Raw genomic sequence first — 144,179 nt, forward strand, 5'->3', positions numbered from 1 at the left:
ACAGTCTTGAAAAATTACAATAAATATCTCTGTGTGGCTAAGAAAACTGAGGATTGCATGGGAGGCCAGTGTCTTCACTATTTATCTATATTGCCAATTTAGTGGAAGGGACAAAATGCATTACAGCCAGACCTTCTGACTATATGACACACACAAAATGCTGGAGCACCTCAGTGGGACTGGCAGCATCTCTGGAGAGAAGGAATGGATGACGTTTTAGGTCAAGACCCTTCTTCAGACAAAGTCAGGGAAGGGAGAGGCTAGAGAAATGTGGAAGGCCAAGGTGGAGAAACGACAGATCAAAGCAGACACCCATCAAGGAAATATGGAATGGATCATTGATGAAGGTGACAACAATGCATTCAATTAGCAAAATTAATCAGGAGTGAAACGTCAGAAAACTAGAGTGGGAGAGGGACAGAGAGAGAAGCAAGGGTTACTTGAAGTTGGAGAAATCAATATTCATGCCGCTGTGTTGTAAGCTCCCCAAGCAAAATATGAGGTGCTGTTCCTCCAATTTGTGTTTGGCCTCAATCTAACAATGGAGGCAGCCCAGGACAAAGGTCAGAATGGGAATGGGAGTTAGTGTTTAGCTACCGGGAGACTGCATAGGCCGAGGCAGACTGAGTGGAGGTGTTCCGTGAAACAATCACCGAGCCTGTGCTTGGTCTTGCTGATGTACAAACCAAAGATCCTATAGCGGAGCAAGATAGACCACTCCTAAATGCAATGGGCTGACGTGTAGTACACAACGGAGCGGAACGTGGGCCTTTTTTTCATCCATTTCAGTAACCCAACCCGCAGTGTAATCAACGTTGCGGGGAAACAGTTTGTGTTAATAAATTATAATTCTGAAAATGAGAAGATTTTTAGCAAAGAACTTTTATTTTTACGAGGATGTTTCCGTAACCGGCTTCCGTCTCCGCACTAGTATCTTTGCTCCAATATGAGATCTTTGGTGCAGAGACGGAAGCCGGTGACGGAAATGGGGCCAAAAATGACCCATGAATCTGCCCATGACCGTACTACGTATTTTTCGGCGCGTGATCTATCTTGCTTGCTATAGGAACTTTGGTACAAAATGCTAAGCTGTAAAGGAATAAAAAAATAACAGTAAGACAGCAATGATTATAGGGATTCTATTGAAAGGAAAGCAGACAGGTCTGTGTGTTTGCAGGTATTGCAATTCATTCCTTGAAGGTTTGTTGGCTCCCTAGGGCCATTGTTAAGATAATTGTGGGGTGGGGGAAGGTTCACAGCCAGAATCACAGACCACAACAGTGCTTAATCAGGTAGATAAGAAGTTCCATTTACAGCATTCAAATGCTGGATCAGTCACTGGAAGAATTTTCAGTGTTGTACTCAACTAGATTTTACTTAGTTGATGTAGTAGATTCAACGTGTCAAATAGCCTCCCTGTGCTGTTATCATTCTTGTGATTCATACCACTGTTTTGTATTAAAATATTAATTTAACATTAATTTAGACTGCAGATTATTTTTTTCTGCACCAATTGGAGCTACCCCTTCCTCTGCCATCTTTATAGCCTTTATTTAGTTAAAGATTTTGCATCATTTTTGCGTGTCATTTGCTTTGATACTTTTGAAATTAATCTCAATTCTTTATATCTCTCTTGGCTTTCCAGCGCCGATGTCCCAGTAAGTCGTAAGCTTAATTTTGGTCTCATCTTACACACCGTAACACCCAAGACCTAACACTCATTTTGGTCTCATCTTACACATTCCCCAACACCCAAGATATTAAGGGACACATCTTTCCCTTTCTTGATGGAACATATTTGCTCCTTCAATGTTTCCCTATGCTATGAAAGAACTGCCTTTAAGGTAGAATCTTGAACCCACTTCACCTCCATCATCTCCAACCCCACTAGTACCCCAATTTACTTGTTATCATACCGTTATCTTACCTGTGACACTGTTCTGGTAACTCACAAAAACTGAATTCTGATACTACCTCCAGACAAACCTTCCACCAGCTCCATTCATTCCTTAAATTCTTACCTCAAGGACTGAACCACTTGTCCCGTTCCAACGAAGCTACGATGCCCCATGGTTCATAAATGATAGGAGCAGAATTAGGCCATTCAGTCCATCAGGTCTACTCCGCAATTCACTCATGGCTGATCTATCTCTCCCTCCTAGCCCCATTCTCCCGCCTTCCCATAACCCTTGACACCCGAACTAATCAATAATCTATCTATCTCTGCCTTAAAAATATCCACTGACTTGGTCCCACAGCCTTCCGTGGCAAAGAATTCCACAGATTCACCACCCTCATTCCTAAAGAAACGTCCTTTAGGGACGTTCTGATGCTATGGCCTCTAGTCCGAGACACTCCCAGTAGTGCAAAATATTCTCTCCACATCCACTCCATCCAAGCCTTTCACTAATTCTCCCTACACACCTATCCCATGTATAGTGAATCATGCATCACATAGACAATGCACAATAGGTGACCATGGGGGGGGGGGGGGGGGGGGGGGAGGAAATTGGGCTCAGGGATGAAAATAGCCATTCTCAACATTGGTCTCAATACATCAACAGAAACCAAGATCCACCAGATCATGTTTTAAAGTCCAAAAATCAGGACTGCCCCCATTAACATTAGGCGGACTATCATTCGCAACCTCATTTGAGGGTTTACTTTGAACATGCAAGTTGTTAATACTAAATCACTTGAGTATCTGAGTAAACCCCAATCTCATCATCACCCAAAGATCGTTTTAGTCCAGAACAGATCAAGCGACAGTCAAGCACAAAGTAGTAATCTTTGTTTGACCACAGGGAAAAGAAGCCCAATTGTTACCACCGCTGACAAAGACCAAGAATCAAATCCATCTTGTAACAGCCCAGCTGGATATAGCTTTCAATTTGTTCTAAAGAGGTCCCAAAAGAACAAGACTCAAATAAAATATATTCTTAAATATGGTTTTAATACTCTTCTCCATTTCTGTACATCACAACACCAAGTTGCTGCTTGGGATCTTTCTGCAGAGGCTGTGGTGCATAAAAGCTGAAATCTACCCCTTTCTGTGAATTCAAAGATCACTTCCATTGCTGGAGAATACATTGGTCAAAGGAATACAAAATAAACACATTTTGGCATCATCTCCAAACTTAAATAGTAAACATTAAAACTACAAAAAGAGCTGCATACTTTCCAATGCATACTTCTTATACCAAGCAGTGGGATATTCGAAAAAGTAATATATATTTTTTATATATATATCCTCGTTTTATGTATCAAAATGGCCCCATTTACACAGTTCACACAACCCAGTGCTGAAAGCATGGTCCACCACAACTCTCCCTCTTGGACAAGGACTGGAGAGGACAAGTAGAACACTGCAAATGTGCACGAACTCAACGTGAGTTCTACACATATCCTTGAGCACTGAAAATCTCAGAGGCCAAAATGAAAAAAAAAAACAATTGCAATCATGTCATGAATACCATACAATATTCGGAACATCTTAATTCTACTTTATATAGTCGGCACAAGAAATCTGACCGCTTTGAAACAAAAAACATTTTTGGATATTTTGACAAGAGAAACACGTTGCAAATAGATTTCAGTATTTGGAGGGTTTTTGAAAATATATTCTAATCTTAACAGTGAACAGAAGAGCATTGGTATGCTAGTTTTAAATTCACAACTCTGTGTATAACTGTGTTAAATTAAATATGCATCTACTTAGAAAGATTTTGGGATCTGTGCACGTTACCAGCACTACAAAGTAGTACAGGTCATTGCTCATATGGAATAGGAAGGTCTTGCTAATTAATGGCAATGGTGCTATGCATTAGATGTGTGTCACATCAAAGTCTGATAATAGTGGCCTGTGAACTGTACTATACACATTCAAATCGAATAAGGAGCTTGAATAAGGTAATCTGTGTTGTTGCAATCTGTATAATCTGACCCATCTTCCCGCATTATTTCATAAATATCACATTTCAACATAATCACAAGCATGTTGATTAAACAAAACAAAAATCATTGCTTTCCTTTTGGTCTTCACTGGTTAGAAGAACTGGGATAGATTGATTCCAACATAGTGTCCGCTACAAGCAGTCACTAAATAAGATGCTGCTTGTGATCCAAAATGTACAGTAACTTGTCACACCACTACTTTACATGAACTCATTCCACTTTTGAGCACTTAAATGTTTGAAATGTGATGCAATCCAATTAATAATCCTAATGACTAGTTTATTAACGTGATTGCTTCAGGCACGACATGGAATTTGCTAGACCCCGACCATTTTGATTTCAGTGAATTAGCTATTTAACAAGGCTCTTGACATTTGTTCCCCAATGATTTCTCAATCATATCCAAGATTATTAAGCTCCAGCCCGACACCAATGCTCAAAGCCACTTTGTACTAATATGACCTCATTCTGTACAGTTTTAATGTTCTATTTTTTATTTGTTAATAGATTGTAAGAAACCAGATTCCTGATAACCTCGTAACTCGAGAGAGAGAAAGAAGCAATTTTCTTGCTAATCCTCTTTACGCTATTCAAACTAATAGGCTGAATCACCACACCAGAGGTTTAAGATGCGAGCCTTCGTCCATGCTCAACAAATGCCCAAACCCCAACAGATGTGCGATACCAGAGTTTCATGAGTTGGTGGATGGCTGACTTCACTAAAATTTAGGATTGTTTCAAAGAAACTCAGACATATCAATTTTCCGACACAGTCTGAAGATGGCATGACAAAGACTGTGTTTTGCAGCATGATTGCAAGGGTGCACCCAGTTCAAGTCCATGCTGTACCAACAATAAACCCCAATATGGAGCAGATCCTATTAACCCAATACACCTTCACCCAGATCAAAACTAAAGTTAAAGCTTGGTGGTTTCTCACTCACAAGCAACCAAAAGGCTGGCCTTACAAGAAAATGGGGAAAGTCTCCAACTTTCAAGACCAGTGCAGGAACAAAACCCGCTCAAGGATTGAATATTTATGACATTAATTATCACTAGGGCATATCTGGCGATACCCAGCAAACCGACAAGTCTGCTCAAGCATCCCCAATATATATTAATTCTTAATAAAAGGCATGTAGGATTCTTTGCAACTCTGCTCCCTCTGCAACTCAGAAGTCCAAAAAATGCAAACCTGAAAATTTACCCCCACTACTTTAATTTGGAGATTAACATTAATTGTTTAAATAACAATAGGCATATTCTTCAATCTCCCCTAGGTACAACCATGTTTAGTGGTGTCCATGTAAACGGGGTCATTCACTACAGTTGGTCAAGACATCTAACTGCTTTGATGTGGAAACTCTTTCCAAGGGGGCAAACAGAGCTTATATCCAGTCAGCCTGCAGAAATGAAATTCAATAGCATTCCATTTTTATTATTTGCCTCTACATTTGGAGGTAAAAAATGTTTCAATTTCATAAAATACAACAGCAACAAAAATCCCATTGAAGTAAAAATTAAAAAAAAACGTCTCTCAAAAGATTAGTCCAAACTGGCATTAGGAACAGTAGTTTGGTGTTGCTGCTGTATTGACACTTTGACAAATCTATGTGTGTTATTTGTTTTTAAATTCACCATCTCCAATGTATTTAGATATCACAAGTTGTGATAATGTCTGTTCTAAGGCAGGGATTGATTATTCTGTTGTGGATCTTCACTTCTTGGGTTGGATGTTGGAGGGTTAGGCACCTGTAACCAGACCAATTCCAGACTACCTAGTAGTCATCCAGGTCATAAAAGTCGTCCTCATCTCCTTGGTACTCCATTCCTTGAAAGTCCACACGGTATCGTAGAATACCTGTTAAAAAAACATTTATTACTGTGGCGCCCTTCACAACCTTCAGTCATATAGCATGAAAACAGGCCCTTCAGCCCACCTTGCCCATGCCGACCAAGATGTCCCATCTACACTTCCCATCCACCTGCCCTTGTTTGACTCGTATTCCTCTAAACCTTTCCTATCCATGCACTTGCCCAAATGCCTTTTAGTTGTTATAGTACCTGCCTCAAATACCTCCTCTGGCAGTTTGTTCCAAAGATCCTATAGCAAGAAAGATAGATCACTCCTTCTAAATGCAATGGGCTGACATGTAGTAGGCAACGGAGCAGAACGTGGGCCTTTTTTTCATCCATTCCAGTAACACGACCCGACCCGCAGTGTAATCAGCGTTGTGGGGGAACAGTTTGTGTTAATAGAAACATAGAAAATAGGGGCAGGAGTAGGCCATTTGGCCCTTCGAGCCTGCACCGCCATTCAATATGATCATGGCTGATCATCCAACTCAGTATCCTGTACCTGCCTTCTCTCCATACCCCCTGATCCCTTTAGCCATAAGGGCCACATCTAACTCCCTCTTAAATATTGCCAATGAACTGGCCTCTACTACCTTCTGTGGCAGAGAGTTCCAGAGATTCACCACTCTCTGTGTGAAAAATGTTTTTCTCATCTCGGTCCTAAAGGATTTCCCCTTTATCCTTAAACTGTGACCCCTTGTCCTGGACTTCCCCAACATCGGGAACAATCTTCCTGCCTATCCAACTCCTTAAGAATGTTGCAAGTTTCTATAAGATATCCCCCCCCTCAATCTTCTAAATTCTAGCGAGTACAAGCCGAGTCTATCCAGTCTTTCTTCATATGAAAGTCCTGACATCCCAGGAATCAGTCTGGTGAACCTTCTCTGTACTCCCCCTATGGCAAGAATGTCTATCCTCAGATTTGGAGACCAAAACTGTACGCAATACTCCAGGTGTGGTCTCACCAAGACCCTGTACAACTGCAGTAGAATCTCCCTGCTCCTATACTCAAATCCTTTTGCTATGAATGATAACATAGGATAACATTCGCTTTCTTCACTGCCTGCTGAAACTGCATGCCTACTTTCAATGACTGGTGTACCATGACACCCAGGTCTTGTTGCATCTCCCCTTTTCCTAATCGGCCACCATGTAGATAATAAATTATAATTCTGAAAATGAGAAGATTTCTCCCAAATAATTTTTATATTTATGAGGATGTTTCCGAAACCAGCTTCCATCTCCTCACTAGTATCCTATGGGATATTTGGTGCTGAGACGGAAGCCAGTTACGGAAATGGGGCCGAAAATTACCCATGAATCTGCCCATGACCGTACTACGTCTTTTTCGTCGAGTGATCTATCTTGCTTGCTGTAGGATCTTTGGTTTGTTCCAAAGACCTAGCACTTTGCAAACAATAACTTTGTAAAGTCATTATAATAGATGAAAGGGACAGCTCATTAACAAGGAGGTAGCTCCAAACTGCACTATAATGAATAGATTATCTATTTCATTATCAGTTGAGAGACAGGTCAGGTCACCAGGGAGAACTTTCGCAATCTTCTTTCACTCGTGCAAGCCATAAAAGGGCAAGAACCAGCATTTTTTGCAAGAATTGGTTATAAGAATTTGTTAAAAATCAGTCAAACGCTCTGGGAATGAGAGAGCAATAAATTTATACTCGATAGGAAGGAACTTTTTACATAAATACATTTGGAAAGAAAATAGTTTGACTGCACAATGGACTGAGTAAAACGTCTCTATGGCCATGCCTATTCTGGGCATCAGCTGATCCCAAATGTACAATCTACAGAGCACTACGAGATCTGATGAGCATGCCCAAAATTATTTAAATATAAACTCCCCATCAGAGCTCAGATTTACTGTACATGATCTTTGCCCATGTGTTATTTACAGAAATGAAATTAGGAGAACAAATAAGAAACTTAGAAATAGCTTGATTAGTTAAGGGGTTGGTTATCGGGACATGGATGAGAAAATAAACGTAGTTATAGTCAAGAGGGTGATACAGTACACAGGCCGTTCATGCAAGTCCAGGGTGCCCATCTAAGATGGATCCATTTGGCCCATATCCCTTAATGATCCCATCCATGTACCCGTCCAAACTTTGTTTAAATGCTGTTATTGTACCTGCTGCAACTACTTCCTCCAGCAGCTCATCCCATATACACACCAATCTGTGTGTTAAACCATTGGGTTCCTATTAAATGCCAAACTTATGTCCTAGTTCTTGATTCCCCTAACCTGGGAAAAAAAATTGCATTCATCTTACTCGTATCCCTATTTGTTTCATACACCTCTATAACATTACCTCTCAGCCTCCTGTGCGTCAAATAGCCATAGCATACCAGACCTCTCCCTTTCGCTCAGGTCAAGTCTTGCAAACATCATAAGTCTTCTCCACACTCTTTCCAATTTAATGACATCCTTCCTGCAGCAAGCAGGATGACCAAAAGGGATCACAATATTTCAGTACTTGTACTACTCGATATCCCCCTGCTCCACAACTTTCACCAGGGCCCCACCATTCACTGAAGGGCTTCCCTGGTTTCACATACCAAAATGCAAGACTTCATTTATCCAAATTTGACTCCATTTGCCATTCCTTGGCCCACTTGCCCAGCTGCTAAGATCCCTCTGTAATTCTAGATAACCATCTTCACTGTCCACAATACAACCCATTTAAGTGTCACCTCACCTAATCATGCCTTGTACATTCTCATCCAAATCATTGATATAGATGACAAACAGCACTGATCTGAGACACAGCACCTGTCACAGGCCTCCAGTCTGAAAAAACAACCTTCCACCACTACTCTGCTGAAACATCAAACCAATTCTGTATCATACACAATACACAATACAATTTATTTGTCACTTGAACCTCAAATGAAATGTTGGCTCTAGATCCTATGGGATCTAACCTTCCAGAGCAGCCTACTTTGCAAAACCTCAAAGGTCTTGCTGGAGTACAGATAGACCGTGTACACCTGACCCATGTCCCCTTTTTCCTGACCGGAACCTCAATTTATTTTGTTATTCATAGTTCCTTACTCCTAACCAGCCTTGTCCTACATTCTAGCAGAAACATGCATACCTTGAACTCTCACTATCACATTCAAATGAATCCTATCTTCTGGACATCCCTTTGCCCACATACAGCCTACAATTAATATTTGCAAGTTCCTGTTTAATACCATCAAATCTGGCATTGCCCCAATTTAAAACTTTAAATTGTGCACTGAAATAATTACTTTGAAGCTAATAGAACAGTGGTTGCTGGTCCCAAAATGCTACTAACACGAATACTTCAGTCCTTCCTAATAATAGTACAAACATTGCCCTCTCCCTTGTAGGGCCCTCTTTATATTGTCTGAGGAAACTCTCCTGAAATCATTTGACAAATTCCACCCCATCTAAACTTTTGGTATTATTACAGTCCTATTAGACAAGTTAAAACCTCCTACTATGACAACCCTACAGACCCAGCTATGACCATGGGTAGAAATCCTGGAGGGAGGGTTTGAGAGGTAGGGAACAATCTCCCCCCCCCCCATGTTTTGTGAAACATGTTGCAGCAAAACCACCACCACAGCCTCTGAAGTCAGCCGGCTCAGTGATGGCAAGTCCACAGACTGCGAGCCCTCAAGGTCGATTCCAGAGTCCAGCTCCTAGAATCTAGCAGCCTGGGACTAGATGCACTTTCCAGGTCGGCTCGCCCGCCTCGGAACTGGCTGCAGTTCCCAGGTCAGCTCGCTTGCCCCAGGTCTGGCTGTAGCGTCCAGGTCACCTGCGTGCCCCGGGACTAGCTGCATGTTCCCAGGTCGCCTGCGTGCCCCAGGTCTGGCTGTAGCGTCCAGGTCACCTGCGTGCCCTGGGACTAGCTGCAGTTCCCAAGTCGCCTGCGTGCCCCGGGACTAGCTGCAGTTCTCAGGTCGCGAAGACGAATTGGAAAGAAAAGCGCCTGTGGGCCGGATGATTTTGGGTTACGGGCCGAATCCGGCCTGTGGGCCGTAGGTTGCCAACCCCCTGTCCTAGATGCCAGGCATCATTGTGTTAAATGTTTTATATTGTTTTAAACACCATGTTTTAAAAGCGATTTCTGCCCAAGAGTTGTCTGCAATACTCAGCATATTAGTTCCTCTAATTCCTGTTGAGTATTTGGGGATCTACAGTACAATCTTAACAAGGTTCATAGATGCTGCCTCACCCACTGAGTTACTCCAGCATTTTGTGTCTCCCTTCCATTGACTCCATTTATACCTCACGTTGCCTCGGCAAGGCCAGCAGCATAATCAAGGACGGGTCGCCTCCTGGCCACTTCCCCTTCTCTCCCCTCCCTTCTGGCAAAATGTATACAAATATGAAATCACACACCTCCAGATTCAGGGACAGTTTCTTGCCAGCTGTTATCATGTAACTGAATCATTCTACGACAACTGCTAACTACCTCAATGATGACCCTCAGACTATCTTTGCTCAGACTTTACCTAGCACTAAACGTTATTCCCTTATCATGTATCCATATGCTGTAACTGGCTCAGTTGTAATTATCCAATGTCTTTCCACTGACTGGTTTAGTCCACAAAAGATTTTCACTGTACCTCGGTACACGTGACAATAAACTAAACTGAAACTGAATAATAAGAGTAGGTATTGATCCTAATTTGCAACCAATGTTAGCCGTAGCCAAACTACATTCAATTCAAGATGACAAGCAAAGAGAAGAGCCTGCTGCTCGCTGCTGGTACTAAGCCACACAACCACATACTGCCTGCTTATCTAATGAACAGTTCTGGATTGCATGTTTTGTTTTGCCTAAATTGTTTGCTTTTTAAATTAAAGTAATTTTCATCACTTTATGACCCACTATTTGCAGCCCTGTTCTTGGAATCTTGATTGAACTCGACAACATTTACATCTGATGGCTTTGGTGATGCCGTGCCTACTCAAATATGCAAGAGAAGACATTGGAGAGGCCGCATTTGCAGTAGTGTGTTTGGTTTTGGTCACCCCACAATAGGAAAAATGCCATTAAGCTGAAAAAAATGCAGAAGACTTACGATGAGGGGCTGAGCTATAGGAAGAGAATAGACAAACTAGGACTTCATTCCCTGGAGTGTAGGAGGCCAGGGAACGATCTTATAGAATTGTACATAATCATGAGGGGAATTGATAAGGTGAATGCAGTGTATTTTATTCTGGGTCGGGGAATCAAGAACCAGAGGACAAAGCCTTAAGATGAGAGGAGAAAGATATAATAGGAACCAGAGGGACAATATTTTCATTCAGAGGGTGGTGGGTACATGGAATGAGCTGCCAGAGGAGGTAGTTGAGGTACATTACCAACATTTAAAAGACACGTAATTTTGGTGCAGCAGTAGAGTTGTTGCACCAGAGACCTGGGTCTGATCCCAATTATGGGTGCTGTCTGTATGGAGCTTGTACGTTCTCCCTGTGACCGGAGGTTTTCTCTGGTTGCTCTGGTTTCCACCCACACTACAAAGATGTACAGGTTTGTATACTAATTGGCTTCGGTAAATTCTAAAATTGTCCCTAGTATGTAGGATCGTGATACGTGGTGATCGCTAGTCGGCATGGACTGTGGGCTGAAAGGTCTGTTTTTGTGCTGCATGACTATAAGCCCAATTTAGCACAGGTCAGGTTTTTTTTTAAAGATATGAATTGTAAAGGGCCTGTCCCACTTGGACGACGTAATCCACGAGTTTAGACCTGAGACGAGTTGAAAAAAATGTCAAGGTCGTGTTGACTCGCCGAAGCAAAAGACCTCCTACAACTATGTCTACGACCTCCTAGGACTATGTCTACGATCTCCTACGACCCCCCTCGACCTTAGTCTGCCACACCCAAGACCAACTACGACTAGCTAAGAGTGGAAAATGATCACATGATAAAATGATGTCATGTTTACATTTTTTTTCCTCGGGCCAGATACCGACCTATGACTACCCATGACTACCATCACGACCTACCTATGAGTAAAAAGTATCAATTTTTTCCATGCCGACCTTTTTTTTTTAGTCGTGGACATTTTTGATCAGGCTGGAAAAAACGCCGCGGCCTACTTGAGGCCACGAGTGCACGGAGATCACTCACGAGCATGAGGAAGAGTTACGAAGACCTCCTACGACCATGCTGCGAGTACAAGTCAAGGGCAAACTGGGACAGGGGGTTCACATATAAAACAAAATAGTTATTCCCTAACAATCTATTATTTTGCCTTTTTTTCACAGCTTCAAAATTAGGTCAAATCTTGAACACTCCAATTTGACAGTATTGGATATTTGTGGTGAGGGAATAGGAGCAGGCAATGAACTATATTAGCTGCAGCTACACATGTACATCCAGGCAACAAACACAAATATTCTAAAGTTATGATGCTCTTTAGTTACAACACTTTTGTTAGCTTGACTTAATGCCCTATATTTAGTGTGATTTTTGAAATCTGTCACTTGATTCTGTTAGAAAGCACCTAAATCACCAAAATAGTTGTGCTGCAATAATTGATAGTCATCCCCCACATGCATCTCCTTAGCAGCATTTTGCAATATCTAATTTGATTATCTTAGTTATAAATCCTCAACTAGTAGTCAGACTGAATTTACTGGACTGGTAAATGACATGGATGGAAAAGTAGGCCACAGATATAGTCTCTGAGATTCTACACAAGGACGTCAGTAGGCAAGCTGTCCAATTCACAGTTGAAGATACATGTCTTACCACCAATCCCACCAAAGCCTTTCACAAACTGGGATCCTTCCTGCGATTTGTCTGTAACAATCTCCAGTGTAGCTCCAAATTTTTTGTAGTTGTTGGCAAACCATTCCAGGAGGGGCATGCTTTCTATCAGCTCATGTTCCTGTCCAGTCTAAATTTGTATTTTTAAAAAGAAAATTTAAATGTTTACCTTGTTAATTAAATGAAACCTGAACTATATTTTAAGTTTGCACAATTTAACATCATACATTCTGGACTAATAATTCAACTTTTATTTCATTCAAGAGACTCAGTTTTGTAAAAAGCATACAAAATGATCAGCCCACCAACCATTTCATCAGTTCTTACCCATGAGCAGCGCACTACAGCATTTGAATAATCTCTAAACAGCTCTCCATTTAACCTGGTCACTCCCATTTTGCTGACATGTAAAGGGAAGAATTTCAAGTAAAGATTACAGCATTGTTGGTAATGTCACTCAACAATGCAAACCTATTCGTTACAAGGAAAATCGGATCCAAAATAGGTTTTGCAATGATGGTGAGAGTGATGGAGAAGTATTGGAGAGTGATGGTGGAGGGTCGCTTTTGTAACAAGGAGCATTGACCATTAGTGTACCGGTTTGTAGAGGTGTTGGGACCCTTGCTGTTTCAAGAAGGTATCATTGGTAAGTTCATAGATGACAAATTGATACAAGGTGATGCACATTGGAAAGACTAAAGTATTGGAAATGCCCATATGTGGCAGGGTCCAAGGGAGCAGTGTCCTTGAAGCACAAATCCGCAGATAAGAGGGATTGTTGTTTTCATTAGCTGGGCCAAGAACACAAGAGTGACATGAGGTGGATCTGGCAGGCAAGGCAAAGTAAAATCCCCAAACAATTCTACACACTACAGACAAATTGCCAAATCTACCAAAGCCAATTAACCTACAAACCTCTACGTCTTTGGAATATGGGAGAAAACTGGAGTGCCCTGGGAAAACCCACGGGGTCAGAGGGAGAACATACAAACTCCGTAAAGACAGCACCCATGGCGAGGATCAAACCAGGGTCTCTGGTGCTGTAAGGCAGCAACTCAACCGTTGTGCCACCACGCCGTCACTTGGGCGCTGGAGAGTATCGTAGAACAGAAGCACATGGGCGTACAAGTACATATAGTTCCTTAAAAATGACATGACAGTTGGACAGGGTGGTGAAGCCACCATTTGGCACCATGCCCTTCATGAGTCAGGGCATTGGGTACAGGAATTGGGACAATGTGTTGCAATTATACAAGGCTGTGGGGGTGCCTGAGGATGGTGCTTTTTCCCAGGAAGAAGAATCAAGAACAAGAGAGCATAGGTTTACGGTGAGAGTGGAAAGATTTAAAAGGGACTCAAGGGTCGATTTCTTTACTCAGAGGGTGGTGCTTATTAGAGCCAGAAATATGTCATTAGAGCCAGTTACAATAATAATAATAATAACTTTATTTGTTAAGCACCTTAAAAACAACCAAAGCTGACCAAAGTGCTGTACAGAAAAAAGAAAACAAGCAAGACATCATAAAACAGGCAGAACAACAGAACATACAACTAACACGAGGCGCATAAATTACATACAAAAATCCAAACAATAAATTAAAAAACATAAAACACAAGTACAAACAACGCAGCAAAACCAAGCAAATAAAGTTAATAAACAATTCGACACCTCACTGGTCTACAAAGGCCATGGAGAATAGATATGTCTTCAGGAGTGATTTAAAAACAGCTAGAGAAGGGGCCTGTTTAACGTGCAGAGGCAATTCATTCCACAATCTCGGAGCCGACACAGCAAAGGCACGGTCCCCTCTGAGCTTCCGCTTAGTCTTTGGCTCAATCAGGAGCAGCTGATCATCTGACCTGAGAGAGCGGGAGGGCGAATAAGGGTGAAGAAGCTCAGATAGGTAGGACGGGGCAAGACCACTTAGGGATTTAAAAGTAAATAAAATAATTTTAAAACGAATCCTATACTGAATAGGCAGCCAGTGGAGAGAGGCCAAAAGGTGAGAAACATGATCATGCTTTCGTGTGCCTGTCAAAAGACGAACAGCTGCATTCTGTACCATCTGGAGACGGGCGATGGAGGACCGACTAACCCCCAGATACAGTGCATTGCAGTAATCCAGCCGGGTGGTAACAAAGGCATGGATTACCGTCTCAAAGTGCTTCCTTGACAAAATCGGCTTTATTTTTGCCAGCTGCCTCAGATGGAAAAAACCAGATTTAACAACAGCCCTTACCTGACAGTCAAATCTAAGCTCAGGGTCCACTTTAATCCCCAGGTTCGTGATGTTAGGTTTGAGATATGCAGACAAAGAGCCTAGATCAACAGGGGGGGCCCCAGAGGTGCCACCAAAGATCATTACCTCTGTCTTGTCATCATTAAATTTTAAAAAGTTCAGTGACATCCAGGCCTTTATGTCACTGAGACACTCAAGCAAGAGCCCGACAGAGTGTACACCCCCCTTTCCCAGAGGCACATAAAGCTGACTGTCATCAGCATAAAAGTGGAATGAAATCCCGTGCTTCCTAAGGATGGAACCGAGTGGGAGCAAATAGAGTGAAAAGAGGAGAGGGCCAAGAACTGAGCCCTGTGGGACCCCACACGACAGAGGAGCAGAGGAGGATACAGAGTCCCCAAGGCTGACACAAAAAGTTCGATCAGCCAAGTACGACCTGAACCACTCCAGTGCTATGCCCCTGATACCCACCCACTGCTCCAAACGGGAGATCAAAATTTCATGATCCACTGTGTCAAAGGCAGCTGACAAATCTAAAAGCACGAGGACAACACAGTCACCTTGATCAGTAGCCAAAAAAATATCATTAAAAACCCTCAAAAGGGCCGATTCTGTGCTGTGCCGGGACTTAAAACCGGACTGGAAAACCTCCAAAACGTCATGTTCCTCCAAAAAGGCCAACAATAACATTTGCAGTATTGTTTACCCTGCTATAGGAAATATGTCATTAAGCTGGTCAAAGTACAAAGATGAATATTGCCACCGCGCCTCAGGGGCAGAGCATAGGGAGAGGTTGACAGGTTCAAACTTGATTCCGGAGAGAGCAGTAGATTGAGGGGTGACCTTAGAAAGATAGATAAAATAAGGCGGGGCAGAGATAAGGCTAACGTAATTTTTTTCCCAGGAAGAAGAATCAAGAACAAGAGAGCATAGGTCTAGGTGAGAGTGGAAAGATTTAAAAGGGACTCAAGGGTCGATTTCTTTACTCAGAGGGTGGTGCCAGGGAAGTGGTAGAGCCAGTTACAATAACATTTAAAAGACATTGAGAGATGAACATGGAAAGGAAAAGATTTAACGGCAGTCACAGCGGCGCAGCGGTAGAGTTGCTGCCTTACAGCGACTGCAGCACTGGCGATCCGGGTTTGATCCCGACTACGGGTGCTGTTTGTATGGAGTTTGTACGTTCTCCCTGTGACCTGCGTGGCTTTTCGCCGAGATCTTTGGTTTCCTCCCACACTCCAAAGACGTAGTTTGTAGGTTAATTGGCTTGGTAAATGTAAAAATTGATCCTAGTGTGTGTAGGATAGTGTTAATGAGCGGGGATCGCTGGTCAGCGCGGACACGGTGGGCCGAAGGGCCTGTTTCAGCGCTGTATTTCTAAACTACTAAAAAATATATATAAACTAAACAGGATGCGGGTCTATGACAGACAAATGGGTTTTGCTGAATAGCCCTCCATCTCATTTAGCCCAGTACCAGGTCTTTAAAAAACGAATTGAAATTTTACTTAGCCTCAGTAACTTCATTTTTGTTTGTGCTCAAAATAAAATGGTGTTTCTTGTGATTTGCAATTCAAAATGTTTTGGATTATGTAGTTGGTGTACCTTTCAGGAATAAAAACCCAAATGCCACTTGCTTCAGTTTTCTTCCTCTAGCAATATTCTACAGTAGGTCTAACCTGGTCACCTTCAAAAATGATTCTTCCTTGGTTGCTATTAACTGTTGTCCCCCCCCAGTCATGCACCAGGAAATAATGCATGGGGTTCAGACATTAACCTACCAACCACGAGGCCCTACACAAAAAAAGTCAATAGCATCTCAGGAAAATATAAGTACATTCAAATGGAAGGTAGACACTAAATGCTGGAGTAACTCAGCGGGACAGGCAGCATATCTGGATGAAGGAATGCGTGTCTTTTCGGTCAAAACCCTCCAGAGATGCTGCCTGTCCCACTGAGTTACTCCAGCATTGTCTACCTTCCATTTAAACCAGCATCTGCAGTTCTTTCCTACACACTAGTACATTCAAATGTTTTGCAATGGTGCCTTTTACAAGAGTCTTGCTACCATTAGTCACTGAATTGAAACCCTAACATTTTTAACTAGACAACGTTTTGAAAGAAAAGCAAAACACATAGCATTCAATTCTTTTATAACTGCTGAACAGAATGAAATTGTACCTCTTTGTCCGTGAAATGGGATTTATCCTTCTCTTGTTCAGGTGTCAGATACAAGATTTTCTCTTCTGGGGAATAAAGGATACAGTGAAGCCGTCTATTGCATCCAATTGACATTACAAATTACATTCAGTCTTAATTTTAACACCCAAGAATTGACAAATAAAGGTTCTGCAATTACCTTCTGTGCCATGACAGCGTAGTACGTATCGCATAATATCCAGATTTTCATAAACTATCAGGATCTCAACTGCACCCATCTCCAATGCTTTAAGTGTGTCATCTACTCCAAAGCAGTACTTCCCTGTATCTTGGCTAATTTCATCAAAGTATCGCCCTGATGAAATAAAAAAATGTTACACATTGCTTAAGCTAAGCATTCTAACCCATATCAATTAAACATTTTAAAATGCACTAGTGCCAACAAAATAACAGCTCCCAGGACTTTTATGGACAAGGTTACTGCCTAAAATAGTCCACATATATGGATGGCAGGCAAGATCAGACCACGTTCTTTTTAATGCCCAATGGCCCCAGAGAAACATAACAAAAATACTACCAGTAATATTGTACAAATTGTTTCATGTGTAATACAGGAACCATTACAATTTGAAATCAGCTGATTTGCCATAAAAACATGCGTGCACAACCTATGGTGAGAGCATGAACAACACGATGCACTACTCAAAGTGTGGCATTCAATTAAGGCATCATGTCAAGGATGTAAAAGGTTTCATTGAAGATTGGAGATCGAGAACCATCTTCAGCTATCACTCCAAAATCTGTTCCTTAATTGATAAGAAACCATCATCCACTTGTCATTATCATACTGTGGTTTGCAACAACGGAATTCAATAACCAAGTTCATTACAAAACAGTTGAGAATTAAAAAAAAAAAGTTGTTCATTAAGCACTCTGGCCATTCAGAGATTGTGAACGGGGTGTGTAAGTTGAAGCTCTTAACTTATCCAATCAATTGGTGTTGAATCGCACCAGTAATTTCTCACCTATTAGTTTCTTCTCCTGGATGAACTTCACACTGGATAAGACTTCAGCTGACAGCTCAATTGCTTGATTAAAACCATTCTCACCTCCATAGGAGATGTCCACCAGTTTTAGTACTTTGCTCTGCAATCGCTGTATAGAAACACACATAACAACAATTACAGCTTGAATGAAAATACAAACACTAGAAAGCAGCACCGTATCCCAACAATTCCAACAAATATGCTTGTGGCTCTTGAGTCCCAAACAAAAGGACGAGGGGGTTGAAAACAAGGAGGTGTCAAAGTTTTGTGCGCTGAGAAATCATACATAGTCCACGTTATTTATCATTAGTTGTGATAAATTATACCAAAATCTCGCGGACATTTACAAATTAAATTCAAAATTCAGATGTCAAGAATCTGAAGTGCTAGAAATACTCGGGTCGGGCAGCATCTGGGGATAGGCGATGGGGTTAACATTTCAGCTCGGAGTCTTAGCATTAATTTGGTTTCTCTTTTTTACAGACACTGCCCAAATTGCCGACTGTTTCTAGTAATTTAAACGTTGGTCTGACTGGATTTTTCTTTAGCAAAGGAACAAAACTCATTAGGAGTGGCCTAATCCCAGGCTCCAGCTGAGGGAGTGGTGGCCAAGGTTGCTATTGTGGCAGACGAGAAAATCAGAAAGATGGAATCGAATAATTGGAAGCTCTGAATTCAGTGGTGTCAGACAATTCTCTTCCCTGCATTAGTATTAAACTCTTCACAGGACAGCTCAGATCTAACTTCCACACCTCTAGAGAAATGCAGGATTCAGAGTTAAGCTGCTGGCACATCCAAACTCTTTTACTGCTCAGTTGGATTCAACACACTGATTTCTGCGGCCCTGCATAGCAACATATTCTCCACAGCTATCCCATGAAGCAGAGCCTTGATCGAGCACTGACTTAGCCTCAAGCGACGAACCCTGAGACTGTTTGGACTGCATAGGACAGGGAGCCATTTAATATATTTGAAGACTAGCTACCATTAAAAAACAGCTTGAAGATTAAAAACAATGAAGTAAAAATTAACAAGCAGCGAATGTATTTAAAAATTCATCTACGTGCTACATTAAAAACATTAATATTTAACAAACCAGTTACCTTTCCTCACAGATCAGAAACCCAGTTTAAAACAATGCCAGGGTCAGATACAAAGTGCATGCAGATGGTCAATTAAGCACAACTGAGCTCTACAGCTTGTACACAAAATAAACACAAACGCTGGAGCAACTCAGCGGGTCAGACAGCATCTCTGGATAGACGATATGGGTGACATTTCAGGTGTCTTCAGACATTCTTCAGAGTAGGTTCTCGATCCGAAACATCATCATACCTTCTATCCAGAGATGCTGTCAGACCTGCTGTGTTACTCCACCATTGTGTGTCTATCTTCAATGTAGACCAGCAGTTCCTTCCTACATTGTACAGCTTTGTAATTGGTTTCAACACTGTGACAGGATAAGAATGGCATAACTCGATTTCCAACGAGTTCCATGTTGCACCATGCAAACACAGAAATAAGGTAGGCACTGGCTGCTCACTACTGAACTGCCAGCAAACAAAAAACAAAAAAAACAGAATTTTTCAGCCCAGTTACATTTAAACATATTTTACAATTCTGTCGGAGGAAAAATATTGTTCTTTGACAATGCACATCATTATGAATAATGGTCTTTTGGAAAATTGAAACTATCCCTCAAAGCCAGGAACTTTAAAGAAATGGATAAGGAAATTCCAAATGCTTTCACCATTATTTTCCACTGTCACATTCACAAAACTTTGGTGTAGAAGGTTTCCCGCCAAGTTCTTTACTTTAACCATGACTACTGATCATAGCTTTTCTTTGCCTATATTCTCGTTAATGAAGACAGATTGTTCCATTAATCAAAAGTTACCAATCCTCCTCTTTTAGTTCCATATATTTCTGATTTCGCACCCTAACACTCATTTAAAACCAGTTACAATCATGAGTTTGTAATGAACCTGTATGGGTTCCAAATTTCACAATCTGAAATCAAAATGAAAATCAGGGGGAAACGGCAAAATGCATTGTGGAAGTTAACATTTTACATTAAATTTTAATATAACTAGCGGAATACTAAAAAATTTGCAAACCATACTAAGCAATGTCTGACAAGCATCAGACACTGCCATTTTAGGGCAGCAAAACTAAGTAATCGACTCGTGCTGATCTAGCCATTTACATATAGAGCGTGGGATGAATTTGTGCTGTTTCCAGGCAAGAAAGCCAGCCTTGACAATGCCCTCTTCTCCTATGGTTATCTATCAAATCCCATTAGAAGGCAGATCTGAGATCCCCAGAGAAGAAAGGACAATGTTTCCATTTGAAGAAGGGTCCCAACCCAAAACATGGCCTAACCATGTTCTTCAGAGATGCTGCATGGCCAGTTGAGTCACTTCAGCACTCTTTTTTTGTAAACCAGCACCTGCAGAACCAACCGTTAGCACAATGAAGTATGCATTAAGATTGACCAAATGGAGGAAAAACCTACAAAACTGTAGATTTAATTGCTGATTCCAGAGGGAAGACAGAATACCATACTTTCACCAGAAATAATATCCATGTCGGGTCATGGATCACCCAATCACTCAACATTCACCGAATCATAGCAGAATTTAACCATAGGAATGCTGTGTAAATGGAATTTCAGTGTTTTCACTCAATACGTTTCTGATTTAACTTACCGGGTCAAACATGTCGGACTGACTGAGCTCAGTTTTGAAATCAGCTGATCCAGCCAGGATAAGACCTGCCACGTTCACCTTGTCACTACTGATGAAGAGCTGTACAGCTGTCTCTGCTACTTTCCGTACATAGTTATGCCTCTTTTCCATTCGTAGGCGAGCAAAACGCAGGGCAGACTGCCCTCCTCTGCCTTTAAATGCAAAATACAACTTTAAAAGTCTATAAAGATGTGTTTAATTCAAATATTGACATTGAAAATAAACAGCAAACTCCATATTAACCATATAAACCATATAACAATTACAGCACGGAAACAGGCCATCTCGGCCCTACAAGTCCGTGCCGAACAAATATTGTCTGATATCTCAGAGCTGCCAGCATGACAAACTACAAAAAGCAATGGTTAATTAATATGATCTCTCAACAAGTATTTGGATAAAAGAAGAATTATTTGAATAGTATTGATAAAGGGAAGAATCTAACCCAGGACACCCACTGTTCTTGCTCAAAATAATATTCTCGAATTTGAAATGACCAGTCTTTATATGGAAGTACAACTTGGAACATGAGTATAAATTCCAAGCTCCAGCAAGTTTGCATATTTCCAATCACAGGGCATATGTTACCAGTGTAGCTATATAAACATCACAAATAATACACATTGCAATTGGATGGGATTCTTCATCAATTCATGCCTTGCATCGTCATTTATTTTAAGTAATTTGCTCAAAATTATCCTCAACTTCAGATACAATTAAAAATCAATGCTTTCCAAAAAGGAATTTCAAGTGTAATACAGTCTGAGAAATCACCAACAGGAACTACCCCACAGGTTTTCATAGAAGGGTGTTCTCTATTTTAGAGCCCCATCAATTATAGGATGGCTCACATGAAGATAAGTATATTTATCCTCAATCATCACCTTTGAAATTCATCCTCAATCACACAGCTTTGAAACTCCCACCAAGCTCCATCATTCTTGATTTTGGGAATAGCAGGAAGAAATTGTTCCAAAATTCTACTACTATTAACATTAAGCGGTTTCTGATATCTGCATTTTACTGCAGATTATGCTTTTTTATATTCAAATCTCCCTCCAAAAGGAAACAACAGGTAGGATTCCATCAACTGTTTAATTATAAAAGTGTTCCTTAAACTGCTGCATAAACCTTGTATCTCCTAAAAGTTATCCATACAATCTATCCTGGTATTTCAGTCATTTTGATTACAATTTGGCACATTTGCGATCTTGACAAAGGGAACCTTTTTGAGGTGTGGCACAAACATGAATGGAATATCCGAGACAGTCGAACCAGACAAAAGAAAACTAAATTAAGTGCTCAGCAAAATCAATGGTGGAAGGTGGAGCTAAGCTTAGTGACCCATTATAAGAAATGGAAAAATTGAGTGGACAGATTTTAAGATGAAGAATAATGGGGAGTATAGGAAACTGATTGGCATTAGAGATTGAAAGGTAAAAAGGGTCATCAGACAATATTGGAAATCTAAAAACTGTTGGAAACGGTCAGTTCCATGTTCAGTCTACAATACTGTAATATACTGAATGAGAAGGTGCCATCCCTCAAGTATTGTTGAGCAAAATGCAGTGAAGGCAAATAGGCTAATTGGAGTGAAATGAAGAACTGAAATGAATTTAAGGTCTAATCAAACATTGTTAAACTGTGAACAGTTCAACCACTCTAATTGGGGTCTCAAGATTAAAGAGTCCATCAGCATTTTCAATATTTGTTGCACATCAACAACTTTGTGTTCCATGCACAATTACAGTGCCTAGAATCTAGCCAATTAGAAAACAGTCTGAAAATGCTCAGTAACTATTGATCGCACCTATCGACTAGCAGGATGTCAGGCTAGCACTTTACACCTGGTGCAAAAGTGCTATTGAAGGTAGGAATAGGAAGATATACGACAGGTGAATGTGTGGCTGAGCAGATGGTACAGGGGCCAGGAATTTAGATTTATGGGAACTCATCTGGGACTGATGTGATCTGTACAACGACAGGTGGCATCTAAAGAGGAAGGCAGGTTTGCAAGTGCTACTCAGGAAGGTTTAAATTAAATTGGCAGGGGGTAGGATCTAATGTAGTGAGACATGTGGGAGGCTGGAAGTCAACAGAAGCAAGTTTAGTGGAAAGGATAGGCAAGAGTATGGCAGGGAGTGAGGAAAGATTAAGGGATCCAATTGGATTTACTTCAATACTTGAGGCCTGACAGGTTAGGCAGATAATCTCAGGTTGTGGTTAAGTACATGCGAATGGGATGTTACAGCCATTATGGAAACATGGCTAGGAAAGCACAAATGTACTAGGATATAGGTGTTACAGGCATGATAGAGGTGGGGGTAAGAGGAGAGTGAATTGCTTTACTGATTAAGGTGAACATCACAACAATAATCAGAGATGACATTACTGGAGGGTCGTCCACAGAATGTTTATGGGTAGAGTTGAGAAATAACAAAGGGGGTGGTCACCTTGTTGGTATTGTGCTATTGTGCCCCCAACTAGACAACAGGACTGAGGAAGAAATATGCCGGGAGACAGTTGATCTGTTTCTCAGAGGCCTGTGACTGGTGGCGTGCCGGGGGGGGGGGGGGGGGGGAGGTCGATGATGGGCACATTGTTGTTTGTCATCTATAGAAACGATTTGGATGAGAATGTTCAAGGATGAAACTAAAATATGTGGTATTGTAGACAGTGGAGATGGTTATCAAGAATTTTATCAAGCATTACAGTTGGATATTGGTCAGTTGGGCATAAGAATGGTAATTTAGGTAAATGTGAAATGGTACATTTAGGGAAGTCAAACGAGGGTAGGACCTTCACAGAAAAAAGTCAGATCCTGGGGAAAGTTGTAAAGCAGAGTGATCTTGGAGTACAGGTACACAGTTTACTGACAGGGGTGCTACAGGTAGATGGGTGAAGCAGACATTTGGCACATTGGCCTTCCATCAGGGAGATGAATAGAGAAATTGGGACGGTATATTATAGTTGGGGCCACAACTATACCTGGCATTGTTGTGTTGAGTTTTGGGTCACCCTGCTATTGGAAAATTGCCATCATGTTGCAAATAGTGCAGAAAAGATTCCTGCCATGACTTCAGGGTCTGGCGTATAGAGTATAGACAGGTTAGGACTATTTCTTTGAGTGCAGGTGTCTGAGAGGTGATCTTATAGAGGTGTATAAATCAGGAGGTCTTTTTCCCCAGGGTAGGGGAAATCAAGAACTAGAGAGCATAGGTTAAGATGAGGGGTAAACCCGAGCGCTAATTTTTCCATACAGATGGTGGGAGGATATGGAATGACCTACCAGAGGATGTAGTTGGGGTAGGTACAATAACATATAAAATTTGGACAATTGGACATTGATGGAAAAGAGTTTCAGGAAAATAGGGCAAACATAGGTAAATGGGGCTGGCTTACATGGGGCATCTTGGTCACATTGGATGAGTGGGCCAAAGGACCCGTTTCAGCTGTGGATGGCCATGAGTCAAAGATAATTTTACCATAAGGCCCTCCATTCAGTCAACATATCAAGAAATATAAAATTAGGCATAAACAGCCAAAGAGCAAATAACCAATATTTCCATTCTGTCTCCTACCCATTTAACATTCTAGTCAAGAAATATTGGACCAATTACGTCCACCTTTTTTGTTACAGTTTCTTATTCAATGTCTTCTCGAAGTCCCTATTAACATTCACACCAAAACCTTTATTTTTACATCCTTAAGAAATATCAAATGTGTAATTTTAGTGGTCTATTCTGGCTCACTATTCGTCTCACACTGTTCCAATGTTCTGTCACACTATCCATAATAAGAGATTCCATTAACAAAATAAAAGAAATAAGCATATAGTCTCCTCGTTTCCAAAATTTTCAGATAAATATTTCACTTTGCTCCTTTGATTGCTCTACTTAAGTAGACATCAGGGAGTAATAGAAGAATAGAGAATGTCAATACAGCAAAATGTAATTGTTCAACCTGTATCCAAAGCACTTTTCTATTCAGATACAAGTATGACACAATACAAGCCAATTATGCATTAATCAGGGCCTGTAATGACAGAGCTGTATGATGAAACAGAGTTCCATTCAACATGGACTGAAACCCATGGCCTTTCTGTCCTGGGCCTCCTCCATGGCCAGAGTGAGGACCACCGGGAATTGGAGGAGCAGCACCTCATATTTTGCTTGGGCAGTTAATACCCCAGTGGCATGAACATTGACTTCTCCAATTTCAGGTAGCCCTCACTGTCTCCTCCCTTTCTCAGCTCTCTGGCTCCTCCTCTTCCTTTCTTCTTCCCGCCCCCACCCTACATCAGTCTGAAGAAGGGTTTTGGCCCGAAACATTGCCTATTTCCTTCGCTCCATAGATGCTGCCGCACCCACTGAGTTTCTCCAGCACTTTTGTCTACCTGCCATCTAGTCCTGCCTGAGATTGAGATCGTTAACATCAAATTTCAAGGTTGACAATAAACTAGGCCATTAGCATAACTTCAGGACATAATCTCTACAACATGATATAAAAGTTTGATATAAAAATACCTAACTACAAAAAGTAAATTACTCTTCTCAAAGGAGTTTGAGCAGTTAGGGAATAAATTAAAAAGCAGAACCTCGAGGGTACTGATCTCCGGATTGCTACCTGAGCCACGGGCCAAATCGGCGAGGGTACGTAAAATTAAAAAGCTAAATGCGTGGCTCAAAGACTGGTGTGGGAATAATGGGTTTGGTTTCTTGGGCCACTGGCACCAGTACTGGGACAGGGGGGATCTGTTCTGTAAGGACGGACTTCACCTGAACGGTGCTGGGACTGGGGTCCTGGCAAATCATATAACTAGGGCAGTAGAGAGGTCTTTAAACTAAGTAGCGGGGGGGAGGTATCAAGGGGGGGGTAATAACGGCAGGGGTAGAGGAAATAGAGCAGGGTATCAGTGGGGAAGCGGAAAGTCAAAATGTGACAGGAGACAGAATGTGTGAAGATAAAGCTTTAGATGTAAAAGGGGCAAAAACGGAAAGGAAGGGTAGTAAAAATCATCTGAAAGTGCTTTATCTAAATGCACGGAGTATTCGTAATAAGATAAATCAATTAACGGTGCAATTAAGTATATATAGTTATGATATCGTGGCCATTACGGAGACATGGCTGCAAGGGGATCAGGACTGGGAGTTAAATATAGAGGGGTACTCGACAATTAGGAAAGATAGACAGGAAAGAAAGGGAGGAGGGGTGGCCCTTTTAATAAGGGAGGGAATAACGGCAATAGAGAGGAAGGATATTGCGTTGAAGGATCAGGATAGTGAAACAGCTTGGGTACAGATAGAGAATAATAAGGGGAAAAAAACACTAGTGGGTGTAATTTATAGACCTCCAAATAGCTGTGACGCTGTTAGTCAGAACATAAATCTGCAAATAGTTGACGCATGTAAAAAGGGAACTGCTGTAATCATGGGGGACTTCAATTTTCATATTAATTGGGCAAACCAAACTGGGCAGGGTAGACTAGAGGAAGAGTTTATAGAATGTATTAGAGACGGGTTTCTAGAACAGTATGTCACAGAACCGACAAGGGGGGAGGCAATCTTGGATCTGGTCCTGTGTAATGAAGCAGGATTAATTAAAAATGTCATAGTTAGGGACTCGTTGGGAACAAGTGACCACAATATGGTCGAATTCCATATTCAAATAGAAGGGGAGCAGGTTGAAACTCAGGCTAGGGTGCTTAGTCTAAATAAGGGGGATTATGAAGGTATGAGGACTGAGCTGATCAAAGTTGACTGGGATAGCAGACTCAAGAATAAGACGGTACATGAGCAGTGGTGTACGTTTAAGGGTATACTGTATACCCTTCAAGAAAAATTTATTCCTATGAAGAAGAAAAGGGGTAAGGGTAAGAACAGTCAGCCATGGCTCAGTAAAACTATAAAGGATAGTATTCGGCTGAAGGCAAGGGCATATAAGGTAGCCAGAGATAGTGGGAGGGTAGAGGATTGGGAAGCATTTAAAGGTCAGCAAAAAATAACTAAGAGATTAATTAAGACGGGGAAAATAGACTATGAAAGGAATTTAGCGAACAACATAAAAACTAATAGTAAGAGTTTTTATAGCTATATAAAAAGAAAAAGGGTGGCTAAGGTGAACGTTGGTCCATTGGAGGGTGAGACTGGAGAGTTGTTGGTGGGGAACATGGAAATGGCAAAGGCATTAAACAAGTATTTTGTATCAGTCTTCACCATAGAAGACACAAAAAATATTCCAACGCTGGATAAACAGGGGGCGGTAGGAATGGAGGAGCTAAATACTATTAAGATCACCAAGGAGGTGGTATTAGGGAAATTAATGAGACTGAAGGAGGATAAATCCCCTGGGCCTGATGGATTACATCCAAGGGTCTTGAGGGAGATAGCGGTGGGGATTGTGGATGCATTGGTGATAATTTTCCAAAACTCCCTGGAGGCAGGAACGGTCCCAGTGGATTGGAAAATGGCCAATGTAACACCTATATTTAAAAAAGGAAGTAAACAGAAGGCAGGTAACTATAGACCGGTTAGTCTAACATCGGTGGTGGGTAAAATGTTAGAGACAATTATTAAAGAAACACTAACGGGGCACTTGGATAAACATGACTTCATCGGACAGAACCAGCATGGTTTTGTGAAGGGGAAGTCCTGTTTAACGAATCTGCTCGAATTCTTTGAGGAAGTAACAACCCGGGTGGATAAAGGGGAACCGGTGGATGTGGTATACTTGGACTTCCAAAAGGCTTTTGACAAGGTGCCACATAAGAGACTATTGCTAAAAATAAAAAATTATGGGATTGGGGGTAATATATTAGCATGGGTAGAGGATTGGCTAACAAATAGGAAGCAGAGAGTGGGGATAAATGGTTCATACTCGGGATGGCAACCGGTAACTAGCGGGGTTCCGCAAGGGTCGGTGCTGGGACCCCAGTTGTTCACAATTTATATAAATGATTTGGAGGAGGGAACCAAGTGTAATATATCAAAATTTGCGGACGATACAAAAATGGGAGGAAAAGTAGGGGATGAGGAGGATAGGAAGAGTCTGCAAAAGGATATAGATAAGCTAGGTGAGTGGGCAACAACTTGGCAGATGAAATTTAATACTAATAAATGTGAAGTCATTCACTTTGGGAAAAAAAATGATAGGGCAAGTTATTTTTTTCTAAATGAGGAGGAGCTGCGTTGTAATGCAACGCAAAGGGATCTAGGGGTATTAGTACATGAATCACTGAAAGTTAGTATGCAGGTGCAGCAAGCAATCAGGAAGGCCAATGGAGTTTTGGCCTTTATTGCTAGGGGGATTGAGTATAAAAACACGGAGGTCTTGCTGCAGCTGTACACAGTATTAGTGAGACCACATTTGGAATACTGTGTACAGTTCTGGGGTCCATACTTAAGAAAGGATGTACTAGCCCTGGAGGCAGTGCAGCGAAGGTTTACAAGATTAATTCCTGCAATGAGGGGATTGACGTATGAGGAAAGGTTAAGTAGGCTGGAACTCTACTCTTTGGAGTTTAGAAGAATGAGAGGCGATCTCATTGAAACATATAAGATCGTGAGGGGCCTTGATCGGGTGGATGCACCGAGGATGTTCCCAATGATCGGGGAGACTAGAACTAGGGGACATAGTTGCAGAATAAGGGGGGGCTCTTTTAAAACTGAGATGAGGAAGAACTTCTTCACCCAGAGGGTGGTTAATTTATGGAATTCACTGCCCCAGGGAGCAGTGGAAGCAGAAACTTTAAATATATTTAAGACTAAAATAGATGGTTTTTTAGCTGCCAAGGGGATAAGGGGCTACGGGGAGAGGGCAGGGATATGGACCTAGGTATGGTTAGTATAGTAAGACCCGAGTGATCTCCTGGACAAGTGCCGATCGCCTAGATTGGGGTCGGAGAGGAATTTCCCGGATTTTTTTCCCCGAATTGGACCTGGGTTTTTATCCGTTTTTTTGCCTCCCCCAGGAGATCACGAGGTTCTTGGGGTGGAGAGGGGTGATAGCGGTATAAAGGGGAGGGTAGTGTCTTGTGTTCTGTGTCTTGTGTCTACTGTTTGTGGGTAAGTGTGTCTGTTTAGTGTTCAGCCATGAGCGAATGGCGGTGCGGGCTCGATGGACCTGGTGGTCTGCTCTCGCACCTACTTTCTATGTTCTTATGTTCCTTAAGTTCAAGTATTAAATGCCCTAACCAATGTAGTATAGCCACAGATACTGAAACTTCAATCCTGTTGTCTTCAACCAGTAAATCTATGCAGCAGTATACAAAATCTGCTGGAGGAACTCAGCAGCTAAAGCAGCATATGTGGAAGGAAATGGACAGTTGACATTTCAAGCTGGATCCCTTCACCGGGACTGAAAGAATAGAAGGGAGATAGCCAATATGAAGAGCTGGGAGCTGGGCTGAGAAATGATAGCTGGAGGCAAAAGGCTGCTTATGATAGAATATATGGAATCTGGGAAGAAAAGATGAGGCCTTGATCCAAGGGGAGGTAAAGTGGGCAGGGACCCAGTGGGACGTACAGATGAGTGGTTTGGGGTAGGGAAAGAATCACGTGTGTTAGAGGAAAACCCGGTTAGATCAGAATGAGAAAGAAAAAGCCGCAGATTATCTGAATATGGAGAATTCAATGTTCAAACCATTAGGTTATAGGTGGAATATGATGCCGTCTTTCCAGTATGCGTTTGTCCTCGGCCTGGCAATAGAGAAGGCCGAGGACAGACAGATGGGTGTGGAATTGAAAAAATAATTAGAATCCGAAGCTCCTGATGGTCAAAGCGGACAGAACACAGAGGCTCGGCAAAGCGGTTCTTTAGGCTGTTGGTCTGACTAATGTACCGGAGACCACATCGAAAAAACACAATGCTATAGGCAAAGTTGAAGGCAGTGCAGATGAATTACCGCCTCAACTGGAAGGCTGTTTAGGTGCCTATGATAATGGAGGTAATGTAGGGAGGTAGTGTAGGGACAGACAGGGGAACCTGCCTTGGGAGGAGAAGGGGTGAGCAAACCAGTATTCACAGAGAGAGTGGGAAGGAAGTGCAGATGCTGGTTTAAATCGAAGATAGGCACAAAATGCTTGGAGTAACTCAGTGGGACAGGCAGCATCTCTGGATAGAACACCTCTGCTCAGTCCGCCTAAACCTACCTGATCTCCTGGTTGCTCAACACTTTAAATCCCCCTCCCATTCCCACACTGACCTTCTGTCCTGGACCTCCTCCATTGTCAGTGAGGCCCAGCACAAATTGGAGGAACAGCACCTCATATTTCGCTTGGGTAGTTTACATCCCAGTGGTATGAACATTGGGTTCTCTAACTTCATGTAGCCCTTGCTTCCCTCTCTCTCTCTATCCCCTCCCCGTTCTCCTACCAGTCTCACCATCTCCGACAACATTTTACCTCTATACTGCCAACTCCCCTGACATCAGATACGTTATCCACCAGGTGGCGCCGTATTCCACCGGGTGACTCCGTACGATGGCAGCCTTGCAAACAGTCGGTCTTGACCATTATTTCTTTTATTGTTTTTAGTCTATTGTTTTAGTGTATCTTTAGTCTTGTATCATGTTGGGGGTGGGAAAACTGTTTTTTAACTCTTTCCTCAATGGAGATGCAACATTTTCCGTATCGTATTTCCGTATGTTATGTTGTTATGTTAATTTTTATGTAGTTGTGTGTCTTGTTGCTTTTTTTGGTATGACTGTATGGCAAATCAAATTCTTTGTATGTTTATACATACTTGGCTAATAAATTAATTACAATTACAAGAAAGGTCTGGACCCGAAACGTCACCTCTTCCTTCTCTCCAGAGATGCTGCCTGTCCCGCTGAGTTACTCCAGCATTGTGTGTCTATTCACGGGGAGAGTGCTCAACATGGAAACTAGAAAGCTGTGGAATGGGGAAAATCCAACTGATGGTGGGATCACTCTGTAGCTGCGAAATATCAATGATTTACTGAATGAAGAGGCAGATGGGGGTGAAAGGTAAACATTAACACTATCTACCAGGCAAGGATGTGGACAAAGGTTCCAACATCCACAGTGCTAGGGAGAGGAGAAAAAGGAGTCAGTTTCCTGAAAGTGAAGGACATCTCAGATCTCTGGAATGGAAGGCCTCGACTCAAGAACAGTTGCAGCAGAGATGGAGGTAATTAGAGATATAGATGACATCCTCACAGGAGAGTGTAGGAGGAGGCTTAGTCTAGGTAGCTGTGGGAGTCATTGGGTTTGCAGTAAGGGTCAATGGATAGTGTGTCTTGAGATGGCAACAGTGATCAAGCAAGGGGCGAGAGGTATCAGAAATGGCCCATGTGAATTTAAGTGCAGGGGTGAAGTTGATGAATTGAGTTCCACGCAAGTGTTGCTGGGCTATGGCAAGAATACGGGGATAGGGAGGTATTCAACAAAAAGTGACTATTCAAATCTGCTCTTTGATCACACAGATATATATAGTCATGCCTCGATAGGGTTAGCTTGTGAATAAAGAGGTGGGGCAAGATTGGGATTGGTTCCATTGGCCTGCTCTACTTCGCCCCAGCATCCGAGTCATTCTTTTAAACCAAATAACGAAAGCTTGCATCTTAGATCAGATACTGGGACTCTTGGCGTCAAAGGAATGGATTCAAAATATACATTTGCCAGACTTCTTGATAAAAGGGAAACAATTCAAGTAACAATTCAACATGCACGATAACAAATTCAGACATTGCAATATTGAGGGGGTGGTGGAAATCTGTAGAAACTAATAGCTCTGCCCATACCGTGCTTCTTTGGTAGATCCACTGTGAATTTGTGTAGTACTTCCCGTGTGTTTCCCTGTAGAGTACCGAACAAAGCTCCAGTACCATCAATTACGATGAACCCAAATTTGCTGTCATCCGATAGAAGCGCAGTAAGAGCCTTCCAAGAAAAGAAACAATTTATGTCAATTTCAAAATGAAAAATAACTATGAATGTTGTGCAAGAGATCAGAAGCAAGTCCCATTTGACAGCGACTGTTTTGATGGAAGATCAGAATGGTTGTTCACTTCAGTTAACAAAGAGTTGGCTAAATACCAGGCCCTCAAATCTCAACCTACAGATGGTGCACCTGTGGTCCATTTCAGAGTTGAAAATTCCTGTGTTTCTACAGAATAATTCTGGATAAGCACACGGTGCGACCTTAAATGAATGCTGGTCTACTGCCATCCTTGAGAACAATCAGATCTGGGGCTCATCGACTTTATTAGATTTGTATTAGTACCCTCTCAGGCATGGTGACTAGCATTTCTCTCTCAACACAGGTAAGGAAATTATCTGGATCCTTTGAGGGAACTTACAATGTGCAGATTGACTGCAGCATTTAATATACTGCAACGGAGAGAACTAGACAAATTTACTTTATTTGTTTAAAGTCCCAATGAATGCTCATTTTCTCGGGCACCCCATAGAGGCCAGAAACACAGAAAATGTTACGGGAAACAAGTATTAAAAACAGCATTCCCCATTATTTCTGAATCTCAACGGGTACTCTCAGATTCAGATTCAAACGTTATTGTCATTGTGCAGTGTACAATACAGACAACGAAATGCAGTTAGCATCTCCCTAGAAGAGCGACATAGGATATGAGCAATAAATAAATATATTTACGTGCATACAGTCACAGTAGTGCAATTATTTATTTATTTTCCTGGTGAAAGGAGTGTCTGAGAAGGAGTGACTGGCAATCACCGAGGTACAGTGTTGAGTAATGTAACAGCCGCAAGGAAGAAGCTGTTCCTGGACCTGCTGGTCCGGCAATGGAGAGATCTGTAGCGCCTCCCGGATGGTAGGAAGGTAAACAGTCTGTGGTTGGGGTGAGAGCAGTCCTTGATGATGCTGAGCGCCCTTCGCAGACAACGCTTGCTTTGGACAGACTCAATGGAGGGGAGTGAGGAACCGGTGATGCGTTGGGCAATTTTCACCACCCTCTGCAGTGCTTTCCGGTCGGAGACAGAGCAGTTGCCATACCATACTCAACAGCTGGAAAGAGCTCCAGGGAGAGGGAGCGTGGGCAAGGGGAGAAAGAGAAAAAAGATTGCAAGGAAAATAAAGTTCTTATTCAAAACTAGCAAAATAAAGGTTGAGATATATGTCTGCACTGATAATATAATAAATCCTCAAGAATAGGAAAATACTTTAAATAAAGAACCTACACACATGTTGGGAATTATTTTTCAGCCGTTCATTCGAATAATGTGCGCAGCGGTAGAGGTGCTGCCTTACAGCGCCAGAGACCTGGGTTCGATCCTGACTATGGGTGCTTGGCTGCACAGAATCTGTACGTTCTCCCCGTGACCTGTGTGGGTTTTCTCCGGGCGCTCCTGTTTCCTCCCACACTCCAAAGACATACAGATTTATAGGATGATTGGCTTGGTAAAATTGTAAATTGTTCCCAGTGTGTGTAGGATAGTGTTGATGTGCATCATGTGTGCTAAAGGGCCTGTTTCCACACTGTATCTCTAAACTAAACTGATTTACATATACATTTGAAATAAGCTATTTGAAACCAAAATAGAAAATTTTGGAATTACTCATGTCAGGCAGCCTCCATAGAAAGAAAATCTGTTTTATTGTCCGTAGCTCTTCCTCAGAACTGGCAAAGTTAGAAATCAAACATGTTCAAAGTGTCATATGGGGAAAGGGGTAGAGTTAACAGGCTGGTGTCCAAACAATGGTGGCAGTGCTTGGCAAGATGTGTTGATGCTTTGTTGATCACAAATAATATCGATGGAAATGTAAAGAGGGGATGCATCAAAACAGGAGAGAAAAAACAAGATAAAATCAATGGCGAAATAAAACACTGCAGATGCCAAACTCAAATAAAAAATAAAAAATGCCAGATTTATGTAACAGCGTAGAAGTGAGAAATATTTTTAAACAGTAATAGTTTAATATCTCTCACCACACTGAAGCAGTTCCATTATACATTGGAACTGTTGGCTATTTGAGACCATTTTAAATTCAATGTCCAGCTTTGGGGGGTTAATCAGAAAATGATGCGCTGCCCTTTGGGCTTACATAGGACTTCATTGGGACAGAGGAAGACACCAGAGTGGAACTGGACACCCACCCAACTAGAAACCCTGACTCACCCATGGGGACTCGAGTAGTTTATCAAGCGATCACCTTATATGCTTGTTCCAAAGTAGAGATTTGGAGATTTGGTTATTAGGTTGTGTTATGTGTGGGGGGGGCTGAAACAGGGCTTTCTGTCTCTCCCTCCGGGGGAATGCGACTTTCTTGTCGTATCCCCCGTCTCTTCCCCCCGTCTGAGCTGAGGCCTAATGGCGCAGCTGGCGGCCTCCAACCTGCGGCCGACCTCGAGGCTTCAGAGGTAGAGCCAGCCAGGACATACCAACGCGACGCTGGCCGTCTTCGAGCTGCGGCGGCATTCGGGCAGCAGCACGACTCGGCGCTCCGGTGAGGGCGGACGGCGCGGGGCTGAGACACTCCTGTGTGGGCTGCCCGGCTCCCGGCTGGAAGGCGCTCCCGTGAGGGCGGCCCAGTGCGGAGATGAGACGCTCCCGTGTGGGCGGCCCGGTGCGGGGTGGAGACGGTGCTCCGGTGGCTGAGACCTGAATCCGGGGCTCGGCCGCGGGCCAGTGGACGACATCGTCGGGAGCTCGCAGGTCACAGGCTGGTGCTCCTGTGGCTACAGCTTCGACCACCCCCGGGCCGCGGAGCTTGAACTGCGGGACTGACTTACCATCGCCCGGTGGGGTATCGCCTCAGCGCAGAGAGGAGAAGAGGAGGGAAGAAACAGTAACCCTAAGACTTTTGCCTCCCATCTCCGAATACAGATTTGAAAAATTCTCTTTTAAGGGGCCTTCTCTTCTATTTCTACTTTCCACTTTCTTTCTTCCTTTTTTTTATTTTTTATATACACACTTCACGTTTTTCTACTCTCTACCATCTATTTTTCCACTTTTTCCCCTTTCTATTGTTTTCTTTTTCTTGTCCTGCTTACTTCCTTCTTATAACATAAAACTAGAGGTTGTACATAGAATGGATTACGGTATTACATAGTTGGCACCTAAAATTAGGTGCCACTGTACTGTTTTGTGCTGTATTAACTTCTAATAAAATAAACAAAAAAAAAAAAAAAAAAAAAAAAAAGACTTTTGCCTCCATCACAGTGAGGAGGTGCTTGGTGAACTCACTGTGGTGGATGTTAATTTTTGTTTATTGTGTGTCGTTTATTATTACATGTATGGCTGCAGGCAACGACATTTCATTCAGACCGAAAGGTCTGAATGACAAATAAAGGATTCGATTCAATTCAATTCAGATGACTAATATTGTGAGCAACTAATACAGTACATCACACTGGAACAGGTACATGGTGTACAGTTTTCTGTGGTAATCTGAAAAATTAACTGCAATGTTATTTTGTATTTGAAAAGTGGTTTGGGGATGTTTTCAAAAATTGTATCTTTAAAGGCTCACAACCCCAGTCTAGGAATCACACCACAGGTCAGCTGCAAGTTGATCACAATTGGGCCACTATAAAGTAAATACAATCAAATGCATTTAACAGTTACCTACCTCTGTATGAAATTTATTGTCACAAAGATATAAGGATGTATTAATTGGTTTGAAGGGCTCAAAATCAATGTTAACTTTCTTTTCTTTGCCTTCTTCTGTTACAATTGTTCCACAGTAGACAACCAAACCATTCGGCGGTACTATAAAAATACAGTAAAGAGCAAGTATTAATGTTTAAAATAACAGTTCCACCACATCCTCCATCTCTTAGGTTAGAATTATTCAGGAGTTCAAGGCATGCACGTTCATTTTAGTGTGAAGGGCAAGGCAGGTGGGAGAAGGAAAACCTGGTTGACGGAGAAACTAAAGTTCTGGTCAGGAAAAGGGGGGAATGAGACGGGTATAGGCAGCCCAGAATCGTTATCCTTTGAGTTTGGGGATCTGAGGATACTTAAAGAAATCAAGAGGGAAAAAGGGGGCACATGCAGATAGTACCAAGGAAAATCCAAAGAGATTTTTCGAGTACGTTAAGGGAAAGAGGATAACTAGAGAGAGAAAATAAGGCCCCTCAGAAACCAAGGCGGTCATCTCTGTGTAGAGCTGCAGGATATGGGCATGGTCCTCAATAAGTATTTCTTGTTTTTATTGTAGAGAAAGACATGACGACTGGGGAAATTGGTACAATTAATGATGATGCCTTGAGAACAGTCCAGATTACTACTGCGGAAATACTGGAAGTCCTAAGGCATTTGAATGTAGATAAATCACACAGGCCTGATCACATAAACTGAAGACACTGTGGGAAGTGAGAGCACAAACTGCATGAGCCCCGACTGAGATATACGATTCATCATTGGACAGGAGATGTGCCAGATAAAGTTGTGCCTCTATTCAAGTGCTGCTGCAAGGAAAAGCCTGGGAACTATAGACCAGTAAGCCTAACATCTGTGGTAGGAAAGTTACTGGAGAATATTCTGATGGCCAAGGTATATATGCATTTGGCTAGATGGAGGCTGATTAGGGATAGTCAGCATGGTGTTGTTCGTAGGAGATCATGTCTTACAAATCTGAATGAGTTTTTTGAAGAAAGTAGACAATAAATGCTGGAGAAACTCAGCGGTGAGGCAGTATCTATGGAGAAAAGGAGTAGGCAAAGTTTCAGGTCGAGACCCTTCTTCAGACTGATGAAGTAACCAAAAAGGTTGACGAGGACAAAGCCACAGATAATAGAGTAAGGTTAATAAGGTTGCGCTCTGGAAGGTTAAGCCCCATGTCCCACTTTCATGACCAAATTCACGACCTCTGCCGAGTTTGCCCTTGTCTCATACTCGCAGCATGGTCGCCACGAGGTCGTAGGAGGTCTTCCTCATGCTTGTGAGTGGTCTCCGCATACTCGTGGCATCAAGTAGGTCCCGCCGTTTTTTCTAGCCTGATAATAAATGTCCACGAGTAAAAAAATGGTCGGCATGGAAAAAAAAGATATGTTTTACTCTTAGGTAGGTCGTGACGCTTAGTCGTAGTAAGGTGGTCAGAGGCAGTCTTTAGTAACTTGTCAGTTTCTTTGTTGAACTAAATTAAGGCGCATATTGCAATCATAAGCGCTTGAACAATTGGTTGGGAAGAAAGCCAAACTGTAAGTAAGAAGTAATAGCTCTGGGGTGAAAAAAAGATCAGTAGGTTATTTAAAAAAAAGGTTATTTAAACAACAGAACATCACCTGTCACTCATGGCTGGAGAGTTTTTTTGGAGGGCAGATGTGTTTTAGAGATGGCACCAAAAAGGCAGCAGCACAGGGAGAAGAGGGCACAACCCTAAAAAAAACGGCCATGCGGGTGTTGCACACCCAAGAGGAGGAGTGGCAGGAGGTGATAGTGCAGGAGGTGATAGTGCAGGAGGAGAGACCCCTGGAGACCAGGGTGGTAGTATATGTCCCCACCACCACCCCATCCTTCACTGCCTCATTTGATGGCAGCAAAGCAGCCCTTTCTCCTGTGTCTGACACAGCATCAGAGGCAGATGCCCCATTGGTGGTGAGGGAGGGCTGGAGGAAGGTTATGCCCTACACCCTTCACCAGGCAGCATGAGGGGGACCTTGAGGAATGGTTCCAGCAGAATGCCATCCTGTACGAAAAGGAAAATGAGGGGTACCGTGACAGGGACAAGAATGGCATGCTTGCCATCCACTGCCCCACATGTGTGCTTCACGTTCCATCTTTTGTCAAAGCCCAGCGCCACTCTCTTCCAGTCATCTGGTGTACTGGGACAGTCCATCACATCATCTCCATTCACCCATTGAGACCTCCTCTTTACCCTTGCTCTTCCCCTTTTTTTATTTAAAGGATGCTGAAGCAAAAGGGCTACTGCAAACAGCAGTAAAATGTACATGGTCGAAGCCAGTCTTCAACATAGTCGAAGGAGGTCATACATAGTCGTGGAAGGTCGTAGGTTACCACGACTGATTTTTTTTTTAAGGTCGTTTAATGTAGTCAGAGGTTGAGATTTAGGTCGTGAAAGTGGGACCTGGGCTTTAGATTGCATGGGTTCCAGGGGGAGCTAGCCAAATGGATAGATAATTGGCTTAGTGGAAGGAAGCAGAGGGCCCTTTTCTTGGACTGGATAGCATGCAACAAAGCTTTTCACTGTACCTCAGTACACATGACAATAATAAACGACACCATAGCAACCCAAAGGATAGTTTCATGGATAAAGACTGACCTTTGTTGTATAGTTTAAGACGCTGCTGCACAGACGTAATGGCCCCTAGCACAGATAGACGATTCACTCGTGATTTGATGTTTGAGGCAGTGCCAAATTCATCCGCCAACATTTTTGCTACTCGTGAGATCTGGTCTTTGGGAGGAATGATGAGTGAAATCATACTAGTGCCATTCCTAAGGAAACAAAATAAAGTCAGTACCACTGAATTATGACCAATAACTTAAGCACTTAATTTAATATCTTGAATGATGAACATAGTATGAACAATGAAGCACTAAGATGAACCAAATACACCATGAGTGTTTGGGATGAAGTCATTCTTATTCCTAATTCTTAAAATGTGCAGATTAGATTTTGTGTTTCATTTTCCAATGCTAGTTCCCAATGTATGCAGCCTTCACCACCAGCTCTCAAGCTGTTTTTTAAGCAAAGAACACATCTGTTTGCACTGTAGTAGTTGATTCCTGCTCATTAGAGGGGGGGGGGGACGACGACCTGAAATTTGCTTTGTACGCTCCACCAGTTCAAAAGACTTAAACTTTTTTTTTAAAATGATTTCATGAGAGCTGCAGATTCCTTGTTTCAACTTCATCAGGTCAGGTGATTTCCTATCCTTTCCCGCTGCCTTCACTATAAAGGGCAATCGGGCATCAAAATCTTGCGTACCAATCTGCAAAGACCAGTTTCAACACCAATGGCTGGTGTTCTAATTGACTGCAATTTATATAATGCAAATATCTCAGCTGGTCAGAAAAGGCCATTTTACGAGGACATTAAAACGGTATGGAATCACAGGAATGGAAGGAAGTTTTATGGCGATATCCCACTATTGTAGCCCGTTAAATAAGGCAAACAACAGTTCAAATGGAAGGGAATTCAAAACAGTTCCACTAATTTAGCCCCTAGAAAATCTGTTGTAAGAGCCAAAGAGCAATTATTTTCATTTGATTCATGTCACTTGATGCATTCCACCATTTCTCATAATATTTGTGGGTTTCTAACAAATCAGTCCACACAATAGACATTGCCATCTTTAAATCATTGACAACTAACATCACGTTCAAAAACAAGCTTTCTCGTCCAATCCAGGACCCCGCAACAGCAATCATCTAACCCTTTGTGCCCATGTCTCATCCTAATGCAGTATCTTGAAACAATCTTTCCTTTGCAATCTTTGAAGTACCTTCTAAATAAGAGAATGAACCAAAGCTCCACCTAGCCGTCACAAGCTGATTGATACGACCCCGTGGCACTTGGTTGAAATGTAACAGAGTTCTCCCCCACATCATCAACATTCATTTCCAAACAAAACAAGTGAAACAGTTTCATCAGCATTGTGGAAGCTTGCTCTGTGCCACTGGCCATGTTTCTAACATTGCAGCAGCAACTACACTCCAAGTACTTTGTTGATCAAAATGCTTTGTAACTTACTTAAGCCCGTGTGAGGTATCATATGAATGAAAGGCATTTTTTTCCCCATGAGGTGGAGATCAAAACTGTATAGTAAACAATGTGAACATGCAGAACACGCATTTGATTTTCGGCAATAGTCTGAGGGGCACTGGTGATTCGATAAGTATAGAGAACCTATTTTTCATGCTAGATATTTTTAAAACTGTTCCACTGTTAAGGAAGATGCTTATTATTTAATGACAGAAGTAACTCTGCTCACCTTTGAAATAGTAGCATGGGATCTTTTGGGACCCCTGAGTACACACGAGTTAACTTCACCACCAATTTTGGTCCTGCACTCAAATTGACTTGGAACATCCCTGACACCACCCTCCCCCTTAATTGATCTGTCTCCATCACAGGAGGTAGACTGGCACCTATTACAAACCCACTGACTTCCACAACTATCTCGACTACTTCCTCGGTACACCAAAGCTCTGCCCTTGCTCACCCTAATTGCAACAGGGACAGACTCAGTGATGTTTAAGAAGGAACTGCAGATGCTGGAAAATCGAAGGTACACAAAAGTGCTGGAGAAACTCAGCGGGTGCAGCAGCATCTATGGAGCGAAGGAAATAGGCAACGTTTCGGGCCGAAACCTTCTTCAGACTGACCTTCTACAGACTCAGTAAGCAGGGGGGGCGGTTTCCACCCTATCTCCAAACTAAATAAACTAAACATGCTAGCTCCTGGCAGCACTGAAGGTCAGGATTGAACCACTTCACTTAACCTGCTGCTGTGAGGCAGCAGGTCTACTGGCCATATCACCGTGCTTCCCTTAGAAGCCTGTCTGGTTGAACCCAAATGTGGCATTGAAAAAAATAGAATGGCAAACACAAGATCATGGGGGTAAATGTGCAGTGTGACAATGATCAGATATGTTGCATGTCAGTTGAGTTACAAATACAGGCCAAGACAATTCCCTTGATGTTTTTCAGGAATACTAACAACTGCACCTTCCATGTCTAAATCAAAGACCAGTAAAGCTGTTGGGTTTACCATCTAAATCATAAATTGGCAGTTCCAACGGCTTAAAAGATTTGGCTAGCAATTTTCTGGAATTGAACTTAAGAACTCAACCTCACACCAACACCATGGACCTTGGACACCTTGGACTCCTACTGAGATCCCTATAATTGAAAAAATCTGATTAAATTCCTATAATACCATGAAACAGCAAGTATACTCGATAAGGGCAAGTATAAATAACCTGACAACAGCACGGTGGTCCAGAATAAGTCACCGGTTCAAATACAAATCTGACTTTTTTTGGTAAAGTTGTCGATATCCAAATCGCAAAAAACTATTCGATACCACTAATTATCACCCCAGAAACCTTTAATGTACACATCAAGTAACAACCACATGATTAAAAAATCTTGCTGATTCCGTTTGAGCAACTGGGACGACTTGGACAAAAGGATGGACTAAAAGGATTCATTTTGTTAGCAAATTTAAAACTTATTTTATATGCTGCCATCACCAGCCCAGAAAGTGCTTTCCGGGCACTTACCACCATTTGCATTAAAAAATGATGCACATATCTCCTTTGAACTTTGCCCGTCTCATATTACAGCTATGCCCTCTCATTTTGGACATTTCCATACTGGGGATATTGTTCTGACCATCTACCCTATCAATGTTCCTCCATTGTATACACTGCTCTCAGGTCTCCCTGCAGCCTCCAGCATTACAGAGAAAACAAACCAAGTTTGCCCAACCTCTCCATATAGCGAATACCCGCTAATGCAGACAGAACTTGTGTAAATCTCTTTTGCACTCTCCAAAGCCTCCCAGAAATATAATACTTCAACAAGGACGTATAACTTTAATATGCCAATACACACTACCAAATCTCCCAATATCAATACCAACAGCTGGGTCACCAGACACAAGATAGAGTAGTGGGATGAGTAGATTACAAAAAGGGCTTAAAAATAACCCCAGTAGTTTTATAACTATAAAACTGCGCAATAAGGCTATAAATTCTCTCAATTGAATCATATAATTACTGGTTCAGGGCAGGGAAAGCTGAAAAGAAAAATTATGAAAACACAGCATAACATTTTGGTGGACAAAAAGTGTGTTAACTTGGCCCACTAAAAGCTAGCAACTCTCCTTTCTGAGCCCAAACTGTAACTGACTGGAATCATCCAAATTTGAGAGAAAATGCAACTTTAAGATTCCTACTCAAATGAACGAAGATAAAAAGCAAAACAACAGTTTTGAATATTCCTGTTTATATTGCTACCGTCGTATAACAGCTGGATTTACACAAAATATTCCCTGTGTCAGGAGATTCAACGGTACTCGGGTTATTTTTCTTCAAATTGAGAAATAAGATCAATCTGAAATAAGTAAAATGATAATGCAGTAATAAAACTAGGAATCCTAGGAAAGCATGTTTTCTTAATGATTTATGGCACATGATCCTTGATACTATCCCACAAGAGTGAAGCCAACTTTTGGATTCCACAAAACCAACGTTAAACTACTTTTTTCTTAAAGGTAAACCATGCTGAGATTAGGTAATAGACATATATTGCCTTAACTCCATCGTATATTCTATTTGATTTAATGCAATTTATGCAAAGCTCTTAGGCCTCTCCATAATGTAACTTGCCTATTATTGGAGAAAAGACCGTTCATAATTGTGGCAACAATAATTTTCTACGTCCAGGAAGCCAGTAAATCTTTGGAATTTATTTTAGTTTAGAGATTGTTAACCAGAAGGTTGCAGAGGGTCACTTGCTGAATATCAAGATGGAATTGCTAGATTTTCACGTTAACAGAATGAAAGAATTATGGAATCAGAGCCGACAGGTGTTGCTGAGTTAAAGAATCGATCTTATTGAATGGCAGAGCAGGCACATGGTATTCAATGGCCAACTCCCAGTAATATTATGTTCATATGGACTTAAAAGTCAAAGATGTTATTTCATCAGCATTGTATGTTTGCCTGTACCACACCATTCATAGTTACATTCGGAGTATGGATATCTTCTCAAGGAAAGTCAGCAAACCACAAACGAGAAATGTTGATATAGACAACAAGAAATATTAATCCATCAACGAAAGCCGGCCAAGCAGAATAATAGGCGTTCGGTCGGTTACCTCATTGCAAAAAATATGACTATGCAGCAATATAATTTCTGAATACAATGTCCCACTGCATACTTTAGAATTTCCAGTCAAAACATACCGTTTCACCCATTTATTTCTCACATAAATATCATGGAAACAAATATTTTATATACATGGGCGTCTACTTAATAACATCACAATTCAATCCATGAAGAGTGTTCCTCTGGATGTTATGTTTATAACAACTCTTCAGTTCACTACTTCACATGACATTACTAGAAAATCCAACACGGAAAGTTTAAATAAACATCTTGGTTGGGATCAAATAGTGTGCTGACATCCATTAGCAAAAGACATTAACAGCAGTCACTACACAAAAGCTGAGAGAAATATTCCTCATTGAACCTTAATTACCACTGAGCAAGACAAACGAAAGGCCCAACTAATTTTGTGACTTTATTCAATAAAGTGTAGTCCAAATATAAAGAAACCAAACAAAATCATGTTAAAAAGGAGAGGGGATCATTGACTTAATTACAATGCCATGTGGCCATACACCTAGCCACAAGCAGGATTTTCTTACATGGTTTAAAAGTAGGCATTGAAAGGAAATTTCAAAGAAAGTAAAGCAGCAAATGCATTTTCTCCAGAGTTGCAGAAGCAGTTACACTAAAACATTAAAAAAAAAATTCACATGCATTCACAACTTGACTATGGGGGGCACAGTGGCACAGCAGTAGAGTTGCTGCCTTACTGCGCAGGTGACCCGGGTTCAATCCTAACACTGGGTGCTGTCTGTACGGAGTTTGTACGTTCTCACCGAAACCACATAGGTTTTCTCCAAGATATTCGATTTCCTCCCACACTCCAAAAACATACAGGTTTGTAGGTTAATTGGCTTGGTGTATGTGTAAATTGTCCCTAGTGTGTGGAGGACAGTGTTAACTTGCAGGGATTGCTGGTCGGCGTGGACTCGATGGACCAAAGGGCCTGTTTCCGCGCTGTATCTATAAACTAAAACTAAACTATTCCTGATCCTCCGCTCTTCATTGTCTTCTGGTGTAGTGAGTATGGAATGGTAAATCGAGTTGAAAAATGTAAATCTACAGTTTAAAAAAGTTGCCAAGAAAATAGTCCAGTCGAACCGATTTGTCAGAGTTGTTAAAACTAGAGGTCTTATATGTATAGATCCAACTGCACCAATCCAGCCGTGCAAGCCAAAAACAATGTCTTGCCATGAGTGCTGGAAGCACCATTTATTTCTTCCTGCAAATCACAAAGCCCTTTACTCAGTCTAGGCAAAAGTAAAAAACTAAGGCAATGAGATTTGCAACATAAATAAGCCAAAGGTGATGTAAGGCATGCTTACCTTTGAGTAAAAAAATCAGGAAGTCACAATGCAGCCGAATAAAACAATGTTAGGCCAAGTTTGCAGTCAGGTGTGCAGTTTGCCGCATTACAGGAAGGATGTGGAGTCTTTGGAGAGGGTGCAGAAGAGGTTGCCTAGATTAGAGAGTATTAGTTATAAGGAGAGGTTGAACAAACATGAACTGTTTTCTCTGGAGTGTTAGAGGGGGCAAGGGCAACCTGAAAGTATATAAAGTTCTGAGAGGCGTAGATCTACAGGTCAAAGTTTGTTTTAGAGAGCGGTCAGCGATTAGAATGTGGGGAGGTGACGGAAACAGATACAATAGTGATGTTTGAGGGATTTAGACAGAGACAGAGGATAGGGGGATATAGACTATGTGCAAGCAGATGTGCAGTTTAAATTAGCATCATAGTCAGCAAATGCAGTGTGCTGTACTGTTCTATATTCTAGATAGTTGGATAAATTATTGTTGAATGAAGAGACAGTGCACCCTGCAGCAAAATATGCTGATGACACCAAGATAGGCGGGTTTGCAAAGGATACAAAGAGCCCATTTCTAACCAGTTAAGTGAGTAGTGGCTAATATGAGAAAATGTAAAATATCTCAGTTTGAAATTATGCTAATCCCAAAAACCCACAAATGGATCTTTACTTCCACTATAACCGCTTTAATGATGTCGTCTCCACAATTCTGGGGTAGAGAATTCCAAAGATCCGGTATTTTCTGAAGAAGAATATCCATATACCCGCTTTGGAAATGAACATTCCCTCATCCAATACACTCTCAGCTTTAAAAACATTTCAACATTTATTTTACCAAGCACCTCCAGGAGTGGGTGTTTCAATGATATCCCACATGCTTTAAAATTCTAAAGAATAGACCCAATCTGATCAGCCTCTGTTGATTAAGCAATCCTCTCCTCTGAGCAATTAAGCTATTAACCTGCTTCGAATGCTATTATAACATTTCTTAGGTAAGAGGAAATGAAAATTTCACTCAAGTATCAGTGTACAGAGGGACACGAGAGTGCAACTTCACAGACGCATGGAATGTAGATGCGATTAATCAGACATTTGGGACACCTCCCCTTTGGGACATCTGGGTGGCATAGCAGAAGAGTTGCTGCCTTACAGCACTTGCAGCTCGAGGCCTGGGTTAGATCCCGACTGTACGGAGTTTGTACGTTCACTCCATGACCGCATGGGGTTTCTCCACGATCTTGGGTTTCCCCCCACACTCCAAAGACGTACAGGTTTGTAGGTTAATTGGCTTGATACAAATGTAAAATTGTCCCTAGTGTGTGTTTGATCGTGTTAATGTGCGAGGATCGTTGGTCTGTGTGGATTTGTTTGGCCGAAGAGCCCGTTTCCACACTGTATCTCTAAACTAAACATACCTTTAAAGACTGATGTATAGAACAAGACCAGAATGCTGTTCTAGAATTGTGCAATAAGCAAGCACAATTCCAGTTATCACAAAGAAGCAATGCGAAGACACTCAAAATAGTACAGGAAATAAGCACAAGAATACAATGGGGTCAGGAGAATTAGTCAATGACACGCTGAGATTGTTTCTTCAGTAACAGGAAGTTACAGGATATTTCTTTATGTGGCCCTTGACTGTAAACAAAACCATTTATAATAATTGTTCCATGGATACGAATTTTGGCTACAAAGTTAGTGGATATTTTAAAGAAAAAGCTGAAAGCTACAGTTGTTCGAGGTCTAAAAAGTTATGATATGGAGTAATGAGAAGTTGTTCTCCTCAGTGAATATTTTAAGGGCAGGGACATATTGGGAGACTGCTTTACAAGGAAAAAGTTCCTTTAACAAAATTGTGTAGTAGTTATAATCTGGAAAACATTGAGGCAAGGATGACGAACAGGCCAGTCATGGCTCTCACAGCATTGGAGAGTAAATGCTCAAAACATCACCCAGACAATTGTCAGCATCTCAAGCAGGGCTTGCCCTGCTGTCCAATTTTATGATTCAGGCTGGCACTATTGTTAATTTGGCAATTCCAAATATTTTTCTCATTATCCAATCCAGTTCATTGCATCCATTTAACTTCACGATATAAGTTTTGCTTTACTTCTCCAAACCCCATGTTCTGAATGGCAAAGGTGTACAAGGAGAGAGAGAAACAAGAAAGCTTTGTGACAGTGTCAAAACAACTATCTCTCCCAATGTCAACACAATGACGAAGCTCATCATCAATTTCAGGAAGCAGGCTGGTGTACATACCCCAGTACCTGGAGCTTGGACATCGGGAGAGAAATTGAGAGCAGGGGAGAGAAAAGACTTTGCCTTCCATCACACTGGGTTCACTGTGATGGATGTTTGTGTGAATTTAATTGTGTGTATGTCTGTAGGACATTGTCTTTGTTTGTATGGCTGTGGAAACAAAATTTCGTTTGAGTCTCACTGGGGCTCAAATGACAATAAATTTGTATTGTATTGTTGAGTGGAGCGATCAAGACTTCAGGACAATATACCCTGGTCCAAATGCATAGACGCCATGGCTAAGAAAACATACCAAAGCCTCTACGTCTGAAGGCTAAGGAAATTCAGCATGTCCCAAATGCGTCCCAAATGACTAAACAATTTCTATAGGTCCACTTCGCTGCTCTAGGTGTCAGCTGCTCTGCATCGGTGAGGCCAAGCGTAGGTTTGGCAATTGCTTCGCCCAACACCTCCATTCGGTTTGCAAAAAGCAACCTGCTCAGCATTTCAACTCCCCCTCCCATTCCGAATCCGACCCTTCTGTCCTGGGCCTCCTCCATTGCCAGAGTGAGGACCACCGTAAATTGGAGGAACAGCACCTCATATTTCGCTTGGGTAGCTTACACCCCAGCGGTTTGAATTTTGACTTCTCCAATTTCAGGTAGTCCCTGCTTTCTCCTTCTTTCCCCTCCCCAGCTCTCCCACAGCCCACTGTCTCCGCCTCTTGCTTTCTTCTTCCATCCCCCTCCCCACCCCCAAGTCTGAAGAAGGGTCTCGATCCGAAATGTCGCCTACTTCCTTCACTCCATAGATGCTGCCTCACCCGCTGAGTTTCTCCGGCATTTTTGTCAACCTTCGATTTTCCAGCACCTGCAGTTCCTTCTTAAACAATTCCTATAGATGCACTATAGAAAAAATCCTGTTCTGCCCAAGACGCCAAGAAATTGCAGTGTTCTGGACATGCTATACTATACTATGCACAGTGCACAAACCAACCGCTCCCACCCCCTCCCCAGCCCATCCCTACAACTGATACTCCCTCCAGAAAGCAGCCAATTTGATCAAGGACCACTCATACCCCAGTCATTCCCTCTCACATCAGACAGAAGATACAAAAGTTTGAAAACACCACCACATTCAAAGACATTGCAGTTATCAGTATTCAACAAAGTTCTCTGAAGCAAAGGGCTGAATTTCTCAACCCCCAAAATGATCTCATTGCAAACCATGCACTTATTTAAATAGCAGTTTCCTGAAATACTATATTCTGCAGTGTCTCCTTTCTCTTTGCACTACTTGTGCTTGGTTTTGATTGTAATCATGTATATATGGATGCTTATTACCTGGGTAACATGCAAAACAGTTTGTCTCTGAATCTTGATAGATGGGAGTTTAAAAAAAACCCAAAGAAAATCCCAAGTTTAGTTTGAATTAAACATTCATAATTTACCATTTTCCACGGTATTTCAGGTCATAACATTTTTCAGAGCGGTTGCAAAAATTGTCACTGAAACACCAGAGGTGGTCCAGAGGCATTTCCAGGCTACACGGCACAATGCATGGGTAAGAGTTAATCATAGCAGTATGATGTTTGTGTGGTTTATAAACACTAGCATAGAGCAGCTGGGTTGAAAAGCTTGTTTGTGTTGTAAACCGGACGCAAGGTCACCTTCCATCCAAAGCAGCAGAGCCCAAATATATATTTTTAAGTTTATCCTAACAATTCACTCCTCTCACCAACATTGATCTGACTTGTCACTTTTCTGACTATTCCTTCGAAGTTTGAATATCTTCACAGATGGGAACAGGATTTTTAAACAAAATCATCATTAGCAGATCCTGATTCAGTTTGTACTTTACTGTTTTGGCTACAGAGTATTCTGATTAACTTTGAAGTGACAATTATCAAAGCAATAATGAACAATTTCACCAAAAGCATTTTGGCAACTAACAAGCTAGTGAAAAATAATGAGAACCCTTTGCTGGACTGCTCAGAATTCAGTGGCAGAAAATTGCATGTGGAATAAATAACCTGCTTTTGCTTGGAGCAGCATTTTATCACAGGGAAATTACAGTAACTGAATAAGATATAGCAATGTACATTCCTTTTGCTAAAATTCCTCAGCCTAAACACAAGCCTAATGCCTCCAACCATGCGTGTAAAATTTCCAAATGGTTTCACAAGAAACAAAAACAATAGCCATACTTCACAGTTCAATTCCTCGTCCTCACCCAATTTACTTTGTGTCAGCAATTGTGGACGGACAAAAAACTCGAGTTCTGTCCTTTTGGAAATGATGGCTATGTAATAGACAGGGTAAAGTAAGTTTCATGGTTAACTAAGTAGTTGCCAAAAGGCATGCGCCCTTCATCTCGAAAATGCAAAGAACACCAGGTAATCATGACATATCCTATAGGACTCAATATTCAATTTAAACCATAATGGTTGAATTCTGCAAGGAAAACCACAACAATCTGATCCGAATAGAAGAGTAATAAAAGCATTCATGTTAATTAATAAATCAAAGTGTAGATTAAGATCAATTTAATCAAAGGGTATGATATGAGCGAACAAGGACTTCTCTTGGTATTTCTAAATTTGAGGTATCAGCTTTAGATCAACTACATTGCCACTGCTACAAACCCAGGGCTTTGCTGACTCAAACCTTCCTTTGGTGAAGCATTAAATGAAATTTAAGCTTAGTCGCAATTCAAAAATCTGCTTCCTCATACCCTAAATTTTCCATGGTCTTCTTCTGCCATCAGTATAATCATCTTTAACCCTAGAATGTTCCAAGAACTTGGCTCTCCTGAAATGTTGACTTCCTTTTCCATGTACCTTGAATTTCCACCACCAACAACTGTCCAAGTGATAAATACATCCTCTGCTCAGCATTAGAGGAACCAAAGCATTCAGAACTATGTGCAATACATGTCAAAGTGCAATTTCTGTCTTATCAAACTAGTGTCACACCTGAATAGTTCTTTGTGCTGTGCAAAATTGAGTAATACTAGAAGTCACAGGTCCACATGGTAACAAATTACAGATACCATCTATTGCTAATTCTGTCTAGTAATAACACACATTCTGAATAGACGTGTTACACAATCCCATGAAAAGAAATAGAAAATGGCACCCAAAGGCCCTGACATGCTGAATCTGTGTTATCCACAACTTTAAATGGGAAAATAATTTACATCTGCATCAATTACTCGTTTTACTTATTCTGAAGGCATTATTCAATGCACACTAAAAAAGTAAGTTAACACCAGCACCTACACTCAGCAACTCAATGATTAGCCAAATTAAATTACGGCAGTAAGCAATGTACAGGACATTTCACCCAACCAATATTTACAATACTCCCCAGTTTTGTGTAATACACATGTCAACTTCAATAGTATGAGGGCTAACAATTGTAAATCTGGACTTTCTGATCTCTCTGCCTTACTGCTTTGACAGTTTCATGAAATACAACACAACAAATATTGTCTTACAAGAGTCAACACTAACTCTTCCAATCTGGCAGGAGTGTGCGCTGCCTGCATTTCCCCAGATGGGTTGTCCAATTCCTTTAAATAATTAAAATTGTTATTACTTATAGATTAATAAGTTATGAACAATGTCACATCACAGCATATATTGTAAACCCCGTTAGTTTCCCAAAGTTGTAATGTCTCATACCGCCCCACCCTACAATATGATACCATTTCTTCAGGCTTGATAACCACAACTGTGTAAAGCTTGGGGAGTCACTGGGGTACACGAGCTATTCGTGATCAGCAAGTGGTCCCGATCACTTCCTTCAAAAAGAACAGGTCGAGGGCTGAGACCTCACCCTTTGAATACCAAAGGTAGAGATCACTTCCTTCAAAAAGAACAGGTCGAGGGCTGAGACCTCACCCTTTGAATACCAAAGGTAGTTAATGGAAACTACACCCATGGTTTCGGTTTATCCATTCCACAAAGCACAAATCTTTCACGATGTATTTGTTCTGCGTACTCAATCGTCTTCATTTGACATTTTCTCAGCTGGAGCAAGATTTAAGTGTGTGTGAGTAAAAAAACGTGCAACCAGTAACGTGCAATGCCTGCATTTCGATAGTTTCGAAACACGAGCAGCACGTTGACGGCTGGCAACATATGTTTCGACAAGTAGATAAGAACAAAGGTGACTGGGTCCCGAATGAAGTTGGCGCAAGGTAGCAGCTCTCACTCAGACCCATTTTAAAACAACTGGTTGCAATGGTGACCATCCATCCCTCCTCCCTCCCTCCACCCTTCCCGCCTCCTTGCCCCACGTCCCAGCTTTGCGGAGGGCAGGGGGGACGGCGCGGATGGCTGGGGCCGGGGCTGCCTGCCTGCCTGCCCCCCCAGTGCGGCTCGACGAGGGTGCGCTCACCCTCTGGCGGCCTCCAGGCTTTTGATGAGTTTCTTGATCTTCCAGATCTCCACGTTCCTGTCGGCTGCGGTCGGGTCGTCCGCCATTTTATTCAGGTGGTGCGGCTGCTCCAGCGGGGAGAGAGAGAGAGAGAGAGAGACGGGGAGTGAGAGACTGGCTCCCCTCACACACAATCACTCACACACAGACACACAGACCGCCACCGAGCGTGCCGCAGCAGAGTGGGCCCCCGAGCCCCGGCTTGGCCGCTTCTCCCCCCTCGCTCCGGCTCCAGCTCCGGCCCCGCTCCCCCGCCCCTGACGTCAGGCACCGGCTCAGCGTGTGCGACAACCGCGCATGCATGGATCGCCCAACGTCACCGCCAGCAACCCCCCCGCCCATTCGCCACACCCGCCACCCGCCCGACCTCCCACCAACACCCTCCCCCATTGGCTCTGGTTCGCTCCCCCAACGGGCCTGCGCCAACAGCAGGAAGTGGGCGGAGGGTGATCCTGAGCATCATGGGAGTTGTAGTTCCCCCACCTGTTTCCATTCTCCCGCTGTTGAAGAAGGAACCGCAGATGCTGGAAGATCGAAGGTAGACAAAAGCAAAGATTATAGAGGATCTTTGGACAAAAGTGTTGGAGAAACTCAGCGGGTGCAGCAGCATCTATGGAGCGAAGGATATAGCCAACGTTTCGGGCCGAAAAATGTAAAACTTGTAACTGATGCAGACCTAAATTATTTCCCCATTTAAAGTTGTGGATAATACAGATTCAGCAGGTCAGGGCCTTTGTGTGCCATTTTCTATTCCTTTTCATGGGATTGTGTAACATGTCTATTCAGAATGTGTGTTATTACTAGACAGAATTAGCAATAGAGTGAACTACACTATGGTATCTGTAATTTGTCACCACGTGGACCTGTGACTTCTAGTATTACTCAATATTGCACCGCACAAATCAGATTCAGATTCAATTTTAATTGTCATTGTCAGTGTACAGTACAGAGACAACGAAATGCATTAACTATTCAGGTGTGATATTAGTTTGATAAGACAGAAATTGCACTTGGACATGTATTGCACATACTTCTGAATGTGTTGGTTCCTCTATTGTCCCAAAATGCTTGGGCAGAAACGTTGCCCATTTCCTTCGCTCTATAGATGCTGCTGCACCCACTGAGTTTCTCCAGCACTTTTGTCTACCTTCCATGCTCCCGCTTCCTGGTTGTCATGTTCCGCAGTTGAAAGCGACATCCCTTGCTCCCTCTCCCCCAAAGCACAACAGAGACAGAGTCTCCCCCCTAGTCCTCACCTTCTACCGCATCAACCGTCGCATACAGCACATAATCCTCCAAATCTTCCGCCACCTCCAACGGGATCCCACCATTAGCCACGTTCTCCCATCACCACCCCTTTCCGCCTTACGTAGAGACCGTTCCCTCCGCAACTCCCAGGTTGACTCATCCTTTCCCACCCAAACCACCCCCTCCCCAGGTACCTTCCCCTGCAGCCGTAGAAGATGCAACACGTGTCCCCGTACCTCCTCCCTCCACTCTGTCCAGGGACCCCAACAGTCCTTTCAGGTTAGGCAGGGGTTCACTTGCACCTCCTCCAACCTCATCTACTGTATCTGTTGTTCAGGATGTGGACTCTTGTACATTGGCAAGACCAAACGCAGACTGGGCGATCATTTAGTGGAACACCTACCTGATCTCCCAGTTGGTGGACACTTAAATTCTCCTTCCCATTCCTATAATGACCTTTCTGTCCTCGGCCTCCTCCATTGTCAGAGTGAGGCTAAACGCAAATTGGAGGAACAGCATCTCATATTTCGCTTGGGCAGCTTACAGCCCAGTGGATTTTGATTTCTCTCACTTCAGGTATCCCTGGCATTCTCTTTCTCTATCCCTCCCCCACCCAAGTCGTTTCTTATTTTCCCCCTACAAACAGCATACAATGGCCTGTTTCCTTTATCAATGTTACTTTTTTGCAAATCTTTCAATCTTTGTTGTTAATCTCTCCACATCACTGTCTATATCTCTTGTTTCCCTTATTCCTAACCAATCTGAAGAAGGGTCTCGAACCGAAACATCATCCGTTTCTTCTCACCAGAGATGCTGCCTGTCCTGCTGTTACTCCAGCTTTTCGTGTCGATCTCCATTTTAAACCAGCATCTGCAGTTCCTTCTTACACATTACATTATTGGTGTTGCAAAAGCACTTCTCTTCTTCCCCACCCCACCCCCCCCCCCCATTGTCTTGTTGCCAAACCATGCTACCTGCTATAGAATCCTACCTGTTATAGAAATATATATAATATATATGCTTGCCATGTTCAATTAATAATTTGAAATAATTATTTATACTAACTCAGCCAGCAAGACACAGAATTATCACCTAAAATAAAAGCACAATGAACGTTGTAAAAAGTCTTTGTGAGCAAGCCAGAGTTATGCAACACGGCAACAGGCTCTTTGGCTCAACACATCCATGCCAACCATGGCCTTCAGATAATAGGTTCATTTTAGATTAGTGAAGTAACCGAGTTGAATATCACCCTGAGCTGAGAAGTTTGTTTAGATGTGCTGAGAGATTTTTTTTCAGATTGCATGACAGTCTTTGCGCTATACTGCTGTTTTATTTTAATCTTTCTCATTATTGTTGTATTTATCACTACCATAAACTAGGTATGTTACAAAACTTACCTTCAGCGGCGCTGCAGTTCTGCCACTGGCCGTTTGCGCGCCTTTGAGAGGGGGCGGGTTTAAAATGCGTTTTTTCTGTTCAAATCGATCTTTGTCAGGCTGTTTAGTTGCTGAAGAAAAATCGCTCCAACTGCCGTTATATCAAGTTTATTAAAATTAGCGCTGGATAATTTGATAGCAGGAGTAAAATTAAAATCGTCTTCTAATGCCGTGAACGCTGACAACGGGACGGATCTCACGTACGGGACAGCTAAAGGTAAGCTGTTTATTTTACACTAGACCAAGTGCAGACCCGTTGGGTCTGTTCCCCCAACGTGCAGTTGTGGGGGGGGGGGGGGGCGGGCGTCACACACACACTAACTATTCCCCCCCCCCGCACACGTTAATCACCCCCTCTTGATATTATATTAATATTATTAATATGCTCCTTTTACCCCATAACCACCCAATCTACTGACGCGAGGAGAGGAGGGGGGGGGGGGAGGAGAGGGGGGGAGAGGGGGGGGGGGGGGAGAGAGGAGGGGAGGGGGGGGGAGAGGAGGAAGGGGGGTGAGAGAGGAAGGGGGGAGGGGGGGGGGGGGAGAAGGGGGGAGAGAGGGGGGAGGGGGGGGGGGAGGAGAAGAGAAGGGGGGGCAGAGGGGTGGGAGGAGAGGGGGGGAGGGGGGGGGAGGGAGGGACAGAGGGGGGGGAAGAGGGGGGGAGGAGAGGGGGGGAGGAGGAGGAGAGGGCGGGCGGTGATGGGGAGAGGGGAGGGGAGAGAGAAGGGGAGAGAGAAAGGGGGAGAGAAAGAGGGGAGAGAGAAAAGGAGGTAGGGAGAGGGAGAGAGAGGCAGAGGGAGACGAGGAGGGAGAGAGAGAGGAGGGGGGAGAGGGGGGGGGGGAGAGAGAGACAGAGGAGGGGGGGGAGAGAGAGGACGGGGGGTGCCTTTTTTTCCTGCCGCTATGGGGTTTAAATTCACTGCAAACCGCAACGTTCCAAACAATCGCGTTCCACAAAATCCCACTCGCAAGATGATTTAAATGGCCATTAATTTACGGGAATGAAACACTAAATTCCTTCCATTTGGCCTATAAATTCATGACAATGAGATTTAAAAACCATGTTATATTGTGAATTCTTGTGTGAATGTTATTTGGACACTTAGGCTATTTTAAAAATGTTAACCTTTTCTTAAGAAATGGATAGATGTTTAGATCTAGTAATTGAATTTTGTAATTAGATACAATTAGGTAACTAACTAATTATATGCTTCAATTTCAGGTAATCCAAGTAAGATTGTTTCATATTTGTTTCAGAATGCTTCAATCTATAATAACTGAAAATTTATTTCAGTTCTCTTAATTTTTAAGAAAGTTAACTGTCCTTGATCACAGCTTTTGAGTTAAGTCAATGGAAAAGCAATAGGAACAAGATGCTAATTTCCGAGTATGAAAATGGCCATAACTTTTTAAATACTGAAGATATGAAAGTGAATTAGGTGTCAAATTAAACTTATTTTTATGCTTTATCTGATGGGATAAATTGCAGCTTTGATTTTTAAATCTCAAAATTTTGTAACATTGCTGCATAAACTGTTCATCAGCTTCATGTGAAATGTATAATATATATGAAGCATTAACAGGGAAGATGGTCAACTTTATTTCTCAGGGTAGAACAATCAAAGGCTAGAGGGCATAGTTTTAAAGTGAGAGAGCAAAGATTAAATAGGATGTGCGAGGCAAGTATATTTACAGAGAGAGTGGTGGGTGCCTGGAGAGCTGGTGGTGGCAGACACAATGAGGCATTTAAATGCTTTTAGATGAGCACATGGATTTGCAAGGAATTGAAGGCTATAACATACAGGCAGAGGAGGTAGACAAAAATGCTTGAGAAACTCAGCAGGTGAGGCAGCATCTATGGAGCGAAGGAATAGGCGTCATTTCGGGTCAAGACCCTTTTTCAGTCCGAAACGTTGCCTGTTCCTTCGCTCCATAGATGCTGCCTCACCCGCTGAGTTTCTCCAGCATTTTTGTCTACAATCGTTTTTTCCAGCATCTGCAGTTCCTTCTTAAACATACAGACAGAGATTAGTTTAACATGGCATCTTGTGGGCCAAAGGGCCTGTTTTTCTGCAGAACTGTTCTAAGAACATGGAATTTCATTGCACCCGGTATATATGACAATAAACAAAATGTGTACGAAGGAACTGCAAATGCTGGTTTAAACCGAAGATAGACACAAAAAGCTGGAGTAACTCAACGGGTCAGATAGCATCTCTGGAGAAAAGGAATGGGTGATGTTTCGGGTCGAGACCCTTCTTCAGTCGCGACCCAAAACATCACCTATTCCTTTTCTCCAGATATACTATCTGACCATCTGAGTTACTCCAGCTTTTTGTGCCTATTGACATTAAACAAATCTAATTATCTTGATGCCCCAGGAGAGAAATTTTTAAATGTGTGAATGTTATCCCTATCCACCACAGTAGTAGGTGTGGTATTTGCTTGGGCGAGGGTAGGGTGGGGCCTCAACTCCTGTTCTCCTGAAACAGACACTTAAACAAAATTTCAGAGCAAAGACAAGCAGCATTGCAAATGTCTTTCCAATGAACCAGTCAAAATGTTTGAAAGATGCATGAACACTGAGCGTTAAAGAAACCTAAACTATATTGAGCATGATTTTACATGGATAAAACGTCTGCTGAATACCAGTAGAATAAATGAGAAATTATTGTGGGCTCCATGATACATCCAATCTTCAAATCCTTTTATTCTGCTTGATGAAAAATATGAAACAACCTCGTGCTTCCTCCATGATGTTAGGCCCCGACACGAGGGAGAACAAAGAAGGGAAGAGATTGAACTTTTTTTCGCCTTCCATCGCAGTGAGAAATGTGGAGGAGTCACTGTGGTGCTTGTTTATGTTAAGATGTATTTTGTGTGTTCTGTTGCTTTTTATTGGTAAGACTGTATGGCAAATCAAATTCCTTGTATGTTGCAAAACATACTCGGCTAATAAAGTATAATTATGATGATGATTATGATAAAGCAGATATTAAACTGCAAATTTGGGGAAATGCTGACAGAGCATTGTTTTTTCATATTTGAAAGATGATTTTGAGGCAATTTATGTCACTTGTTTAGTCTGACATCGTAAGTACACTGACATTAGAAAAAACTGACACTGAAAGATGCTCTGTAACTCCAACTCTTGCTTTCTTTGTTTGTTGTCTTGCTTTGGCTATTTCCAAATGCTTGAATGTCACAAGCATTGTGATTAGTTATTGTAATTTGCAAGATCAATGTGGTTACCATTTTTCTATAACCTTTCAGTTCTCCAAAAGATGGTCAGGTTTATGGCTGTCTAGAAGTATTCATTTTACTTTATTTCCATAATTCTGACATGGATCTTGACCAAATGTGTTCAACTCCTTACTCCTCACTAAAAACATTATTCTCGCCTAATTTTGTTTACCAAAACACGAGGATTAATGTAGACTTTAGTGTAAATCCAAGGTATACAAACTGCAATATAAACATAGTTCCAATATTTAAATGAAGTTATTGAGCATTCTGGACAAAAGGGGAGCAGACAAAATAGATTGGTTGTGAGGGCCCTTGCAGTCTTTTAATCTGCCAACTCCCTGTGACAAAAAATGGCTAATTCCCCTGGAACCAGATGTGAAGTAATCACAATAGGTAGACTGACAGAGACACAAGAGACTGCACATGATATAATCTGTCGGCAAACTGGAGGAACAACACTTCATATTCAGGCTGGGAAGTCAATAACCCAATAATGCAAAGACTATATTCTCCAATTTCAGGTAATCCGTCCCCGTTCCTATCTCTCTCCTATCCACCAACGCCCACCTAAACACCCATTTCTTTCCAAACCTCTAACCAGCTCCCTGTTACCCAGTTACTTTTCCCTTCGCCCCCACCTGATTCCATCTATCATCCATACTCTCAACCCACTTGGTCCACCATTCCTCCTCTCACTGCTCCCTTCTGCCCACTATCCCTCCCTTTTCTAGTTCCACGAATCAACTTTTATTATCAGATATCATCACCTGCTGCCAGTGTCTCCTCATCACTGCCACCCTTTCCTCTCACATTGGCCTTTCAAATCCTTCTCACCAGGATCCACCTGTCACTTGACAGCTCCTGTCTCACCGCTTTCCCTGTGTAGTAAGGAACAGCAGATGCTGGTTCCTTGCACCTCCTCCAACCTCATGTACTGTATCTGCTGTTCCATGTGTGGACTCCTCTATATCGGCGAGACCAAGCGCAGGCTCAGCAATTGTTTCGCTGAACATCTCTGCTCAGTCCGCCTAAACCTATCCGATCTCCCGGTTACTAAACACTAAGTCCCCCTCCCATTCCCACACTGACCTCTCTGTCCTTCCCTCTTCCATTGTCAGAGGTCCAGTACAAATTGGAAAAACAACACCTCATATTTCGCTTGGGAAGCTTACACCCCAGCAGTATGAATATTGACTTCTCTAACTTCAAGTAACCCTTGCTTTCCCTCTCTCTCCATTCCTCCCCCTTCCCGGTTCTCCGACCAGTCTGACTGTCCCTGATTACATTTTATCCGTGTGCTTTGTTGTCACCTTCTCCTAGCTAACACATTTTTCCTTGATCCCCTTTGATGTCTTGTTCTCACATCTTACACTTCCTTATCTCTGTCTCCCCACCCCCTGACTTTCAGTCTGAAGAAGGGTCTCAAACCGAAACGTCGCCCATTTCTTCTATCCAGAGATGCTGCCTTGTCCCACTGAATTACTCCAGCATTTTGTGTCTATCACAGCTTTCCCTCATCTCTTTACACCTCCAAACGTCTCAACCCCAAACATCAACCATCCCTTTGCCTCCATAGATGCTGTCTGACCCATATGTTTTGTGTTCCTATAAAACTGCAGATGCTGATTATCTGAAACAAAAATAGAATGCTGGAAAATTACAACAGATCAAGCAGCATCTACTGATAGACAATGAGAGAATAACTCTGTATCTCTCTCCACAGATACAGCCAGACTTGCTAAGTATCTCCACCATTCTCTGTTATTGTTTATGGAGAATTGGGCCGGGCAGCATTGAGAAAGAATGAGTTTGCTGTTTCCCCCATTCATTATAGTTCCAACATAATGGTTCCTTGCACTTCCTCCAACCTCATCTACTGTATCTGCTGTCCAGGTATGGACTCCTATATATTGGCGAGACCGATATTGGTGACACACGAAATAAAGCCAAATGGCCACTACAGGCAGATCTGGCAAACTGGTCATAAGAGAAGAATATTGGAAAATATCGTTAAAAAATACATAGAAGAAACTAAATTCTATATTAGTTTTTGTTTTTATGATATCAAAGATCCTGATCACATTCATCTACTGTCCTTTCCCCCTAAAACCAATGTAATCAGGAACATGGGAAACAACGGACTGCAGATGTTATCCTCTTGAGCAGAAAACAAACTACTAGAAAAACGTAGCAGGTCAGACAGCATCTGTGGAGAGAAATGGACAGACGATTCTGGTTGGGAATATATTTTGGTTCCCAACTAGAAATGTCATCTATCCATTTCCTTCTACAAATATTGTCTGACCTCAATGAGTTTGCCCAGCAGTTTAAAAAATGGAATACTGACATTACTAAATGGATGTGAAAGAGAATAGAATACTACAGTGTTGGCAAGTTCCGATCTATCATTTTATCTACATTGGTTTCTATTGACTGCCAAACTGTCAGCAGCTCATTTTTTTTAAATTATCTTCCTTATTTTCAAAGTCCTCTACCTTTCTTGCTTCAAATTATATCCAGATCCGAATGGCGACACTTCTGTGCTTTTCCAGTTATAATCTACATGTAACAAAGTTTTCACTGAGTCTGGCCTCTAAATTATGGAATTCCATTCCTTAACCTCTTCATGTCTCTCTCCCCCTTTCAGACATCCCTATAATCCAATACTTTCATAATTTTTTGATGCAACATACTTGTAGCATTCAGAAGAATTTGAATTCATCCTTGCATATCTGGAAACCTATATCCCAATGTGACAAAGGATGACAGATTAGCTGAGATCGTGGTAGAGGTGGGCCACGTTACAAGAGGTGGACAGAGGCAAATATTTTGATGGGATGGGCAAAAAATAGGTTTGACTCAAGACAACACAAAATGCCACGTTTGTGGTGCAACATAACTGGAAATTAACCGTTTCAGAACTGGGTGAGGGGTGTGGAAAGATATGAAGTAGGTATATCCCTTTTCTTTTATTTTCTTTCTTTTTCCTTTTTTTTACATCTTTATGGGTTCTTTCTCTATATCCTTCCACAAACTATCAAGTGTTAACTCCTGGAGTGGTACTCCATGGGGTTTACACATCATTACTTTTCTTACTCTTTTCTTTTCTCTCTTTTCCTTTCTTTTGTTATTTCTCTATTGTTAAATTTAAAACAAGAAGTTGTACACAAAATGTATTATGTTATATGCCATGGTTTATACTACTGTACATTGCTTCTAATAAAAATATGAATAAAAAAAAAAAAAGAATACTAAGGTTGTGAATAGTTCACACCGATCAGAGAATTTTCCATCAGTGCAAGCAGAATGAACTCAATGTCAAGTACAGCTGATAACTTTCTTTCCTTATCCAAGAACAGAGAACAAAAATGGCAACCCAACTGGAGTTATCATCAGTTAGCATCAAGTTAATATCAAGCCCAACACAGGATAAAACATTAACCCGTCTTCCTAACATCAGGTTTACATCTACTATGCTTTTTATCTTGTAAGGGACCTCACTGAACATAAACATGACCTCACAGTGGTCACTGTGATGCTATTCCTCTATAACATCCCCAGATGCACAGAAATGATCATTGTCTTTTTGGCAATGAGCCAAAACTCACCTCTACAAAGTTGCTTCCTTGGCACTTTGAAAATTTTACCTTAGAAAATGAGTCTTCTCAATTTTCAAATCAGCTGGCAGTGAGCCAAACAAACGTTGCTGCTTCAGTGGACTTTACGCACAGTTGTTCCCCTCAAACATAAAAGTCATGCCGACTTGACCTTTTTGAGAATATCGGGTGCTCCTCACCACTGACATTTATATTAACTCCAGTGATAGGTTGACATCCTAGTATACTTCATGGCTGCTTATACCGGGACAACACACATTGAAAACTAAGAGATTGTGATATCATCTCTACAGAATAATAGTCACATGATTGGCAGTGGTAATTAAGTTGAATTTTAAATTTGGAAAATTTTATTGGCGATAGGATTAACCCTTCATTAGGTGTAAATGGCATGTCAGCAATAACAACTAGCATTTATATCATTCCTTCTAAGGACATGATCATAAAATAATGAACTGAAGAACTGTTCAGATGCACCACCAAATGTTTGGTCAGGGTTAAGAAGGCTGACAAAAAAAAGATGTAGGGAGGGAATTTCAGATGATTTACCCAAGGCAGTTAACCAACAATGTTAGGGCACTAAACATCCAGGAGCATTGACATATGGTGGCTCAATAGACCCAGAGACCTTCCAGGGCAGGGAAGAGAAAGAAGGGTTTCAATTAGAGCAGAACAGAAAAATGAGAATTAAAAACTAGAAACAATTGAATATGACAGCTGATAAACATGGTACAAGGGATGCAAATAAAAGTTTAAACAAATACTGAACATACTCAGTGTTTCAGGCAGCATCTGTATCAGAGAATTTCTAATGAGGTTACAGATCGATGGCCATCACTAGAACCAACCACAAACTGAAAAGGCTGGTAATTTATAATTGTTGAATGGTGGGTCCTGAAGATCGTAATATTGTGCAAATGAATAAGAGTGACAGAGCTTAAAAGAACTAAATATTGACCGGGCTCAGAGATAGAAGACTGGCTTGGTTAACGATTACATAACCAAATCCAGAAATGAAACATGCATGCATGAAGTCTAAGATGGGCTGAAATGGGCCCAGAAACAAGAACGGAAACAGAGGTGGAAGCAGATGGCGAACTCAGTCCATGATTGAATAAACTAAGACAAACTGCTGAAAATTGTTATGACATCTGGGGTGAACCTCAGAATAATAAAGGGAAAATTGGGTACCTACAAATCAATGATTTTTCAATAAACAAGGAAATAGGGTAAATGAATGGGCGAGGATATGGCAAATGAAATGATATATGGAAAACGTGGTCACTCATTTTGATGGCAAAAATAGAAAATAATTGATGATCAGAAGCTGGGTTTCCTTGAATACAAACCACTCAAAATTAACATGCAGGTACAGCAATTCGGAAGGCAAGTCGGATGGATGGTGGCTTTTATTGCAAAAGGAATTTGAGTACAAGTATAAATATGAATGACCAGGATTCTGTGTGATAGTACAGAGGCAACATTCAGAGCACTCTGCACAGGTTTGACCTCCTTATTTGAGCAAGACAAAGGGAATATAACAAATGTACGGTTGATTTCACAAAAGGGGCTGGCGGTGTTATCCCATTGGGAAGGATTAAACAGAGTGTACATTGGGGATTAGGTGACTTTATTCACATACTCAAAGTTCTTAGTGGGTGTGATGGGGTAGATCATGTTAATCAGGCTGGGCTGGCTCGAACAGAGGATTCTCAAAATAAGACAAAGGCCATTCCAAGCTGAGGTGATGAGATGTCTTCACCAAGAAGGTGGAGAATACCTGGAACGTTCTGCCAAAGGTGCTGGATTGAAACAGATAAGATAGTGGCATTTAAGAGGCTTTTGGATATACATCCCACAGCGAATGGAAGGATATGGGTTATGTGTAGATAAGTGATGGTCTTAGCTGTACTGTTCTATTTTAAAGTGCGGTCAAAGATCAGCCATGATCTTAATTAATGGTGGAGCAAATGCAAGAGGCTAAATGGCCACATAGGCTTTCCCTTGATTTTACAATAGCACCCCCAACATGTATCACCAAATATCCTAAAACATAATGCATGCAAGGGACACAATCTGTTCAATCCAACCTCAAGGTTAGTGTTTTTGTGGATTTAAGCCCCATTCCTGTAACATTGGTACATTATTGGCGCAGTTGAGTATTGAAAAAATGTGGTCAGTGCCACAGATGAGATGATATACCGTGAGCTCATTCTTCATATCCCATGGTACTATTCAAAGGATATAAGCAACATTCACCTGCTGTCATTGGCAACTTTTCTCTCTCAACCTACACAACAGAAAAACAGGACGTATTGTTATGTATTCCATTAATTCTTTGGAGAATTTGTTGCACGCATATCAATTCATTTCAAAAACAACATTTCATAAAATCTGACTGCCTGTAAAATGCTGCAGCATTGACTAATTAATAAACTGTACAAATAAATAACCAAAATTAATACATTTGGGTTTTCTTTTTAATTTGGGTTTTATCTACGACAGTAGATTTTTTTAAAATTCAACATTCTTGTTACAATTGCGGATTTTTCTTCCGATGTATTTCCCCACTGGAAAATTGGAGTAAATTTAAATGTATTTAAAATTAACTTTAGAAAATGAAAATGTTTGAGTGCTTCACAGATGTTTCAAAAGGAATGCAACAGAACGTAGACATATAGAAAACATGTATTGATATTATCTCGAATGGGCCAAAACATAAATGACCCTGGTGTAGATCCTGGGACTTTCAAAAAGCATTGACAATGGGCCAGGATAAAATGCTCTCTGACGGTTAGATGATGCAACTTTCAAAAGGCGGGTTTTCATGATGCACATATTGATTAGCAGCTCTGACAACCAATCAGAGAAATTAGGAACCTAACCTGAGCTTCCATGCCTCTGGGAACAAGGAAAACATGCAAAGGATTCAAATGAAGACTGAAAGATTTGATGAAAAATAAATAGTTACAGAAACTTGAGCACCCTGCAGAAAAGGTCTGTGAGGGGATAGTTACCAGAGAAGAGACAATAATTTTTATAATAGTATGCCAACACATTGATAGCCAACAAGTAGCAACTATTTATGTAGGAAGGAACTGCAGATGCTCGCTTAAACCGAAGATAGACACAAAAAGCTGTAGTAACTCAGTGGGTCAGACAGTATTTTGGGAGAAAAGTAATATGGTTATGGGGAGAAGGCAGGATAATGGGGTTAGGGAGAGATAGATCAGCTATGATTGAATGGCGGAGTAGACTTGATGGGCCGAATTATACTCCCATCACTTATGATCTTATGAATAGGTGATGTTTTGGGTCAAGACCCTTCTTCAGAGTGAGATTCAGGGGAAAGGGAAAGGAGAGATATAGACGGTGATGTAGAGAGATATAGAACAAGAATGAAAGATATGCAAAAAAGTAACAATGAAAAAGGAAACAGGACATTGTTAGCTGTGGCCTCAGTGAGAATGAGTACAGGCAATGAGACTCAACAAGATGACTTTGAAGCTCGTACGACTTGTATCGGGGAGGGATACATAGAGAGGTGTCAGAGTGAGGCCAAATGTAAATTGGAGAAATAGAAATAGAAATATCCATCTCATATTTCGCTTGGGTAGCTTACAACCCAGTGGTATCAATATTGATTTATTTAACTTCAAATAACCCTTGCATTATGTTTACATATTCTGTTTTGCTGCAGCACGTAAGAATTTTATTGTCCTTTCTGGGACACATGACAATAAAACTCTCTTGACTCATGTCCTCTCTCTCCATCCTTCCACCACCCAAGTCCTTTTTCCTATTCTCCAGAGATGCTGTCTGACCCGCTGAGTTATTGCAGCTTTTTGCGTCTATCTTAAGTAGCATCCATTTATTACAATATCTTTGGTAGTATTATTTACTAATTAAATTAATTGAGGCAGGAGGTCTTAAAACTCATCTCTGTTCATGATGCACCAGTAACTTGGCGGGAATGTTTATGCACTCACAAGTTTTATTGTGTCATTGGCAGAGCTAACATTTATTGCCTTTGAACAAATAGCGCTGTGAGTCGGCTGCTTGCCTCCAGCGGGTTTGTTGTTTTGACTTTTTTTGTTTTTTTAGTATGTCCAAAAGTATGTCTTAGTGTTTCTCTGTATGTCTTGTGTGGGGGGTGGTGGAGGGGGAATAGAGGGAAACCGTTTTCAGGCGCCTACCACGACGGAGAGACTCCTTATCGCTTCTTCGTCCCCCTCCTCACAGCCTTACAACTGGTTTGGTGCAGCCTTACCCGGAGTCGGACCAGAGCTTCAGCGGCGGCGCAGCGGGGAGTTTAACATCGCGGACCCCCTTGCCAGGGGTCGTAGGAGAAGAGCTCTGACCGCTGGCCTGCGGCCTACAACATCTTGGAGCCTCGGTCTGTGGAGCGTTTGGCGGCGGTCGTGGAACGGGCGATCCCTCGCCGGGGGTCGCCGGAGAAGAGCTCCGACCGCCGGCCTGCGGTCTACAACATCTGGAAGCGGCGGTCTCCGGTAAGGGGGTGGCCTATTTGGGTGCTTTGGGGTGTGCTCGACCTGTCCTGACGTCGGCGTTCCGACCATCCCGACCAGAGGGCCTGAACATCGGGCCGTCCGTAGTGGCGACTACGGAGGGTCAGGGCCCCGAGCACGGATTAACAAGGGAAGAGCAGGAGGACTGTCTGAACTGTATTGCCTTCCGCCACAGTGAAGAATGCTATGGTGGATGTCTGTTGAATCATGTTGTGTATTATGTCCTTTTTTAATTGCAACACTGCATGGTAAATTAATGTCACTGCACCTTATGGTGCACATGACAAATAAATTTGAACTTGAACAGAGTTAATTTGCAGAGCCATTTCAGTGGGATGTTTAAAGAAAATCCACATAGCGTTGAGGGCCTGGAACCACGTAAGTAAGAATAATTGATTTCCTTTCGCAAGGTGTATTGGTTAACTAAAGGAATTTTATAATATTCCAGGAATTTTGTGGTATCATTACTGATAGTAATCTTTTCCTTAATTCCTGGTGGATTTCCTTTAAAACCACCAGTTACCATGGCGGTACTCGAACCTGTGTCGCAAGATCATTAGTCCAAGATTATAGATTGCTTATCAGGTAACATATTTAAAAGTAAAAGTCATTATAATCTTATTATCCTTTTCATAGACAGTAAAATTATTTAAAATGGAAGACCAAAAAGAACAAACTTTATAGGGATTTTCCACCTGGTTCACCCCCACCTCCATTCCCAAGTAGGTGTCTGTGAAGGATCATGAAAATAAACTGTTTATTTTTTAACTCTTTAAAGCTGGCATAAAGGAAGTGTCTTTTCAAGGCAAACAGTGGGAAGTTTGGAGTGGGGGACAAAACAATTAATATTAGGCTTTGATAGTTAAATCCGTAGCCCCAGCATGAATTAAACAAATCTGGAAAGATATTCCGATCTAAAAGAAAACAGGTTCTATTTCCAAAAGACTAGATAGAGGGGGAAAGGACTACTATTTTAGAAAAAAAAGACACAAAGAGCTGGAGTAACTCAGCAGGCCAGGCAGCATCTCTGGAGAACATTCATAAGTGGCATTTCAGGTCAGGTTCCTTTTTCAGTCTGAAGAAGGGTTCCGACTCGAAACGTCAGCTATCCATATTCTCCTGACCCACTGAGTTACTCCAGCACTTTCTTGTTAGAAACAGCATCTGCAGTTCCTTGTATCAGAAATTTTAGGTCAGATTTGCCAGTTATGGTCATCAGGCATCACGTGGAGCAAATTGAAGGCGATGATGTTTAAATCAGCAAGTAGAGATTCAAGTTATCAGCAGGTAAAATGGATTAACTCAATTCCAGATGCCAGGAAGAATGGCTAAGACCTCTGGTGAAGGAGGCTCATTAATCTGACAGCACAACAACTAATACCATTGCCCAGGGGAAGGCAATGAGAAATCTCTAACCAGCCAATACGAATAATAAGGTGGTATCAGTTGTGGGAAAATTACTCACTCCAATCACAAGCACAAACATATTCAATCAACTGGCAATCTAATACTATTAACGACAGCTCTCCAGTGAATATGATTCTAAATTAGTCCATTAGAAAATTAAGTCAATCCCAGACACCAATCTCAGTGATAAATTGATAATCAGCACTCAGTTTAACACAGGCCTTGTGACATAATTGATGTGGCTTTGTAGCCTTCCTCATTTATTTCTTAGTTAACCAAAGCTAATTACTAGCATATCCTAGGTTTATGTCATGACTAAATAAAATTCTGCAGCTAATACACAACTTGCTGTCTCTTATTTTATCTGTCAATAAGAGGGTTGATTGAATCACCATGCAGCTTGGAGATTTTCATTATGGACTGGGAAATAAAGATCAAAATTAAAATAAACCAAACCGATGGACGAGATATTTCAGCAAGGCACCTTCCACTTAGCAGTTAGCTTAATTTAGAGATACACTGAGACCACACCGAACGGTGGTCTCCACATATTAACACTATCCTACACACATTAGGGACAATTTACATTTATACCAAGCCAATTAACCAAGAAACCTGTATGTTTTTGGAGATCTCGGAGGGAACCCACGCGGTCACGGGGAGAAAGTACAGCACCCGTAGTGGGGATGGAACATGGGACTCCAGCGCTGTAAGCACTGTAAGACAGCAACTCTACCGCTGCGCCACCAACACCATTTCCGAATGAAGTGAAGGTGTTAAGGATGTCTTATTCATTTCCATGGATTGATGGGGTACCAATCACATTGTTGGGAAATTACCTCTTTCGGTCTTTTCTATGACCTGTATATTCACACAATGATTTGTTCAACTACTTTTTTGCCTTTGCTGAAATTCTGCAATAAACAAAAAAAATTTTTGTTACCTCAATTTTCTTATAGTCAATGTACTTATTAACATTTCTATGATTTCCTGTATATAAAAACACACAATAGCAGAGGACATTTGTTCAACATACTTTTTTGCACAGCATTCGAAAATGCTGAAACATTTCTGCAAATAAACGTAAAAAATTTATTCCAGATTGGGAAATTTAACATTTAATCAATTTGCACTGGAAACCAACTTATAGTCGGGTTTCCTTATGCAAAAGGAGCGGCCTCCAACAGGAAGAGAACATTTCCACTCGGGAAAATGGAAGCGCTGCTGCTGCTATACTGTTTTGCTGCTGCTTGCTGCTGCTGAACTAAAAACTAGACTCTGTGCCCACGGCACTAACAGAGGACGGCACTTTCATCATGGGGGAAGTGACCACTGCATCAAGTACTGTGATCTGGAGATCACAGCGGGGGCTCAACATCAAATGCACCAGAAATACTTTTCACACATTTAGCCGGGGGCTATGAAATGATGCAGTGGAAGATAAGTTTATTTTCTCACAGCCATGTGATTGGGAAATTTTGTGTTCATGAAATGGCTGCACACACATTCTGATTTGCAGCCTTGTATAATAATACTTTACAGATGTATGCAAACTATTGAGAAAATTAAGGCTTTGGAAGCAAGATCGTACAGCTTAAGAGATAGACTGTTAATTTCTTGAAGATAGACACAACATGCTGGAGTAACTGGACAGGAGCATCTCTGGAGCGAAGGAACGGGTGACATTTCGGATCGAGGCCCTTCTTCAGACTGTGTGTCAGGGGAGAGGGAAACTAGATATGTAAAGGTACAAAGAGCATGTAAGGAGTAAAGGACAGATCAAAGTAGATGATAATCAAGGAAATGTACAAGGGTTCATTGTTTCCTGAGAGGAAGGTGACAACGAGGCAGACAAACAGTAAAATTAATCAGGAGGACAGTGAAACGAGTAGGTGAACTAGGGTGGGGAAGGGATGGAGAGAGAGGGAAAGTTAGAAAAATGAATATTCATACCGCTGGGTTCTAAGCTGCCCAAGTGAAATATGAGGTGTTGTTCCTCCAATTTGCATTGAGCCTCACTCTGACAGTGGAGGGGGCCCAGGACAGAAAGGTCAACATGGAAATGGGAGGGGGGGTTAAAGTGTCTAGCAACCGAGAGATCGCGTAGGCCCAGGCGGACTGAGCGAGGTGTTCAGAGAAACGATCGCCCAGTCTACGCTTGGTTTCGGTGATATGTATAGTCCACACCTAGAACAGCAGATGTAGTAGATGAGGTTGGAGGAGGTGTAAGTGAACCTCTGCCTCAACTGAAAGGAATTTCTAGATATTGCTTTGTGCCTGTAAATTTCTCATTTTATTATCTGTACTGTTGAATTGTATGTGTTCACTGATAGAAAACTTTCCTTGTACTCCACCTTATTATCTGGCTACGTTAACATTATCCCAACTGAACTCAGCTGCTGCACCATACAGAACAATGGAATCCCAATAAATGATTGTGGCCGAGTTAATCCATCTCCACCCTGTCAAGAACAAGATCTATCAGGTCGCAGAAAAAGGACAATAGTATTAATCAGGACATAAAGTGCTGGAGTAACTCAGCAGGTCAGGTAGGTTCTCTGGAGTACAGGGATATTTTACCAGTCTGAAGAATGGTCCCGACCCAAAATGTAACTTATCCATGTTCTCCAGAGATGCTGCCAGCACTTTGTGACTTGCCAAGATTGTAGATTGGCTATTTCATACTAGCCTATTATAGTGCTTGTTAGTAGTAGCTCCGCCTAGTATGTGCTTTATAGTATCGAGAGCCCGCTTACGTTGGTTAGTAACAGTAGCAGCTCGGAGCTGTAACATATGCAGAACCATGCTGTAAATGATTTAATAAACATGTGTTGTATCTTAATGTGTGTTCGAGTTGAATCATTACATGGTGTCCGACAGTGAGTCTTGCCCACTCCGTTCATGTTTATCGGGTTTTATTTTCTGTTGATCATTTTGTGGCCTTATTATCTCCATTATGGCAAATTTGTGTCGCCGTCCAAGCCCTCTGCTTTGATTTAGACATTGTTGAACGCTGGCAACTTTTCGAATGTGACTACACTCATTATGCTCGCATCGTTCATCGTAATGACCCCCCTGATGTGTGTGCATCTGTTTTGCTTAACCTGGCGGGACCTGAGGCAATGAATCGTGCCGACAACTTCACTTTTGCGCCTACTGTTTTGGATGACAACGGTCAGGTCCGTGTACCTGCTGAAACAATTGACGACCCAGTGGTTTTGCTCAATAAGTTCAGAGAGCTGTGTGATATGCCTTCAAACTATATTATTGAAAGAACCAAGTTCTATGCTCGTTTACAGCAGGTTGATGAACCTATTGAACGATTTATCAGCGAGCTGAAGGACATGGCTGCACGCTGTCGATTTTGTGATTTACGCGATGAACTTACCTGTGACAAATTGGTTAGTGGAATGCTTGCTAGAAAGCTGAGAGGTGAGCTTCTTCGAAATAGTGAATTAACCTTTGAACAAGCGGAACATGCCTGTCGTATTTCTGAGATAACTAGACTAAGTGGGACCCGTTGGGTCCCATGTTCACACAGGAGGGCTAGTCCCCCGACGCAATATTCCACCTCTTCACCAATTCCAATATTGGTGGCCAGTGGGGGGCTTTCTGGAGTGCTGGTATGGGTTCTTGGGGTGGCAGCTCAGTCCCTCAAGCCTGATCTGCTGGCAGTTCACTCACGGCTGATGGTCTGGCAGTAGACTCATGACTATTCCTTGAAATTCCATTTCAAGCAGGGTGCAAGGCCACCAAATTCTAATCCATGTTCCTACCATTTCAAGCAGGGTGTAAGGCCACCAAATTCAAGTGCAGTTTCTTACCACTATGAGCAGGGTGCAAGGACACCAAATTCAAGTGCAGAATTCAAGTGCAGTTTCATTCCACTTCAAGCAGGGTGCAAGGCAACCAAATTCAAGTGCAGTTTCATACCATTTCATGCAGGGTGAAACCACCATAAAACCACACAAAACACCAAACTCACAGTTCAGTAGACATTCAGTGTGTTCAGTTGATTCACAGCTCAGACAGTCGTGACCTCTCCCTCCCCCATCATGCAGAGACTTAGCCACACCCACACTTCCGGGTTTTATTACCCCTCCCCCTCCCACCGGAAAAGGTGTGGCTTTCATGGCGTGATTGACAGGAGAGAGATTCTCAACATTTTTTAAACACTAATAACACTTTTATTTTTCATTGATGGGAAGAATTCTCTGCACCTGCTCAGCAGAGGGGGGACTGAGTAAGATGGCCAAAATTCACAGCCGTAAGTGGTAGCGTTTTATCTAAAATCAATATACAGTGCAAACAGGAATGTAAGTGCATTTGCAGTAGTGCCTTTTAACTTCAAGCCATTGCACCCAAGCCACCATTTGCAATAAGTAGTGCCTTTCAACGTCAAGCCAAAGCACCCAAGCCACCATTTGCAGTAAGTAGTGCCTTTCAACTTAAGCCAAAGCACTCAAGCCACCTTTTGCAGTAAGTAGTGCCTTTCAACTTAAAGCCAAAGCACCCAAGCCACCACTTGCAGTAAGTAGTGCCTTTCAACTTTAAACCAAAGCTCCCAAGCCACCATTTGCAGTAAGTAGTGCCTTTCAACTTCAAGCCAAAGCACCCAAGCCACCATTTGCAGTAAGTAGTGCCTTTCAACTTCAGGCCAAAGCACCCAAACAATCATTTGCAGGCAGTGCCTTTTTACTTCAAACAACCCATATTTTCATTTTCAAACCACATGAAGGGGACTCACAGTTGTGTAAACATTTGTTCAGTGTTATTCAGAGCTCAGAGAGACGGGATTCTTGGCTTCATCTATCTTGCAGAGACTGAGTGAGGCACACCACTTCCTGGTTTTATAGTCCCTCCCCCTCCCTCCAGCAGGGGCAGCAGAGAGAATGGTGAATTTTTTTAAAACATTATTATCTCTGATTTGTCAGCGATGGGAAAAATCCTCCACACCCGTAAGGCGGAGGGGGGTTCTGAGCGTGGTGGCCAAAAATGACGGCCGTAGGTGGCGCCGTTCTGTCGGAAATCGCAGCACAGTCAAAAGCAGTCAAGATCAGAGTTTTAGTAATATAGGTAGATGTCTCCCCACACTGATTCTGTGCCTTTCAGTCCTCGCTCACAGCATAGCATTAATCTTACAGACTTCTCCTCTCGCAACCCCCGCACCGGGGCTGCTGCTCGTTGTCAAAATTGTAACTATTTCCATGCGAAGGGTCGACAGTTCTGTGTTGCCTACTTGAAAGCTTGCAATTTCTGTAAGGAATTAAACCATTTTACTTGATGCTGCCGTTCCCGTGTGACTCCTGCAGCCTCAAGGACAAGCCTGCACCTGCTTCAACATGAGCTCACTGATAATGACTTCCAAGAGTCTGAGTTATCATCCCCCGCCCCGCTCTCAGACAGTCCAGATACCAGTTCTGCCATTCACTCCCTCCTCCCTTTGTCTAACGAGCTACTTGACCCTGAAGTAACCATGTTTGTGAATAGCAGGCCTCTTTTCGCCAAGGTGGACACTGGCGCAAAATGCAACATCATCTCATTAAAGGAGTTTAAAAAAACTCGGAATGCTGAACGTACAGATATGGCCTCCGCAATGCTTTAGGCTTACGGGGGAGAAGTCCTGCACCCACTTGGAAAAGCTGATTTAAAGTGCACTGTAGATGAACAGACCCGCACCTTGCAGTTTTATATTGTCAAGGGAGATTCAGAGACTTTGCTCGGTATCAATGCATGCCACGACCTAGGCCTGGTTTACTTTCGATGCGCTGTCCACAAACTCTGCCTCACTGATGAGTCCACTCAGCAGCTACTCTCTAAAATTCACCTGTTTAACGATAAACTTGGCAAGTTGCCTTTCAAATGGTCCTGTGGTCCGAGCGCCACATTATGTCCCATATGTCATGCATGGCAGAGTACACACTGAACTCAAGCGCCTGGTCTCCATGGGTGTTATTGCTAAAGTCACTGACCCATCCGACTGGGTTTCCACTATGGTGGTTGCAACTAAGAAAAACAAGGAGGAGATCCGTGTGTGCATCAACCCCAGAGATCTTAACACTGCCATCAAACGGCCACATTACAGAAGAAGTCGCCGCACAGATTGGCAACGCAGCAGTATACTCTGTCCTGAATGCCAAAAGCTCTTTTTGGCAGATTCCACTAGACCCAGACTCGTCCAATCTCACTACGTTCGGCACCCCCTTTGGCCGCTACAAATTTCTAAGAATGCCCTTCGGCATCAACTCCGCTAGTGAGGTTTTCCAGCGCACTATGGAACATTGTTTGCAGAGTACCCATGCCCCATCATTGTTGATGATATTCTCGTCTATGGTCGCGACCTGGCTGAACATGACGCCAATGTGAAGAGAGTACTTGACCGTGCCAAAGACATTCAGCTTAAACTTAATCCCCTAAAGTGCAGGTTTCGAGCTCCAGAGGTTACTTACGTCGGACATGTTTTTACCAGCGGTGGTCTCAGACCAGACCCGCTGAAAACTGCAGCTATCAACAAAATGCCGGTTCCTAATGACACCGTGAGCATACAATGCTTCCTCGGTATGGTTAACTACCTGGGAAAATTTATTCCCAACCTCAGCAACATATCGGCCCCCCCTGCGACAACTGACACACAAGGACGCGGCATGGTCCTGGTACCTGCAGTACCAAAGAGCTTTCGACACTCTCACACTGCAGCTGGCTAGCGCACTTACCCTCGCCTACTTCGCTCTGGAGTTACCGGTAACGCTCACCTGCGATGCATCCCAGTACAGGCTAGGCGCAGCGTGCCTGCAGACCACTACCGACGGCGATTTCAAGCTCGATTCGTACGCATCTCGTACACTAACTGACACTGAACAGCGTTATGCCCAGATCGAAAAGGAACTGCTCGCCGTGGTCTTGGCCTGCACAAAATTCAAGGACTTCATCTTTGGTAAGTCTGTGACTATCGAGACTGACCACCGCTGGTCACCATTTTGAACAAACCGACCGACGCTGCTCCAGCACGCCTACAGCGGATGATGATGCAACTGCAGCGATTTGATTTCAACATCGTCTATAAGAAAGGCAAAGACATGTACCTAGCAGACACGCTAACCAGAGCCCCGCACAAAACCAACGAACAACAACTCTCTGAACAGGGCAAATTCTCAGGCATGAAGGTCTCGTTTGTGCCAACTGATTCCTTAAGCAGCCTAGCTGAACACACGACTGCTGATGAGACTTTACAATTGCTGTCTGCATCCGTCGCGGCTGGCCTGATAAACAGCACAACACCCTGCTCGAAATAAGCCCCTACTTCCTGGTTTGCGATGAACTAGTGCTACAGGATGGAATCGTAGTCAAGGGCCACAAGGCAGTTGTCCAGCCACCCTCCAAGACAAATACTATAACGACACCCACAGGGGCCACCCCGGCGTGGAGGCAACACTCCAAATGCCACAAAGCGTGTTTTACTGGCCCGGTATGACCAAATACATATGCGTTAAAAACGAAACGTGCGCTGCCTGTAAAAGTCTGACGCCACATTCAGCAGAAGCAGCCTTTACTGCTGCAACCAGTCCTTCCTCTCCCGTGGTCCTCATTAGCCACCGACATCTTCGAGTGGCATGGGAAACACTATCTGGTTCTTGTTGACTCTTACTCGGGCTGGTTCGAAATCGACTTACTTCAAACCATTTCTTCTGAGGCAGACATCGATAAGTTGCACCTCTCCGTCACCTCTCCATAAACGGCTCCCCTGCACGTATCCAGTCTGACAACGCAGTCCGGCAGACAGTTCATCAGCCACGCCTTCAAAAACCTTGCGAAACAATGGGACTTTCAACACATTACCAGCAGTCCCGAGTTCCCACAGTTCAACGGACTCGGCGAACGTGCCGTTCGGAGTGCAAAATAACTCATGACCTTGCCAAATCAGACGTGTACCTGGACTTGCTCAACCTAAGGAATATTGCACGGGATCCCATACTGGGTTCTCCAGCCCAACGACTGATGTCTTGCCAAACCCGTGCTCCCCTGCCTGTGGCCCAGCAGGTTTGCAGCCACAAGTTTGTTCCCCGCCTGCAGTTCAGAAACAACCACAATTTAAACGTGACCTCTCGCACGTGCACAAGTGGTTCATCTGCAGGCCAACAAGGGCTATGCACGTCTGGGGCACATCCATGGCCCTGCTTAAGAGCTGCGGTCTTACTTGATCGAAGTGGATGGAGTCATTTACAGACGCAACCGTCAACATATCCTTCCGTTGAAGGAACCGCGTCCTGCGACTCCATATCCTGATGCATAGCATTTTGTATACCCTCCCACAGTCGGCCCCGTGCCCCCACCACCTGCCGTCGTTCCTACCGCGGTCTCCCCATGTCGTTTGGCGCCTGGCTCGCCTATCTCGTCTCCCACCCTGCCTTTCAGGTCACCAGTCATTTCCCCACTCCCCCCCCCCCGGTATCTTCTCCAGCGAAAGGAGGTGAGGCGGTCTCATACCGCACTCGGGCCGGACGATTTGCAGGCCACCCATTAGATATGATGATTTTGTGTAACTTTGCAAATGTATTATTAACATTCTGCCTATATTGCTTAGCCACCGATGTTTCTTTATTTCTACAAGAAGAGATGTAGATTGGCTATTTCATATTAGCCAATGATAGTGCTTGTTAGTAGTAGCTCCACTTAGTATGTGCGTTATAGTATCGAGTGCCCACTTACGTTGGTTAGTAGCAGTAGCAGCTTGGAGCTGTAACGTATGCAGATCCATGCTGTAAGTGATTTAATAAACATGTGTTGTATCTTAATGTGTGTTCAAGTCGAATCAATTTCTAGGCTCAAGGAAGGGGAGAAATGAGGCACAGATCCAACTCCTCCTTGCTAGCATGAAAACATGCCTGTCGGGTCGGTATAAACATGAAAGAATGATAAGGGGAAGATACAAGAAACTGCAGTTGCTGGAATCTGGAGTTCCTCCAGCACTTCGTTTATCACGAATGATTAGAGAATGTTGGTATGGGCAATACTGGCCAAAACACAAAAACGACAGTTTTACAAGACATCACTTCAACTTCTCTTTCAAAAAGGCAGTACTTTATAGACAATGTAGCATTCTCTTAGCAAAGTGTCAGGAATAGTGCTGGAACCTACATTTGTTATCACAGAGCCACGATCAGGAACTGTATTACCAGTTTATTGACAAAGTAGTTGTTGGCGATTAAAAATGTGTCCTGTACCGGCCTTGAGATTTTACATGTAGAAACAAGTGAGATTAATAAAGGCTGTTCCTGGAAACTGGAACAACAGCACAAAACTGAAAAACAAATAGCAAATTGTCTTGAGAAATCACCAGCAAAATCTGCCCTTTTTAGCTACAGCTTCATGCGTTCAGTCATGAATCTTTCGAGTGCAAAACCATGCTGTTCTGTTGAATGGTTACTGACCTGAAACCTTAACTTGGCTTCTCTGTACACTGATGCTGTCTAACCTGTTGACTGTTTCCAACAATTTATTTAAAATATGCATGTTTATTGTTTCTTTCCCCCAAAATTCTGTGTAAAACCTCAATAAATAACGTTTACTATTCCCTTTTGTACACCAAGAGCACCCCTTAATCTCTTAGTCAGATGTTGCAGTGTAAAACTGTACATTCTGATAAGCTATAATGAAGGCATCCCCTACTGAAAAAAGGATATAACAGTAATACTCACCTAATCAAGAACTATTAATGTTAATCTGCTCATCAGTATTTCCTATAAATGGTAGCAAGACAAGTTTGGTCTTAGAAGTAGATTTAAATGACGTTTGTTCCAATCTTTCAACGGATTTTGAATGAAATACATGATATACAAGTGGTTCTGCAATAACGCAAATTGGATATAATGGAAGTGATGAATTAGGGAACTCTATTTGCATTATGAGGGCCAAATTGGTTATAACATTATTTCAATCTGAAAATGAAGATTGTTTTCACTATCGAGGGGATACCAGATATATATTAAATTATGAGAGGTATAGATAGGGTAAACAGTCAGAACTTTTTCCTCCCAGAGTGGAAATGTCCAATTATAGGAGACAGAGCTTTTTTTTAATCAAAATCTTTTTTATTTAGTTTTCAGGACATAACAAAGTGCAAAGTTGTGTATTTGTTACAGACAGAGTGTACGAAAAGAATTAATAAAAAAACAACTTATGCTAACATATAACAAGACAACAACAATAAAAGAAAAATGAGATACCAAAAATAACCCCTCCCCAGTCACTGTCAGTGAGCATATGCAAATATCAGCCCGTCACAACAATAATCCACGATAAATGAATGGGTAGACTGTTAAGCTGTTAAACTGTGCTTGATGATCAAGCATTTATAAAGTCTGGAATGCATTAAAAAAAGGTCCCCACGCTTTCTGAAACCTTCCATTTGAGTGTTGAAGTGAGTACCTGATTTTCTCGAGCTTTAGGCAGGACAAAGCTTTAAGGCCAGAGAGAGAAAGTTTAAAGGTTATGTGCAGAATATGTTTTTTTAAACACAGAGATTGGTAGGTTATTGGAACATTTTGCTTGGGGTGGTGATGTTAGTAGGTATGGTGATGACATTTAAGAGGCTCTTAGATGAACACATGAACATGGAGGGGTAGAAGGATATGGAAAGCGTTGGCAGAAGGGATTAGTTTAATTTGGCATTATGTTAAGCAAATACTTTTGTAGGCTGTTCCTGTGCTGTTTCCAGCATACATAGTTTTGGCTTTTTTTCATTTGCTGTTCTCAAATTCTCAAAGGACACCAAACCTACAGGCCTCATAAGTAACTTGTCATTTGAACTTTCAAGTACTGAAAAGCATGAACTGTTGATTGTGAGTGTCAAATAGAGCAAGTTTGCAGTTTTAGAAACATAGAAGGTTCATAAGGTTCACTTATTGTCACATACACCAATAGGTGTAATGAAATTTCACTGCCCAGGTCAGTCATACAATTTAAAAAGCAAGACCCAAAAAACACATTTTAACATGAACATCCACCACAGTGACTCCTACACATTCCTCACTGTGATGGAAGGCGAAATAAAGTTCAAGTCGGGGGCCTCGAGCCCCCCGTTGACGGGATGGTCTTGAGTCCCGTAGCCAGTGGCGTTCGGGCCCTCCACGTCGAGGAGTTCAGCTCCAGCATCGAGGTGATGTCAGCTCCCCTCGAACCTTTTCACAAAAGGATGGTGGGTGTATGGAACAAGCTGCCAGAGAAGGTAGTTGAGGCAGAGATTCAGAGACGTAATGCTGAAGCTCTATAAGGCGTTGGTCGGATCGCATTGGAGTACTGTGAGCAAATTGTGAGGGTCCAGAAACAGAAACTGAAACAGAAAATAGGTGCAGGAGTAAGCCATTCGGCCATTCAATATAATCATGGGTGATCATCCAAAACCAGTACTCTGTTCCTGCTTTTTCCCCATATTCCTTGATTCCGTTAGCCCTAAGAACAAAATCTTTCTCTTGAAAACATCCAGTGAATTGGCCTCCACAGCTTTCTGTGGCAGAGTATTCCACAGATTCACAACTCTCTGGGTGAAGAAGGTATTCCTCATTTTAGTCCTAAATGGCCTACCCATTATTCTTAAACTGTGACCACTGGCTCTGGACTCATCCAACATGGGGAACATTTTTGCTGCTTCTAGCCTGTCCAATCCCTTAAGAAATTTATGTTTCTATAAGATTCCCTCTCATCCTTCTAAATTCTAGTGAATACAATCCCAATCAACCCATTCTTTCAACATACGTCAGTCCCGCCATTCCGGTAAATAACCTGGTAAACCTACACTCATTCCTGGAATTATTCTTGTAAGCCTCTGTATAAGAATAATTCCAGGAATGAGTGGGTTCGCATATGATGAGCATTTGACAGCACTAGGCCTCTACTGGCTAGAGTTTAGAAGGTTGAGGGGGGACCTCATTGAAACTTACTGAATAATGAAAGGCATAGAGTGGCTGTGGAAAGAATGTTTCCACTGGTGGGAGAGTCTAGGACCAGAGGTCATAGCTTCAGAATTAAAGGGCGCTGTTTTAAAAAGGTGAAGAGGAACTTCTTTAGTCAGAGGGTAGTTAATCTGTGAAACTCTACCACAGAGGGCAGTGGAGGCCGTCAGTATATATATTTTAAGGCAGAGATAGACAAGCTCTTGATTAGAACGGGTGTCGGGGGTTATCATGAGAAGGCACGAAAATGGGATTAGGTGGCAGAGATCTGCCATGATTGAATGGCAGAGGAGACTCGATGGGCCAAATGGCCTAATTCTATTCTATAACTTGTGAACTTCTGACTATTGCAACGTTTAAGAAACAAAATAGATACAGTGGCTTGCAAAAGTATTCATACCCCTTGAGTCAATACTTTGTAGAACCACCTTTCGCTGCAATTACAGCTGCAAGTCTTTTGGGGTATGTCTCTACCAGCTTTGCACATCTAGAGACTGAAATTTTTGACCATTCTTCTTTGCAAAATAGCTCAAGCTCAGTCAGATTGGATGGAGATCGTCTGTGAACAGCAATTTTCATGTCTTGCCAGAGATTCTCAATTGGATTTAGGTCTGGACTTTGACTGGGCCATTCTAACACATGAATATGCTTTGATCTAAACCCATTCCATTGTAGCTCTGGCTGTATGTTTAGGGTCGTTGTCCTGCTGGAAGGTGAACCTCCGCCCCAGTCTCAAGTCTTTTGCAGACTCTAACAGGTTTTCTTCAAAGATTGCCCTGTATTTGGCTCCATCCATCTTCCCATCAACTCTGACCAGCTTTCCTGTCCCTGCTGAAGAAAAGCATCCCCACAGCATGATGCTGACACCACCATGTTTCACAGTGGGGATGGTGTGTTCAGGGTGATGTGCAGTGTTAGATTTCCGCCACACATAGCGTTTTGCATTTAGGCCAAAAATTTCAATTTTGGTCTCATCTGACCAGAGCACCTTCCATATAACCATATAACATATAACCATATAACAATTACAGCACGGAAACAGGCCATCTCGACCCTTCTAGTCCGTGCCGAACACATAATCTCCCCTAGTCCCATATACCTGCGCTCAGACCATAACCCTCCATTCCCGTCCCGTCCATATAACTATACAATTTATTTTTAAATGATAAAAATGAACCTGCCTCCACCGCCTTCACTGGAAGCTCATTCCACACAGCTACCACTCTCTGAGTAAAGAAGTTCCCCCTCATGTTACCCCTAAACTTCAGTCCCTTAATTCTCATGTCATGTCCCCTTGTTTGAATCTTCCCTACTCTCAGTGGGAAAAGCTTTTCCACGTCAACTCTGTCTATCCCTCTCATCATTTTAAAAACCTCTATCAAGTCCCCCCTTAACCTTCTGCACTCCAAAGAATAAAGCCCTAACTTGTTCAACCTTTCTCTGTAACTTAGTTGCTGAAACCCAGGCAACATTCTAGTAAATCTCCTCTGTACTCTCTCTATTTTGTTGACATCCTTCCTATAATTAGGCGACCAAAATTGTACACCATACTCCAGAATTGGCCTCACCAATGCCTTGTACAATTTTAACATTACATCCCAACTTCTATACTCAATGCTCTGATTTATAAAGGCCAGCACACCAAAAGCTTTCTTTACCACCCTATCTACATGAGATTCCACTTTCAGGGAACTGTGCACAGTTATTCCCAGATCCCTCTGTTCACCTACATTCTTCAATTCCCTACCATTTACCATGTACGTCCTATTTTGATTTGTCCTGCCAAGATGTAGCACCTCACACTTATCAGCATTAAACTCCATCTGCCATCTTTCAGCCCACTCTTCCAACTGGCATAAATCTCTCTGTAGACTTTGAAACTCTACTTCATTACCCGCAACCCCACCTATCGTAGTATCATCTGCATACTTACTAATCCAATTTACCACACCATCATCCAGATCATTGATGTACATGACAAACAACAGTGGACCCAACACAATCCCTGTGGCACCCCACTCGTCACTGGCCTCCAACCTGACAAACAACCATCCACCATTAATCTCTGGCATCTCCCATTCAGCCACTGTGGAATCCATCTTGCTACTCCACCATTAATACCCAACCATTGTCCCCCACATGGCTTGTGGCAAACTGCAAACTTATGGCTTTTTTTCAACAATGGCTTTCTTCTTGCCACTCTTCCATAAAGGCCCAATTTGTGGAGTGCACAACTAATAGTTGTCCTGTGGACAGATTCTCCCACCTGAGCTGTGTATCTCTGCAGCTCCTCCAAAGTTGCCATGGGCCTCTTGGCTGCTTCTCTGATCAATGCTCTCCTTGCCCGGCCTGTCAGTTTAGGTAGACGGCCATGGCTTGGTAGGTTTGCAGTTGTGCCATACTCTTTCCATTTTCGGATGATAGATTGATGTTCAAAGCTTGGGATATTTTATTTATAACCTAACCCTGCTTTAAACTTCTCCACAACTTTATCCCTGACCTGTCTGGTGTGTTCCTTGGGATACATGATGCTGTTTGTTCACTAATGTTCTCTAACAAACCTTTGAGGCCTTCACAGAACAGCTGTATTTATACTGAGATTAGATTACGTTTGTGGTTGTAACGTGACAAAATGTGGAAAGGTTCAAGGGGTATGAAAACTTTTGCAAGCCACTGTAAGTACATAGATAGGCCAGATTTGGAGGAATATATGCCAAACACAGGCAGGTGGGACTAGCGTAGCTGGGACATATTTGCCAGTGTGGGCAGATTAGGCCGAAGGGCTAGTTTCCACGCTGTGTAACTGATCATTAGCTAAAGCTGTGTTTCGTTCAAGATGGAGTGGTGTGTGGAAGGTTCCAAGCGTGTGTGAGTAGGTTCCTGAATATTAGATTAGTCTGAATGACATTGATTGATGTTGATTGATGGGGTTGTAAACCAAATGGGATTATTAACACAAACCATTCAGTCAAAGCATTATAAAAGGCCATTTGGTTCATCATGCCCCTACTGACAATCAAGTAGCATCCATATTAATCTCATTTATCAGCACTTGGCCTGTAGCCTTCAACGCTTTCATGATTCAAGTGCTCATCCAGATACTGTTTAAATATTTTGAGAGTTGCCGCCTCCAGAACCACCCCTACAAGTGTTCCAAATATGAGCCACTCTCTACCTTCAAATAATTCTTCCCAAGGATCCAACTAATCCCTGACCGGTTACCCTAAATCCATGCTTTCTGGTTCTGATTACCACTGCCACGGGGAAAGATTTCTTATTCGCTACCCAATCTATGCCCCGTATAATTCTGGTTACCTGTCAGACTTCTCTGCTCTGAAGAGAAAAAAAAAAGTTTCTCCAGGCCCTCCAAGTGACTGGAGCGCCCCACCACAGAAAACATCCCGGTGAATCCCCTCTGTGCCCTCTCCAGTACGGTTACGCATTCCCCACAGACTTGCACACACAGTTAGCTCATTTTAAGGTGAAATCAGCGACCTTGACAACCCACTTGTGAAAAATTGGTCCCAGATCCTTGAGGCTTGGTCTTACCAGCCAACTTCTTTTCCTCAACTAGCTGTGGACAGATTGCTGGTCGATGGAGAGAGAGGATTTCCCTCTGCGCCCAAAGCTCCTCCATCCATCCATCCATGCCTTTAAGGGTAGCAGTCGGGGGGACCAGGAGGCCTTTTTTCCGCCGCAGTTTCTGCCATGGATGATGTAGGTATGTTACAAAACCTACCTGAATCGCCATTGGGGATCTGCCCACAGCCAGGTCCGCGATTTTGGCGCTGTTTGGAGGGGGCGGGTTTTAAACGCGATTTTTACTAGGCTGTACTAATCGCAGATGTTCAGCCTAGTAAATCATTAACGAAAAATCGCTGCAAGACCCGGTCGCAAAAGGTATTATTAGTTTTATAGGCCTCGATAATATAGTTATAATAGTTTAAAATTACTCTCTGATTCCGCGACATCTCGCAGCCCCAGGGTTTTATAAAGCAAACAATTAAAGGTATGTACCTTATTTTTACATTAAATGGGGCATATATATAACCCTATATATCGTTATCTATAGCGAGTAGTTCATTTTGGGCTTTTTATATCCCGCAGTATTTTTCTCGGCATTTGAGGGCACTAATCCAGCGCGATGTCAACATTCTAAACCAGCGCGCGTTCACAGGAACCCACTAGAAAGCCGATTTAAATGGGCATTTATTTACAGTAATTGAACACTAAATTCCTTCCATTTGGCCTATAAATTAATGTAAATTAGATATAAAAATCATGTTATATTGTGAATTATTTGTGAATAATCTTTGGACACTTAGGCTATTTAAAAATGTTAATCTTTCCTTAAGAAATGAGCCTTTGATTATCCAAGATCACAGCTTTTTTGTAATGTCCATTGAAAATCAATAGGGAACAAGATGCTAATTTCCGAGTATGAAAATGGCCATAACTTTTTTAATACTTGAGATATGAAAGTGAATTTGGTGTCAAATTAAACTTATTGTTATGCTTTATCTGATGGGATAAATTGCAGACTTGATTTTTAAAATCTCAAAATTTTGTAACATTGCTAGATGATGGTGATCATTCTCAACCAGAATCATCGTGCCGCTGCTGCTGTTGCTGGTGACCGATGCTTTGGGACCCTGCCATGGCCATGCTGAGCCCAGGCCAAGGGGCTGTCAGCCTGCAGCGGCCTGCCTGCAGCCCTCGCTCCAACGCAATAGCCGGTCGCTGGCGGCGATACCCTTGAGCTGCTCCCTGTCGACTGGCTCCTGAGGGTGCAGCCGCCTCCATCCTCCATGTGTCCACGGTCGGTTTCTTCCTATCCTCATGACAGATTAACTCCCCCCTCCCATTCCCACACTGACCTTTCCGAACTCGGCCTTCTCCACTGTCAGAGTGAGGACCAACGCAAATTGGGGGGACAGCACCTCATATTTTGTTTGGGCAGCTTACAACCCAGTGGTATGAATATTGGTTTCTCTAACTCCAATTAACCCTTGCTTTCCCTCTCTCCATCTCTCCCCTGTCCTAGTCGTACCTGTCTCAAAGTTGACTTCTTGTGTCTCATTGTCTGGAAAACTCGTTCCCACCTAGCCCACAGCTAACAATGGCCTGATGCGTTTGTCTACCATTCATTTGTGCTATATCTCCCTCCATCACTCTATATCTCTCAGTTGCCTCTCCCCTGACTCTCCCGAGATGCTGCCTGTCCCGCTGAGTTACTCCAGCATTTTATGTGTATCTTCAGTGTAAACCAGCATTTCTAGTTCCTTCCAGCACAGCTCAATGTACAGTGCCCTCCATAATGTTTGGGACAAAGACCCATCATTGATTTATTTGCCTCTGCAATTCACAATTTGAGATTTGTAATAGAAAAAAATCACATGTGGTTAAAGTGCACATTGTCAGATTTTAATAAAGATCATTTTTATACATTTTGGTTTCACCATGTAGAAATTACAGCTGTATTTATACATAGTCCCCCATTTCAGGGCACCATAATGTTTGGGACACATGGCTTCACAGGTATTACTCGGGTGTGCTTAAATGCCTCCTTAATGCAGGCATAAGAGAGCTCTCAGCACCTAGTCTTTCCTCCAGTCTTTCTGTCACATTTGGAAACTTTTATTGCTGTTTATCAACATGAGGCCCAAAGTTGTGCCAATGAAAGCCAAATAAGCCATTATGAGACTGAGAAACAAGAATAAAACTGTTCAAGACATCAGCCAAACCTTAGGCTTACCAAAATCAACTGTTTGGAACATCATCAAGAAGAAAGAAAGCACTGGTGAGCTTACTAATCACAAAGGGACTGGCAGGCCAAGGAAGACCTCCACAGCTGATGACAGAAGAAATCTCTCCATAATAACGAAAAGTCCTTAAACACCTGACCGACAGATCAGCAACACTCTTCAGGAGTCAGGTGTGAATTTGTAAATGACCACTGTCCGCAGAAAACTTCATGAACAGAAATACAGAGGTGACACTGCAAGATGCAAAAATAGAACGGCCAGGTTACAATTTGCCGAGAAGTACTTAAAAGAGCAACCACAGTTCTGGAAAAAAGATCTTGTGGACCGATGAGACAAAGATGAATTTATATCAGAGTGATGGCAAGAACAATGCATGGAGGAGAGAAGGAACTGCCCAAGATCCAAAGCATACTGCCTAATCTGTGAAACATGGTGGCGGGGGAGTTATGGCCTGGGCATGTATGGCTGCTGAAGGTACTGGCTCACTTATCTTCATTGATGGTACAACTGCTGATGGTAATAGCATAATGAATTCGGAAGTGAATAGCCCCATCCTATCTGCTCAAGTTAAAACAAATGCTTCAAAACTCATTGGCTGGTAGTTCATCTGGAACTGGCAGCACTGCCCAAGCAGCTGCGGCTCACCTGCAGTCCGCCTGTCTTCTTTTTGTTTTCTTTTCATCTTGTTAGATGAATGTTTTCATCTATTTTTAGTTGTGTATATGTGGGGGGTGGGGGACATTCCTTCAACGAGGGATGCGACCTTTTCCTTGTATCTCTGTCTACGCTGAGGCCTAACATCGTGGAGCTGGCGGCCTCCAACTGGAATCGACCTCGAGGGCTCTGGTGGCAGAGCCTGTGGACTGACCATCGTGGAGCTGGCTGACTTCGGAGGCTGTGGTGGCGCTGTGGCTGCGACCCGACTTCGGAGCTTCGGAGGCTTCGGCCGCGAGCTTAGTGGACGGTAACATCGGGAGCTCACGGGTCGCTGGTTGATGACCGATTTTCGGGAGCACCCGCAACAGCAGCTTCGCCTGTCCCGAATCGCGGAGTTTGAATCAGCCTGTTCGCGGTGCTCAAAATCGGCTGCAGAATCTACCATCGCCCGGAGGGAACTTCAACATCGAGAGCCGCGACACAGCAGTTTGACTACCTGACCGCGGGAGAAGAAGCAAGGAAGAGATAAGCATAATGCAACCTATACCCAGCCACTGACACTCTCCTCCGCCTAGCGGAGCTGGTCCTTACCCTCAATAACTTCACGTTCGACTCCTCCCATTTCCTCCAAATACAAGGCGTAGCTATGGGCACACGCATGGGCCCCAGCTATGCCTGCCTATTTGTAGGTTACGTCGAGCAATCCTTGTTCAATACATACCAGGGCCCCATCCCCGACCTCTACCTCCGCTACATCGACGACTGCTTTGGTGCCACCTCCTGCACCCGCACACAACTGACTGACTTCATCCACTTCACCACTAACTTCCATCCGGCACTCAAATACACCTGGACCATTTCCGACACTTCCCTACCATTCCTTGACCTCACTATCTCCATTGCAGGTGATAGACTTCTGACCGACATACACTATAAACCCACTGACTCCCATGGCTATCTGGACTACACTTCTTCCCACCCTGCTTCCTGTAAGGACTCCATCCCCTACTCCCAATTCCTCCGTCTACGCCGCATCTGCTCCACGGATGAGGCGTTCCACACCAGGACATCTGAAATGTCCTCATTATTCAGGGAACGGGGGTTCCCCTCCTCCACCATAAATGAGGCTCGCACCAGGGTCTCTTCCATACCCCGCAACACTGCTCTCTCTCCCCATCCCCGCACTCGCAACAAGGGCCGAGTCCCCCTAGTCCTCACCTTTCACCCCACCAGCCGTCACATACAAAAAGTAATCCTCCGTCAGTTTCGCCACCTCCAACGTGACCCCACCACTCGCCACATCTTCCCATCTCCCCCCATATCTGCCTTCCGCAAAGACCGCTCCCTCCATAACTCCCTTGTCAATTCTTCCCTTCCCTCTCGGTCCACCCCCTCCCCGGGCACTTTCCCTTGCAACCGCAAGAGATGCAACACTTGTCCCTTTACCTCCCCCCTCGACTACGTTCAAGGACCCAAGCAATCGTTCCAGGTGCGACAGAGGTTTACCTGCATCTCTTCCAACCTCATCTATTGCGTCCGCTGCTCTAGATGTCAGCAGATCTATATCGGTGAGACCAAGCGGAGGTTGGGCGATCGTTTCGCCGAACACCTCCGCTCGGTCCGCAATAACCAAGCTGACCTCCCGGTGGCTCAGCACTTCAACTCCCCCTCCCACTCCGTCTCCGACCTCTCTGTCCTGGGTCTCCTCCATGGCCACAGCGAGCAGCACCGGAAATTGGAGGAACAGCACCTCATATTCCGTTTGGGGAGTCTGCACCCCGGGGGCATGAACATCGATTTCTCCCAATTTTGTTAGTCCTTGCTGTCTCCTCCCCTTCCTCAGCCCCCCTGCTGTCTCCTCCCATCCCCCAGCCTTCGGGCTCCTCCTCCTTTTCCCTTTCTTGTCCCCACCCACCCCCGCCCCCGATCAGTCTGAAGAAGGGTTTCGGCCCGAAACGTTACCTATTTCCTTCGCTCCATAGATGCTGCTGCACCCGCTGAGTTTCTCCAGCTTTTTTTGCGTAACCCAAGAGATAAGACTTTTTGCCTTCTATCACAGTTAGGAGGTGCCTGGAGATTCACTGTGATGGATGTTTATGTTAAATTGTGTTAATTGTGTGTTTAGTCAGGTTATACTGTCATGACTGCAGGCTACGAAATTTCGTTTGAATGACAATAAAGGAAATTCAATTCAATTCATTCTACAGCAAGACAATGATCCCAAACATACTGCTAAAGCAACAAGAGTTTTTCAAAGCTAAAAAATTCTTGAGTGGCCAAGTCAATCACCCGCTCTGAACCCAATTGAGCATGCCTTTTATATGCTGAAGAGATAATTGAAGGGGACTAGCCCCTAAATCAAGCATAAACTAAAGATGGCTGCAATGCAGGCCAGAGAAGACACTCAGCAACTGATGATGTCCATGAGTCACAGACTTCAAGCAGTCATTGCAAGCAAAGGATATGTAACAACATACTAAACATGACTACTTTCATTTACATGGCATTGCTGTGTCCCAAACATTATGGTGCCCTGAAATGGGGGGGACTATGTATAAACACTGCTGTAATTTCTACATGGTGACAACAAAATGCATAAAAATAGCCTTTAATAAAATCTGACAATGTGCACTTTAACCACGTGTGATTTTTTTCTATTACAAATCTCAAATTGTGGAGTACAGAGGTAAATAAATAAATGATGGGTGTTTAAGAAGGAACTGCAGTTGCTGGAAAATCGAAGGTAGATAAAAATGCTGGAGAAACTCAGCATGTGAGGTAACATCTATAGAGCAAAGGAATGGCACTATCGGCCCTACACGATGTGCTATGTCGACATCAAAACAAGTACCCGGATGCGGCTATGGTGGTGGCTGGAGATTTTAATAAATCAAATCTCAAGAAGGTCATGCCGAACTTCTACCAACACATCACGTGTGCCACCAGGGGGGAGAGAACTTTGGACCACTGCTACACACCGTTCAGGAAAGGCTACAAGGCCGTTTCACTCCCTCCCCTAGGAAAATCTGACCACGCTGCCATTTTCCTGTTGCTGGAGTATAAACAGAGGATAGTTCGGGAAGCGGTAGAGACGAGGGACGTAAAGCGGTGGTCCGACCAGTCAGAGGCCATGCTGCAAGATGCACTGAGCGATGTCGACTGGAATATGTTCGAAGCAAGTTCCAGTGACGTCAGTGAGTTCGCGGAAGCAGTCATGGACTTCATCGCAACAGTAACCGACAACATCGTCCCCACGGTAAGGGTAAGCACCTTTCCGAACCAAAAGCCCTGGGTAGACAGGTCTGTTCGTGTGGCCCTGAATGCTCGCACCGCTGCCTACAACTCGGGACTGGCATCAGGAAACATGGACGTCTACAAGGCAGAGTCCTACCGACTGCGAAGGGCGGTGAAGGACGCAAAGAGAAGGTACAGAGACAAGATGGAGTTACAGATGGAGCAGCAGGACACCAGAAGCCTGTGGCAGGGGCTACGGATTGTAACCAACTACCAGAGCACCCCTTCCTCATCCGCATGTGCTGGCACCTTCCTATACAAACTTAAAGCCCAAGGCATAGTATACAAACTTAAAGCACAAGGCATTGGGGGTTCAGTATTGATGTGGATAGAGAACTGGCTGGCAAACAGGAAGCAAAGAGTAGGAGTAAACGGGTCCTTTTCACAATGGCAGGCAGTGACTAGTGGGGTACCCCAAGGCTCAGTACTGGGACCCCAGCTATTTACAATATATATTAATGATCTGGATGAGGGAATTGAAGGCAATATCTCCAAGTTTGCGGATGACACTAAGCTGGGGGGCAGTGTTAGCTGTGAGGAGGATGCTAGGAGACTGCAGGGTGACTTGGATAGGCTGGGTGAGTGGGCAAATGTTTGGCAGATGCAGTATAATGTGGATAAATGTGAGGTTATCCATTTTGGTGGCAAAAACAGGAAAGCAGACTATTATCTAAATGGTGGCCGATTGGGAAAGGGGGAGATGCAGCGAGACCTGGGTGTCATGGTACACCAGTCATTGAAGGTAGGCATGCCGGTGCAGCAGGCAGTAAAGAAAGCGAATGGTATGTTAGCTTTCATTGCAAAAGGATTTGAGTATAGGAGCAGAGAGGTTCTACTGCAGTTGTACAGGGTCTTGGTGAGACCACACCTGGAGTATTGCGTACAGTTTTTGTCTCCAAATCTGAGGAAGGACATTATTGCCATAGAGGGAGTGCAGAGACGGTTCACCAGACTGATTCCTGGGATGTCAGGACTGTCTTATGAAGAAAGACTGGATAGACTTGGTTTATACTCTCTAGAATTTAGAAGATTGAGAGGGGATCTTATAGAAACTTACAAAATTCTTAAGGGGTTGGACAGGCTAGATGCAGGAAGATTGTTCCCGATGTTAGGGAAGTCCAGGACAAGGGGTCACAGCTTAAGGATAAAGGGGAAATCCTTTAAAACCGAGATGAGAAGAACTTTTTTCACACACAGAGAGTGGTGAATCTCTGGAACTCTCTGCCACAGAGGGTAGTTGAGGCCAGTTCATTGGCTATGTTTAAGAGGGAGTTAGATGTGGCCCTTGTGGCTAAGGGGATCAGGGGGTATGGAGAGAAGGCAGGTACGGGATACTGAGTTGGATGATCAGCCATGATCATATTGAATGGCGGTGCAGGCTCGAAGGGCCCAATGGCCTACTCCTGCACCTAATTTCTATGTTTCTATGTTTCTAGCTGATGACCTGAACTCCTTTTACGCTCGTTTGAAGAGGGGCAACACCACTCCAGGTCTGCCAACTATCGACAATACCGCCAGCGGGCTGGCTACCGAAGCTGAAGGGAGGAATGCGCACACATTCTCGCTGTCCGAGCACGACGTGAGGAGGGCTCTGACACGGGTGAACACGAGAAAAGCTGCAGGCCCCGATGGCATCTCGGGGCGAGTACTCAAGTCCTGTGCTACGCAGCTAGCTCCAGTGCTCACTACATTATTCAACCTCTCCCTGGACAAGTCCGTGGTCCCTGCCTGCTTCAAAAAATCCATCATTGTACCGGTACCAAAAAATGCCTCCCCAGCCTGTCTGAATGACTACCGTCCGGTGGCCCTTACCTCGGTAGTCATGAAATGCTTTGAGAGGCTGGTGAAGAAACACATCTGCGCCTTCCTCCCTCGGAACATGGACCCGTTGCAGTTCGCATACCGTCCGAACAGATCCACGGACGATGCGGTCTCCCAGGTCTTGCACACCGCTCTCTCCCATCTGGACAGCCAGAAGGGGGGCTACGTGAGGATGCTGTTCATAGACTACAGTTCAGCCTTCAACACGATAGTCCCCACCAGACTGGCCGGGAAGCTAATGGAATTGGGGCTCAACACCTCCCTGTGTGCCTGGGTCCTGGACTTTCTCACCGCCAGGCCCCAGGTAGTCAAGATGGGAGGGAATACATCAAAGTCCCTCACCCTGAGCACAGGATCGCCCCAGGGTTGCGTACTCAGCCCCCTATTGTACACACTGTACACACATGTCTGTGTGGCTAGGTTCAGCTCCAATTCAATAATTAAGTTTGCTGATGACACTGTGGTGGTGGGCCTGATCTCAGACAACGACGAGAAGGCCTACCGGGAGGAGGTGGCTGATCTAGCACTCTGGTGCCAGGATAACAACCTCCTCTTGAACATCAAAAAAACGAAGGAGCTGATCATGGACTTTAGGAGGGCACATCATCCGAGGACGTACACTCCATTGAGGATAAATGGGGATCCTGTGGATAGGGTGAACTGTTTTAAATATCTGTGAGTCCACATCTCCGAGGATATGACATGGGCATCACACGCATCAGCACTCGTGAGTAAGGCAAGGCAGCGCCTTTACCACCTCAGGCAATTGAGGAAATTCAGAGTGTCTCCGAGGATCCTCCAGTGCTTCTATGCAGCGGCGGTGGAAAACATCTTGTCCGGGAACATTACCATCTGGTTTGGGAATTGCTCTGCCAAGGACAAGAAGGCTCTGCAGAGAGTAGTGCGTTCAGCCGAACGCACTATGGGAACTTCACTTGCCCCCCTGCAGGAACTATACATCAGGAGGTGCAACTCCAGAGCCAACAATATCATGAGAGACCCCTTCCACCCCTGCAACGGACTGTTCCAGCTGCTACGGTCAGGCAAACGCCTCCGTTGCCATGCGGTCAGAACGGAGAGGTTGAGAAGGAATTTCTTCCCAGAGGCCATTCGGACTGTAAACGCCTATCTCACCAGGGACTAACTCTACTGAACGTTTTTCCTTCCATTATTTATTATGTAAAAGAATATGTGTGTAATGATTGTGTTTATAGTTTGTTTAGTTGTTTGGTTGTTTGTCTTTTGCACAAAAGTCCGCGAGCATTGCCACTTTCATTTCACTGCACATCTCGTATGTGCATGTGACAAATAAACTTGACTTGACTTGACTTGAAATAGGCAACTTCTTCAGACTGATGATGGGTCTTTGTTCTAAACATTATGGAAGGCACTTTTTGCTATATCTTTTTCACTTAGTCGGAATCTAATCATAAGCTTGCAATGCAAATGTACTTGAAACAGAAGGTAGACAAAAATGCTGGAGAAACTCAGCGGGTGAGGCAACCTCTATGGAGCAAAGGAAATAGGCAACGTTTCAGGCCGAAACCTTTGCTCCATTGATGCTGCTGCTCCCGCTGAGTTTCTCCAGCATTTTTGTATACATTCGATTTTCCAGCATCTGCAGTTCCTTCTTAAACATTTTGTACTTGAAACTGTTTGGGATTGGGGGTATCCACCTGGGTGGGTACAGTATTTTTCTTTGAAGAAGAAGTCTGAAGAAGGGTCTCGACCCGAACAGTCATTCATTCCTTCTCTCCAGAGATGCTGCCTGTCCTGCTGAGTTACTCCAGCATTGTGTGTCTATCGTGTTCAGTCTCATCTCCCTCCTTGTCTCGCTGTAAATCCTTGTCCCCACGTGTGTAGATCCTTGTCCCCACGTGTGTAGATCCTTGTCCCCGCTTGTGTAGATCCTTGTCCCCATGTGTGTAGATCCTTGTCCCCGCTTGTGTAGATCCTTGTCCCCATGTGTGTAGATCCTTGTCCCCGCTTGTGTAGATCCTTGTCCCCATGTGTGTAGATCCTTGTCCCCATGTGTGTAGATCCTTGTCCCCACGTGTGTAGATCCTTGTCCCCACGTGTGTAGATCCTTGTCCCCTTGTGTAGATCCTTGTCCCCACGTGTAGATCCCTGTCCCCATGTGTGTAGATCCTTGTCCCCATGTGTGTAGATCCTTGTCCCCCTTGTGTAGATCCTTGTCCCCACGTGTGTAGATCCTTGTCCCCATGTGTGTAGATCCTTGTCCCCACGTGTGTAGATCCTTGGCCCCATGTGTGTAGATCCTTGTCCCCCTTGTGTAGATCCTTGTCCCCATGTGTGTAGATCCTTGTCCCCACTTGTGTAGATCCTTGTCCCCACGTGTGTAGATCCTTGTCCCCATGTGTGTAGATCCTTGTCCCCATGTATATAGATCATTGTCCCCATGTGTATAGATCATTGTCCCCATGTGTGTAGATCCTTGTCCCCATGTGTGTAGATCCTTTTCCCCCTGGTGGAGATCCTTTTTCCCCCGTGTGTAGATCCTTGTCCCCATGTGTGTAGATCCTTGTCCCCATGTGTGTAGATCCTTGTCCCCATGTGTGTAGATCCTTGTCCCCATGTGTGTAGATCCTTGTCCCCCTTGTGTAGATCCTTGTCCCCACGTGTGTAGATCCTTGTCCCCATGTATGTAGATCCTTGTCCCCATGTATGTAGATCCTTGTCCCCATGTATGTAGATCCTTGTCCCCCTTGTGTAGATCCTTGTCCCCCTTGTGTAGATCCTTGTCCCCATGTGTGTAGATCCTTGTCCCCGCTTGTGTAGATCCTTGTCCCCATGTGTGTAGATCCTTGTCCCCATGTGTGTAGATCCTTGTCCCCATGTGTGTAGATCCTTGTCCCCATGTGTGTAGATCCTTGTCCCCATGTGTGTAGATCCTTGTCCCCATGTGTGTAGATCCTTGTCCCCTAGATCCTTGTCCCCATGTGTGTAGATCCTTGTGTCCCCCTTGTGTAGATCCTTGTCCCCATGTTTGTAGATCGTTGTCTCCATGTGTGTAGATCATTGTCCCCATGTGTGTAGATCCTTGTCCCCATGTGTGTAGATCCTTGTCCCCATGTATGTAGATCCTTGTCCCCATGTATGTAGATCCTTGTCCCCATGTGTGTAGATCATTGTCCCCATGTGTGTAGATCCTTGTCCCCATGTGTGTAGATCCTTGTCCCCACGTGTGTAGATCCTTGTCCCCATGTGTGTAGATCCTTGTCCCCATGTGTGTAGATCCTTGTCCCCATGTGTGTAGATCCTTGTCCCCCTTGTGTAGATCCTTGTCCCCATGTGTGTAGATCCTTGTCCCCGCTTGTGTAGATCCTTGTCCCCCTGTTTGTAGATCCTTGTCCCCATGTGTGTAGATCCTTGTCCCCATGTGTGTAGATCCTTGTCCCCATGTGTGTAGATCCTTGTCCCCATGTGTGTAGATCCTTGTCCCCATGTGTGTAGATCCTTGTCCCCATGTGTGTAGATCCCCATGTGTGTAGATCATTGTCCCCATGTGTGTAGATCCTTGTCCCCATGTGTGTAGATCCTTGTCCCCATGTGTGTAGATCCTTGTCCCCATGTATGTAGATCCTTGTCCCCATGTGTGTAGATCCTTGTCCCCATGTATGTAGATCATTGTCCCCATGTGTGTAGATCATTGTCCCCATGTGTGTAGATCCTTGTCCCCATGTGTGTAGATCCTTGTCCCCATGTGTGTAGATCCTTGTCCCCATGTGTGTAGATCCTTGTCCCCATGTGTGTAGATCCTTGTCCCCATGTGTGTAGATCCTTGTCCCCATGTGTGTAGATCCTTGTGTGTAGATCCTTGTCCCCATGTGTGTAGATCCTTGTCCCCGTGTGTGTAGATCCTTGTCCCCATGTGTGTAGATCCTTGTCCCCATGTGTGTAGATCCTTGTCCCCACGTGTGTAGATCCTTGTCCCCATGTGTGTAGATCCTTGTCCCCATGTGTGTAGATCCTTGTCCCCGTGTGTGTAGATCCATGTCCCCATGTGTGTAGATCCATGTCCCCATGTGTGTAGATCCTTGTCCCCACGTGTGTAGATCCTTGTCCCCATGTGTGTAGATCCTTGTCCCCATGTGTGTAGATCCTTGTCCCCACGTGTGTAGATCCTTGTCCCCACGTGTGTAGATCCTTGTCCCCATGTGTGTAAGATCCTTGTCCCCCTTGTGTAGATCCTTGTCCCCGCTTGTGTAGATCCTTGTCCCCATGTGTGTAGATCCTTGTCCCCACTTGTGTAGATCCTTGTCCCCACGTGTGTAGATCCTTGTCCCCACGTGTGTAGATTCTTGTCCCCCTTGTGTAGATCATTGTCCCCATGTGTGTAGATCCTTGTCCCCATGTGTGTAGATCCTTGTCCCCACGTGTGTAGATCCTTGTCCCCATGTGTGTAGATCCTTGTCCCCCATGTGTGTAGATCCTTGTCCCCGCTGTGTGTAGATCCTTGTCCCCATGTGTGTAGATCCTTGTCCCCATGTGTGTAGATCCTTGTCCCCATGTGTGTAGATCCTTGTCCCCATGTGTGTAGATCCTTGTCCCCCTTGTGTAGATCCTTGTCCCCATGTGTGTAGATCCTTGTCCCCATGTGTGTAGATCCTTGTCCCCATGTGTGTAGATCCTTGTCCCCATGTGTTTAGATCCTTTTCCCCATGTGTGTAGATCCTTGTCCCCACGTGTGTAGATCCTTGTCCCCATGTGTGTAGATCCTTGTCCCCATGTGTGTAGATCCTTGTCCCCATGTGTGTAGATCCTTGTCCCCCTTGTGTAGATCCTTGTCCCCATGTGTGTAGGTCCTTGTCCCCATGTGTGTAGATCCTTGTCCCCATGTATGTAGATCCTTGTCCCCATGTGTGTATAGATCATTGTCCCCGTGTGTGTAGATCCTTGTCCCCATGTGTGTAGATCCTTGTCCCCATTGTGTAGATCCTTGTCCCCATGTGTGTAGATCCTTGTCCCCACATGTGTAGATCCTTGTCCCCATGTGTGTAGATCCTTGTCCCCATGTGTGTAGATCCTTGTCCCCATGTGTGTAGATCCTTGTCCCCATGTGTGTAGATCCTTGTCCCCATGTGTGTAGATCCTTGTCCCCATGTGTGTAGATCCTTGTCCCCATGTGTGTAGATCCTTGTCCCCCTGTGTGTAGATCCTTGTCCCCATGTGTGTAGATCCTTGTCCCCATGTGTGTAGATCCTTGTCCCCATGTGTGTAGATCCTTGTCCCCATGTGTGTAGATCCTTGTCCCCATGTGTGTAGATCCTTGTCCCCCATGTGTGTAGATCCTTGTCCCCACGTGTGTAGATCCTTGTCCCCACGTGTGTAGATCCTTGTCCCCATGTGTGTAGATCCTTCTCCCCATGTGTGTAGATCCTTGTCCCCATGTGTGTAGATCCTTGTCCCCATGTGTGTAGATCCTTGTCCCCATGTGTGTAGATCCTTGTCCCCATGTGTGTAGATCCTTGTCCCCCTGTGTGTGTAGATCCTTGTCCCCACTTGTGTAGATCCTTGTCCCCATGTGTGTAGATCCTTGTCCCCCTTGTGTGTAGATCCTTGTCCCCATGTGTGTAGATCCTTGTCCCCCTGTGTGTAGATCCTTGTCCCCATGTGTGTAGATCCTTGTCCCCCCCATGTCCTTGTGTGTGTAGATCCTTGTCCCCATGTGTGTAGAGACCTTGTCCCCATGTGTGTAGATCCTTGTCCCCATGTGTGTAGATCCTTGTCCCCATGTGTGTAGATCCTAGTCCCCTTGTGTAGATCCTTGTCCCATGTGTAGTTCCTTCTCCCCATGTGTGTAGATCCTTGTCCCCATGTGTGTAGATCCTTGTCCCCATGTGTGTAGATCCTTGTCCCCATGTGTGTAGATCCTTGTCCCCATGTGTGTAGATCCTTGTCCCCATGTGTGTAGATCCTTGTCCCCATGTGTGTAGATCCTTGTCCCCATGTGTGTAGATCCTTGTCCCCATGTGTGTAGATCCTTGTCCCCATGTGTGTAGATCCTTGTCCCCATGTGTGTAGATCCTTGTCCCCACGTGTGTACCACGGCTACTCGTGCTTTTCTTGCTCGTCACCCTTTAGCTGGCGCTGCTGCAGCGACCGGACCGGACCGGGCGGCGCCTGGAAACGACGGACCCGCAGGAAGGAAGTGGACCAGGCACAACATGGCGGCGGCTCGGAGAGGCCGGGAGTGCGTGTGTGACGGCGATGGCGATGGCGGGCGGGAGGAGCAGCAGCGGCCGCCGCGGCCCCGGCTCCTGCCCCAGCGTCCGTTCCCTGCCCTCGGCTGGACGCTGCTTCTGCTGCAGTGCTTAGGCTCGGCCGTGGCCCCAGCGGCCGCTGACATGACGGACGGCAACACCGAGTACCTGAAGCGAGAGCACAGTCTGATGAAGCCGTACCAGGGTGAGTGAGTGAGGGAGAGGGTAGCGGGGGGAGGGCGCCAACCCGTCAGCCCCAACTCTGGCTGTTAGGCCTCACCATAACACTTCTGGACTCGGTAAACTTGCAGCATTTCCCGCAGACTCTCAACCGAGCGGAACTTAACTAATTAGAAATACAAGAGTGTAGATTACCAGAAAATGGACAGGGCAGGTTTGGAGGGTTTGGGGCCAAACACGGGATAATTGCACTGTTGTAGCTGGAACATGTTGGCCGGTGTGGGCAAGTTGGCCCGAAGGGTCATTCTGTGACTGAGAATGCTGGTGTAACGTAGCGGGTCAGGTAGCATGCCTGGAGAAAAGGAATAGGTGGCGTTTAGGGTGGAGACCCTCCTTCAGACAGAGAATCAGGGGAGAGGGAAACTGGAGGTTTAAGGAAGAACGCAGCAAGGATGATGGAGGAAAGGTGGACCCCGCAATAATCCATTGTTGGCTGTGGAAGAAGTGATGACAGTGAAACTAGCAGGGTGACTAGGGTGGGGGAAGGACAGTGAGAGAGGGAATGCAAGGGTTACTTAAAGTGAGAGAATCAATTTTAATACTGCTGAGTTGTAAGCTGCCCAAGCGAATATGAGGTACTATTCCTCCAAACTCAGTGGGACAGGCAGCATATCTGGGGAAAAGGAATATGTATCGTTTTCGGTCGAGACCCTTCTTCAGACCCTTGTCTGAAGAAGGATCTCGACCCAAAACGTCACCCATTCCTTCACGTCCCGCTGAGTTACTCCAGCTTTTTGTGTCTAACTTCGGTTTAAACCAGCATCTGCAGTTCCTTCTTACACTATTCCTCCAATTTGCCTTTGGCAGTGGAGGAGGCCCAGGACAGAAAGGTCAGTACCATGGTTGTTCTACTAGTTTCACTGCCATCCTGCTTAGTTTCACTGTTCATACTCTCGTTATCACTTCTTCCACAGCCAACAATGTTGAGCACTATTGTGGATGATGATTTTTCAGCTATTCTCACTGCAGTCTAAGGGCCAGGAAGTGAAGGATCCAATTGCTTCTAGGACGACCTAGGTACACCTACGCACATTAAGCCTTGGCCTACGTGATCTCCCATATGCCAAACACTTTAACTCCCCTTTCCATTCCCATACTGACCTTCTGTCCTGGACCTCCTCCACTGTCAGAGTAAGGATCTAGATCTTGTTTTCTGTGTTGCCATAAGGCGTCAGTAATGTGTAAGGTTTACCTAGAGAGACTATCTGAGACACTGGCACAAGAAGAGGGATAGATTGTTAGCTTGTTAACATTTTTCCACCATTGAATTGTGGTTGATCTGACATCTTGGGTCCAAAAAAAACAGATTTGTTCCATATTTCCTCGTGGGTTTGGTTAATAAAAACCCAGAAACTTCTCACTTAAAATTTACCATTCACTTAACAATATAAAGAAGAGTGTTGCACATGGAAAATGTTTAATGTTTTATGTGTCATTCCTAACTGTCACTGTATGTCATGTCACTTGCGGGTGGAGGACCAAGGCATATTCCTTGTATGTAAATACTTGGTCAATAAACTTATTCATTCATTCAAATGTTTCCTGATATCACATTTGAATGACTTGTTTCCACTTAGTAGCGGGGATAGCTCTCCAAAGGCTACACTCTGCAAACATGTGAAATTGGTTTTATCTCTCCCGCTTCATATATCGTGACCTTTTTGTTTTCACAATTCCATCAAGTGTACCTCAGTAGAGAAGCAGCTCACGGGTGTAGCCATCAGCTCTGATGCCTCACTGCTCAGTTCAAGTGGGTTCAGTCATGACATCAGATGCTGCTTGCAAACACCTGCAGTAAGATTAATGGCTGCTCTAAATTGTCCCTGAGTATAGGTAAGCAGAATAAAAGGTAAAGATGAGCTTGTGAGTGAGAATAAATTGCAGGATAATGGAGAAATGAGAGGGCAAATGGGTAGTTGGCTGGTAAACGAATCATGGGGGAATTGAATAGGGCTGCACTGTGGAGCACTGGTAGAGTTGCTGCCTTACAGAGCCTGGGTTCAATCTTTGTACATTCTTTCCGTGACCTGCGTGGGTTTTCTCTGTGATCTCCGGTTTTCTCCCACACTCCAGATACATAAAGGTTTGTAGGCTAAATGGTTTGGTATAATTGTAAATTGTCCCTAGGAGTGTAGGAAAGTGTTAGTGTGTGTGTGAGGATCGCTGGTTACTGTGGACTCGGTGGGCTGAAGGGCCTGTTTTTGCATTGTATCTCTAAACTAAACTAAACTAAACTAAACTGATGGGTACATGCCAGAGAATAGATTGTAAGCTGCAGGGAAATTATGGTAAATGGAATTAATGGGAGTTGGTAGACACAAAGCTGGAGTAACTCAGCAGGACAGGCAGCATCTCTGGAGTGACGTTTCGGGTCAAGACCCTTCTTTAGACTCAGTGGATACTCCTGGGAGCTATTGGATAAATGTCCTCTCAGTTTCAAGACCTGTCATGCAATATTGGTGATTGGAGCACCAGCTGGTGCAAGCATGTTTAGAGCATCAACACACAAGTATATTATGCAGTGTGTTTTTGTTGGATTCAGGGTCACTTCTATCTGGTGAACATCTTTTAAAACAAGTGCCAACATTTACATCGAGAAGCCTTAGCAGCTAGATTCTACAAGGTCATAATATGCAATAATGCAATATAATAGTTGTTTGAATTTTATTTGAAGTTTCGAGGCAGTCGTCCATAATGAGTATAGATCACTTGTTTGGCCTTTTTTAAGACTCACTTTCACTTAATATAAAAATGTTTCACTGTTAATCATCAAGCTTTCAAGCACTTCATATTTAATTCTTTCTTCATCTTCAAGTGCTCCTTGAAAGCCACCATTAATATGTTTTCAGCAACATTTGGACAATTCAGGGCTGTTAAAAATGAAATGCAGTTTTAGGTATCCTCCTTGCATGAATGGTCATTCATTGGAAGTTTTTGAGAAAATGTTAATCTTTGTGCAGAGCTGTACATGATTTACTTTGGGTCTTCCTGCAGGAGTGGGCTCAAGCTCAATGCCTCTGTGGGATTTTACCGGGAGCACAATGCTTACGGGCCAATACGTTCGTCTTACTCCCGATGATCGCAGTAAAAGTGGATCGATCTGGAACAGAGTGGTAAGCATGTGCAGACAGCAGGAGTAGCAGTACAGTTTCTCCATTTTATGCAATTATTACGAAATTCTTAAGTTACATTTACTGGAGCTGAGTCAATTTTTTAAACAATTTGAAGAATGTTAGACCTTCCTTCCCCATGACCAGGCAGTATTTTTATCAGAGAAAATCTTTTTTCTTCCCATCGCCATTGTTGTTCCTTACCAGATTGTTAGCTCAGTGACATTAACTTTGGGACATTAACGCTGCTTACAACCCAGCGGTATGAATATTTATTTCTCTAACTTGAAGTAACCCTTGCATCCCCTCTCTGTCCCTCCCCCAACCTAGTTGTTATACTAGTTTCACTGTCATCCTGCTGACCTTCCCTGTTTATATTACTTGTCACCACCTTTCCCACAGCCAACAATTGACCATTGTGGGCTCCACCTTTCCTTGATCATGTGCCTTTTCATATCTCTCAGTTCCTTCTCCCCTGACTGTCGGTCTGAAGAAGAGTGGTATCTACTCAAAATAAAAATGATGTCAAATACGTTACGTATGTGCAATAAGCAAAACAAGTGTTACATCTTAATGAACTGCTTCAGTCTTGTTCCTGCCTCTGCGGAAGAGTTTTCCACTTCAGTCATGAAATAAATCGTTTCTCCAAGTAAACCAAACTTTGTACGCGATTAGCAATCACCACAATCTTTACAGATATGCACTTCTATTAATTCTGAGGGAATGCTCCATGCTGTGCAGCACTTTTGGGCTGAATGCAGTAGAATCAGAAAAGATCTATGAACATACAACTGGGCATCCAGATGGTAGGAGATTGGTAGTTTGATAAATATAATCCATCACAAGATGTAACCTCATGGCTCAGCATTGCCTAGTGCTCTTTTTTACCATCAAGCTGGGGGATCAAGTGTCATTCATTGAAAATAATGCCAGGAGTTGCTCAAATTGGGGTTGTAACCATGGGACGTATGCCTAGCATAGTTAGTGGTTAACAATCACACAATCAATGCATCGTCAAAGTCCTGCAATTTCAACTTCTAGTTGTGAATTGTGGGCAATTAAATGTCTAATTAAATATCTAATGAGTGGAAGGTGCTGTGAACTTTGTCAGTGAAATGAAAACACAGCAAAAAACACAAACATTTGCAAGTATTCCGAATGGGAGGGTACTGGATTCAACAATGTCCCAGCTGTAATGCTGATGATTTACTCCAGACCTAGCAATGCCTCTATTTAAGTGAATCCAGTACTGATACAAATGTGGCATTCTCCAAGTATGTCCTCTCTATGAACTAATTATTTCCTCCAGTCTGTTCTTAATTAAAGACAAAATGAAGGGGGGAATTGTTGACCATTCCATCAAACAGGAGTTACAGGCCACATCTCTGGAGAGGAATGGGTGACGTTTTGGGTCGAGAACCTTCTTCAGACTCTCTCCTATATCATCATGGAGACCTCGCTTCGTCTTAATAGCTGAAGAATAATTTATCTTCTGCTCAGACCATGTAGTCCATGTAGTCCAAGGCTAAAAAAAGACAAAATGGGTAAATGAGAATAACAGTCTCAGCTTTAAGGCAGCCTATGACAGAGTGTAGTTCTTTTTTCCAACTCAAATTCTGAAACCTTTGACGCTCACATGCAGAAAGATCAAACATCATTTATGTCTACCTATCCTTCACATTCAATGACATAACCATGGCCGTTTCAAGCACCATCAATATTTTGGGGCTCACATTTTTGGGACATAGACAGGAAACCAGAGCAGCTGGAAGAAACCCACAGTCACAGGAAGAATGTCCAAATTCCACACAGCATGTGAGGTCAGGATTGAATCTGGGTCTCTGGTGCTGTGTGGGTGCAGCTGTGCCACTGTGCTGCCCTTGGAGCCCTGAATGACTGCAGTAATATTTTGGAGCTGGGTTAGTTAACCTTCAATAACTATACCCTTTTTGTTTGAGATATTCTAATTTTCTTCTTGGTGCCCATTGTTTGCTTGGGCTCGTTGATGCCACAGTCAGTCAACATTATCTTTTGATGGCAGTGCTATTAAATGTGATCAGATCTGTTGGCTGTAGGATTGCTTAGTTTTGCTTTGTTTTATCTATTGCTTGCTGGTTAACATAAATTGCAACTTCAGGTTGACATCTCATTTGCAGGTGTGCCTTGAACTGCTTCCTGCATATCCTTCTGACCTCTATAGAATTAACCATGTTGATTCTATAGACAAACTAATGCTGGAGAAGAGAATATTCCAGGTTGCAACTAAATTGTGATGGAATCTCTTTCTGCCACTGCTGCTGGTCGACTGTACGTTGTGGATGCCCAGTTCTGAGCTGCCAGATCTACCTATCCCATTTAATCGATTGCAGTGTCATGCAATACAATGCGAGGTGAAAATTGGAATTGGCCTTGAAGGGGATTTTGTGTTGGTGACTCTCACAATGACTTCATGAACAGAAGCATTTCCAATGGATAATGAACATAGTATATTCATCTCTTGTGTCGACTTGGTCACGATCTAGTCCAGTCTGCTTGACCATTCCCTGTCAGATGTGTATTGTGGAATTGTAAAGCAGCATGGCAGTTGATCCCACTCAGTAGGATTGCCTGTAATACCCCAAATATACAGGCAAGATCCAAGGGCCAACTTGGTAAATAATCATTCTGCTTTCCAGTGATGGATATTGTACTCCACGTGAAAGATTTGGGTGAAATAGTCAAGGTGGATTCTGCCCAAGCTATCTCCCCTACACCACCTCTGGGTCATCATCTCTGTTACGTCTGTCCTGTTGGTGGAACAAGTGCACCAAAGGATTGTGATAGAATCTGGCATGTTGGTTCTCTGAGTACGACTGTGTCTTGACACCCATTTATTTAATTAGGGGTGGGGAACCTTTTCATGTTGGAATGCCACATTAAGTTAGCTGTAATCTAATAAGGCCGCACCCAAGAAACTTCAATTAGATATAATTCAAAATGTACATTATTTGGTAAAATTTTGTGACATGATGGGCTGTTAAGGAGACAGAATTAAAAAAAACAGTGAAACAAATACGCTGTTTAACTATTCTCAAATTCAACTTCAAATGGAAAGCCACGTGCTCTGCTATCAAAAGTTGATAGTACTGAAGACTGGTCGGCCAGCGGACCTCTCCCCGACACTTTCCCTCTCGTCAACCAGCCTCAGTCAGTGGTGTACCTCAGTCAGGCAGGGAAGTTAATGTACATTCTAGAGTCACATTAGAACTAAATCATGAGCATAACAGGTGTTAAAATAGCCCTCATGACTTATTAATGTTTTAATTGTGGCCGTCAGTCGGGGAGGATTATTTAGATGAATCTTCTTTTACTCTTTGGTATTTTAAATACGTTCATTTTAAGATTAAAATAAAAATAATAAAAGAAGAACAAAAACATATTGATAAAAATACAAGGATTTTTTCACCAAAATTGGATTCATTCAAAAGGCCACACTTATTGGCTAAGAAGGCCGCAGGTTCCCTACCCCTGGTCTATGTGATCATTTTTTGAAATTAGGAGAGACCTTACTACATCTGAATTAAGTGTCAATGGTTACTGATGAGGTGATCCTACAGCGTAATCCATTTCATGTACTCGTTATGTCAAGGCATGTCTCACTGTACGAGTTCATTCAAATGCTCTCCCGAGTTTAAAAAAAAAAATCAAACTCATGGTAAGCACGTTGAATGAACGTAGCGGGAATGTCGGAGCTCGGGGACGTCTCTTAGCGGCTCGTAACGCTAACGCCAGGTACTCGGGAAGACTCGCTAACGGCAGGTAAGCTCGGGAAGACTCGTGAAGATTTTTCAACATGTTGAAAAATGTTGACGAGAGCCCCAAGTACTTACGAGCGGCCATTACCGTAAATCTCCGAGTTCGAATCGGCAAACTCAGGAGAACTCTTTGAATGAACTCGTACAGTGGGACTGGGCTTTTAAGAGTTAACTACATTGCTAGAGATTTGCTTGTTGCTGAAGGCTAAACACCCTTCGATCAGCAGGTTGAATGTTTGTTTAATGCAATTTGGTGTTTCATGCTCATCTTTCAAGCAGTTTCTTGTTAGTTTTCAGATTACATTATTAGCCAATTTTTGAATTCTTCAGATCCTATGGTGAGATTTGAAGACGTATAAATGAATTATTTTGATCAACATTTCCAAATTTCTGCAACGGGAGCTTAACCATCCAGAGATGCTAAGTTTTAGAACTTTTCTCTCTGCAAACTCACTGTTTCTTTAAGGTCTCAATTATTGTCATCTATCTTTGCAGCCATGTTATCTAATGGATTGGGAGCTTCATGTCCACTTCAAAGTACATGGAGCTGGGAAAAAGAATCTTCACGGTGACGGGTTAGCTGTCTGGTACACAAAGGACCGGTTAAACCAAGGTACAGTATTTTTATTTCTATTAATCTGAAAAATTAGTAGAAGCTAAAGTTTCTTCTGTTCCGAACTCCATGGTTGTTTAGGTTTATTGTTGTCACACATACCGAGGTACAATCAAAAGCTTTTTTGCATGTTATCCAAGCAAATTAGATATACCATACATAGATGCACTCGTACAATGGATAGAGCAACGGGTAAAATGCAGAGTGCAGAATATAGTTCTCAGCATTATGGCTGAGAAAATCCAATGTCGTCAATGGGGTAGTGGTGAATCGAATAGTACCCTCGCTTATGGAAGGACTGTCAAGAAGCCTGATAACGGAGGGGAGGTAGCTACTGAATCTGGCGGGGCACGATTCAAGCTTCTGGACCATCTGCCGGACGAGAGCATCGAGTGGATGGAATGATCAGGACGCAATAATTTTCAATGTTGTATATATTGAGTTTGCCATATTGCATTTTCTCTGATACGAATGCAGTGCACATCTCAGTAATACACACATAATTTCCCAACAGAGTGCCATTTGAAATTATTCATGTGTTGGATGCAATTAAAAAGCTTTAAATCTCAATAGCTTACATAGCCCAACCAACCAGAACTGTATAAAAGAAAATTCCAACAATTCCCAGCCAGACAATGGGAAAATAAAGTTGAATGATCAGTGCTAGTTAAAGTGGTGTAAGAGTGAAATAGGTGAACTGGTAGAGTTTATTCATTTGTGAAATAACAGCATCCTATTTATATACCTTCTGTCCCAGTTAATTCATCACATTAGGATTAAGTTTGTTAAAGTAAATTTGTTTCAGTGCTATGTTCTCCCTCCTTTCTACCATCTCAATGAAATGTTTGTACTAATGTAGGCAGTTCAGAGTGGATGATTTGAGTTGGAAGTTAACTTAAAAAAGAGACAAAGTTCTGGAGTAACTCAGTGGGTCAGGCAGCATCTCTGGATAGGTGATGTTTCGGGTTGGGACCCATCGTCAGACAGAAGAAAGGTACTGACCTGAAACGTCACTTATCCATGCTCTCCAGAGGTCCTACCTGACCCGCTGAGTTACTCCAGAACGTTGTTTTTTTTATTGTAAACCAGCATATGCAGTTCCTTGTTTCTACATTGGAAATTAACTTGTTTGCCTGTTATTCTTCGAATTGTGTCACAACCTGATTGAACCTTAAAGTACTGCAACTGTTGTAGGCAAATTGGGCAGAATTGCCGGAAGCGGTAAAGACTTATTGACAGCGGTAATTTGCAGAAGTCGAGATGCGTACTCATTTTAGGCTGTGGGCCGAGCATCAAAAATGTGTCTAGAATTTAACTTTTGTTACCCATGTCTGGTATCTACTTGAAATTTGGTACAGATTTAGATAAAATATAATTGAGAAGGAATTCATAACTCGTCAGTGTCAAAAGTTGCACACTAATTCATTAAGCTAATTATAAAATTAGATCGAAAAAATAAGCGCCATCTAGTGCTCAATGCTCATATTACACCATGGGAGCCTAATTCCGTGCTGCGGTCTATTTAAACCATATACTATTGTACATATATATATATCGAGAATATGACTGGAGTTATATATAATTATCTCTATACTTATAAAACTCTGATCTTGGATGTGTATTTATTTGTGTGTGTGTGTGTGTGTGTGTAATAACATCTTCGCGAAAAACAACGCGTTAACGGTAAAATCTTTACATATTCCGGTATACATTTACCCCCTGGAGTCCAAAATCGCCTTACCAGAAAATGTCATGCATTATTTCTCGAGTTATTAATGAAAATATTCAAAAATCTGACAAAACTTTGAATTTAAAAACGACTGTCTTTCGCTGATAAAGTCACAATGAGTCCGCGTGCCTTCTTCTTCGCACCGCGAGTGACGTCACCCCGCCTTCCTCCCCCGTTATTCAAAAGACGGAGCCGTAGATGAAATCGGGCCGTCGACTGAAGACCAAAGATCATAGCTGAAGACTGCGGCGGCCCAACTCGTGGTTCTTTGGTTGATGCTCGCTCGCCCGCCACCTCACTCGGGGTCCTCGTATCAGCGCATGGACGGGAGGTTGCTGCACCTCTCTGCCTCTGTCGCTGCCCTCTGCCTCAACCCGCTACCTCTGCCCTCTGCCCCCACCACTGCCCCCTGCCCCCTGCCTCTGCCCTCGCTCTCTCTACCCCCATCCCTCTCCTTCTCTAGCCTCGCCTCCGAGTTGTGATCTATGCATGAGTGTATAGGGCAGGGGATGTGGGTAAAAGGAGCCAAATGAATAATATTAATATAATATCAAGGGGGTGGATAGTGTGTGTGGGGGCTTAGTGTGTGTGTGTGGTGCCGCAGGCCCCCACTCCCCCCCCCCCCCCCCCCCCCGCGCAAACCGCGCATTGAGGGGACGGGACCCAAAGGGTCCCACTTGGTCTAGTATTAAATAAAAATAATGTTATGAATATAATTGTGAGTGTGTATGTTGAGTGAGACTGCCGCAGGTTTCACAGGCTTCTGAACCCGCCTAATTAATGGGTGAGGGCAGTTCCTGTGCGTTCCCCCGTTTACTGAACCCCACTGACAGCCAGTGGGCAGAGTAGGGGTCACGTCCATAGTGGACTGGAGCAGTGAGTGCCAGGCTGGGGGAAGGTTAATGCATCTTCCACCTGAGAGGAAAATGCATAACCCTAACTCGTCCCCCTTCCAGAGCTGCCCACGGCTGGAGCTGGAGCTGGAGCCGCTTTGCGACCGTCTGCGGGCTCCATACGTGTGGCCGCTCAGCGCGTCCACCTCAGTCTGCATGCCTATCTGGATCATCATGGCGATGATGGTGGGGAGCAGCACTGCCCTGCATGCGGCACGCCTTCAGCACCCCCATAGCGCCGGGTCCGTCAGTCCACCCGCTCGCTCAATGCAACATCGGCTGACCCCTTGCACCACTCACCGGCCTACCGACAGCCCGACCGACCCCTCGCAGCATCCACCGGGAGGGGCGTCAGCCCGACCGACTGACTGACCCTAACCCAAATCCTAACCCTGGCTCTACATTTTTATTTATCATTTTTATTTAACAGTTCACATCAAAGCTTTACAATGATAAATCAATTGTAAAACAAACTTATCAGCATGGTTACATTACCTTTATTCCTTTGAAACCTTGCTATGTTTTGATGTAATTAGGAGGCAGCCATGATCCCAGGGTGCTCGCGGCCTAGCGACCATGAAACAAACTGCATGATTGGTCAATTGCCGTCCAACGCAATGTCAAACGTGCTTTGATTGGACAATTACTACTCGGAAAATTGGAGGTTTTTCTCATATTTTAAAAATGTGCAGGTTTTGGTCTTGACGAGTTTCAGGTATGATTTCTATAATATTTTTACACAATATGGTAAATACAGGTAGATATGTGATTTGGGTCATGAAATGAACCAAAAAAGCACCTCAGCCCATGGTCTATTTATTGGAGAAGATGGTTAAACTAAGTAACTTTTGGTTATAATTTCTGAAACCGCTGTACCATCTTGAATTCTGGCATCTATTGAGAATGAGCTATTTTCAGCAATGATCAGGAGTGAAGGGTTGCTCCCTGATGGCCCACATGGTGTAATGCATTGTTTCCACTCGCTCTCAGTTTAGAGGAGACACCGTCTCAGCGCCAACATCAAATTTGCCTTGGGACCAGATCCTTCACTCACCATGAGCCTCCCAAAACCTGTGCAGGGGGTAAACCCAAAGCCACTCTGCACACTGATACAACTTTTCCTCAACTGCAGCTTTTGCTATCTCTACAGTCTCCAGCTCCCCCAGCCCTCTCTATACCTGCACTCTGCAGCCATCCTGACTCCTTCTGGTCTTGACGAGAATTGCTACTGTCATTGAGAGAGTTGGTGTGTTTAGATGGAGTGGTGTGTCATACAGCCATTGCAGCTCAAGCAAAATCACTGCAATGCATGCCTAACATAATATGCCATTTTTGTTTAAAAAAAAACCCAACAAAATTGCTATCTAGATTAAGCCTGGTGTAATAGTTGAATTGTTTAAACATGCCAGCCAAATCTGACGCTGATTATTGGATATTCACTTTGGCAAACCTTTGAATGAAAAGAGTGGAGCAGCATAACTACTGGATGGCATTTCTATTCGGGCACTCTTTATCCCACCACTACATTTTCTCCCTCATAGTTGGTGGGGTCACCACCAAACTGCAGCAACTGTTCCATATTCTACAGAGTTTTGGAAGCTGTTAAACAGTTCATTTATGTCTATTGCAATCTCTTGTAGTACTTGCGGATGTAGGTAATCCCCAGAAATCTACCTGATATCCATGTCCCACCCTCTGGTGGATGAAGAGCTGAATTTCTTAGTGATCCGTCGCCATTGCTTTCAGTTAATTATTTGGAGATGAGAACCAGAATGTGCCCTCCATAATGTTTGGGACAAAGGCCCATCATTTATTTATTTGCCTCTGTACTCCACAATTTGAGATTTGTAATTAAAAAAAATCACATGTGGTTAAAGTGCACATTGTCAGATTTTAATAAAGGCCATTTTTTTACATTTTGGTTTCACCATGTAGAAATTACAGCAGTGTTTATACACAGTCCTCCCATTTCAGGGCACCATAATGTTTGGGACATAGCAATATTGTGTAAATGAGAGTAGTCATGTTTCGTCTTTTGTTGCACATCCTTTGCATGCAATGACTGCTTGAAGTCTGTGATTCATGACATCACCAGTTGTAGGTGTCTTCTCTGGCCTGGGCTCTGCCAGGCCTGTATTGCAGCCATCTTCAGCTTATGCTTGTTTTGGTGGCTAGTCCCCTTCAGTTTTCTCTTCAGCATATAAAAGGCATGCTCATTTGGGTTCAGATCGGGTGATTGACTTTGCCATTCAAGAACTGGCCATTTTTAGCTTTGAAAAAAACTCCTTTGGTGCTTTAGCAGTATGTTTGGGATCATTGGCTTGCTGTAGAATGAGCCGCCGGCCAATGAGTTTTGAGGCATTTGTTTGAACTTGAGCAGATAGAATGTGTCTATACACTTCAGAATTCATTATGCTACTACCATCAGCAGTTGTATCATCAATGAAAATAAGTGAGTCAGTACCTTCAGCAGCCATACATGCCCAGGCCATAAGACCCCTACCACCGTGTTTCACAGATGAGGTGGTATGCTTTGGATCGTGGGCAGTTCCTTCTCTCCTCCATACTGCGCGCTTGCATAATAATAATAATACATTTTATTTATGAGCGCCTTTCAAGAGTCTCAATGACACCTTACAAAAATTTAGCAGGTAAAGGAAAAACATGTAAGGGGAATTAAATAAATAGTAGAGACATGACTAGTACACAAAGTAAAGACAGAATTCAATACAAAACACAATATGAGGCAATTAATGCACAGATGAAAAGGGAGGGGGACGTGGGGCTAAGGATAGGCAGAGGTGAAGAGATGGGTCTTGAGGCAGGACTGGAAGATGGTGAGGGACACAGAATTGCGGATCAGTTGGGGGAGGGAGTTCCAGAGCCTGGGAGCTGCCCTGGAGAAGGCTCTGTCCCCAAAACTGCGGAGGTTGGACTTGTGGATGGAGAGGAGACCGGCTGATGTGGATCTGAGGGACCGTGAGGGTTGATAGGGGGAGAGGAGGTCAGTGAGATATGGGGGGACCAGACGGTGGAGGGCTTTGTAGGTGAGGATCAGGATTTTGTAGTTGATCCGGTGGGAGATGGGAAGTCAGTGAAGTTGTTTGAGGACTGGAGTGATGTGATGCCAGGATTTGGTGTGGGTAATGAGTCGGGCGGCTGCGTTCTGGACCAGTTGGACTCGGTTGATGTAGGTGGAGCTGATGCCAAGGAGAAGTGAGTTGCAGTAGTCCAGTCGGGAGGAGATGAAGGCATGGATGCGTCTTTCAGCAGCGGGAGGTGTGAGAGAGGGTCTGAGTTTGGCGATGTTGCAGAGATGAAAGAAGGAGGTTTTAATGACCTGGCGGATGTGAGGCTCAAGGGAGAGGGTGGAATCAAAGATCACGCCAAGGTTGCGGGCCTGGGGAGATGGGGAGACAGTGGTGCCGTCGATGGTGAGAGTGGGGTTATTGATCTTAGTCTCATCTGTCCACAAGACCTTTTCCAGAACTCTTACTCTTTTAAGTACTTTTTGGCAAACTTTAACCTGGCCACCCTATTTTTGCGGCTAACCGTTGGTTTGTATCTTGCAGCGTAGCCTCTGTATTTCTGTTCATGTAGTCTTCTGCAGACAATGGTCATTGACAAATCTGATCCTGAAGAGTGTTTCTGATCTGTCGGGCAGGTGTTTGGGGATTTTTCTTTATTATAAGAGAAAATTCTTCTGTCATCAGCTATGGAGGTGTTCCTTGGCCTTTCAGTCCCTTTGCGATTAGTAAGCTCACCAGTGCTCTCTTTCTTCTTAATGATGTTCCAAACAGTCGATTTTGGTAAGCCTAAAGTTGGCTAATGTCTCTAGCAGTTTTATTCTTGTTTTTCTGTCTCATAATGGCTTATTTGACTTTCATTGGCACAACTTTGGTCCTCATGTTGATAAACAGCAATAAAAGTTTCCACTGGTGATGGAAAGACTAGATGCTGAGAGCTCTCTTATACCTGCATTAAGGGGGCATTTAAACACACCTGAGTAATTACAAACACCTGTGAAGCCATGTGTCCCAAACATTATGGTGCCCTGACATGGGGGCACTATGTATAAGCACAGCTGTAATTTCTACATGGTGAAACCAAAATGAATAAAAATTCCTTTTAATAAAATCTGACAATGTGCAGTTTAGCCAACATGCGATTTGTTCTATTACAAATCTCAAATTGTGGAGTATAGAGGCAAATCAATAAATGATGGGTCTTTGTCCAAACATTATGGAGGGCACTGTATCACCAAATCAGTAATAGGCAAATCTTGTCTCAAGTGGTCTAGGTTCTTTTGGCCAACACTGACAATATCATTTTTTTGGGCTGATGGCAAATTCAGTTTGAAATTATAGCGAGCATTTCTGTTGCAAAAAGTCAATAAAATTCCAGAAAATATCGGTTGCATTTTAAATAGTTGTTGTGACCAAGCAAAGCAAGATAGTTTATTAATATGTTCTCATTTGCTTATTTACTTGCTGGATCTAGTTCGTATGCCCCTTGGGTACTTGACCACCCAGGTCATTTTGACTTTTGTGTGTAAACTAGTTCTTGTGTAAGAGCACAATTCTATATGTACCAATGAAACTAATAATCCCGATAAGGCATTCAATACAAGAACCCAGTCACTCATTCTGTTGCTTACTGCCATGTGTGGCACTTGTATCCGTTAAACATTAATGAACATCAGTGGATTGAACCATTGCTCATTCAGTCAAATCCACAGAAGATAACCAGGACCAAAGCAGCAAAGCACATTGTTTCGATTGCCAATTTATATCCCCACCATTAGAAAATCATCTATGGCAGACAAAGTGTTGTTTCATTTGAAGCTGGCACCTATCTGACTGAATTGGTACCTTCAGGGCAAGAGGGGAGCAATAATGGTGTAGGACATCAATGAACCCTTGGGGATGTATGCAGTGCCATCTACTACTTTTCCAGATAGCCTGACTTGTTTTGTTTTTTAGGAAGTGCCTGTTAACAAGGATCAATTCATAGGATATATTTATTGATATGTATGTGGAGGTGTTAGAAACATTTCATGTCCTCTCATCTTTTACTTTGCAGGCACCGTATTTGGAAACAAAGATTTGTTCCACGGTTTAGGACTTTTCATTGACACATACCCAAATGATGAGAGTGCTGATGTGAGTCCCAGGTGATACCCTAACCTTGTTCTCTGACTGCTCTGTTCGTAGCCCCTTAAATGTCACATTAATTTAAATCTTCACAAATTGATGGTTAGTCCTCAACTGAAGATCATCCACTCCTGGCACCCCCTGCACCTCTTCAGGGAGTCTATGAAATAGATTTAATAGTGGGGGGGCTTGATTATAATTCTAAATAACAAAAAATACAGGGCCTTGGAGTTAATAGAATACAATGCACAGTTGCATTACATCCAATGGATATATAATCATGCAGCACTTATAGTGTTATGCGCAGTATTGAGGTATCAGATACGCAGTACCTGACCACCTAAAAATAATCCCTGTCAGTCACTGCTTCATCGTAGTCTCATTTCTCAGATCCATTTGTGTCTTTCCATCAATGGCTTCCTCCTCATGTGAAACACTCTCATGACTATTTACGTTACCAGTTTAGGGCAGCTAATTTTGGGCATTGTGCCCTCTGGAAGGCATCATTCAGGTAAACACTTTCTCAACATATAACGGAAATATTCTGCTGAGTTTTATTTTGTCGGGAATAATACCAATTCCATCGCTTCATCGTGTCAGCAATGTGTGGATAATTGCTTTTACCTCCTGGGCTCTAAAATTCACTCCATGAAACACTGCCCTTTTTCTTTTTAAAGTAATTCCATAAAGCTGCGTTGTTACTTTCTCTAAAATAGTTTGGGGTTAAACTTTGTTCTGTGAATTACCGTGGGCTTTTATTTGTTACAATGTTAATAGCATGGCATGTAAAATGTTTATCTCTTGTGCTCTAATTATCTCTGTATTCAGCGGGTTTTCCCCTACATCTCGGCAATGGTCAACAATGGAACTCTAAAATACGACCATGGCAAAGATGGGCGCAGTTCTGAGCTTTCTGGATGTCCCGCAGAGCTTAGAAATGTTGACCACGACACCTATTTGGCAATTCGTTACTCCAGAGGCCGATTAACAGTAAGTGGTAGATTGATGTTCCTGGTAGCCCAGTGGCACTGACATTTGTAATCTGTACCGTACCAAAGTATTTGATCAACCATGCACAGACTAAATATTTGAAAGAGCTTCCAATAGGCTTCCCCCTGATTAAAAAGAGTCTCCATTTAAGAGCGACCAGGCTTTTAGTTTCCCCTGAGGGTTGTGGATCTGAAGAAGTCTCTTCAAAAGACAGTGGAAGAAAGTTTTTGTCTACTTTTAAGGCAGAGGTAGATAGATTGTTGAAAAACAAGAGGGGGGGAAGTTACAAGAGTAAGGCAGGAACATGGGAGAGAGATAACAGTTTAGTTTCGAGATAAAGCGTGGAAACGGGCTCTTCAGCCCACCGAGCATGCTGACCAGCAATCCACGCACACTTAACACTAGGGACAAATTACAATTTTATCAAAGCCAATTAACCTGCAAACCTTTACATCTTTGGAATGTGGGGGGAAACCGGAGTACCCAGAGAAAACCCACACAGTCACAGGGAGAACATGCAAACTCCATACAGACAGCACCCATGGTCAGCATCGATCCCTGGTGCTGGAGGGCTGCAACTTTAACCCCATGCTGACGTGCCGCCCTTTGGAATGGCAGTGATTTTTTTTTTTTTTTTTTTAGTTAATAGTTTTTTATTGGAGGGGGAAAAAAAAAATTCACAGTACATCTGATGTATGGCATTACATTTTCCTCCATTTTGTTTTTTATTAATAATAATAATAATAATAATAATAATAATAATAATAATATAAACAAAATATGGCAGTGATTTTATTGAATGGTGGAGTAGGCTGATGGGCCTAATCTATTATATTATGTTCATGTATGAAGTTCTCCATTTGTAATTTCCTTGTTTGTTTCAATTTTGTTTCCTGTTCTCAGGTGATGATAGACGTTGAAGACAAGAACGAATGGAAAGAGTGCATAGATATCAGTGGAGTCCGACTTCCCACTGGGTATTTCTTTGGTGCATCTGCAGCCACCGGTGATCTGTCTGGTAGGTGCAAATGTCTCTTTGAATGCCTCATCGTGCTGACTTTCTTAAGCTTAATTGTAGCACTCCCATCTGAGTTGATAGGGTGACAATTTATGTCCTGTTCCTCATCGCAGTACAGAATTGCATGGTACACTGTCATTAAACACCGCACTGTCCTTTTGAGTGGAGATAACGATTCCTTGACCCTATTTTTGATGAGGAGCAGAATTATCTCTGATGTCCTGAACAATATTTATGTATCACCTGACATCACTGAGAAAATGATCGCAATATAGCATTGCCATTGGGAACTGTTGTCTGAAAACTGCCTACCTTGTATTCTGTAGTCTTTGGACATTACGTTATGTTAAGCCAGATGCCAACTCACGGACACCTCCTCCTACTTGCCCCTGGAGTCAGACGCTCACTCTTGGACAGCTCTTACTTACCCCTGGACCATGACTCCACAGATGAGCACCAGGCCATTATCTCGCAGACCATCTCTGAATTTACCACAGCCTCCAACCTTATGTTCCCCCGTACGGCCCGATTTTACCGTCTCCCCAAAATCCATACACAGAACTGCTCTGGTTATCCCCCTTACCGTACCCGCTTCTCCCCACGTAAAATACTGAAAAATATACTGAAAAAAAACTAAAAGACACACTGTAAACATAACAAAATTAAAAAGACAGCCAGACCGTAGGCAAAAGCAGCCAGCAACAGCGCCACCGGATGATGACTGCACACATGCAGAACTCATGAACTGAATTAACTTGGCAGGCAGTGACTAGTGGGGTACCCCAGCTCAGTACTGGGACCCCAGCTATTTACAATATATATTAGCGCCACTGGATGATGACTGCACACTAAGCTGGGGGGCAGTGTTGCAGGAACTCAGGGTGACTGGATAGGCTGGGTGAGTGGGCAAATGTTTGGCAGAATCCATTTTGGTGGCAAAAACAGGAAAGCAGACTATTATCTAAATGGTGGCCGATTGGGAAAGGGGGAGATCCTGGGTGTCATGGTACACCAATTGAATAGGCTGCAGGCTCAATTTCACTATGGTACAGTTTTGGTCTCCAAATCTGAGGAAGGACATTATTGCCATAGAGGGAGTGCAGAGACGGTTCACCAGACTGATTCCTGGGATGTCAGGACTGTCTTATGAAGAAAGACTGGATAGACCTGGTTTATACTCTCTAGAATTTAGAAGATTAGAGGGGATCTTATAGAAACTTAAAAAATGCTTAAGGGGTTGGACAGGCTAGATGCAGGAAGATTGTTCCCGATGTTGGGGAAGTCCAGGACAAGGGGTCACAGCTTAAGGATAAGGGGGAAATCCTTTAAAATCATGAGGAGGAGAACTTTTTTCACGCAGAGATTACTGGAAATGCCCATTGAGGCCTCATTGGCTACATTTACAGTTAGATGTGGCCCCCTAAGGGGATCAGGGGGTATGGAGAGAAGGCATCGGGATACTGTTGTGATGCAGCCACATATGGCGGTGCCTCGAAGGGCCAATGGCCTACTCCTCACATCTTCCCATGTTAACTCCACCCATCCTGCACTCAATTTTTGCGTTCCGCAGGAGATGGACTATCGGCTGACATCTGCACTGACTCCCAGGTTACTTCCACCTGTCAGCCGTTGCATGCAGCACCTAATCTCTAACATCCCGGGATCAAACCATCTCCCCCTGTCGCGTTCCGCAGAGACCGTTCCCTGTGCAACTCCCTGGTTAACATGTCCCTTTGCACCCAAACCACCCCCTCCCCAGGTACTTTCCCGAGAAACTGCAGGAGACGCAATACCTGCCCGTTTACCTCCCCCCTCGACTCTGTCCAGGGACACCTGCAGGCCTTTCAGGTGAAGCAGAGGTTCAATTGCACCGCTTCCAAACTCATCTACTGTATCCGCTGCTCTAGGTGTAGACTCCTATATATTGACGAGACCAAGCGCAGACTGGGCGATCGTTTTGCTGAACACCTTCGCTCAGTCCGCCTTGGCCTATGCCAATCACTTTAACTCCCCTTCCTATTCCTATACTGACCTTTCTGTCCTGGGCCTCCTCTACTGTGAGAATGAGGGCAAACGCAAATTGGAGGAACAGCACCTCATATTTGGCTTGAGCACCAGTGGTATGAGTCTTGATTTCTAATTTAATAACCCTTGTATTCCTTCTCTCTCCACCCTAATCACCCTACTAGTTTTACTGGTGCCCTTTTAGTTTCTCTATATCCACTTGTTATCACTGTCCCCACAGCTAACAATGGACCATTGTGGGGTCCACCTTTCATTGATCATCGCTACGTGCTTTGATTTGTTCTGTTCCTACCATTTGTTCTGTTCCTTTCATTTGTTCTTTGTACAATTTCATACCTCTAGTTTCCCTTTCCCCTGACTGAAGAAAGGTCTCGACCCAAAACATCATCTATTTCTTTTCCCCAGAGATGCTGCCTGACCCACTGAATTACTTCAGCATTTTGTGTCTGTCTTCAGTGTTAACTAGCATCTGCAGTTCCTTCCTTCACACTCGATGTAAATCACTTTCTTATCTAACTTTCTCACTTCTCTCAGTTAGTCCACATCACAAGCTTGTGACCCAAGGGTACTTGAAACAGTTTGGGATTGAACTGTTTAATTTCTTTCAGACAACCATGATGTTATCTCCATGAAACTCTACCAGCTGACTGTAGAACACTCGCCAGAGGAAGAAAATATAGACTGGACGAAAATCGAGCCCAGCGTCAGTCTCTTCAAATCTCCTAAAGGTTTGACAACTGCTTAATACTACTACTTTTGGAGGGATGAAGTAGAGAGGTACATGGAGCATTGGGAATAGGAGGACTTTTTTTTCTTGTCCCCTTTCTCGTTCAGGAGTTTTAATGAGCATTAAAGCAGTAGCTTAAAACATTGCCTGGTGCGTTACTCACACTAGAATGTGTATAGCACAGTTTCCATTCAGTCGCTTCAGTTAATTCTCGGAATCATTGAGAAATGGGTCAATTTTAAATTGCTAGAATGATTGCAGCAAGGAATGAAGTCATACAGCCCACCATCCATACCAGCACGATGGTGGCCGATTGGGAAAGGGGGAGATGCAGCGAGACCTGGGTGTCATGGTACACCAGTCATTGAAGGTAGGCATGCAGGTGCAGCAGGCAATAAAGAAAGCGAATGGTATGTTAGCTTTCATTGCAAAAGGATTTGATTATAGGAGCAGGGAAGTTCTACTGCCACTGAGACCACCTGCTACAGTTTTGGTCTCAAATAATTGCCATAGTGCAGAATTCTTATTCCTTTCAGTCTCCCTGTCAAATGAATTTAGGAGATTAGAATCTTTGAAATCTTAAGGGGTTCCACCAGGCTAGATGCAGGAATCGTTCTCGATGTTAGGGAAGTCCAGGACAAGGTGTAAGCAAAATAAAAATCCTTTAAAACCAGTGTAACTTTTGTTGGAACTCTCGGGGGTTGAGTCTACAGAGGGTTTACCAGTTCACCGTTAGATGTCCTTGTTCCCTGATTGTATGACTGTTCCTATATACTTGAATCTCTGTCAATGCAGGCGCGAATGTTTCTAAGTGCATCCAATTACTGCCCTCTCTCCCTTTCTTTCAGATTTTAATAACTCTCTGTCAAATCAATGAACCCCACTAACTCAATAGCGACGTAAGCAAAATAAAAAAGGTTCCACTGTCTTTTACCCCCATCATTCCCCTGATTGTTGACTGTTCCCGCTTGAACCTTGGGCGCAATGATCTTTGCCTATACTCTTTCCATTCCTCTCCCTTGAGCCTCACATCGACGCACCATGTCATCTAAAACCGTGATCTTCTTTCATCTCCCTGAGCAAAATTGTCATTAAAACTCAGACTTTCATCTCTCAACATCTCCCGCTGCTGAAAGACTCATCCATGCCTTCATCTCCTCCCGACTGGACTACTGCAACTCACTTCTCCTTGGCATCAGCTCCACCTACATCAACCGACTCCAACTGGTCCAGAACGCAGCCGCCCGACTCATCACCCACACCAAATCCTGGCATCACATCACTCCAGTCCTCAAACAACTTCACTGGCTTCCCATCTCCCACCGGATCAACTACAAAATCCTGATCCTCACCTACAAAGCCCTCCACCATCTGGCCCCCCCCATATCTCACTGACCTCCTCTCCCCCTACCAACCCTCACAGTCCCTCAGATCCACATCAGCCGGTCTCCTCTCCATCCACAAGTCCAACCTCCGCAGTTTTGGGGACAGAGCCTTCTCCAGGGCAGCTCCCAGGCTCTGGAACTCCCTCCCCCAACTGATCCGCAATTCCTTGTCCCTCACCATCTTCCAGTCCCGCCTCAAGACCCATCTCTTCACCTCTGCCTATCCTTAGCCCCACATCCCCCTCCCTTTTCATCTGTGCATTAATTGCCTCATATTGTGTTTTGTATTGAATTCTGTCTTTACTTTGTGTACTAGTCATGTCTCTACTATTTATTGCATTCCCCTTACATGTTTTTCCTCTACCTGCTAAATTTTTGTAAGGTGTCCTTGAGACTCTTGAAAGGCGCACATAAATAAAATGTATTATTATTATTATTTATCGGATCACCTTCCACTGAGAGAAGCTTTTGTTTTCCTCATCCCTGTGGTCATTATAATAACTTCCCCCCTTCACCTTCTAAAACCCCAGAATATTGAAAGATCAGCAGGTCAAAGATCCTGTTCAGTGAGCAGCTGCCAACGGGAACAGAAGAGATTTTTAAATGTCGGCTGCCAGTTCACAAGGTTTTGTTGAAGAAAGAACTGCAGATGCTGGAAAAATCGAAGGTAGACAAAAATGCTGGAGAAACCCAGCGGGTGAGGCAGCATCTATGGAGCGAAGGAAATAGGCAACGTTTCAGGTCGAGACCCTTTTTCAGATTGATGTGAGGGTGGCGAGGGGGGGCGGGAAGAAGATAGGAAGTGGAGCCAGAGGGCTGAGGGAGAGCTGAGAAGGGGAGGAGAAAGCAAGGACTACCTGAAATCAGAGAAGTCAATGTTCATACCGCTGGGGTGCAAACTGCCCAAGTGAAATATGAGATGCTGCTCCTCCAATTTACGGTGGTCCTCACTCTGGCCACGGAGGAGGCCCAGGAGAGAAAGGTCGGATTCAGAATGGGAGGGGAATTGAAGTGCTGAGCCACCAGGAAATCAGTTTTGTTAGTGCGAACCGAGCGGATGTGTTGGGCAAAGCAATCACCAAGCTTACGCTTGGTCTCACCGATGTAGAGCAAGTGACATCTAGAGCAGCGGATGCAATAGATGAGGTTGGAGTAGATGCAGGTGAACCTCTGCCGCACTTGGAAAGACTGTTTGGGTCCTTGAGTGGAGTCATGGGGGGAGGTAAAGCGACAAGTGTAGCATTTCCTGCGGTTGCAAGGGAAAGTGCCCGGAGAGAGTTCGGGTGGGAAGGGACGAATTGACCAGGGAGTTGCGGAGGGAGCGGTCTCTGCGGAAAGCAGACGGGAGGAAATGGGAAGACGTGGCAAGTGGTGGGATCACGTTGGAGGTGGCGAAAATGTCGGAGGATTATTTGCTGTATGTGATGGCTGGCAGGGTGGTAGGTGAGGACAAGGGGGACTCTGCCCTTGTTGCGAGTGGGGGGGATATGGAGTAAGAGCAGAGTCACGGTTTCTTTCGTAAATCTTCCTTGCTTTAGTGCAGTGGAGAAGGCAGTTAGGGCTCTGGTATGCTTCTCCTGCAGGATGTGGGAAGTCACAAGGACCTCCAGTGTCCCTGTTGACTGCATCTCTGCGAGGCGAGACCAGCTGCAGCTCCTTACACACCGAGGGAGCTGAAGCGGATGCTGGATGACCTCAGGATCACCTGGGAGATTGAGACGGTCATAGATAGGAGTTAGTAAGGTGGTCATGCCTCTGGTACGGGTAGAAAGATAGATGGACGACCACCAGGTAAGGGAGTAATCTCATGTGCTCCGATCTTTATCAGAACCTCTTGCTTGTCAGAATCATTCCCACGCCCCATATCGCCCTGAAATTTCAGAGCTGCTCCAAATCTGGCGCCTCGTCTTGCAAGCCCTATCCCAATCTCAATATTGGTCCCCCATGTGTTTGGCTGCCTTGGACCTAGCTCTAGAATTCCCTCCCTGAATATCTCTACCTCTTCCATCTTCTTTGAGACGCCCTCGAATTATGCCAATTCACCTTCCTGAATTGGTCTCCATTTTGGTCCCGTAATTAGTATCACCCCTTTTTGCTGCTTATTTACTTTTGACCACTTTATTCACTTTCTTTGGGTTTACTGTGTTGTTGGTTGTCAACCACTCTGAGGATTTGTGAATAAATACCACCATGATTCATCATTCATAACTCTGATGTTTGTTGATCCACATTAACTTAGTGGGCCTAATTATTTTTTTGCCCCAGATTCAAATAGATGTTCTGTTTGGGTTGAAGGAGAGCCACACCCAAGCCATAAGTACACTCCTCAACACTATTTATCATGTTGCCTACATTTAGTTTCCTGCAATTTTCTCCTCCACAACAGCTGCTGCAACCATTGTGATCTTTTCAATTACCTCTGCCCCACCATCTGGTTGACTTCCCTCAAAAGCCAACCCCTCCTCCATTAAACAGCAACTTGTGTTACGCAGCCATCCCCCAATATTCCATCCAGTGAAATGCTATCATATTTTTATCTTGCAGATAACATCGATGATCCCACGGGTAATTTTCGTAGTGGGCCGTTGACTGGCTGGAAGGTCTTCTTGCTCCTCCTCTGTGCATTACTTGGGATCATCGTGTGTGCGGTAGTGGGTGCTGTGGTCTTCCAGAAACGTCAAGAACGCAACAGGCGATTCTACTGAATGGCAAACACTGCAGTCGGCCTTTAAAATGTGAAGTGTTCTTTTCTACACTGTGGTTTGTATCACACAAGGTGTTTATATCCAGAAAGGAGAAGACAAATCAAAATATTTTCATATATTTCTATCATAGCTGTGGGACTTGTGATGCTGATGAGTAGAGAAAGCAATGATGGACATCACATAGCGCTCTGCCTCTGTCATTTTCTAACGGGGGGCCCTGCTTCCTTTTTTTTTAAGGTGTTTGTTACAGCTACAAATGATATTTTTAAAATGTTTTTTTTTCCTTTTTGTTGCGCATATTTGACCTCATTCTTTTATCTACAGAACCTACCTACTTGCCGTTGTCAGTGTAACGGGGTATGGGTGAATGGTTCTGCTCCTAACTAGGGCAGTATTCTTTGATCCTGGTCTGTTGTAAATGTCGCCAGATCCAGAAGGACCTTTTTCTTGCTCACTGGGGTCTGCACTATATCACTCTATGTCTGTCTCTGATGTGTGCTTTGAATGTATGTCTGGTCTGCTATCTTACCATCTGAATTTGTCTCTGGCTTGTGCTTTGGGTTTATCTGACCAAACCCCTCCTGGTCTTGAAGATACAGATGCATGCTCTCTTCCACTTGTCTGCGGGGAGAGTCTCCCTGTTCTTTCTCGCATCTGGCACTTGTGGACAACCTCTTCCTCTCATGAGCATGCAGCACTAGAATGTCCTCCCACCTACTCCTCTCCCTTTGCATTGTGGGCAAATGAGCGTGCTCACATTCTGCAAGCTGCATCGTTTTATTTTAAATGGATAATGGTGCACTGTAACCATCCCTCGGAGATCTCCCTGTGATCTGCCCGTTGAAATCAGGTTTCATACAAACTCACGGCATTCGTGAATCTGTGGGATGCCAAGAGATTGGAAACAGCTTTGCACTGTGGGAGTGGCAGCAGTTTCTTTCTGATTGTGGGACCTCAGTTGGAGTTTTAACAGGATTCTAACAGGACTGTTGCTAGTTGTGGTTAGTGGCTCCACCTCTGCTTTTCCAATGCTGCTCTTGTAAACATCAAACTATTTTGTTTAAAACGCTGTGCTTCGTTGCCTACGATTCTGCTTCACTTCATCGCTAACTTCAAATCGAAACAGCGCATCATCGCTTTCAAAAATCTTTTTTTTTGTATCCTACAATTTCAAAATGGTGAACCAGTTTCTGCCCTGAAAATTTTCGTCCAGTGATCGATAGAGCTTTAAATCGCAACCTTGTTCTTAGTACCTGCCGATTTCTGATTTTTTTTTTTCTTTTTTTTTTTCCATTTTTATTAATTATTGGTCTTGGGCTCTCACCATTAATTAGTGCAAACGCTAATTTCATACAGCTATGTTAGAAGGATGAACAACGTAATACTGCTTTGACAGACGTGCACATGCCACAGTACCTGTCTGTTGGCTTCTGGCAGCATTACCATTGGGATTGATTAGCTTTCAATGAACTGCGTTTTCCGTGTTTGCACTGCTCCACAGGTGAGGGGCTGAGAGATGCTCTGTGGTTAACCCAATAACCTCTTGGGTAATCGGTTCTAGTTGGGCTGTGGATAGAAGGCTTCTTTCTAAAATAAAACAAATGTGAAGATTTGGGAAGGGGTAAAAAAACACGTTGTATTCATGTGTGATGTAGTTACAATGATGTAAATTGGAATGCGAGGAGCAACTTTGTGTGGTGGGTACTGATCGAAATAAAAAGTTAATTCCTAACTGCCTGTTGTCTGGAGATATTATTCTTCCCTTCACTAGGCCTACATTTCAATGCTCATAACTAGCTTGAACAATGGGCCATGAGACTAAGGAAGTTTTATGTGTTATTCTTGGTCCTTGTAATCCTCTTGTTCCAAAAATATTTAGTTGCCTGTTGGATCTACGGCAAACTCTGAAGAAAATGTTCAGCAAGTTATTTCCGATCCTCTAATTCGTGCAGTGAGGAAATATAGGGGTTACAAATTCTGCCAATGTCGTGGGAAGATGGGCAGTTTGTTGCAGGTGGTTATTCTCTTGGACCCAAGAGCTGTGCTTGTTGTTTGCTTCCCCTCCCCCTCCCCACAGCAGCCAATGCCTGACGGTTCACATCTTGCTATATATTAGCTACAGTTTACTTTATTAGAAGTCGTATGGGAACCAGTCACGGCAGTAGTCGCAGATCCTCCCCTTTCTGGGTGAAACTAAGGATGGACAAACTCGGGACACTACACAAGGAATTCCAACAACCACGTGAACCTTAGGGTTGGGAATGGTGTATGAGGACTAGTGTCTGGATTGGAGAGCCATCCCACAGACTGACAACTATGAATCATGCATTAAAGATAATATGGGTCGTCTCATTCCCTGGGTACATCTTGTCCCTCCAGCAGAACCAACCCACGTGTGAAAAATAGATGTAAGGGAGTACCTACCCCTTGGAATCAATGCCACTGACTCTAACCCCTTTGAAACCTCATGGCTTGTTGAAAGATGAAAGTGTGAGGACCGTCTCCCGTCGTCCATGTTGACCAATACTAACAGGAACAACAGAATGCTCATGTACTCTGGGTGGCTTTGGTAATGTCCATCCTCAAAACCAGCTTGGTCAAACCAGTGCTGACAGCAGACCAAGACCTGCACAGTGTAGCTGCCAGACTGGCTGGATGGCAGGTGAACCAACTGATGTCCTTGTCCCTTGCCCTCACTGATCTAACCGGGTCAAATGTATTTGTCCATGCTAATACAGGTCGAATTGATCACTCTTCAGTCCCCATGGAGATGAAGTTATATCTTCAACCCAAAATATCTTCCATTATGTTGTGACATAAATTGGACATCACCACCTGAACAGATCTGATAGCTCACACCTCGGCATTCACTGGAGGCCGTCGATTATCAGCCAAAGAAATGTCCACCACCACACGTGTAAATTCATAATTTCTAAGAGCGCAATTAGGCATTTGGCTCCATCACCTCCTCTGCCATTAAATCATAGCTGATCTATCTTTCCCTCTCAAACCCATTCTGCCTTTGCCCCCTGACACCCTTACTAATCAAGAATCTGTTGATCTCCACCTTAAACATATTAATTGACGCTCTCCATAGCTGTCTGTGGCAATAAATTCCACAGTCACCACCATCTGATTAAAGAAATTCCTTCTCATCTCCTTCAAAAGGAACAGTCTCTTCTGAGGCAATGGCCTCTGGCCCTACATTCTCCCACTAGTGGAAACATCCTCTCCACATTTACTCTATCCAGGCCTTTCACTATTCAATAGGTTTCAATGAGGTTCCCCTTCATCCTAAGCTCCAGCGAGTACAGACAGGCCTGAAAATCTAGGTAAACTACATCCGTACTCTCCTTTGTCAGTCGGTCACCTCATTCTCCCATTAGAATCTTTCTTCCACTTTGGAATGAAAAGATCCTGCATCTTCCGAATTGTTCCCAGAGATTCCTGCCATTGCTGTTACAATGTAAAAATTGTCCCTGCTGTAGGATAGTGTTAATATGCAGGGATTGCAGGTCAGTGCGGAATCGTGCGACCGAAGGGCCTGTTCCGCGCAGTATCTCTAAACTAAACAAAATTCACGCGTACAGACCTCCCAACCATCAAGGGTCTATAACAGCTGCTTTCTCAGAAAGGCAGCCAGCAGTCAAAGACCTGCGTCACCCTGATCGTGCTCCCATTTCACTCCTGCCATCAGAGGAGTGAAATCTAGAAGGAGTCTAGACACGTGACGTCCAGGATCAGGGACAGGCTAGGGACTTTGGGCTTTGTTTTGCTTTACACTTATTAATTTATTTGCCTCATTATATTTGCTTATTATGTTATCTATTAAGTACTGTGTTAACAAACCTTCTTGCCCCGCCCGGTGATTAACAACGGGTGCCGGAAGGGGCGTAACCTCCATGGTGACTGACAGGCGAGAAGACCAATCTGCTGATCTCAAGATTTTTTAAACCTTCATAACTTTTGTAATATTCCGCCGATCGGAACAAAACTTGGTACGTTTGGAGCAGGGGAGAACGGTGAGTAAGGTGGCGAGTAATCCTAGTGATATAGGGTAGCGTCTTTAAAATTTTAAAAAGAAATCAAACTGGAAGAGGACAAGATGAGAGTTTTAGTAATCGTATTGAATCGATATAGATGGATAGATGTGCAGGGCTAAGTTTTTAATTCAGAGTAGTGGGTGCCTTGAATACACTGACAGGATGGTAGAAATCGAATGGAGGTATGTAGATCACGTGCGGGCAAAGAAGATTAGTTTAACTTAGCATCATGTTGTGCATGAACATCGTGGGCCGAAGGGCCTGTTCCCGTGCTGTACTATGTTCTATTCTGCCCTCTTTCACATCAACTTCACATCTGCCTCCACACCCCCAGCATTGTAGCACTCTTGTTGATTGTGGTCATATTTTGCAGCAGCCAATTAATCTATTGACCTGCACGTCTTTGGGATGTGGGAGGATACCAGAGGTAAGCAAGCAGACGCCGTTTAAACCAGCATCTGCAGTTCCTTCCTACACTAGTTTCACTGTTGTCCTGTTGAGTTGCATTGTCTGTATAGCTCGTTTCCACCTAGCCCACAGCTAACAATGGCCCGTTTCCTTTATCCTTGTTGCCTTGTTTGCATTTCTTTCATTCATTTGTTCTATATCTCCCTACATCACCATCTATATCTCTTGTTTCCCTCTCCCCTGAATCTCGGTCTGAAGAAGAGTCTCGACCCTAAACATCACCTATTCCTTTTCTCCAGAGATGCTGACTGACTCACTAAGTTACTCCAGCATTTTGTGTCTATCTTCGTACACGCACACACGCTGAGAGACAGACACTGAGAGATACATAAAGCTGTGAGGTGGCTGCAGCACTCTGCTGCTTCTTCAATCAGAGGTGCTCAGTAAAGGAATATTCCTCTTTCCCCCTGAGGTCCCCACCATCACTCACACCAGTCCCATTCAGAGAGATAGATTCCATGAGAAATAGGCAAAATCAGTGCTTCACAACGAAATCCACCGCAATGTTAAATTGTAAACTAGGGTATACAAAATGGCAGGGGCAGGCTGAAGACAGGATTGGTAAGACTTTCGTTTGAATCTAATAGCAGAGCAGAAAGCTCATAAGAAGAGAGAAAATTAATTTTGAGAGCAAATTTACATGTAGCATTAAAAAAACCATACCGACTTTCTGTGGATGCATAAATAGGAATAGGGCAGTAAAGGTAATTGTTGTGCCTCTAGTCTGGTGATGCAACAACAGCAAACAATGAAATAGTATGTTGAATTATTTTTTCCATCATTCTTCACTGTGGAAAACATTGCTAGTTTCGCAAGATATCTGATAAGTTAGTTTAATTAAAAGTTACTAAAATCATTTTTATAAAGGGACAACATATTGGAGAAACACAGGGGGCTAATGGTATAAAGTTGCTGTGCACCCAATGTTATTTCCCTGCTCGGGAAGGGTACCGGAAGAGTGGAAAATAGCCAAAATGACTCCATTGTTCAAGAAAGGAGAAAATCATAAGGCAGGGAACAACAGGCCAGTTTGTTGCCAAGACAGTTGAGTCAATAGTCAAAAAGCCATTAAACAAATAACTAAAAAAATTCCGAAAGCTGAATATAATTAAACTTCGTCAATGTGGTTTTATGAAAGATAAATTCTGTTTGAGAAATATGCTTGAATGATTTGAGGATGTAACCGAGAGAGTGGTGGAGGCGAACCTGTCGATTTAAGGGGCTGTCCCACTCGGGCGACCTAATTGGCGAGTTTAGAAGGGTTTAAAAAAAATGACATGTTGAAGACCTTTGACTATGTAGAAGACCTCCTTCGACTGTGTTGAAGACTAGCTTCGTCTAGCTACGACTAGCTATGACTAACTTCGGGAAAATTGGACACCGAATAGTGGCGAGTGACGACGACCTCCTTTGATCTCCGACCTCCGTTCAACCTCCCTTCGACTATGATGAAGACTACCTTCGACTACCCTCGATTACCTACGACTAACATGCCGACCTACAACGACTAAACCTACGAGTAAAAAAAGTAACGATTTTTTTCCATGGTGACCTTTTTTTTACTCGCGGGCATTTTTTAACATATTGAGAAAAACGCCGCGACCTAGCCGAGGCCTCGAGTACGTGGAGAGCACTGAATGAGAGTTACGAAGACTTCCTATGACCTCGTGTCGACCATGTTGTGAGTATGAGTCGAGGGCAAACTCGCCAGAACTCGCTGATTAGGTCGCCCAAGTGGGTCGGGCCCTTTACTGTATTTAGATATTGTAAAAGTATTTTATAATGTGCTAAAAAGGAGGCTGGTGCATAAATTAAAAGCTCATGTATTTGTAATGAGTCTGAGCATGCATTTATAATCGGGATGTCCCAGAAAACAGTTGGAATGAATGATGAAGGAGGGAACTGCAGGTGCTGGTTTACACTGAAAATAGACACAAAATTCTTGAGTAAATCAGTGGGACAGGCAGCATCTCTGGAGAGAAGGAATGGGTGATGGTCGAGTCCCTTCTTCAGACTGAGAGTCAAGGGAGAGAGAGACAGACATACAGAAGGGTAAGGTATGAAAACGTCACCTGGTCTTTCTCTCCAGAGATACTGCCTGTCCCGCTGAATAGCTCCAGCATTTTGTGTTTATCTTTTTTGGAATTAATGGCTTGTTTCCTCACTGGGGTGTACCTAGCGGAGTACTTTAAGTAAGTAAGTAGGTTTATTGGCCAAGTATTCACATACAAGGAATTTGGGTCGCTTCCTAGCCCTTGCAGTGTATGAAAGTGGCGGCGCTGTGAAACGGCTGCGGCTCGCCTGCAGTCTGTCTGTTTTTCTTTTTTGTGTTGTTTTTTATGTCTTGTTCAGTTAAACCTTTGGTTATTAGGTTGTGTTATGCGTGTGTGTGGGGGGATTTCTTGTCGTATCCCCCTTCTCTTCCCCCGTCTGAGCTGAGGCCTAATGGCGGAGCTGGCGGCCTCCAACCTGCGACCGACCTCGAGGATCCGGAGGTAGAGCCAGCCAGGACTTACCAACGCGAGGCTCGCCGTCTTCGATCTGCGGCGGCATTCGGGCAGTGGCATGACTCGGCGCTCCCGTGTGGGCGGCCCAGTGCGGGGCTGAGACGCTCCCGTGTGGGCGGCCCGGCTCGGGGCTGGAATGCCGCTCCCGTGGGGGCGGCCCGGTGTGGGGCGGAGACGGTGCTCCGGTGGCTGAGGCGGCGTTCTGGCGGCGGCGACCTGAATCCGGGGCTCGGCCGCGGGCCAGTGGATAACATCGTCGGGAGCTCGCAGGTTGATGCCTGTTTTCCGGAGCTCCTGTGGCAACAGCTGCGTCCGCTGGACTGGAGGGCGGCAGCTTCGACCACCCCCGGGTCGCGGAGCTTGAACCGCCGGGACTGACTTACCATCGCCCGGTGGGGTATTGCCTCAGCGCAGAGGGAGAAGAGGAGGGAAGAGACAGCAACCCTAAGACTTTTGACTCCATCACAGTGAGGAGGTGCTTGGTGAACTCACTGTGGTGGATGTTAATTTGTGTTTATTGTGTGTCGTTTATTATTACATGTATGGCTGCAGGCAACGACATTTCGTTCAGACCGAAAGGTCTGAATGACAAATAAAGGATTCAATTCAATTCAATTCAATACAGTTCATCAATGGAGGGAATGTTGCAGACAATCTTCTCTGCTGATCAGACGATTCGCTGCAGCCTCCAGGTGTCGTGCTTGGTGGATGAGCCAAACCAGACCATGATGGAGAAGATGAGAACAGTCTCTACGATGGCCGTGTAGAATTGGATCATCATTGCCTGTGGCAGATTGTGCTTCCTCAGCTGCTGCAGGAAGTACATCCTCTGTTGTGCCTTTTTGACTGTAGAGTCGATGGCAGCCCCCCTACTTAAGGTCCTTGGAGATGATGGTTCCCAGGAACTTAAAAGACTGCACAGATGTGACTGTGGTGTTGTTGATGGTGAGTGGGGTGAGCGGAGGGGGAGCTCTCCTAAAGTCTACAATCAATTCCACCGTCTTAAGAGCATTGAGCTCTAGGTTGTTGCTACGGCACCAGGACTCCAGCTGTGTCACTTTCTGTCTGTAGGCAGATTTCCTCCCCATCCTGGATCAGTCCAATCAGGGTTGTGTCATCCGCAAACTTGAGAAGCTTGACAGAGGTGTCTGTGGAGGTGCAGACTGCACCAGCAGATCTTTACTGTTGATCTTTACTGCAGAGATTAGTTCTTCGTCTGTGATTATCCACTATTTACATTAATGACCTCAAGGAAGGCAGAGTAGGCGAGGTTTCCAAGTTTGCTCATACGGAAATAGGTGGAGGGTCATGTTGTGATTAGTAAACTCTGAATCTGCAACAGGATAGAGATAGGTTGAGTGATCAGGTAAAGACAACAGGCAAATTAAATTTCAAGTGGGGGAATTTGTGGTCATGGACTGATAAGAGGAATCAAAAGGCAAATTATTATTCAAAAGGAGAAAGACCATGAACGAGTGAAATTCAGACGTTCGACTGCATGAGGTTAGCAGGCAGATCCAACAAGTCGTGGAGAAAGCAAAAAACATTTTGACCTTCATTGCAAATGGGTTCGAGTTTTAGAATAGGGAGGCTTTGTTACAGCTGTAAAGATTTTTGGTGAGGCTACACCTGGAATACTGTGCACAGTTTTGCTCCTCTTATCTTAAAAAATATATAGTTGTAGTGGAGGCAGTGCAAAGGAGATTGACCAGGCTAGTTTGTGGGATGTGGGGTTGCGTACGTCGGAGGTAAAAATGAGGGGTGTCTTATTCAAACATGTGAGACCCAAAGGTGCTGAGATGTTTTCACTGGTGGGAGGGTCTCGAACAAGAGCACATAGCTACAAGATAAGGGACTGGTAGTTTAAAACTTCAGGAAAGACAGAGGTGGGGGGTAAAATAGGAGGGGATGTTGCATCGTTGCTTAAGGAGGATGTCACGGCAGTGGTCAGAGGTGACATTACTGACTGTTTGTCAAGTGAGGTTATATGGGTGGAGCTAAGGAACAAGAAAGCGATGATGATCATATTGGGTAGTGTACTACGGGCACCCAATAGTCAACGGGAATTTGAAGAGCAAATATGCCAGAAGATTGCAGATAGCTGCAGGTCAAATAAAGTTGTCATAGTAGGGGATTTTAATTTTTTCCAACATTGACTGGGAATGTCAAAGTGCAAAAGGGTTAGACGGGGTGGAATTTGTCAAATGTGTTCAGGAGAATTTTTCTCCAGTGATATGTAGAGGGAGAGGGCAATGCTTAATCTAGTTTGGGGAAATTGGAAGGGGCAAGTGGATGAAATGTTTGTCGATGAGCCTTTTAGGACCAGTGACCACTATTCTATTAGGTTTAAGATAGTTATGAACAGGGACAGAGCAGGCCTATGAGTTAAAATGCTGTTGGGGCAAGGCCAACTTTGAGGGTTTGAGACATGAACTTGCTCAAATTGATTGGAGTAGGTTGATTGAAGGAAAAGGTATGTCAGGAAAGTGGAATGTTTTTAAAAGTGTGCTGACAAGAGTCCAGGATATGCATGTCCCTGCTAGAGTAAAGGGCAAGATAGACACAAAAAGCTGGAGTAACTCAGCGGGACAGGTAGCATCTCTGGAGTGAAGGAATGGATGACGTTTCGGATCGAGACCCTTCTTCAGACCTTCTCACCCATTCCTTCTCTTCAGAGATGCTGCCTGGCCCCTTGCGTTACTCCAGCTTTTTGTGTCTGTCTGCAGTTGCAGTTCCTTCTTACACAGAGTGAAAGGCAAGACGGGCAAATGTAATGAAGCTTGGATGACGATGGAAATTGAGGCTCCGATCAAGAGTAAGAAGGAGGCATGGGACAGGTATAAGCAGCTGGGATCAGGCAGAGTTTTGGGAACTAAAGAGCATGGTAAAAAAGGAAATCAGGAGAGCAAAAATATGACAGGAGATAGCTCAGGCAGATATCATTAAGGATAATCCCAAGAGATTTTATATGTACATTGTAGTTGGGCTATTTCATACTAGCCAATTATAGTGCTTGTTAGTAATGGAGGAGGACTGACCAATGTTTGTGCCTTCCACCACAGTGATGAATGCTGTGGTGGATGTTTGTGTTAAATTGTTATTGTGTATTGTGTGTTCTTTCTCACTGTATCGCTGCTGACATATTCATTTCACTTGCACTTTATGTGCAATGTGACGAATAAACCCCGTATTGTATTGTATTGTACTGTGACTCCGCTCAGTATGTGCTTTATATTATCAAGAGCTTGCCAATGCTAGTTAGTATGAGTAGCGGCTAGGAAATGTAAGGTCTGCAGATGTCAGTAGATTTAATAAACGTGTCGGGTACTTTTCGGCGCCGCCGTTTCGACGCTGCCATTTTGGCGCTGCTGTTTCGGCACCTCTGTTTATAATATCTGTACTACCCCTAACCCTAACACCCCGAAACGGAGGCGCCGAAACGGCTGTGCCGAATGGTACCATTCCGTTAATAAACATGTGTTGTATCTTTATATGTGTTTGTGTCACCTCATTACATGGTGTCAGAGAGTGAATCCTGCCCACTCCATTCATGTTTATCGGGTTTTTGTTTTTTTTTAAATTATTTTCCTTGTTTACTATCTCCATTGTGGCAAATTCGTGTCGACGTCCAAGTCCTCTGATCTTTGACTGAAATTGCTGAAAGCTGGCGTCTTTTTGAGCGCGACTACACTCATTATGCTCGCATCGTTCATCGCAATGACCCCCCCCCCTCTGATATTTGTGCCTCTGTTCTGCTTCACTTGGCGGGACCAGAAGCAATGAATCGTGCTGACAACTTCACATTTGCGCCTGCTGTTCTGGATGATAACTTTACAGACTACGCCTCCCGCAACTCCCGCACGGGGTCTACTGTTCGGTGTCAAAATTGCAACTATTTCCATGCTACGGGTCATCAGTTCTGTGTTGCTTATGGGAAAGCCTGTAATTTCTGCAAGAAGTTAAACCACTTTGCACAATGCTGTCATTCCCATGTGAATCAAGCAGCGTCAAGAACGAGCCTGCACCTGCTACAACATGAGCTTACTGATAATGACTTTCAAGAGCCTGACTTGCCATCCCCCGCTTTGCTCTCAGAAGGTGCATATATCAGTTCCACCATCCACTCTCCTCCCTGTGTCTAACAAGCAACTTGACCCTGAGGTAACCATGTTTGTGAATAACAGGCCTTTGATCCCGAAGGTTGATACTGGGGCCAAATACAACGTCATCTCATTAACAGAGTTTCAAAAAATTCGTAATGCTGAACGTATTGACAGGCCACCGCCATGCTTCGGGCTTACGGGGGAGATGTCCTACACCCACTTGGACACGCTGATTTAAAGTGCGCCATAGATGCGCAGACCCGTACCATAAAGTTTTATATTGTTAAAGGGGATTCAGAGACTTTGCTCGGTATCAATGCATGCCACGATCTAGACCTGGTATACTTTGGCCACGCTGTCCATCAACGCTTTCTCACTGACGGGCCCACTCAACAGGTACTCTCTCAATACAAAGAACTGTTTAACGACGAGCTTGGAAAGTTGCCTATCAAATACCACATTGTTGTCGATCCAAAAGTCACTCCTGTGGTCAAAGCACCACAGAGAGAGAGAGAGAGAGAGAGCCCTCACGAATCAAAGTGGTCCATGGGTACTGTGGGAAGCTAGAGAGGAGATTGCCTGTGCCCTGGCTGACATTTACGAGTTGTCATTACATATAGGAATAATGCCACTTAAATAAATGCCGGAAGACTGGAGGGTGGCAAATATTGTTCCTCTATTCATGAAGGGCTACAGGCATAAGCTTGGGAACTGCAGGCTGGTGAGCTTAACATCTGTGGTCATAAGGTTACAAGAGAGTATTCTGAGGGATAAGATATATGTTCATTTAGATGTACAAGGGCTGATTAGGGGTAGTCAGCATGGTTTTGTACGTGGGAGGTCGAGTCTCACAAATCTGATTATGTTTTTTGAAGACTTGACCAAAAATGTTGACGAGGGCAGAGTTGCAGATGTTGTGTGCATGGATTTCAGCAAAGCATTCAACAAGGTTCCGCATGGTAGGCTGCTCTGGAAGGTTAGATCACATGGGATCCATGGGAAGATAGCTGAATGGATAGAAAATTGGCTTCATGGAAAGAAGCAAAGGGTGATGGTGGAAGGTTGCTTTTCGGACTAGAGGCCTGTGAAGAGTGGTGTTCCTCAGGGTTTGGTGCTGGGCCCATTGTTGTTTGTCATCTATATCAATGATTTGAATGGAACATACATGGCATGATTAGCAAGTTTACAGATGATACTAAAGTAGGTGGTATTGTAGATAGTGAAGATGATTGTCAAAATTGCAGCAGGATCTTGATCGATTGGCCAGGTGGGCTGAGGAATGGTTGATGGAATTTAATACAGAAAAATGTGAGGTGTAGCATTTTGGGGAGTCTAACATGGGCCAAACCTACACAATGAATGGTAGGGCTCTGGGGAGCGTTGTGGAGCAGAGGGATCTCGGAATGTACGTACATAGTTCCGTGAAAGCATCACAGGTAAAATGTTTACGGCTCATTGGCCTTCATCAATCCGAGTATTGAGTATAGAAGTTGGGAGGCCATGTTGCAGTTGTATAAGATGTGATGAAACTACATTTAGAGTATTGTGTTCAGTTTTGGGCACCATGTTATAAGAAAGATGTTATCAAGCTGGGAAGGGTGCAGAGAAGATTTACAAGGATGTTCTCGGGACTCAAGAGCCTGAACTATAGGGAGAGCTTGAGTAGGTTAGGACTCTACTCCATGGAGTTCTGGAGGATGAAGGGTGATCTTATAGAAGTGTACAAAATCATGAAAGGAATAGATAAAAGTGTAAAATCACAGAGTAGGGGAATTGAGAACCAAAGGACATATGTTTAAGGTTAGTGGGGGGGGGGGGGGGGGGGGGGGGGGATTTAATAGGAGCCTGAGGGGTAACATTTTTACATAAAGGGTGGTGGGTGTATGGAACGTGCTGCCAGAGTGCGAATATCCTGGTTACATAATAAATCGTAGTGTAAAATATCTTATTAAGTAAAAGATTAGTTTGACTTTTTGGGGTTCTGAATAAACTGAAGTTTTATAATTCTATTCTATACTGGAGGAGCTGGGGAATCAGGAAGTTAGAGGCCTGTACCCAAGCTTTTCTGATCAGGCCTACTGTTATGCCCAAGCAAATGACCATTAACAATAGTGGGAGAGAATGTGTTTCCTGGGGACTTGGAAATTTCTGTAAACAGAAATCTTCTGTGGGTAATTGATATTGATGCTTACATTGGTAAGACGGAATTGCAAATGTTGGGCTTTTGACTAAATTCCTGTTGTTTCGAAGTGCTGTGATCAACAGTTTGTGATTGATTTAACTATAGTAGGACAAGTATTGTATTAGTGACAAGTATACTTTTAATGGTTACAGCCTGTGATTGATTTGTGCTAAGGGCCTGTCCCACTTGGACGACCTAATCCACGAGTTTAGAAGACCCTAGACGGACTTGAAAAAAATGTCAAGGTCGTGTTGACTCGCCAAAGTAAAAGACCTCCTACGACTATGTCTATGACCTCCTACGACTATGTCTATGACCTCCTACGACTATGTCTACGATCTCCTACGACCCCCCTCGACCTCCGTCTTCCACACCTAAGACCAACTACGACTAGCTACGAGTGGAAAATGATCACATGATAAAATGATGTCATGTTTGCATTTTTTTCCTCCGGCCAGTTAACGACCTACGACTACCTATGACCTACCCACGAGTAAAAAGTATCAATTTTTTCCATGCCGACCTTTTTATTTTTAGTCGTGGACATTTTTTATCAGGCTGGAAAAAACGCCGCGACCTACTTGAGGCCACGAGTACGCGGAGACCACTCACGAGCATGAGGAAGAGTTACGAAAACCTCCTACGACCTTGTGGCGACCATGCTGCGAGTATGAGCCAAGGGCAAACTCGGTAGAGGTCGCCAATTAGGTCGTGAAAGTGGGACAGGGGCTTTAGACGTCATTGCTGCAACTGTATAAACATGTGACTACGTTTCCAAAATACTATAAAAGATGCTGAATGTCTTCGTTCATTAGAGTGTTAGCTCAGGGTGAGTTAAGTGTCTGTTGCATACTTGACTCTGTATCCCTGACACTCTCACCGGCTGATGATCAGTAAAGCTTGTGTTGGTTTACCTAACCTATTGTGAGTTGTCTGTTTTAAGAAATGAACCTTAACAAGAGGAGGTAGTTAAGGCAGGTACTATTGCAACGTTTAAGAAATATTTAGACGGGTACATGGATCGGATAGGTTTAGAGGGACGTGGGCCAAATACAGGTAGGCAGATGGGACATGTTGGTCAGTGTGGGAAAGTTGGGCCGAATGGCATGTTTCCATGTTGTATGATTCTATATCAATGAGAAATGGCAGAGAACAGGAGTAGTCAGAATAGATCAGCATACTAAGTGATCTTTTCATTGGTGGGTAGGCATGAAAGGTCTGTTGGCCTGCTCCTGCTTCTATTTTCATGTCTTCTTGTATGTCCCCAGCAATTTCCATTCACTCCACATGATATCAAGAAACAGTTGCCCAGATACAGTTACCACATTTTCCTGCAGAGGCAAGACTAATTAATGCATGTGCAAGAGCACCCCGTTAAGTGTTGGCTGCAAACTTCACAGCTGTTGTTACAAAGATGCACATGTAAGTACTTTCCTATCAGGCAGCCACGCTGAAACACTGTTCACAGGGAAACCCCACTATAGATAGTGCTGTGTGAAACTTATACTTGAAATTCTTGCCCTATCACTGTTTTTAGGGTAACCCACAATACTGTTCTAGTGTCACTAGACTAAACTAAATTAACTTAAAATTGCAAAAGAAAACTGAGTGTGCGGTAATTTCTAAATCCTGAATTATTTATGCGCAGATTTTGAGCTTTACTTAATGATCTCCAGGTCAGTCAATGCAAATGTAACACAGCTGAAGCAAATGTGACAGCTCTATATAAGAACTAAAGGGTTCTTCTTCTTATCGAGTCCACACACAGTTAGAAGTTGTTCAGCCAGAGCTGAACGCACTTCTCGGCATCTGCATACAATGGTGTCTGTCTTGTTGCTTCTTGTGCATGGCGGTGGAAAGATTGGTGGAAACAGGGCCACGACGTGAACGCTCTTTCCTTGACCCCAACTAAAGGGTAGAAAAGATAGGGAACAATACACCAGTTAGCCTGATATTTGACAGCAAATTGCTTGATACAGCAACAAGCAGAGTTAACATATATTTATGTAGGGCAGGTTTGACAAATCTCAACTGGCAGTGTAGATTTGTGGCACTGGTCTCTCTGGTGTATAAGAATTTGTAAAAGTCATTTGATAAGATTCAATATTAAAGTTTGCTGTGTCAGTTGAGGGTGAAGTGAATTAGCATAAACGGGATCAGTAAAAGGACAAAGAATGGGAGAAATGAACTGAACAAATTAAACTTGTTGCATTATTACCAGCCAGATCACACAGGAGTTGTAATGACCTGTGTCTTGGCCCCGGATCAAAGCCCTGCCGTGTCCTCACCTTCCCCCGACCTCCCACTCACCCTGGGGGATTTCCGGGATCACTGGGCACCACTGAATGCATCTTTGACAAGGATTGTAACCCTCAGCTGGGGTAGGAAATAGGCAACGTTTCGGGCCGAAACCCTTCTTCTGAAGAAGGGTTTTGGCCCGAAACGTTGCCTATTTCCTACGCTCCATAGATGCTGCTGCACCCGCTGAGTTTCTCCAGCTTTTTTGTGTACCTTCGATTCTCCAGCATCTGCAGTTCCTTCTTAAACATTAGTTGTTTAGTAGTTTATTTAGTATATTTGTTTGTCTTGTATTATGGTGGTGGTTTTGTTTTATTGTAAATTTTATTTTTTAATAATTTAATACATTTTTTGATTATATAAAAAAAAAATACTGAACAGCCTGTCCACAGCAGAGCCCCTACCTTTGTACCCGAGCCCCAACACCTCAATGAGTTCCGAGACCGCCATAGTATCTGGCACTTCTGCTGATGCAGCCTCCGTTCCTATTTCTTTTGCAAGGAGTCTTTGCCCCCCCCCCCCATCTCCGATGATCCTTTCTCCCATCTTCGATCTCCGCCTCATCCTGGACACCCGCTGCCGACCCTCCGCTCTTTCTTGCCCTTTATCCAACTGCCACCGTGACAATTGGCTTGATCCTCTACTCCCTTCATCCACTCCAATCTCAATCGATCCCACTCCACACAAATCCCAACCTCAATCTTGCCATCAAACTGCTGACAAGGCCAGTGCCATTAGCGTCCGGCAGACTGGCCTCTACAGTCCCAAGGCCAGACATCACCTCTTAGATACCTTATCACACCTATCCCTTGGCCACAACAACAAAGCCCAGGCCACTGTCTCACAAACCATCACAAGTTCTACAATCATGCACTGACTATTTTTATCTCCGACCCAAAATCCACAAACAGGATTGTCTTGGGGCTGCACAGTGGCGCAGTGGTAGAGTTGCTGCCTTACACAGCCGGAAGGCCGAGACTACCGAAGCTGTCTGTATGGAGTTTGTACCTTCTCCCCGTAACCGCGTGGGTTTTCTCGGAGATCCCTCTCACACTCCAAAACTTCGGCTTCTGCCCGCACTCCAAAGACGTTCAGGTTTGTTTAGGTTAATTGGCTTGGTGTGAATGTACATTGTACCTAGTGTACGATAGTATTAATGAGTGGGGATCGCTGGTCGGTGCGGAGTCGGTGGGCCGAAGGGCCTAATTTTGCGCTGTATCTTTAAACTAAAAACTAAAGGCCCATTGTCTTCACCTGCTCTTGCTCTATCAAACTCATCTCCTCTTAACTCATCTTCATCTTGTGCCCCTTGTGCAACCCTTTCCACCGACATCAGGGACTCCTCACGTGCTTTACTCCTATTGTTGATGACCATTGTGGGCTCCACATGTCCTTGATCATCATTGCTAACTTCAATTTGTTCTTTTCAAATCTTTCATTCATTTGTTCTTTTGTACTTTTCCATTCTTTTAGTTTCCCTCCCGCCCGACTCTCAATCTGAAGTAGGGTCTCGACCCGAAACGTCACCTATTCCTTCTCTCCACAGTTGCTGCCTGACCCGCAGAGTTACACCAGCACTTTGTGTTTTGCGGAAGATTCCAGCATTTGCTGTTCCCTTTGTCTCCACTTTACTGAGGGAGTTCAGAGCTGTAAATCTGATAATTAAAGCTAATTTGTTAAGTGGAGACACCAAGGAATATATTTTTCCACAACAATGCAGTGGTAATCTAGATATCTCTCCCCTAAATGATTCAAAACTGCAGTCAATAGGTTTTTTTTTCAGAAGAAGTTAATTAAGTATATTGAACAAAGACATCAGGGACTGAGATACAGACTGAGATACAGATCAGACATGATCTAACTGAATGGCAGATGGGCTTGATTCCGAATGGCTACTTCCTCTGCCAACATTCCAATGGTGGAATGGCAGGGAATAATATTTATAAAAACTTTGGACAGTGGGAAAGACTTCAGCCCTACTGATTTCAAATTTCCTTACCAAAAATGAGTTTAAGAAAACATTTATGTTGTTCATTTGTGATTGGAGCAAAATTAGGCCATTTGGCCCATCATGGCTGTTCTGCCATTCAATCATGGCTGATCTATCTTCCACTTTCAACCCCATTCTCCTGCCTTCTTCCCCATAACCCCTGACACTCGTAGTGATCAAGAATCAGTCAATCTCTCCCTTAAAATTATCTATTGACTTGGCCTCCACATTCATCAGTGGTAATGAATTCCACAGATTCACCACTCTCTGACTAAAGAAATTCCTCCTCATCTCCTTCCTAAAGGAACGTCCTTTTATTCTGAGGCTATAAACTCTGGTCCTGGACTTTCCCACTAGTGCAAACATCTTCTCCCATTCATTCCTGGGATCTTTCTCGTAAACCTCCTCTGGACCCTCTCCAACGCCAGCACATCCTTCCTCAAGTCAAGTCAAGTTTATTCGTCACATACACATACGAGATGTGTAGTGAAATGAAAAGTGGCAATGCTCGCGGAATTTGTGCAAAAAACAAACAAACAAACTACAAACGGAATGGAAGAGAATCACATATTCTTTTACATATTAAATATTGTGGGCGGAAGGAACAAGGAAAAAAAAACAGCAATTAAAAAAAACCCAGTAGAGTGGTACAGTAAAGTTAGTCCCTGGTGAGATAGGAGTTTACAGTCCTAATGGCCTCTGGGAAGAAACTCCTTCTCAACCTCTCCGTTCTCACAGCATGGCAACGGAGGCGTTTGCCCGACAGTAGCAGCTGGAACAGTCCGTTGCAGGGGTGGAAGGGGTCTCCCATGATTTTATTGTCTCTGGAGTTGCACCTCCTGATGTATAGTTCCTGCAGCGAGGCAAGTGAAGTTCCCATAGTGCGTTCGGCCGAACGCACTGCTCTCTGCGTAGCCTTCTTGTCCTGGGCAGAGCAATTCCCAAACCAGGCTGTGATATTTCTGGACAAGATGCTTTCCACAGCCGCTGAGTAGAAGCACTGGAGGATCTGAGCAGACTCTCCTAAAGTCAACGATCAGCTCCTTAGTTTTTTTGATGTTCAAGAGGAGGGGCCCAAAATTGCTCACAATATTCCAAATGTGGTCTGACCAGCACCTTATAAAGCTTCAGCATTACACCTCTGTTTTTATATTCTAGTCCTCTAGAAATAAATGCTGACACTAGGAAATGGTGTACCGGGAAAAACCTTTATGGTGATGTAAATAAATTCAGGCAACAAATTGAAATGGGAGAAATCGCATTTGCCAGCTGTGATATAACACTTCTCAAGTCGATGAATAAAAGTATCAGACAGTGTATGAGAGCTTGCATGATCATGCTGTATTCACTAACATGAGGTCTACACAAATCACCCGTGGACTGTGATAACTGACAAAACTAATCTTCCACCTGTCTTAACTCATCATCATTTGTCTTTCAGTCTTAACCTGGAATGGCAGTGCAGTTCAATGCCAAGAGAGTGTAGTACTGTCTGAAATATGTTGGCCTTCAGCACAACTTTAAACTATAGACTATATTTGCAATCTCATGTAAGCGCAAAGATCCTATTAGCACTTTGCTGAAAATCAGACACTCGCTTTGTCATCACCAATACTACTTCCTGAACCAATGCCACTTAAACAGTGTAGGAAGGAACTGGAGATGCTGCTTTACACCGATAATAGACACAAAATGCCTGAGTAACTCAGCGGGACAAGCAGCATCTCTGGATTGAAGGAATGGGTGACGTTTCGGGCGGAGATCCTTCTTCAGACTGAGCGTCAGGGGAGTGGGAGACACAGAGATTAGGAAGTGTAAAGGGCCTGTCCCACTTGCATGCGTTTGGCGCGACCAAACGGAGGCGGAGTTCACGCGTGACTTCATTTGCGTCATGCTTACCAATCAGCTGGGCAGGAGGCAGGCCGACTGAATTTGGGCGTCGGCACGGCGTCGGCGGTGACGTCATCATGCAACGCCATGCCGAGCGGTGACGTCATCGCACAACGCCATGCGCTAGGCGTATGCCGTCAAGGCGCTGCGTACGACCGCAATGCATCTGCATGCAGACAGGCCGTTGGCGGGCGAAGATTTCGGACACTGCCAGAATTTCGGAGCCCCGCGCAATGTTGGGACCCGCCCCACACAACTCCGAGCTTCTAAGTGGGACCGACCCCGCGCGGCCATACGGTGCCGTACGCCTGAAGCGACCACGAGGTCGCGTAATTTGCGAGCCAAGGTCGCGTAAGTGGGACAGGCCCTTTAGGAGCAGCGAGAGAGGATGTTGCAGAAGTCTTGGGCGAGAGTGGCGGACAACATCTTCAAAGCTGACATACCTTGAGGAGATATCGCAGTGGAGCAGACAAAATGTGTAACATTTTATTCATTATTAAGTCTTCCATCAATGTGGGATTGGTCAGTAGTGGCTTGCAACAATTCAACATACCTGAAGGAGTTTAAGGTCTTGGTCATTATCTGCACCCTTCCCTATCCCCAACTGACTCATTTACCGATCAATCTCTCCTTATCTCAATCCACCTATAACTTACCACCCCTTTCCCACATCTGTTTCTACCAACTTTCTCCCCGCCACTCCAACAATCTGAAGAAGGTTCCCGATTCAAAGCATTGTATATGTAATAGGATCACACAGCAAGGAAACTGCGGAGCTTCTAGCCGCGGGTGGGGTGTGAACTTACCATCCTGGGATCCCTTGCCAGGGTATATAACATCCTGACATATAACATCCTGAGGTCTCCTGTAGGAAAGTGTTGATTAGGGCACTCCAAGTGTATTTGACCATCCCAATGTCGGAGTTTTGATCATCCCGACGAGAGGGCCTGTACATCGGGCCGACCTTAGTGGCGACTACGGAGAGTTTATGTCCCAGCCCACGGATGAACAAAGGAGGAGGACTGACTGAACTTTGTGCCTTCCACCACAGTGAAGAATGCTGTGGTGGATGTTTGTGTTAAATTCTATTGTGTATTGTGTGTTCTTTTTTTAAGTGTATCGTTGCTGGTAAATTCATTTCACTGCACCTTCGGGTGCATGTGTAAAATAAAATTGACATTGACATTGACATTGACTTTGGGTGGCGCCACGAGTGGCAGCCGCGCCAGCAGCCCATCTGGCCTTTCGACTTTTTTGTTATTTTTAGTGCGTCTAAATGTATGTCTTACTGTTTCTCGGTATATCTGATGTGGGGGTTGGGGGGAAACCATTATCAGTCCGTTACCTCGACAGAGATACGACTTTTCTCCTTGTCGCATCTTCTCCTGGTGCATGTGACAATAAATGCGAACTTGAACTTGAACGCTACTGTTTCCTCTGGCAGCTCATTCCATATACGCACCACCCTCGGGTATCTATTAAATTTTCCTGATCTTAAACTTGTGGCCTCTACTTTTAGGCTCCCCTCGTCTAAACAACTGGTGGGGGGGGGAAACAGTGGCTATTCAACTTATTCATGCTCCTCATGACTTTGTGTACCCCTACAAGACCAACACTCAGCTTCCTACGCTCCAGGGAAAAAAAGACCCAACCTATCCAGCTTCTCCTTGTAAAAGCCCTGTCCCACTATACAAGTTCATTCAAGTATTCTCCCGAGTTTGCCCTGATTCGAACTCGGAGATTTTTAAAAACTCGGGAGAGCACTTGAATGAACTCGTACAGTGGGACAGGGCCTTAAATCAAACCCTCCAGACCCAGTAACATCCTTGTAAAGATAGACATAAAATGCTGGAGTAACTCAACGGAACAGGCAGCATCTCTGGAGAGAAGGAATGGGTGACGTTTCAGGTTGAGACAATAATTGTCAACCTTTTGTGTTCTTTTTCCAGTTTAATGACATCCTGCTGTAGCAGGGCAGTTAGAAGAATACATAGCATTTCAAATGTAACCTTATGAACATTTTATACAGCAGTAAAGTGACTCCTGTACATACCCTGACCAATAATCCATTTCATTCCGCAGACGCTGCCTGCCCCTCTCAGTTTCACCAGCAATTTGATTTACCGAACCTTAAAACCAAACTGGAAAAGGGAGAAACTTGCATACTTAAAGAGTGGTATGGGTGGAGAGAATAAAGGGGAAGTCTGTGAGAAGATAAAGAACACAATGCACTGGACAGGATAGACACAGGGTTACTCAGCGAGTCAGGCAGCCTCTACGGAGAAAAGGCATGGGTGACGTTTCGGCTCGGAACCCTTCTTCAGAAGGAAAGGTAGAGGTCAAGAAAAAACAGTGACCTCAGGAAGGGTGGAGTCCATAATGGCCCATTGTTGGCTGGGGAAGATGTGTTAATGACTGGATAAAAGAAGATAGATACAAAAAGCTGGAGTAACTCAGCGTGTCAAACAACATCTCTGGAGAAAAGGAATAGGTGATGTTTTGGGTGGAGACCCTTCTTCAGACAAGGATGCAAATAGTGGAACTAGTAGGATGATTAGGGTGGGGGAAGGTTAAGAAATGCAGGAGTTGCTTGAAATTAGAGAAATCAACGTTCATACAGCTCGGTTGTAAGCTGCCCAAGCAAAATATGAGGTGCTGTTCCTCCAATTTTTACATGGAGCCTCACTCTGAGAGTGTAGGAGGTCCAGGACAGAAACATCAGTGTGTGGGGTGGGGGGTTTAAATGTTTGGTAACCTTGAGATTGCGTAGTCCAAGGCAGACTGAGCGTAGCAAAGCGAGGGTCAAGTCTATGCTTGGTCTTGATATTATAGGAGCCCACACCGGCACTGTAAATATGACATCTACACAACACGTAACTTAAGATCATATTTAATCCACATACAGAATTAACAGCATGTTAGTAGTCACTGCCTCCTGTCTGCTATCAAACTGCGTAGCATAGGAAGTAGGTGTTAATATAAATGATACAGTAAGGCAGGGTTAGTGTTGCTAACCTATATATGATTGGTTGCATGCATAAACCAATCTACATCCTGCCCCCATAAAGAGTGAGTATAGTGAGCACCCATGCCATTAAAGTTAAACAAATTTGCCATATCAGGCGGTCTACTGATGCGGCCCGAATACGTACGGACCATATCCTCCCCTCCTTCACCGGAAAGGTTAGGGAGAGAGGGTGAACCCGGAAGCAAAAAAGCCGCGGGAGATATATATTCTACATATATATAACCTATATATGATTGGTTACATGCATAAACCAATCTACAGGCACTGTAGATGAGATTGGAGGAGGTGCAACTTAACCTCTGAAAGGACTGTCTGGGTCCCTGGATGAAGTTGAGGGAGAAGAAAGAAGGACAGGTGTTGCATCTCCTGCAGTTGCAGGATACATTTCCTGGGGAGGGGTGGGAAGGGATGAGTTAACCAGGGAGTTGCAGTGGGAATTGGCTCTGCAGAAGGCAGAAAGGGGTGGAGATAGGAAGATGTGACAAGTGAGGAGCTGGAAGGTGAGGACTAGGGGGACTCTGTCTCTGTTATGACTGGGAGGAGGGGGAGAAAAAGCAAAATCCTGAGATACAGAGGAGGCTCATGTGAGGGCCTTGTCTATGGTAGAAGAGGGAACCCCTGTTCAGTAAAGAATGTGGACATCTCAGATGTCATAGTATGGAACACCTCATCCTGGGAGTAGATGCTGTGGAGACTGAGGAAATAGGAGTAGGGGATGTAGTCTTGAAGCGTGGTGGGAAGAAGTGTAGTCCATAGAGTGTAGGCAGGACGTCCAGTTTAATGTCCAGATTCTTGTTAATCCGAGCTGATCTGACGGAAGGAGTGTGGGGAAAAAGGGGGAAACAAATGCTAGATCTGGGATGTGCAGAACACAGTGGCTGCACATCTGGAATAATGCTGGGAATGCTGGAAATACTCAGCAAGTTTGGGAGGATCTGTGATCATGGTTGTATCATAGAAACAAAGAAAATAGGTGCAGGAGTAGGCCATTCGGCCCTTCGAGCCTGCACCACCATTCAATATCATCATGGCTGATAAACAGTATCATGACTGTTTGATTGAAGGCCTCTCGGTGAAATGTAACAGGGCAGTGTAGTGACATCTCCAATGGGGAGCATGGGATAGAGACGTTGATAAATCTAACAGGCATACGTGGAGCATTTTACCACAAATAGGGGTCGGGATGAGGGGTGTGCTTAGGACTAATCTTACCGTACCGAAGATGTGATTACTTTTCGGATTGTGTCTCCAGTCACTCTGCGGCCTACCATCGATGGAGCTGGAGGCCTCCTCAGACTGACGTGGGGCCCCATTGCGGGGCGCGTAAATTGGAGTCGATCCCTTGCCTGGGGGAGCTCGTAGTTGTGGGAGAGGCCGAGTCAGGAAGCTCCGACGTCAAGGAAGGCTCGACCAGCCCCGACGCGGGGTCTGATCGTCCGGCGCGGGGAGCTGATCACCCCGATGTGGAGGGCCAAAATGCCGCCGGCTACGGGATTCAAGATCGTCCTGTCAAT

General features: G+C 43.8%; 2 protein-coding genes across 2 annotated transcripts; one reads left to right on the top strand and one right to left on the bottom strand.

Annotated features, from left to right (window-relative positions):
- Positions 1-2,934: 2,934 nt before the first annotated feature.
- On the bottom strand, positions 2,935-50,814 carry LOC129701417 (eukaryotic peptide chain release factor subunit 1). Its single transcript, XM_055642573.1, has 10 exons — positions 50,542-50,814; positions 38,008-38,183; positions 35,353-35,492; positions 31,547-31,685; positions 20,746-20,936; positions 18,017-18,146; positions 17,191-17,346; positions 17,013-17,077; positions 12,575-12,722; positions 2,935-5,815 (listed from the first exon to the last, which is right to left on the bottom strand). Exons 1-10 carry the CDS (start codon positions 50,625-50,627, stop codon positions 5,733-5,735), a joined length of 1,314 nt encoding a protein of 437 aa, XP_055498548.1. The 5' UTR covers positions 50,628-50,814; the 3' UTR covers positions 2,935-5,732.
- Positions 50,815-95,711: 44,897 nt separating this feature from the next.
- On the top strand, positions 95,712-121,888 carry lman2 (lectin, mannose-binding 2). Its single transcript, XM_055642574.1, has 8 exons — positions 95,712-95,979; positions 99,009-99,127; positions 103,414-103,531; positions 111,236-111,315; positions 112,135-112,296; positions 113,200-113,314; positions 115,948-116,067; positions 119,996-121,888. Exons 1-8 carry the CDS (start codon positions 95,739-95,741, stop codon positions 120,154-120,156), a joined length of 1,116 nt encoding a protein of 371 aa, XP_055498549.1. The 5' UTR covers positions 95,712-95,738; the 3' UTR covers positions 120,157-121,888.
- The last annotated feature ends 22,291 nt before the right edge of the window (positions 121,889-144,179 follow it).

Source organism: Leucoraja erinacea, chromosome 11 (genome assembly GCF_028641065.1).
Source record: "Leucoraja erinacea ecotype New England chromosome 11, Leri_hhj_1, whole genome shotgun sequence".
NCBI lineage: Eukaryota > Metazoa > Chordata > Chondrichthyes > Rajiformes > Rajidae > Leucoraja > Leucoraja erinaceus.

Coding starts and splice junctions, on each gene's coding strand:
- LOC129701417 (XM_055642573.1), bottom strand. CDS start 50,627: ATGGCGGACGACCCGACCGCAGCCGACAGGAACGTGGAGATCTGGAAG. Junction 38,184..50,541: donor AGCCTGGAGGCCGCCAGAGG/GTGAGCGCACCC, acceptor TTGTTTCCTTAG/GAATGGCACTAGTATGATTT. Junction 20,937..31,546: donor GGATCTACCAAAGAAGCACG/GTATGGGCAGAG, acceptor TTGCATTTAAAG/GCAGAGGAGGGCAGTCTGCC.
- lman2 (XM_055642574.1), top strand. CDS start 95,739: ATGGCGGCGGCTCGGAGAGGCCGGGAGTGCGTGTGTGACGGCGATGGC. Junction 99,128..103,413: donor GATCGATCTGGAACAGAGTG/GTAAGCATGTGC, acceptor CTATCTTTGCAG/CCATGTTATCTAATGGATTG. Junction 111,316..112,134: donor CAAATGATGAGAGTGCTGAT/GTGAGTCCCAGG, acceptor CTCTGTATTCAG/CGGGTTTTCCCCTACATCTC.